Source organism: Zea mays, chromosome 1 (assembly GCF_902167145.1).
Source record: "Zea mays cultivar B73 chromosome 1, Zm-B73-REFERENCE-NAM-5.0, whole genome shotgun sequence".
Lineage (NCBI taxonomy): Eukaryota > Viridiplantae > Streptophyta > Magnoliopsida > Poales > Poaceae > Zea > Zea mays.
This window is the reverse complement of record NC_050096.1, coordinates 304,072,002-304,197,044: the sequence shown is the minus strand read 5'-3', so window position 1 is coordinate 304,197,044 and position 125,043 is coordinate 304,072,002. Positions and strand designations below refer to the sequence as shown.

Sequence of the window (125,043 nt, the reverse complement as noted above, 5' to 3'; positions counted from 1 at the left end):
GACTCCTCTTCCTTCTCTTCCTGAAAGGTCTGGCATCCTTGACTCTTGAAGCACTTCCGAACCCTCTTGACTAGGGCAAACCTCTTTAGTTTCCTGGCATAGTCTTTCTTCAGGCTCCTGTATGCCTCGCGGGTGTTGGCTTCCTCGCCTTCCGCCTCCTCGAGGCTGTTCTGAAGAGCAGCATTTTCTTCCTTTAGTTTCTTGATCTGGAGTTCCAGGTTCTCTACCCGGGAGTCTAGGCGAGTGCGATGTGAGAAAAGGTCGTCAAAGTGGGTGTCAAGGGTGTGGAGGTATCTGGCCATGTAGATTACAGTTACAGTGGGGTCATCCTCATTGTGCTCTCTCCCTAAGAGGGCTTGGAGTCTTTTCCTCCAAGTGGGGCTATTTTTGTTGGTGGGTGGGAAGTAGCGGAGGGGCGTCTCGGTAATTTCCTTGTCATAGTTTTGGCATAGCTGACGGAGAGCTTTTAGGGTGGCATTTTGGCAAGTGTTTAGGAAATGGTGGCCAGTGGCAGTGATCTGGAATGGTGGGTGGTTTGGATAGCTTCAGCTTTCCCCGAGGTAGATCACGATGGAGCACTTCTCAACTCTGTTTTCCTGGTACTTCTTCTAGGCATACTCCGGCTTCTTGCAAATTCCCAGGCGAAGCGCACAACTCCGCAGAAGGTAAGCGAATCCCTCTACCTCCGAGCAATAGGACGTTTTAAGGACGAACGGCCCTTCCATCTGGTAGTTAAGAGAAGAAGAGTTTTGTTAATATTTGGGAGAAAAGAAGGGGAGACTCTTTTTAAAAAGTTAAAATTTTCTTTTGAGAAAGGTTTTTAAGGTCAGGGCTATGATCTACGGCCAGTCCTATGGCTCCGATACCTCCTGAAGCGTCCTGATCCTTTGGGACTCAAATGTGATACAATTACTAGTCCCAGGAGGCTAGTAAACACATTTATTTCATCAGATAGTTCATAGTTTACAAGACATAGGTTATTACAGTACCAAAATCAGCTCTAGGGAGCTAGGAAAACAGTGGAGCGAGGACCAGCCCAAGCCACAGGCAGACTGGGTGCAGACGCAACCCCCTTCTAGTCGAACATTGCAGAAAAGAAGTCTTCAGCTGCTGAAAAACATAAAAAGAGCTGGGTGAATACTTACGTATTCTGCAAGCCCATTCTAACCCGTAAAGAGAGATGGACCTATAAGGTACATGCTGGATATAGTGGAGTTGCAAGTCGCTCTTTTTTTTAGAAAAAGGGGTATCATCTTGGTATAGTCCCAGAATAGAGGAGAGGGGAGTACTTTTTAACTCAACCGCCACTGAGCTTCCCGCTCCCGTGGCATCATCTTTTCTTTCCAAAACACATACACACACATATTCCCATCCCTTTGGTTTTGAAAACACTAATTGTCATACCACACCAGACTCCTCCATACCAGTGGACACGAACTATTCGAATAGGTTTCAAACTCTGCGTAGAGGTGTACACTTTACCCACTAGTCCGGCTCTGCGATCTCATTGCCATGAGATCCGACACCGAAGCTCTTTCCTTCCTTGCACAACTTTACCTTATCGGTTATACCGAAAGGAACAAGGCCACCACCATGCCCAAACCAGGACACACTTTCCCCCTCCTTGTCCTCCTAGTGCTCCCCAGCCACCATAACCCTGGGGTGCAGACCGTGCAAGTTTAGATTAAGTGACTGCCCACACAGTTTCGAGTGGTTGTACTTGATAAGAGTACAGGTAGTGAAGGATGACAAACCGGTCCTTATGCGAAAGGGACAATCCTTCATGCTCACACCTAACCCGGCTGAGCCAACACCTTAAGGCCCTTCCCCAAATCGAGGAAGTCCTTGATCATCCCCCTCAAAAGGTGATGAGGGTGACAACCCTTCATCATACACATTTTGAAAACATCTTTTTTGAAAACATAACCCAAACCCGCTTTTCTTTTGTAGCAAAAAGGTAATCGTTAATGCAGGTTGACTCTTAGCTCGCAATGCATAAAATCCATCCCGTAACCCGGCTTAGGTAGTGGTAGAAAGAATAGGTATTTTATGCATTAAGGGTAGGATGAACTTGCCTTCGTCGAAGCTTTTGAGGCACGAGAGTTCGACTTCTGGGAGGTCGGGCTCCTGCCCTTCTTTTGGAGCTACGGGTTCCGGATCATCGGTCCCCGCTTCTTCTAGCAAAAGAGGCAACAAACAGTACATCAAGCATTGGTCGTGCTAAGTAAAGTGTGTCAAATTCTTAATATTATCATGTTATGGGTCTTAGAAAGTGTTTGGACTATTTTTGGTACATAAAATATCAGCATATATACATATATATGAAAAATGGGAAAAAGGAAAATAGAAATAGAAAAGGATTTCTCGGTTTAAGCGGGCCGGGGGAGGGATTTCGGCCCAGCCGAGGGCGAGCGCGGGCGCGCAGACACGCGGCCGAGCCGGCCCAAACGGCCCATGGAAGGGGAGACGGCGCGGGCGAGCGGTGACGGCGCCGTGGGCACGGGCCCACGTGCTAGAGAGGGAAGGGGGAGACGGCGCGGGCGAGCGGTGATGGCGCCGCGGGAGGGGGTGAACCGGTCGGGGTCGGGGGAGAAACCGGCCGTCGACGAGGTTCTACGGCAGTTCTCCGCCGTGGCTCCGGTTCTCGTGGGTCGGAGGGGTAGGCTAGCACAAGTAGGGGCAGGTGAGTATAGCGGTGAGGTCAATTTGGTCGGTGGCGGCTTGGAATGGTCTGCCCACGGCGGGGTGGCGGAGCTCTGCAGCGGGTGTGTGGTCGCCGGCGAGGTTCCAGGCATGACCGGGGTGAGGGAGTGGCGCTCTAAGTTCGCGGGAACCTAGTGAAATTCACTGAGCACCTTGATTTGGCAATGGGCCACTGAGGAGGGGAGGGGAGAGCTCATCGGAGAGGAGGACGAGGCGGCAGCGCTACTCAATTGAGCTCGGGGAGGGGGGGAAGAGAGGCCGAGGCCGGTGCAGGGAGTAGAGGAGCTCGAGGCGGCCCTTTTATAGGCTCTCGAGGGGAGGGAAGCAGCGGGGTTAGGCGGGCGCCGGTGAGGTTCACAGTGGCGGCGGTAATGGCGTACAGAGGCGACGACGAGACCTCGCGGGGCAGACGGTGGCGTGCGGGTACACGGTCACATCGAGCGGAGGACGGGGCGGTGCCCAACTTCATTGTGTGGGCGAGTAAAGGCGGAAGGAGAAGGGAGGACGGCGGCCGGCGGTGATCACGCTGAAGCTGCACGCGGGCGAGGGAGACAGGGTGGCTGACTGGCGGGGCCGGCTGTCAGTGGTGCGCGGGCGCGAGAGCGAGGGGGGAGAAGTGCGGGCTGGCGAGTGGGGTCGGGCGGCAGCGAGAGAGCGCGAGCGCGCACGCGGGCTGGCGGGCGCGAGAGGGCAGACCGGAGGTGGGCCGAGAGGGGAGGGAGAGCGCGCGCGCGGGGAGAGGGAGGCCGCGGGTATGGGCCGGGAATCGGCCCAGTCGGGGGGGGGGGGGGGGTGTGTGGGGGATAGATATCCCCTAGGTCCACTAAAGAAGTAAAAGGCCTCACGAAAGGCCCGAGGGCCTAATAATTCGTAAGGTCATTCTTTCGTGGGCCTGGGGAAAGACAACCAACAAAGAAGAGAAGACGTGAGACCAGATTGGTGCAAGCCCGGACGACCCACATCGTCGAACGAGCAAATCGCAACGGAGACCCGACTTTCCCGCGCTGAAGCCCCCATGCGATGGAACCATGCGAGGATAAGTCGGCGAGGATTATGTAGGGATAAACTCAGGAGATTCACTACCTTTCAGCTACTTGTTGTTATCATATCCACGTGTACTGCCCCACGGTCGAGTATATAAGGCCTAGGGGGCACCCCTTCAGAACGATCGACCCTGTTTGACATAGCCACCCACGTAAAACTCTCTGCGCCCTCTATCAGAGAACCCTCTTGTAACCACGCTCATATACTCACCAGGACGTAGGGTGTTACGCACTTCTAAGCGGCCCGAACCTGCAAATCTTGTCCATTGTCCCTCGTGCGATCGGCACGAACCATTTTGCTACAGTCGTTGACACCGTCCTACTCCTAAAAACACCTTGAGGGGCAACCCCGGGTGTGCGGTCGGACCCAAAACACCGACAGCTGGCGCGCCAGGTAGGGGGTGTGTCGACGATCCAAGCTAGCTCAATGGCCATCACCTTCCACAGCAAGATCACCGTGCGTCCCGGATCTGTATTCTGCTTCGGGACAATCTCATCTGTAGCGGATGAAGAGGGAATTCTACATCGCCTCGCGGATCTGCCGGAAAAGAAGTCTCCTCCAACAAACTCCGAAAATGCCGGAAAGACACTACCTCCGGCTCTTCGGAAAAAGATTGTCTCCGGGAAGGCTGGAGCTGGAAGCTCGCTGACCCGGAAGACTCCGCTGCCTACTTCCCCGACGAAGGAATGGACACGGATCGCGAGGAAGAAGGAGACCAGGGAGAGGCAAGTCGCTCTTCCCGTTCCTCCGGCCTCAAAGGAGAACGGAAAGAAAATCGCCGCGACAGCAGTACCGTTCTACCCCGATGTCCTCTTCATCGGGAGAGCAGAGTCGCCCGCCGTCTCTGATGACGAACCGACCGCGCCTGGAGAAGAACCACCTCAACGAGAATCCCGCCGACGGAGGAACCGACGCAGGAACGTTCGACGACATCACGCGGCTGGAGAACGGGATCCGGAGCAGCCTGTCTCGCGAGACAAGGTCTCAGAGATAGGGGAAACTCCGGAAGAACGCGTCTTCAGGGAACGAAGGAACTCCCGACGACGTGATCGCCGACGGACTCAGGAGCAAGCCGAGCAAGATGCAAGGCAACGCCGGGAGAATCCGCTCTTCGGGCGCAACCTGAACCCCGACTTCGCCCGAGCTATGAACACGCCGAGTGAGGTCGGAGGCGTTCTAGCTCGGATAGCTGACGGACTTCCTCGGACTCCCGACGCCGAAGGATACCGACGCCTGTTCACTCAGGCGGCCAACCATCTTCTACCGCTCGCTCACCCGCCGAACGATTTGCGACACGCCATCAACAGTCGCCGGGACGCGCGAAGCTCTATCAATGCTTCGCGCGAACGGCGGCATGAGAACGAGATTCGCCGTCGGGAGGAGTATGACCGAGATCATGGCTTCCCGACTCAAAGCCAGGCCACCCGAACTGAGTCGGCAACAGCTTCAACTGGTGGTACCACCCGGGGACGGTCGAGGAACCACCACCGCCACTCCCCTCCCCGGGACAGACGTCATCCCCGACGACAGGAGGACACATGCGGAGTATCCGCCCTGACTCCGCGCCTTAGGGCCATCCAATGGCCTCCCAACTTCAAGGTATCCAATGTCGACAAATATGAACCTAAGCAGGATCCAGGGGGTTGGTTAGCCGTCTACACCACCGCTGCTCGGGCTGCCGAAGCATCCGAGGACGTCATGACTGCGTATCTGCCCATCGTCCTTGGGCAAGATGCGCTGCAGTGGCTACGACATCTACCCCGACACTGCATCGACGACTGGGGAGACTTCAGTCGACGTTTCACCGCCAACTTCCAGTCTCTCTCCGACAAGCCAGCGCAACCATGGGACCTCAAATCCATCAAGCGCCGGGGGGATGAGACTCTCCGGTCATACCTTAAAAGGTTCCAGACCATGAGAAACCGCATCCCTGAGGTCACGGAGGCGGCCGTGATCGAGGACTTCTACAGAGGATCTAACGACTCGGCTTTCGTCCGAGCCATACTACAAAAGGCGCCGACTACCTCCGAGGAGCTGTTCCGGGAAGCCGACCTCTACATCACCGCCGACGAGCGGGCCCAGGATCTCATCGGAGGAGCAAAGCCTGCACCGGCAGCACCACGACGTGACGCGAACTAGCCATCCGACAAACGCTGGGAGAAGAGGCCTCGTGAAGAGGTACACGCTGCCGGACCACCCGCCTCTCGCGCCCGAGGAGGACCTCGAGGAGGCGAGCGCACGCTGGACGACATCCTCGACGCCCAGTGCCCGTACCATAAGGACATGCGCCACACTCTCCGCAACTGCCGGGATTTCAAGCACTCCGTCGGGCATGGCCGACCCTTCCAACCCCTACCACCTCCTCCGCCGAGGGGAGGACCAGGTGAACCACGACAGCCCCATCAGCCGGAGGAGGGAGGAGGAGGAGGAGCTTTCCCGCGCGTTGACAGGGAGGTCAACGTCATCTTCGGCGGACATGGGTCGCAGGAGAACAAAAGACAACAAAAGCTCAACGACCGCCAGATACTGGTGGCAACCACCGGTCCTCCCGCCCCATACCGGTGGTCGGAGCACCCGATCATTTTCACTCGGGAGGATCAGTGGCTCAACTTCGACCATCCAGGCAAATACCCGCTCCTCGTCGATCCGGTGATCCGAGAGAGCCGGGTAAAGAAGGTGCTAGTGGACGGGGGGAGCAGCATCAACGTCACTTTCCCCCGTACGCTCCAAGGCTTGGGAGTTCACCTCAAAGAGCTCCACGAGTTGGACACTCCTTTCTTCGGCATCGTGCCGACGGAAGGGGAATACCCGCTGGGCCACATCTACATGCCGGTCACCTTCGGAACTCCGGAGAACTACAGAACCGAGTTCCTGAGGTTCGAGGTGGCGAACTTCGACTGCGGGTACAACGCCATCATCGGGAGGCCGGGACTGGCCAAATTCATGGCCATTCCGCACTATACATACATGATACTGAAGATGCTGGGACCACGAGGAATCATGACTGTGCGCGCCGACTTCCAAGGCGCCGCAGAGTGTTTCCGAGTGGCCATTCAAGCAGCCCTCACCACCAAGCCGTCGACGGTTCCTTCTACATCGGCGAACTCTAAGCCTGAGGAGGACCCCACGGTACCGACGAACGAAGCTCAGGCCGCGACCTCTATGCGGCCGACTGAAGAAACCAAGCGAATCAACCTGGGGTTTGCTGATGAGCGCAAGACGGCCATCATCAGCTCCAGTTTGAATGACAAATAGGAAAGCGCGCTCGTCCAGTTCCTGCAAGATAACCGAGACGTATTCGCATGGCAACCTGCGGATATGCCGGGAGTCCCGAGGGAGTTGGCCGAGCACAAATTGAAAGTCTATCCTCAGGCGAGGCCGATCCGGCAAAAGCTGCGTCGTTTCACGCCAGACAAGAGAGAGGCCATTCGTGCCGAGTTAGCTCGCTTGGTCGCGGCTGGATTTATTAGAGAAGTATTACACCCCGAGTGGTTAGCCAACCCTGTTCTTGTACTCAAAAAGGATAAAGTGGATTGGCGCATGTGCATCGACTATACCGATCTCAACAAACACTGTCCGAAGGATCCCTTCGGGCTCCCGAGGATAGATCAGGTGGTGGATTTCACCGCTGGGTGTTCTGTGTTGTCTTTTTTAGATTGCTATTCCGGGTATCATCAGATTAGTTTGGCAAAAGAAGACGAGGAAAAAACGGCGTTCATCACCCCGTTTGGTGCTTTCTGTTATACCTCCATGCCGTTCGGCCTCAAAAACGCTGGAGCGACTTATCAGAGAGCCATTCAAACATGCTTAGCCGATCACTGGGGCAAGCGTGTGGAGGCTTACGTTGATGACGTGGTGATCAAAACTGAGAATTCGGAAAACTTCATCGAAGATTTACAGCTGGTTTTCAACAGCCTAAGAAGATATAGATGGAAGCTCAATCCTGAAAAATGCGTTTTCGGGGTACCAGCAGGAAAGTTGCTCGGATTTATCGTCAGCCACCGGGGAATTGAGGCTAATCCAGATAAGATTGAAGCTATCATGAAGATGGAAGCTCCTCGGTCACAGAAGAAGGTTCAGCGACTCACCGGATGTATGGCAGCTCTAAGCAGATTTATATCCAGGCTGGGGGAGAAAGGTGTAACGCCCCGAATTTTGCAGTTGAATTTTTTCTTTTCTTTACTCGCCAAAATTCGGGCGTTACCTTTCCCTTTTCTTTTTCCCTCGCTAAACCTTGACCTTTTCCAAAGTTCTAGCGGGATTCGGTTTGGAATTCCCGTGTAAGAAAAACCCTAAATACTTTATGTTGTTTGATGCACCATGCCGAACCTTGCATTTCTTTTGATTGCTTTGAAAGTGCAAATGCATTCATGTAGAAGGATCGGATTTCGAAAATGTTTTCTTTCTCTTTTCTTTCTCTTTTCTCCCTCTCTTTCTCTCTCCTCCTTTTTTTTCTCTCTCCCGCGCCGTGGGCCGACCCCGGCCGGCCCAGCCGCCCCTGCGCGCCCCCCCTGGGCCCAATAGGCCCAGCCGCCCCCCCCCCCTCTCTTTCCCTTATCCCCTAACCCTCTCCCTCTCCCCCCCTCATTTTCTCCCTCCCCACCTAGGCCGCCGCCCCTACCCCCCTACCCACCCCCTGCCCTAGGTAGCCGCCGCCGCCCCCTGCTTGCCGCGCCGCCCCCTGCCGCCGGCCGCCCCTCGCCGTCGATCCCCGACGTCGGTAAGCCCCCCCTCCTCCCTCTCTCCTCCCTCCCCCATCCCCTCTCCCCTTTCCCCATGGCCGGTTCGGCCGCCTCCCTGCCCGCCGGTTCGGCCGCCCCGCCCCCCGGCTCGGCCGCCCCCTGCGCCGCCCCCTGCCCCGCCGGTTCGGCCGCCCCGCCCCCCGGCTCGGCCGCCCCGCCCCTCCCTGCCCGCCGGTTCGGCCGCCCCGCCCCCCCTGCTCGGCCGCCCCCCTGCGCCGCCCGCGCCCGCGCCCCGCCTAGGGCCGGTTCAACCGCCCTAGGGCCGGTTCAACCGCCCCCCCCTTTTTTCTGTTTTTTTTATTTTTTTTTATTTTATTTTATTTACTTTCTGTAATCATAATTACTGTATTTTAAGTAGGCTAATCACTGTTCATGCTATGGGAAAATAGGAAGTTTAATTTAAAATTCCGTTATGCTATTGATGCACGTAGTTAATTGTTTACCCTGTGCAATGTTGATCAACTAAAAGTGATTAGGTTTCCATTAGTGTATATGTAACAGAATTCTTTTGTTAAAAACCAATTGTGTCATTAGTGCATAAGATTTAACCCCCTGCGAGACCTTTCCCGTTTCTTTCTGACCATAACAAATGCGTTATCGAATGTCATACTTGATGCATATTCGCTTTATTTGTTATCTTGTATGGTGTACTGTTCTTTTGTATTAAATATGTGGATGTATGTATGTATGTTTGCGCTCGCATAGAGAACGATCCGGTCGAAGAGCCCGAGGAATTCGCAGGAGAAGCCCCTGAGCAGCAGTCGTTTGGTGGAGGCAAGTGTCCTTTGACCTATCTATGTCCTATTCATTCTTTAATTCACCTCCCGCTTTACACATTTATACCTAAGGATTGACTAGCTTTTGTTATCCATGTCCTTGTTTACCTATTTGGGTCGGATTATTACTACTTAGTCTGATGCTATTGCTCAACTCTAATCAATGAACATGATGTGATTATCTATGATACGCTGTTTTCCCGTTCTTCTTTATGATTATACTTGTGGTTTTCAAGGGGACTCGAGCGGTTTCTCGAGTGCCTCTCCGTAAGGACCTGTTCTATGGATGACCGCCCGGGAAAACAGTGCAACCATGAGGGTGGAATGGGGTGCCCTTAGCTGAATAATTAGAGGATCCGGGGTGTAGTTCACTTAGCCGTCGTGCCGTCAATGGGGCTCGGTGTATGCGGCTCGCTCTGCCAAGTTTGGGTTCGCCCCTTGGGGAGGAGTGCGGTGCATTTAGGAAACCTAACGGGTGGCTACAGCCCCGGGGAATCTTTGTAAAGGCTTCGTAGTGATGCCCTGCTGGATCACCTTGGTAGTGATCAATGGAGAGTCATGATCTCCGGGCAGAATGGGAATCACGGCTTGTGGGTAAAGTGCACAACCTCTGCAGAGTGTTATGAAACTGATATATCAGCCGTGCTCGCGGTTATGAGCGGCCAAGGGAGCTCCAGTGATTAGTGATACTTGATCAGAGACATCGTGGTACAGGTGGTTATGAGATTGATGGTTCTGGTTATGATTATGGTGCTGGTAAGTGGTATTCTTTCCGTTTGGAAAGGATACATTGGGTTAATAACTTGGGTTAATGTTAAAACCTGGCTTTCTACTAGTAAGTAATAACCTGACCAACTAAAAGCAACTGCTTGACTTATCCCCACATAAAGCTAGTCCACTACAGCCAAACAGGATACTTGCTGAGTATGTTGATGTGTACTCACCCTTGCTCTACACACCAAACCCCCCCCAGGTTGTCAGCATTGCAACCACTGCTCAGGCGAAGATGAAGCTGTGGAAGGAGACTTCCAGGAGTTCCAAGATTACGACGAGTTCTAGGTGTGGGTTAGCGGCAACCCCCAGTCGGCTGCCTGTGAAGGCCGCGTTATCTACGTTTCTTTTCCGCACTTTGATTTATTGTAAGAACTATATGGACGTCCCAGACGTATGATGTAATCGACTATTTCCCTTATTAATACTATTTCGAGCACTGTGTGATGATGTCCATATTATGTAACTGCTGTGTACGTGAATAACTGATCCTGGCACGTACATGGTTCGCATTCGGTTTACCTTCTAAAACCGGGTGTGACATAAGTGGTATCAGAGCCGTGCTGACTGTAGGACCGCTAACCTAGAGTAGAATGGTCGTTCTAAGGATTATAGACCTCTGTCTCTTCCTTGACTTTGGTATCCCTTCAAAAGTTGGTCATACCGACCAAACCTATGTTCTACTATATATTATACCTTGCTGAAAATCATGTTTTATTCTAATCCTTCATTTACTTATGATTCATTATTTGCTGGTCATATTAATTCTGTTCTCACCCTTTTGCTTGCGATGTCTTTTGTAGATGGCTCGACTTAGACACACTGCACGAAAGTCAGTCATCCCCTTCTTACCCTCCCGCCTTGCTGAGCGTCCGCTTCGCCGTCCCGTGGCCGGACAGTCCAGCCACTTGGAGAGACTACACCACCGCCTGCGTGAGGAGCAGGAGCGTCGACGACAGGAGCAGCGGAGCTCTTCCCTCTCGCTCCACCAGGAGATAGAGTCTGTGAGGAGCTGCTCCCCTGTGCTTTCTCTGGAGCCGCCCCCTGCACCACCACTGGGCGCCCCAGCTTCTGGAGTAGCTGCTGGAGGAGACCCAGACGACGGAGATGGCGACGACAGCTCGAGCCACGACACCGACTTCTCTGCTAATCCTGAGCCGGAAGGATGGGTTGCTCGACCCATCACTCGCGACGCTGCTCGCGGGTGTCACTTCCATGATGCGCTCGACACCCTGCTACGTCGGGCATTTGACCGGCATACTTGGTCCGTCGAGTATCGCTGTGTGGTCTACCAGCATAGTCGCGGGGTCTACCCGGACCGCTGGGAGGCAACTTGCTTGGTGCGCTGCCCGGAGGACAGTCTCCAGGGTGCGGAGGCCTGTTCAGAGCACTATTCTATCTCTGAGCGGGACTCAGCTGAGGCAGCCATGCAAGATGCTGCACGGCGTGCGCTTTCGCACTACTGCTCGGTTTTCGGTGGGGCAGCTGACGGTCTTGACCTGAAGTATTACCCCCGCCGTTCATCTGGCAGCACAGGAGGCGTGATTGTCTCACCTGTCGGTGAGGGCAATCCTAGGTTGAGCAGCACAGTCAACCTAGCCGCCGTGCTAAACACGGAGCTGGACCATGCACTAGACGAGCTGAGTAGGGCTCGTGCTGAGGTCGCCCTGCTGCGGGCTGAGCGCGCGGAACGTCGTTTTCTGGACGGTGGTTCCCCCGCTCCCGTTGGGACTCAGCACCCGTACCGCTCACCTCAGCGTGGACACCAGTCTTATGGCAATCCCGCCTGCAAGACCAAGATCAACCTAGAACCATAGATCGTTAGAGTTGGATCTTGTAATTAATACGAAATATATACATGGAAGCTTCAGTCTTAGCGTTAGTCTCGGTCTTAGTTAGTTTTAGTTAGACAGGGTAGTTTGCTATATCCTGTGCATCTATGTTTGTCATGATGAACTATGTTTGGTTTGGATCCTTGTAATGATTGTCACCAGAGTGTGGGTATCCCCTGCATTTTGGTTTACATACTATGTCAATAAAGTTAGTTATATAGTTGGGAAACCCATTATTCTCCTTTCCTCTTTATCTGAGAAGCTGTGAGGTCTGTGTTGAAGATCAGTGAAGATGCTCATCTGTTCAGTGCTGTTGGAGAATTCTATACTCTTTTCTTATGCTGCAAGCTTTGCCAGATCAGTTCTGATGTGTGGTTGCGTTCTGCAGATGTCAGAGAACAGGCGTAGAGGAGGAAGGCGTGCTCAGCAGGAGCGAGCCGCTCCGCAGGATGAGGTGCCCCAGCAGCAGCACCTGCCGCCCCCGCCCCCGATGTCGATTGAGCAGATGTTTCTGATGCAGACTCAGGCAGTTCAAGCCATCGGTCAGACTCTGGCCGCCATTCAGCAGCAGCAGCAGCAGCAACAACAGCAGGCTCCACCCCAGCCTCAGATGCCTCAGATGCCTAGAGACAAGCGTGCTGAGTTCATGAGAGGTCATCCACCAACGTTCGCTCACTCTTCTGACCCCATGGATGCTGAAGATTGGCTGCGCACTGTGGAGCGGGAGTTGCATACCGCTCAGTGCGATGACAGGGAGAAAGTTCTGTATGGTCCCCGTCTGTTGAGAGGAGCAGCCCAGTCATGGTGGGAGTCTTACCTCGCCACCCATGCCAACCCCGACACCATCACCTGGGAAGAATTCAGAGGTAGCTTTCGTCAGTACCATGTTCCTGCAGGTCTGATGACAGTGAAGAAGGAGGAGTTCCTGGCCCTTAAGCAAGGGTCATCGTCTGTCAGTGAGTATCGAGACAGGTTTCTGCAATTGTCTCGCTACGCTCCCGAAGATGTCAATACTGACGCCAAGCGACAATACCGTTTTCTGAGAGGCTTGGTCGACCCCCTGCAGTATCAGCTGATGAATCACACCTTCCCGACATTCCAGCACCTGATTGACAGAGCAATCATGACAGAAAGGAAGCGCAAGGAGATGGAAGATCGTAAGCGCAAGATCAGTGGACCCCAGCCTGGAAGCAGCAGCCGTCCCCGTTTCTCAGGCAATCAACCTCAGCAGTTCAGGCAGAACCAGCGTCCACCTCAGCAGCATCAGCAGCGTCAGCAGTATCAGCAGTTTCAAAGGCAGTACCCTCAGAATCAGTACCAGAACCGTCAGAGCAATCAGTCAGGAGGTCAGTTTCAGAAGCAGAATCAGCAAGCACCTCGTCTTCCTGCCCCAGCAAATCAGCAGAACAGTCAGGCAGCACCAGCTCAGGTTGGAAACAGGGCATGTTTCCACTGTGGAGAGCAAGGCCATTGGGTGATGCAATGTCCGAAGAAGGCAGCCCAGCAGCAGTCAGGCCCCAATGCCCCAGCAAAGCAGAATGTGTCTCAGCCTGGAGCAGGCAATCGCTCTCAGCAGCGCTATAATCATGGAAGATTGAATCACTTGGAGGCTGAAGCAGTTCAGGAGACCCTCGACATGATAGTAGGTATGTTCCCAGTCGATTCCCATATTGCAGAAGTGTTATTTGATACTGGAGCAACGCATTCTTTCATTACTGCATCATGGGTAGAAGCACATAATCTTCCAACTACTACCATGTCAACCCCTATTCAAATTGACTCAGCCGGTGGTAGAATTCGAGCTGATAGCATTTGTTTAAATGTAAGTGTGGAAATAAGGGGGATAGCGTTTCCCGCCAACCTTATAGTAATGGGTACTCAGGGAATAGATGTCATCCTAGGGATGAATTGGTTAGATAAGTATCAGGCAGTTATCAGTTGTGATAAAAGGACAATCAAGTTGGTGTCCCCACTAGGAGAGGAAGTGGTGACCGAGTTAGTCCCGCCTGAGCCGAAGAAAGGAAGTTGTTATCAGATGGCTGTCGATAGCAGTGAAGCAGATCCAATTGAGAGTATTAAGGTTGTGTCTGAATTCCCAGATGTGTTTCCAAAGGATTTACCGGGTATGCCACCAGAGCGGAAAGTTGAATTTGCTATAGAGCTTCTTCCTGGAACCGCCCCTATCTTCAAGAGAGCTTACAGAATATCTGGACCAGAGTTGGATGAGCTTAAGAAGCAGATTGATGAGCTGTCAGAGAAAGGTTACATCCGGCCAAGCACCTCGCCTTGGGCCGCCCCTGTCTTGTTTGTGGAGAAGAAAGATGGTACTAAGAGAATGTGTATCGATTATCGAGCTCTGAATGAAGTCACGATCAAGAACAAGTATCCCTTGCCCAGAATAGAAGATCTGTTCGACCAGTTGAGAGGAGCCAGTGTGTTCTCCAAGATCGATCTGAGGTCAGGTTATCATCAGCTCAGGATCCGACCTTCGGACATTCCGAAGACGGCATTCATTACCAAGTATGGTTTATATGAGTTCACAGTGATGTCTTTTGGTTTGACCAATGCGCCAGCATTCTTTATGAACTTGATGAACAGTGTATTCATGGATTATCTTGATAAGTTTGTGGTGGTATTCATTGATGACATTCTGGTTTATTCTCAAAGCGAAGAAGAGCATGCGGATCATTTGAAGATGGTGTTGCAGAGATTGCGAGAGCACCAGTTGTATGCAAAGTTGAGCAAGTGTGAGTTCTGGATCAGTGAAGTCCTGTTCTTGGGTCACATAATCAACAAAGAAGGATTGGCTGTGGATCCGAAGAAAGTGGCAGACATTCTAAACTGGAAAGCGCCAACAGATGCTAGAGGAATCAAGAGCTTCATTGGAATGGCCGGATACTATCGGCGATTCATTGAAGGGTTTTCGAAGATTGCGAAGCCAATGACAGCGTTGCTAGGCAACAAGGTTGAGTTCAAGTGGACCCAGAAATGCCAAGAGGCCTTTGAAGCGCTGAAAGAGAAGTTGACAACAGCGCCTGTCCTAGTCTTGCCTGATGTGCACAAGCCCTTCTCGGTGTATTGCGATGCTTGTTACACAGGTTTGGGATGTGTGTTGATGCAGGAGGGAAGAGTTGTGGCTTACTCGTCCCGACAGCTGAAGGTTCATGAGAAGAATTACCCAATCCATGATCTAGAGTTGGCAGCAGTGGTTCACGCACTGAAGACATGGAGGCACTATTTGTATGGACAGAAATGCGATGTTTACACAGACCACAAGAGTCTGAAGTACATATTCACTCAGTCAGAATTGAACATGAGGCAACGAAGATGGTTAGAATTGATCAAAGACTATGAGTTGGAGATTCATTACCATCCAGGCAAAGCAAACGTAGTGGCAGATGCTTTGAGCAGAAAGAGTCAAGTCAATCTGATGGTCGCTCGTCCGATGCCTTATGAGTTGGCCAAGGAGTTTGACAGGTTGAGTCTCGGATTTCTGAATAATTCGCGAGGAGTCACAGTTGAATTGGAACCTACCTTGGAGCGTGAAATCAAAGAAGCGCAGAAAAATGATGAGAAGATCAGTGAGATTCGGCGATTGATTCTAGATGGCAAAGGCAAAGACTTTCGAGAAGATGCAGAAGGAGTGGTATGGTTCAGAGACCGCTTGTGTGTTCCCAATGTCCAGTCTATTCGGGAGTTGATTCTCAAGGAAGCTCATGAGACGGCTTATTCGATTCACCCTGGCAGTGAGAAGATGTATCAGGATCTGAAGAAGAAATTCTGGTGGTACGGAATGAAAAGAGAAATCGCAGAGCATGTGGCTATGTGCGATAGTTGTCGAAGAATTAAGGCAGAACACCAGAGACCAGCTGGATTGTTGCAACCGTTGCAGATCCCTCAGTGGAAATGGGATGAAATTGGCATGGATTTCATAGTCGGATTGCCTCGCACTCGAGCCGGCTACGATTCCATTTGGGTAGTAGTGGACCGTTTGACCAAGTCAGCCCACTTCATACCTGTCAAGACCAATTACAACAGTGCAGTATTGGCAGAGTTGTACATGTCTCGGATCGTTTGTCTTCATGGTGTGCCAAAGAAGATAGTGTCAGACAGAGGAACGCAGTTCACCTCTCATTTCTGGCAGCAGTTGCATGAAGCCTTGGGCACGCATCTGAATTTCAGTTCAGCTTATCACCCGCAGACAGATGGTCAGACTGAAAGAACCAATCAAATCCTTGAGGATATGTTGAGAGCCTGTGCGTTGCAAGATCAGTCCGGATGGGACAAGCGATTGCCTTATGCAGAGTTTTCCTATAACAACAGTTATCAGGCCAGTTTGAAGATGTCACCATTTCAAGCGCTGTATGGAAGGAGTTGCAGAACTCCGTTGCAATGGGATCAGCCTGGAGAGAAGCAAGTGTTTGGGCCAGATATTTTGCTTGAAGCCGAAGAGAACATCAAGATGGTCCGAGAGAATCTGAAGATAGCGCAATCAAGGCAGCGAAGCTATGCAGACACAAGAAGAAGAGAGCTGAGTTTCGAAGTCGGAGACTTTGTCTATCTGAAAGTGTCACCGATCAGAGGAGTCAGAAGATTCGGAGTGAAAGGCAAGCTGGCACCCCGCTACATTGGTCCGTATCAGATTCTTGCGAGACGTGGAGAAGTGGCTTATCAGCTCAATTTGCCAGAGAATTTGTCTGCTGTGCATGATGTCTTTCATGTGTCTCAGTTGAAGAAGTGCTTGCGTGTGCCAGAAGAGCAGTTGCCAGTAGAAGGTCTTGAAGTCCAGGAGGACTTGACCTACGTTGAGAAGCCAGCTCAGATCCTTGAGGTTGCAGATAGAGTCACCCGAAGGAAGACCGTCAGAATGTGCAAAGTCAGATGGAGTCACCACTCTGAGGAAGAAGCAACCTGGGAGCGTGAAGATGATCTGATGGCCAAGTACCCGGAGCTCTTTGCTAGCCAGCCCTGAATCTCGAGGGCGAGATTCTTTTAAGGGGGATAGGTTTGTAACGCCCCGAATTTTGCAGTTGAATTTTTTCTTTTCTTTACTCGCCAAAATTCGGGCGTTACCTTTCCCTTTTCTTTTTCCCTCGCTAAACCTTGACCTTTTCCAAAGTTCTAGCGGGATTCGGTTTGGAATTCCCGTGTAAGAAAAACCCTAAATACTTTATGTTGTTTGATGCACCATGCCGAACCTTGCATTTCTTTTGATTGCTTTGAAAGTGCAAATGCATTCATGTAGAAGGATCGGATTTCGAAAATGTTTTCTTTCTCTTTTCTTTCTCTTTTCTCCCTCTCTTTCTCTCTCCTCCTTTTTTTTCTCTCTCCCGCGCCGTGGGCCGACCCCGGCCGGCCCAGCCGCCCCTGCGCGCCCCCCCTGGGCCCAATAGGCCCAGCCGCCCCCCCCCCCTCTCTTTCCCTTATCCCCTAACCCTCTCCCTCTCCCCCCCTCATTTTCTCCCTCCCCACCTAGGCCGCCGCCCCTACCCCCCTACCCACCCCCTGCCCTAGGTAGCCGCCGCCGCCCCCTGCTTGCCGCGCCGCCCCCTGCCGCCGGCCGCCCCTCGCCGTCGATCCCCGACGTCGGTAAGCCCCCCCTCCTCCCTCTCTCCTCCCTCCCCCATCCCCTCTCCCCTTTCCCCATGGCCGGTTCGGCCGCCTCCCTGCCCGCCGGTTCGGCCGCCCCGCCCCCCGGCTCGGCCGCCCCCTGCGCCGCCCCCTGCCCCGCCGGTTCGGCCGCCCCGCCCCCCGGCTCGGCCGCCCCGCCCCTCCCTGCCCGCCGGTTCGGCCGCCCCGCCCCCCCTGCTCGGCCGCCCCCCTGCGCCGCCCGCGCCCGCGCCCCGCCTAGGGCCGGTTCAACCGCCCTAGGGCCGGTTCAACCGCCCCCCCCCCCCTTTTTTCTGTTTTTTTTATTTTTTTTTATTTTATTTTATTTACTTTCTGTAATCATAATTACTGTATTTTAAGTAGGCTAATCACTGTTCATGCTATGGGAAAATAGGAAGTTTAATTTAAAATTCCGTTATGCTATTGATGCACGTAGTTAATTGTTTACCCTGTGCAATGTTGATCAACTAAAAGTGATTAGGTTTCCATTAGTGTATATGTAACAGAATTCTTTTGTTAAAAACCAATTGTGTCATTAGTGCATAAGATTTAACCCCCTGCGAGACCTTTCCCGTTTCTTTCTGACCATAACAAATGCGTTATCGAATGTCATACTTGATGCATATTCGCTTTATTTGTTATCTTGTATGGTGTACTGTTCTTTTGTATTAAATATGTGGATGTATGTATGTATGTTTGCGCTCGCATAGAGAACGATCCGGTCGAAGAGCCCGAGGAATTCGCAGGAGAAGCCCCTGAGCAGCAGTCGTTTGGTGGAGGCAAGTGTCCTTTGACCTATCTATGTCCTATTCATTCTTTAATTCACCTCCCGCTTTACACATTTATACCTAAGGATTGACTAGCTTTTGTTATCCATGTCCTTGTTTACCTATTTGGGTCGGATTATTACTACTTAGTCTGATGCTATTGCTCAACTCTAATCAATGAACATGATGTGATTATCTATGATACGCTGTTTTCCCGTTCTTCTTTATGATTATACTTGTGGTTTTCAAGGGGACTCGAGCGGTTTCTCGAGTGCCTCTCCGTAAGGACCTGTTCTATGGATGACCGCCCGGGAAAACAGTGCAACCATGAGGGTGGAATGGGGTGCCCTTAGCTGAATAATTAGAGGATCCGGGGTGTAGTTCACTTAGCCGTCGTGCCGTCAATGGGGCTCGGTGTATGCGGCTCGCTCTGCCAAGTTTGGGTTCGCCCCTTGGGGAGGAGTGCGGTGCATTTAGGAAACCTAACGGGTGGCTACAGCCCCGGGGAATCTTTGTAAAGGCTTCGTAGTGATGCCCTGCTGGATCACCTTGGTAGTGATCAATGGAGAGTCATGATCTCCGGGCAGAATGGGAATCACGGCTTGTGGGTAAAGTGCACAACCTCTGCAGAGTGTTATGAAACTGATATATCAGCCGTGCTCGCGGTTATGAGCGGCCAAGGGAGCTCCAGTGATTAGTGATACTTGATCAGAGACATCGTGGTACAGGTGGTTATGAGATTGATGGTTCTGGTTATGATTATGGTGCTGGTAAGTGGTATTCTTTCCGTTTGGAAAGGATACATTGGGTTAATAACTTGGGTTAATGTTAAAACCTGGCTTTCTACTAGTAAGTAATAACCTGACCAACTAAAAGCAACTGCTTGACTTATCCCCACATAAAGCTAGTCCACTACAGCCAAACAGGATACTTGCTGAGTATGTTGATGTGTACTCACCCTTGCTCTACACACCAAACCCCCCCCAGGTTGTCAGCATTGCAACCACTGCTCAGGCGAAGATGAAGCTGTGGAAGGAGACTTCCAGGAGTTCCAAGATTACGACGAGTTCTAGGTGTGGGTTAGCGGCAACCCCCAGTCGGCTGCCTGTGAAGGCCGCGTTATCTACGTTTCTTTTCCGCACTTTGATTTATTGTAAGAACTATATGGACGTCCCAGACGTATGATGTAATCGACTATTTCCCTTATTAATACTATTTCGAGCACTGTGTGATGATGTCCATATTATGTAACTGCTGTGTACGTGAATAACTGATCCTGGCACGTACATGGTTCGCATTCGGTTTACCTTCTAAAACCGGGTGTGACAAAAGGCTTGCCGTTTTACAAACTACTCAAGAAGTTGGATAAGTTTCAATGGACTTCAGAAGCACAAGAAGCTCTAGATGCATTGAAAAAATTCTTGACAACACCACCAGTACTGAAACCACCTCGGCGAGCTACATCAACTCAACCGGCTGAAGATTTGCTGTTGTACATCTCTTGCACGACTCACGTGGTAAGCACCGCGTTGGTAGTCGAGCGAGTAGAAGAAGGGCATGCCTATCCGGTACAGCACCCTGTTTATTTCATCAGTGAGGTTCTAGGCCCATCGAAGAAAAAGTATCCTCAAGTTCAGAAGCTATTATATGCAGTACTTCTAACTGCCCGCAAGCTGCGCCACTACTTTGACGATCACAAAGTCATAGTAGTTACTGGTTTTCCAATAGGGGACATTCTTCACAACAAGGAAGCCATTGGTCGAATAGCCAAGTGGGCTTGCGAGTTGGGATCCCATGATATTGAGTTCCGACCTCGCACTGCCATCAAGACTCAAGCACTGGTTGATTTCGTATCAGAGTGGACAGAACAGCAAGTTCCAGACAATCCAGAAACGGCAGAAGTATGGCGAATGTATTTTGATGGCTCGCTGAAGCTGCAGGGAGCAGGAGCAGGGATTCTCTTCACCGCACCTGGAGGCGAGCACCTCAAGTATGCCCTCCAATTGCTATTCCCGGCCTCTAACAACGCAGCCGAGTATGAAGCTTTGATACACGGATTAAACATCGCCATATCATTGGGTGTCAAGAGACTGATGGTGTATGGAGATTCTCTGGTAGTCATTAGTCAGATAAACAAGGAATGGGATTGTTCAAGTGATTCAATGGGAAAATACTGCGCCGTCGTCCGAAAGCTAGAAGATAAATTCGAGGGTCTGGAGTTTCATCATATAGAAAGAGATCGGAACACGGCGGCCGATGTACTGTCCAAGCTCGGATCCGGTCGGACTCAGGTCCCGCCCGGGGTCTTCGTGCAAGAAATTCTCCAGCCGAGCATCTCGACGGATCAAATAGAAGAGTGCAACATCATAGATCAACCCGAGTCAGACTCTGATGACTGGAGGCAACCGATTATTAAGTATATAAAGAATGAAGAAGAACCAGATGACAAGAACTCGACAGAGCGCATTGCCAGACAATCAGCTCACTATACACTCATTGGGGAGGTATTATACAGGAGGGGCGCGTCAGGCGTCCTCATGAAGTGCGTTCTCCCGTCCACCGGAAAGCAACTTCTGAAGGAAGTCCATGCAGGGCAGTGTGGAGTACATGCGGCATCCAGAACACTAGTCGGGAAGGTTTTCAGGTCAGGATTCTATTGGCCGACGGCGAAGAACGATGCAGCCGAGTTAGTTCAGAGATGCGAAGCTTGCCAATACCTGTCAAAGCAACAGCACATGCCAGCACAGCAGCTACAGACCATACCAGTAACTTGGCCTTTCGCATGCTGGGGATTGGATATGATTGGACCTTTTAAGAAAGCTCAAGGGGGATATACTCATGTACTGGTGGCGATCGACAAATTCACTAAATGGATAGAGTTCAAGCCCATTGCTTCTTTAACCTCTGCTAAGGCCGTGGAATTCATACAGGATATAATATTCAGATTCGGGATACCAAACAACATCATCACTGACTTAGGATCCAACTTCACCAGCTCAGAATTCTTTGACTTCTGCGAGCAAAAAAGCATTCAGATCAAGTACGCATCTGTAGCACATCCAAGAGCCAACGGGCAGGTTGAGCGAGCCAACGGAATGATACTGGAGGCACTCAGGAAAAGAGTCTTTGATAAGAATGAAAAATTCGCAGGAAAGTGGGTAAGAGAGCTGCCTTATGTTGTTTGGAGCCTGAGAACTCAACCTAGCCGAGCCCTGCATGGAAACACTCCTTTCTTCATGGTCTATGGGTCGGAGGCAGTGCTACCTGCTGATCTCAAGTTCGGGGCGCCAAGGTTGATCTTCGACAGTATAGCAGAAGCTGAAGCCACCAGATTAGAGGATATTGATGTACTCGAGGAGGAACGGCTAAATGCAGTGATCCAATCAGCACGGTACCAGCAGACTCTAAGACGCTATCATGACAAGGCCGTGCGGCAACGATTCTTCTCAGTAGGAGATCTCGTCCTCCGCCGAATTCTAACGGGGGAGGGATGGCACAAGTTGTCACCCTTATGGGAAGGGCCTTTCATAGTATCAGAGGTCACTCGGCCCGGATCGTATCGTCTCACTCAGATGGATGGCACAGAAGTTGGGAACTCCTGGAATATAGAACACCTCAGGAAGTTTTATCCCTAGCTGTATCTCAAAATTGCTGGGATAACGATGTAATCTGTAAAGTGGAAATATGTCATCAATAAAAAAGAGGTTTTCAAAGATACTCAGTTCATCTACGATTGACTTGCATTCTTACTTAACTCGGGGCGACCACTATGCCCTGCTAACGGAGCAATCGACTTAAGTCGGCGACGACTTAAGGCGGTGCAACATGCTCACGCTTACTTAACTCGGGGTGACCACTATGCCCTGCTAACGGAGCAATCGACTTAAGTCGGCGACGACTTAAGGCGGTGCAACATGCTCACGCTTACTTAACTCGGGGTGACCACTATGCCCTGCTAACGGAGCAATCGACTTAAGTCGGCGACGACTTAAGGCGGTGCAACATGCTCACGCTTACTTAACTCGGGGTGACCACTATGCCCTGCTAACGGAGCAATCGACTTAAGTCGGCGACGACTTAAGGCGGTGCAACATGCTCACGCTCACTTAACTCGGGGTGACCACTATGCCCTGCTAACGGAGCAGTCGACTCAAGTCGGCAACGACTTAAGCCGGCGCAACACGCTCACGCCCATGCAATTAAGGGGATGACTTCTATATCCCGCAAACAAATCTCATAATCATCGTGCGTCGTTTTCATTACTGTAAATTTATGTACTAATGAATTCTGATACAATAAGAGAGTAATTATATCATTCGAATACTGAGCTGATGTCCTCTAACAGATACTTGATTATGCTAACCGCGCGCTCAAAGCACGCAAAATGTTTTCTATTTGGCAATGTCTTTCTCAGGAGCGACCGGCGAAGAAGGGCGACTTGAGAAATCAGGGGCAGCGATCACGTCAGCCCTTATGTCCTCAGGAACAACCACGCCGGGTCTCCTCATCAAGATTCGTCCTGCCCGAATAGCCTTGTCCATGGCTTTATCGCGCTAGGCTTTGAGAGTAGCTGCAGTCTCTTCGGCAACCTTAGCAGCCAGCCGAGCGGTTTCCAACTCCTGAGCAATGGACTTCTTAGAAGCTCGGAGTTCCTTGATGGCGGCATCCTTTGCTGATAGCAACTGCGTAAGGCGGGTCACTTCGTCCAAAGATTCCTGCAGCTTGCAACGCTGATTGTCCAGTTCCTCCATTGTGAAACGGTGGCTCCTCTCCAAGATGGTCAGCGAGTTGCTAGAATCACGATACAATCTGTCCAGATTGTCGCGAGAAGCAGCAAGGATACGTTTCTCTTCCTACAAACAAAAATCAACTCCTTCGGAATCCAAGCAAGTAATAAGAGCATAGCAAGGTGAGGCACGGTCTCGTAAGTTACCTTTTCAGAGTCAAGCCGAGCATGAAGAGAAGAACTCAGAGCGTTGGCGTCATCCAAAGCAGCGGAGACTTGATTCAGTTCAGTCTGGCTTTGAGAATACTTCTCCTCGAAGTCAGCGCACCGTTGAGCCATTTCAGCTTGATCTTGGGAATGTTTTTCTTCAAGAACTGCAATCTGCCGAGTCATTCCTATCAAGGGGTAATCAAATGAAATAAGGTCAGAAGGTAAAACAATCCACGAACAAAGGCAAAGAAGAAGAAGGAAAAGAGCACCAACCAGCATTTGTTGCCTCCAACTCGGACACACGATGTTGAAGCGACACCGGATTCCAGCACGCAAGAGACGAAGCCACTTCCGGGACAGAAGCACCCTGCAATCTCAGCTGGCTGGCCATCCCATTCACTAAAGCCTGATGAGAAGAACAGATGAGTATAATGGCAACAGTTCATGCAATGTAGGGATCAAGCTACAATACAGCACAAATACCTAGAGGTTGGAGAAGAACGAAGGTATTCCCAAATCAGGAGAGATCAGTGGATAATCAGGTGCAAGACCACCATCCGAAGCAGCTTGCAACGGATCAGTAGGCATCAGCTCAGTGCCTTCGACAGAGCCAAACACCAGATCAGCGGGAACGCTGCCCTCTAAAGCAACTCCCTGATTCGGAATTTGGGCTACAACCATGCAGCCAGAATGTGGAGGCGAACCTGCGTGAACGTCCATGGAAGTGCAGGAAGGAGACCCTGCTCGGGCACCCTCGGGGGCTGGGTCACAGTCGGCACTGCCCACTTGAGCCGGATCATCCCCGGCAACACCCTCAGGGGCTGGGCAGTGGCTTACACTCTTCGCCCGAGCTAAGTCACTCCCGGCGACATCCTCGGGGGCTGGGCATATATCAGCACCATTCTTGGGACCCAGGCTCTCTGCAGTAACCACCTCTAAGGTTGACAGGCCTTCAGCCACTTCCATGGGACCAGGACAATCCAAGTCAGCATCCTGACCCTCGAGATCGCGCTCTAAGGTCGACGAGGCACGGGATGACCTCAACCCAGCATCAGGCACGGCAGCACAGATCTCTGTTGCGTCAACATCCACAGGCTCTGATAACAAATCCTCTGGCACCATGTCCTCTAGAGTTTGATCAAAGTTGGCCAGGGACAGTTCTTGCAGACCAATAAGGGCAGACAAAGCAGGAGAAGGAACTCCACTACTTCCACCACTGGCGATGAACTGCCGACTGTTTTTCCGAGTTAATGGAGCTTCATTTTCTTCCTCCTCATTTTCCACAGTGACAATGCAAACAGCACCCCCATTGGGGTCGGCAGTAGATGGAGCACACCCATTGGGATCAGTGTCAGCAAGGCCGGTTGCAGGCACTTCTTCAGCAGCAGGAGCTAAGGTACTGGCGTCCTCATCAAAACTAGATACTCGCCGCAGGCGTCTTCTCTTCTTCTTTTGTTCATCAGCAGAAGGCTCGGGCTGGCTGGTTCGGCTAGGGCGCCTCGGGCGAGTACTGACAGGTTTTGGGACATCCAAAGTTGTATCAACCTCTGGAAGGGGCACCACTGCCAAGGTACCATCAGGAGCAGCATCGGACGAACCCTCGGCTAATAGATCAAGCATGTCATTTATGTCAGCATCACTGGGGTTCAGAGGCACTTCGAAATAAACCTGCCGTTCATCATCAGGAATTGCCCCGAGCGAAGCAACCAAAGTACTGACTTCCTCGGCAGAAGGTCGCACTCTAAGACCCAAATTGCTATCAGTCACGGGTGGATTGGACACAAAAAGGGTGAAAGCTTTGGTAGAAGGAAGGTTCCAAGCCGAGTAAGCCACTGGAGCACCAACGTTTGAGACTTTACCCCTGAGGATCATCTCAAGTCGGCTTACCAAGTCAACAGAAGGAATTCTCCTATTGGTAACTCGGGTTGAGTCGGCCAGCCCTCGATAAAGATATGCCGGATAAGCCCTGTCTTTCAGCGGCTGAATGTTCTTGAAAACAAAATCCGTGACCACAGCTTCAGCAGTCAGGCCTCTCTCTTTCAGTAATCCGACTTCAGAAAGCAACACGCCTGCCTCGGCCACCTCTTGATCCGTGGGAAACTCAGTCCAACTCGGAGTACGAACGTCTGGCTGTCTTCCTGACCGGGAGGGGAGAGAATTTCCATAGTTATCAACTATAAACCACTCCAGACGCCAACCTTTAATGCTGTCTTTGAGGGGTATTTCGAGATACTCGGTTTTCCGCCCACGACGCATCTCCAAACTGGCACCTCCGACCAACTGATGTTGCCCCCCGGCCATCCCAGGACGGTAGTGATACAGATACTTCCATAAACCAAAATGCGGCAGCACGCCGAGATAAGCTTCGCAAAGGTGAACGAAAATAGAGATTTGGAGAATGGAATTAGGGTTCAAATGAGTCAGGTTGATGTGATAAAAATCAAGGAGGCCACGAAAAAAAGGAGATATGGGAAGGCCGAGGCCGCGGAGAAGGAAAGGAGCGTAAACTACTGACTCGTGGGTATCTTCGGTTGGGACGGTAGTCCCGTGGCAAATCCGCCAAGAACAGTGTTCCCGCGGAGGAAGAACCCCGATGGAGACAAGACGGAGGAGCTCAGCTTCGGAAATAACAGACGTATGGTTACCTGCGAAGGGTAACTGACTGTTGGGGTCGATTGCAGGGATCACTGCAGCAGACAAGTTCGCGGTTTTCCTCTTGGGCGCCATCTTGCTTCTCGCTGGCGAACAGAGTAGGAGGCGAGTGGCGGAGAAGATTCAGATGCGGAAATGCAAGAACTAGGGCACGGAAAGCAAAGGCGACAAAGGCGCGACTCTTAAGGGATATTCTTGAGCCAGATACCCTTTCAAAAAGTGCCCAGTCATCACCCGGTGGTTATTTCCGAAATCCCAGCATGCCACGTGGATATCCGACAGTTATTTCCAAGAAAGCCGACGTGCCACTTCATCACTCGGTTATTATCCTCAAAGTAACTCGTGAAGCTGGCTATCACTCGGCGTGTCCTCTAACACGCCGACCACGTGTTCAATCGCTCGGCGTTGCCTCTAAAATGCCGACGCCGACCTCCAATCACTCGGCGTGTCCTCTAACACGCCGACCGCGTGTTCAATCGCTCGGCATTACTTCTAAAATGCCGATGCCGACCTTCCATCACTCGGCGTTGCCTCTAAAACGCCGACCACGTGTTCAATCGCTCGGCGTTGCCTCTAAAACACCGACCACGTGTTCAATCGCTCGGCGTTGCCTCTAAAATGCCGACGCCGACCTCCAATCACTCGGCGTGTCCTCTAACACGCCGACCACGTGTTCAATCGCTCGGCATTACTTCTAAAATGCCGACGCCGACCTTCCATCACTCGGCGTTGCCTCTAAAACGCCGACCACGTGTTCAATCGCTCGGCGTTGCCTCTAAAACGCCGACCATGTGTTCAATCGCTCGGCGTTGCCTCTAAAATGCCGACGCCGACCTCCAATCACTCGGCGTGTCCTCTAACACGCCGACCACGTGTTCAATCGCTCGGCATTTCTTCTAAAATGCCGACGCCGACCTTCCATCACTCGACGTTGCTTCTAAAATGCCGACCTCGTGTCCAAATCGCTCGGCATTACTTCTAAAATGCCGATGTCGACCTTTAAACACTCGGCGTTGCCTCTATAACGCCAGGCTCGTATTCTGTCGCTCGGCATTACTTCTAAAATGCCGATGCCGACCTTCTATCGTTCGGCATTGCCTCTAAAACGCTGGTCTTGTGTTCGATTGCTTGGTGTTACTTCTAAAACGCTGATGTCAACCTTCACATCGCTCGGCGTTGTTTCTACTATATCAAAAGAATCAGTTCAACATTCAGAAAAAGCAACAACGAGTCATCGAAAAGGGGGGTCAACGACAGTTCTTCATTAAAGGGAAGTTAATGAGTTTACAAACCAACTCTTCGCGAGTTGGTGCTTCCCTACTTCTACTCTACATTACTACTACTACTAAACTACACTAATTACTACTACATTATTCTAACTATACTAATATCTAAAGACCAGTGGCGTTTAGCCACTGGCCCTGCTACCGCTGCCCTTGCCGCCGCCGCCTCCGGTGCTGCCCACGCTGCTGCCGCCCTTGGTGCCGCCCTTGCCGCCGCTGCCTCCGCCGCCGTTGCCGCCATCACCGCCGCCGTCACCACCGCCGTCGTCGTCGCCGTCGTCGTCGTCGTCATCCTCGCCCTCGCCGCCGTCCGAGTCCTCCTCGTCCGAGGAGAACTCAGACTCATCCGAGCCCTCGAGGCCGGAGCGCTCGACGGCCCGGATGTACGTCCAGACCTCCGCCGCAAGCCCCTGGGAGTCGTCCGAGTCATCAGACGACTCACGCAGGGGGATGGGAGCCGGAGACCCCTCGGACTCAGAGGAGAACTCCTCCTCTGAGTATTCCGAGTCACCAAACTCCTCCGATGGAGGAGTCGGCTCACGCTTGCGCTTGTTGTTCTTGCCCATGGTGGAAGCAAACAGAAGGGAGGAGAAGAAGGCAGTAAAAAGCAACGAAGAGATGCGAAAAAACCAGAGAAGCAAAGGGGTTATTTATAGAAGGGAAAAGCAACCGCTCGCTTCCAACCGCGGTCGCTGAACAGTCGCAAGGCATTCAATAAGCACTCCCACCCATTTGAAGGCACGTCAGACGGCGGACGCCGTTTCATGCAACACTACACCCATTGGGACTCCAGTCAACAGTGCAAAGGATATGATTACACTAGCCGTCCCATCGCATTACTACTCAGAAGCAGTCGGCTAAAACACTCAGCGTACCAAGCCGTCCCTTGCCCACACCCATTGGGGGGGGACGCCCAGGAATTTTCAGTATATTTTTCAAAACGGTCACATCCGTGCAGGACATGCAGTGAATACCTCAAGACAAAAACGAGATATCAGTAAGGATCAGAGGAAAGCCAAATATAGCCAGCAAAGTACAAGATATGGCCGACAGAAGCGACGTGAAGACTAGACAGAGAACGTCCGTCAAACGTCCAATCAATCGCAGAAGCAAATAAATTGCACCACCTAGCAAGATATGGATGGATTACAAACTCGGCTGCTAAAGACAAAATATATGCTGACCTCTGCAGCAAGGTTTTGATGACATAATGCTGACTTCCAAAGCATAATGCGAATAGCTTCATGCCAATTTTTTCAAAGCAAAAGGAAGACCTTCGAATGGATTATCCTCAAAAAATCCATTTGAAAGTCGGGGGCTACACCCATTGGGTGCACCTCCGGTGCACCCCATGGAGTATCATTCTAAACCGATATAACGTCGACTTCTAAGGCGTAGAGCAAGGTTGAAAAGACCAATCCTCAACCGAGATGCAGGAGCGCGAATGGAGATAACCTTGGGAAGAAGACCTTCGAGTAGATTATCTTCTAAAATCTACTCAAAGGTCGGGGGCTACACCCATTGGATGCACCTCCGGTGCACCCAATAAAGTCCAGAATCTTACAATCCAAATTGCCGACCTCTAAGGCACAAGCTCAAAACTAAACTTCGGTCGAACGAGTGACCAGAGCAAGAGTAAGCAACAAGAAATTATTTTTCGGACCTTGGATCTTTGAGTAGATTACTTCTAAATCAACTCAAAGATCGGGGGCTTGTGGGGGATAGATATCCCCTGGGTCCACTAAAGAAGTAAAAGGCCTCACGAAAGGCCCGAGGGCCCAATAATTCGTAAGGTCATTCTTTCGTGGGCCTGGGGAAAGACAACCAACAAAGAAGAGAAGACGTGAGACCAGATTGGTGCAAGCCCGGACGACCCACATCGTCGAACGAGCAAATCGCAACGGAGACCCGACTTTCCCGCGCTGAAGCCCCCATGCGATGGAACCATGCGAGGATAAGTCGGCGAGGATTATGTAGGGATAAACTCAGGAGATTCACTACCTTTCAGCTACTTGTTGTTATCATATCCACGTGTACTGCCCCACGGTCGAGTATATAAGGCCTAGGGGGCACCCCTTCAGAACGATCGACCCTGTTTGACATAGCCACCCACGTAAAACTCTCTGCGCCCTCTATCAGAGAACCCTCTTGTAACCACGCTCATATACTCACCAGGACGTAGGGTGTTACGCACTTCTAAGCGGCCCGAACCTGCAAATCTTGTCCATTGTCCCTCGTGCGATCGGCACGAACCATTTTGCTACAGTCGTTGACACCGTCCTACTCCTAAAAACACCTTGAGGGGCAACCCCGGGTGTGCGGTCGGACCCAAAACACCGACAGGGTGGTTTTCTCTTTTTCTTTTCTTTTTCTAATTTCTTTTCCCATTTTTATTTCCTTTATGCAAATAAATACATATAAAAGGTTTTCTAGGAGTATAACAAAATGCTAGGCGAGGCTACTCATGTGATGTGCTTCTAGCAAACATGGTCGATGCATATGAGAAATAGAATGCTCAAAAGGTTTAAAACAAATAGGGGGGGTTAAGGGGTTTTAGGGTTTTCAAACCTGGAGCCAAAATCGGGGCGTTACATCGGCGGCCGACTACGTGGTTAGCGGCAGGCGGATGATAGTGGGGCTCCAAGCAATCTTTACAAGCGGCGGGCTCCAAGCAATCTTTACAAGCAATCTTTGGGAGCAGGCCGCATAGTTATAGCGCACACACACCATATCCCGCCCCATCCGCCGCTTGCCGCGCATGGAGGGGTGGTTGTTGGAGCCACACGGATGAGGATGGCGTGCGGAGGGGGCGGATCCGGTGGAGGGGACGGGAACGCTCGTGTGCACGGAAGGAGAGGCGAGCCCGCCATGCGCGGCATGTGGCATGCGGTTGCCCTGCACGGATGTGGCGGATGAGGATGGCGTGTGTGTGTGGCGGATGCGACATGAACAGCCGCACATGCGGAGGGGGAGGCGGTTGCCCTGCGCGGGCTTCGTGGATGGGGCAGCATGCGGGGATAGGGTAGGTACGCGGGGATGGGGCGGCATGCGGGGCTGGGCGACGCGTTGTGCAGAGGGGGCGAGCGGAGTCATGGTAGTGACGTGGTCTACACTATTGGCTTAATAGGTAGTGTGTGTGTGTGTATATATATATATATATATATATATATATATATTTGGAGCCCTGGGCTTCCAAATATCCAGGGGAAGCCCTGATCCAACGTTGCCATCCGGTTCAGCCGCACAAGGTCCCGAGCGTCTAAAAAAGGAGCCCCAGGGCGCTAGGTTTCATTTTTAGCGGCGCTGGCGGTGACACCCCCACCCCGATGCACGAGCTACGGTGTCCCCCACCCTGTCGATGCGCGCACGACGGCGATGGCTCCTTGAGTCGCAAGCACGACGACGGTTTCTTGAGGGAGCGCAGCGGTGGCGGCCTCCTGAGGTACGCGACGGTGAGGCCATCTGAGGATGGAGGGGCGGCAGCGACCTCTCCTAGGTGCGAGCGGCGACGATAGATCCCAGAGGCGCGCGCGACGACGACGGCTCCTAGAGGCCTTGCCGCAGCGGCGGCCCCCTGAGGCGCGCGCGAATGACGACGGATCCAGGAGGCGTGCGCGGCGGATCCCGGAGGCTCGCGCGTGGCGGCGGCTCTCCGGAGGCGCACACTTCGGCGATGACCTGCTCCAATCATTGTTTATGCATGGGGTTGTTGGTTGGGCGTATATTAGGACGTTTTCCATTAATTATGATGCACGATGGAGGTATTTATGCAACTTTCTACAAGGATTTATGCTTTGCGCGATTTCTATCATCCAATTTTTACCCGCATGCGGTAGAAACGAAAATGTCATCCAAAATTTGCGTGCATGCAACGGAAACTCCCACGACCTGCCATAATTTTTGGATCTACATAAAAGTAGGAACTGAATGCATGCGTCTGGTGGTTGCCATATTTTTTGGATCTACCATAAAAATGTGATCGCGCAAATAAGTCCCCCTAATTAACTCACATAATTAAATCCCCTAATCAACTCCCCTAATCAACAGCTTTCACGTTGGATCAATATTTACGCTCATAACTGCGGGTTCTTATGATCAAACCTGAAGGTTTTTATGCTCGAACATGGAGATGCGTCCACTAATGAACCACATGCTAGATTTACGCAGTGTACCGTATTGCATAAATACATTCACCGTCTATCATAATTAGTATCAGTATATATCATAAACTGGTTCTAACGAGCCTAATTGCATGTCTGTTGGAGCAATCCTATATTTATGGAGGAAATAAAGCATTAAAATAAGATTTTTTTTCATGCATGCCAATCTATTTCCTTTCATCGCACATTGTTGTCATCCTAAATTTGTGCGCATGCAGTAGAAAACATATTTTTACGCAATGTACCGTATTGCATAAATACATACACCATGTAACATAATTAGTATCAGTATATATCATAAACTGGTTCTAACGAGCCTAGTTGTATGGTTGTTGGAGAGATCCTATATTTATGGAGGAAATAAAGCATTAAAATAATACTTTTTGTTTTCATACATATCAATTCATTTCCTTTCATTGCACATTGCTGTCATTCAAAATTTATGCGTATGCATCAGAAAATAGATTTTTACGCAATGTATCGCATTGCATAAATATCTACACCGTGTAGCATAAGTAGTATCAGTATGTATCATAAAATTGGTTCTAACGAGCCTAGCTGTATGGCTGTTGGAGAGATCCTATATTTATGGACGAAATAAAACATTGAAATAAGTTTTTTTTGTTTAGCATGTCAATCCATTTTCCTTTCATTACACATTCCTACATCCTAAATTTGTGCGCATGCAGCAGGAAATAGATACACCGTCTAAATTTTTTATGCATACAAATGGAAACAAATATCCGCATGCAGGGGATGGGCGCGTGCACGGGGTCTAGACGGCCAGAGCGGTCGGGTGGTGCTGGGGCGGCTGGTGTGGGAGATAGATATCCCCCGGGTCCACTAAAAGAGTAAAGGACCTCACGAAAGGCCCAAGGGCCCAATAAATCGTAAGGTCATTCTTTCGTGGGCCTGGGGAGAAACAACCGGCGAAGCAGAGCGGCATGAGGCTGGATTGGTGCAAACCCGGACGGCCCACAGCGTCGAGCGAATGGCTGCAACAGAGATCCGACTTTCCCGCGCTGGAGTCTCCATGCAACGAAGCCATGCGAGGATAAGTCGGCGAGGGTTACGTAGGGATAATCTCAAGAGGTTCACTATCTATCTTTTAGCTACTTGTTGTTATCTTACCCACGTGTACTGCCCCACGGTCGAGTATATAAGGCCTAGGGGGCACCCCTTCAGATCGATCGACCCTATCTTACTTAGCCACCTACGTAAACTCTCTGTGCCTTCAACCCAGAGAGTCCTCTTGTAACCACATCCGAATTCTCATCAGGACGTAGGGTGTTACGCATCTCTAAGCGGCCCGAACCTGTAAATCCTGTCCACTGTCTCTCGTGCGATCGGTACGAACCATTTTGCTACAGTCGTCGACACCGTCCTACTCCTAGAAAACACCTTGAGGGGCAACCCCAGGTGTGCGGTCGGACCCAAAACACCGACAGCTGGCGCGCCAGGTAGGGGGTGTGTCGACGATCCAAGCTAGCTCAATGGCCGTCACCTTCCACAGCAAAATCGTCGTGCGTCCCGGATCTGTATTCTGCTTCGGGACAATCTCGTCTGTAGCAGATGAAGAAGGAATTCTACACCGCCTCGCAGATCTGCCGGAACAGAAGTCTCCTCCAACAAACTCCGAAAATGCTGGAAAGACGCTACTTCCGGCTCTTCGGAAAAAGATCGTCTCCGGGGAAGCTGGAGCTAGAAGCTCGCTGACCCGGAAGAGTCCGCTGTCTACTTCCCCGACGAAAGAATGGACACGGGTCGTGAGAAAGAAGGAGACCAGGGAGAGGCAAATCGTTCTTCCCGTTCCTCCGACCTCAAAGGAGAACGGAAAGAAAGTCGCTGCGGCAGCAATACCGTTCTACCCCGACGTCCTCTTCATCGGGAGAGCAGAGTCGCTCGCCGTCTCCGATGATGAACCGACCGCGCCCGGAGAAGAACCGCCTCAGCGAGAATCCCGCCGACGAAGGAACCGACGCAGGAACGTTCGACGACATCACGCGGCTGGAGAGCGGGATCCGGAGCAGCCTGTCTCGCGAGACGAGGTCTCGGAGGTAGGAGAAACTCCGGAAGAACGCGTCTTCAGGGAACGAAGGAACTCCCGACGACGTGATCGCCGACGAATTCAGGAGCAAGCCGAGCAAGATGCAAGGCAACGCCGGGAGAATCCGCTCTTCGGGCGCAACTTGAACCCCGACTTCGCTCGAGCTATGAACACGCCGAGCGAAGTCGGAGGCGTTCTAGCTCGGATAGCTGACGGACTTCCTCGGACTCCCGACGCCGAGGGATACCGACGCCTGTTTACTCAGGCGGCCAACCATCTTCTACCGCTCGCTCACCCGCCGAACGATTTGCGACACACCATCAACAGTCGCCAAGACGCGCGAAGCTCCATCAATGCTTCGCGCGAACGGCGGCATGAGAACGAAATTCGCCGTCGGGAGGAGTATGACCGAGATCATGGCTTTCCGACTCAAAGCCAGGCCACCAGGACTGAGTCGGCAACGGCTTCAACTGGCGGTACCACCCGGGGACGGTCGAGGAACCGCCACCACCACTCGCCTCCCCGGGACAGACGACATCCCCGACGACAGGAGGACACGTGCGGAGTATCTGCACTTACTCCGCGCCTTAGGGCCATCCAATGGCCTCCCAATTTCAAGGTATCCAATGTCGACAAATATGAACCTAAGCAGGATCCAGGGGGTTGGTTAGCCGTCTACACCACTGCCGCTCGAGCTGCCGGAGCATCCGAAGACGTCATGACCGCATATCTGCCCATTGTCCTTGGGCAAGATGCGCTGCAGTGGCTGCGACATCTACCCCGACACTGCATCGACGACTGGGGAGACTTCAGTCGACGTTTCATCGCCAACTTCCAGTCCCTCTCCGACAAGCCGGCGCAACCATGGGACCTCAAATCCATCAAGCGCCGGGGGGATGAGACTCTCCGGTCATACCTTAAAAGGTTCCAGACCATGAGAAACCGCATCCCCGAGGTCACGGAGGCGGCCGTGATCGAGGACTTCTATAGAGGATCCAATGACTCGGTTTTCGTCCGAGCCATACTACAAAAGGCGCCGACTACCTCCGAGGAGCTGTTCCGGGAAGCCGACCTCTACATCACCGCCGACGAGCGAGCCCAGGATCTCATCGGAGGAGCAAAGCCTGCACCGGCAGCGCCACGACGTGACGCGAACCAGCCGTCCGACAAACGCTGGGAGAAGAGGCCTCGAGAAGAAGTACACGCCGCCGGTCCACCCGCCTCTCGCGCCCGAGGAGGACCTCGTGGAGGCGAGCGCACGCTGGACGACATCCTCGACGCCCAGTGCCCGTACCACAAGGACATGCGCCACACCCTTCGAAACTGCCGGGACTTCAAGCACTCCGTCGGGCACGGCCGACCCTTCCAACCTCTACCGCCTCCTCCGCCGAGGGGAGGACCAGATGAACCACGACAGCCCCATCGGCAGGAGGAGGGGGGAGGAGGAGCTTTCCCGCGCGTTGACAGAGAGGTCAACGTCATCTTCGGCGGACATGGGTCGCAGGAGAACAAAAGACAACAAAAGCTCAACGACCGCCAGATACTGGTGGCGACCACCGGTCCTCCCGCCCCGTACCGGTGGTCGGAGCACCCGATCACTTTCACTCGGGAGGATCAGTGGCTCAACTTCGACCATCCAGGCAAATACCCGCTCCTCGTCGATCCGGTGATCCGAGAGAGCCGGGTAAAGAAGGTGCTAGTGGACGGGGGGAGCAGCATCAACGTCACCTTCCCCCGTACACTCCAAGGCTTGGGAGTTCACCTCAAAGAGCTCCACGAGTCGGACACTCCTTTCTTCGGCATCGTGCCGACGGAAGGGGAATACCCACTGGGCCACATCTACATGCCGGTCACCTTCGGAACTCCGGAGAACTACAGAACCGAGTTCCTGAGGTTCGAGGTGGCGAACTTCGACTGCGGGTACAACGCCATCATCGGGAGGCCGGGACTGGCCAAATTCATGGCCATTCCGCACTATACATACATGATACTGAAGATGCCGGGACCACGAGGAATCATAACTGTGCGTGCCGACTTCCAAGGTGCCGCAGAGTGTTTCCGAGTGGCCATTCAGGCAGCCCTCACCACCAAGCCGTCGGCGGTTCCTTCTACATCGGCGAACTCTAAGCCTGAGGAAGGCCTCACGGTACCGGCGAATGAAACTCAGGCCGCGACCTCTATGCGGCCGACTGAAGAAACCAAAAGAATCAACCTGGGGTTCGCTGACGAGCTCAAGACGACTGTCATCAGCTCCAGTTTGAACGACAAATAGGAAAGCGCGCTCGTCCAGTTTCTGCAAGATAACCGGGATGTATTCGCGTGGCAACCTGCGGATATGCCGGGAGTCCCAAGAGAACTGGCCGAGCACAAACTGAAAGTCTACCCCCAGGCGAGGCCGATTCGACAAAAGCTACGTCGTTTCACGCCCGACAAGAGAGAAGCCATTCGTGCCGAGTTAGCTCGTTTGGTCGCGGCTGGATTTATTAGAGAAGTATTACATCCCGAGTGGTTAGCCAACCCTGTTCTTGTACTCAAAAAGAATAAAGTGGATTGGCGCATGTGCGTCGACTACACTGATCTCAACAAACACTGTCTGAAGGATCCCTTCGGGCTCCCGAGGATAGATCAAGTAGTGGATTCCACCGCTGGATGTTCTGTGCTGTCTTTCTTAGATTGCTATTCCGGGTATCATCAGATCAGTTTGGCAAAAGAAGACGAGGAAAAAAACGGCGTTCATCACCCCGTTTGGTGCTTTCTGTTATACCTCCATGCCGTTCGGCCTCAAAAACGCTGGAGCGACTTATCAGAGAGCCATTCAAACATGCCTAGCCGATCACTGGGGCAAGCGTGTGGAAGCTTACGTTGATGACGTGGTGATCAAAACAGAGAATTCGGAAAACTTCATCGAAGATTTACAGCTGGTTTTCAACAGCCTGAGGAGATATAGATGGAAGCTCAATCCTGAAAAATGTGTTTTCGGGGTACCAGCAGGAAAGCTGCTCGGATTTATTGTCAGCCACCGGGGAATTGAGGCTAATCCAGAAAAAATTGAAGCTATCATGAAGATGGAAGCTCCTCGGTCACAAAAGAAGGTTCAGCGACTCACTGGATGTATGGCAGCTCTAAGCAGATTTATATCCAGACTGGGAGAGAAAGGTTTACCATTCTACAAACTACTCAAGAAGGTGGACAAGTTTCAGTGGACTTCAGAGGCACAAGAAGCTTTAGATGCACTGAAGAAATTTTTGACAACACCACCAGTATTGAAACCGCCCCGGCGAGCTACGCCGACTCAACCGGCTGAAGATTTGCTGTTGTATATCTCTTGCACGACTCACGTGGTAAGCACTGCGTTGGTAGTCGAACGAGTGGAAGAAGGGCATGCCTACCCGGTACAACATCCTGTTTACTTCATCAGTGAAGTTCTAGGTCCCTCGAAGAAAAAATATCCTCAGGTTCAGAAGCTATTATACGCAGTACTTCTAACTGCCCGCAAGCTGCGTCACTACTTTGACGACCACAAAGTCATAGTAGTTACTGGTTTTCCAATAGGAGATATTCTTCACAACAAGGAAGCCATTGGCCGAATAGCCAAGTTGGCTTGCGAGTTGGGATCCCACGATATCGAGTTCCGACCTCGCACTGCAATCAAAACTCAGGCACTGGTTGATTTCGTATCAGAGTGGACAGAACAGCAAGTTCCAGACAATCCAGAGACAACAGAAGTATGGCGAATGTATTTTGATGGCTCGCTGAAGCTGCAGGGAGCAGGAGCAGGGATTCTTTTCACTGCACCGGGAGGCGAACACCTCAAGTATGCTCTCCAGTTGCTATTCCCAGCCTCAAACAATGCAGCCGAGTATGAAGCCTTGATTCACGGATTAAACATCGCCATATCACTGGGCGTCAAGAGATTAATGGTATATGGAGATTCTCTGGTAGTCATCAGCCAGATAAACAAAGAATGGGATTGTTCAAGTGATTCAATGGGAAAATATCGCACTGCCGTCCGAAAGCTGGAAGATAAATTCGAGGGTCTGGAATTTCACCATGTAGAAAGAGATCGGAACACGGCAGCCGATATATTATCCAAACTCGGGTCCGGTCGAACTCAGGTCCCACCCGGAGTCTTCGTGCAAGAAATCCTGCAGCCGAGTATCTCGATGAATCGAGCAGAAGAGTGCAACGTCATGGATCAACCCGAGTCAGACTCTGATGACTGGAGGCAGCCGATTATTAAGTATATAAAGAATGAGGAAGAACCAGATGACAAGAACTCGGCAGAGCGTATTGCCAGACAATCGGCTCACTATACCCTCATTGGGGAGGTATTATACAGGAGGGGCGCGTCAGGCGTCCTCATGAAATGCATTCTCCCGTCCACCGGGAAGCAACTTCTGGAGGAAATCCATGCAGGGCAGTGTGGAGTACACGCAGCATCCAGAACACTAGTCGGGAAGGTTTTCAGGTCAGGATTCTATTGGCCGACAGCGAAGAACGATGCAGCCGAGTTAGTTCAGAGATGCGAAGCTTGCCAATACCTGTCAAAGCAACAGCACATGCCAGCGCAGCAGCTGCAGACCATACCAGTAACTTGGCCTTTCGCGTGCTGGGGACTGGATATGATTGGACCTTTCAAGAAAGCTCAAGGAGGATATACCCATGTGTTGGTGGCAATTGACAAGTTCACTAAATGGATAGAGTTTCAGCCTATTGCTTCTTTAACCTCTGCTAAAGCCGTGGAATTCATACAAAGCATAATATTTAGATTCGGGATACCAAACAGTATCATCACTGACTTGGGATCCAACTTCACCAGCTCAGAATTCTTTGATTTCTGCGAGCAAAAGAGCATTCAGATCAAGTATGCATCCGTAGCACATCCAAGAGCCAACGGGCAGGTTGAGCGGGCTAATGGAATGATATTAGAGGCACTCAGGAAAAGGGTCTTCGATAAGAATGAAAAATTCGCTGGAAAATGGATAAGAGAGCTGCCTTATGTTGTTTGGAGCCTGAGAACCCAACCCAGCCGAGCTCTACATGGAAATACTCCTTTTTTCATGGTCTATGGGTCGGAGGCAGTGCTACCTGCTGATCTCAAGTTTGGGGCGCCAAGATTGATCTTCGAAAGCATAGCAGAAGCCGAGGCTACCAGGCTGGAGGATATTGATATACTTGAGGAAGAACGACTGAATGCAGTGATCCAATCAGCACGGTACCAGCAAACTCTAAGGCGTTATCATGACAAGGCTGTACGACAACGCTTCTTTTCGATAGGAGACCTCGTCCTCCGCCGAACTCTAACGGGGGAGGGGCGGCATAAGTTATCACCCTTATGGGAAGGGCCTTTCATAGTAGCAGAGGTTACTCGGCCCGGATCGTATCGCCTCACCCAGATGGATGGCACAGAAGTTGGTAACTCTTGGAACATAGAGCACCTCAGAAAGTTTTACCCCTAGCTGTATTTCAAAACAGCCGGGGCAACCATGTACTCTGTAAAGTGGAAATATGTCATCAATAAAGATAGATCTCAAAGATACTCGGTTCGTTTATGATCGACTTGCATTCTTACTTAACTCGGGGTGACCACTATGCCCTACAAACGGAGCAATCGACTTAAGTTGGCAACAACTTAAGGCGGTGCAACATGCTCACGCTTACTTAACTCGGGGTGACCACTATGCCCTGCAAACGGAGCAATCGGCTTAAGTTGGCAACAACTTAAGGCGGTGCAACATGCTCACGCTTACTTAACTCGGGGTGACCACTATGCCCTGCAAACGGAGCAATCGGCTTAAGTTGGCAACAACTTAAGGCGGTGCAACATGCTCACGCTTACTTAACTCGGGGTGACCACTATGCCCTGCAAACGGAGCAATCGGCTTAAGTTGGCAACAACTTAAGGCGGTGTAACATGCTCACGCTTACTTAACTCGGGGTGACCACTATACCCTACTAACGGAGCTATCGGCTAAAGTCGGTGATAGCTTAAGCCGACGCAGCATACTCGCACCTATATAATGCAAGGGATGATTTCCATATTCCATAAACAAATTTCATAATCATCATGTGGCATTACCACAAATCTACGAACTAACAAAATCTGATACAATAAGGGAGTAATCATATCATTCGAATGATAAGCTGATGTCTTCTAACGAATACTTGATCATGCTAACCGCGCGCTCAGAGCACGCAAAATGTTTCTCTATTTTCCAATGTCTTTCTCAGGAACGACCGACGAAGAAGGGCGATTCGAGGAATCGGGGGTAGCATTCACATCAGCTCTTATATCTTCAGGAACTACCACTCCGGGTCTCCTCATCAAGATTCGCCCCGCTCGAATAGCCTTGTCCATGGCTTTATCGCGCTGGGCTTTGAGAGTAGCAGCAGTCTCTTCGGCAGTTTTAGCGGCCAGCTGAGCAGTTTCTAACTCCTGGGAAATGGTTTTCTTGGAAGCTCGGAGTTCCTTGATGGTGGCATCCTTCGCTGATATCAATTGCTTAAGGCGGGTCACTTCGTCCACAGATTCTTGTAGCCTACAACGCTGATTGTCCAGTTCCTCCATTGTAAAGCGGTGGCTCCTCTCCAAGATGGTTAGCGAGTTGCTAGAATCTCGATACAATCTGTCCAGATTGTCGCGAGAAGCGGCAAGGACGCGTTTTTCTTCCTACAAGCAAAAACCAACTCATTCAGAATCCAAGCATGTAATAAGGCGAAGCATGGTTTCGTAAGTTACCTTTTCGGAGTCAAGCCGAGCATGAAGAGAAGAACTCAGAGCGTTGGCATCATCCAAAGCAGCAGAAACCTGATTCAGTTCAGTCTGGCTCTGAAGATACTTATCCTCGAAGTCAGCACACCGTTGAGCCATTTCAGCTTGATCTCGAGAATGTTTTTCCTCAAGGACTGCGATCTGCCGAGTCATTCCTATCAAGAAATAATCAAATGAAGTGAGGTCAGAAGGTAAAACAATCCACGAGCAAGGGTAAGGAAGAAGAAGAAAGGGCACTAACCAGCATTAGTTGCCTCCAACTCGGATACACGACGATGAAGCAACACTGGATTCCAACGCTCGAGAGATGAAGCCACTTCTGGGGTGGAAGCACCCTGTGATTTCAGTTGACTGGCCAATCCATTCACCAAAGCCTGATGAGAAGAACAGATGAGCATAATGACAGCAATTCATGTAACATAAAGATCAAACTAAAGCACAGCACAGCACCTGGAGGTTGGAAAAGAACGAAGGGATCCCCAAGTCAGGAGAAATCAGCTGATAATCAGGTGTCAGACCACCACCCGAAGCAGTTTGCAGTAGACCAGCAGGAACGAGCTCCGTACATTCAGCAGAGCCTAACGCCAGACCAGTGGGGATGCTGCCCTCTAAAGCGACCCCCTGATCTGGAGTTTGAGCCACCACCATGCCGCCAGAGTGTGGAGGTGAACCCGCGTGAACGTCCATAGAAGTGCAGGAAGGAGACCCTGCTCGGGCACCCTCGGGGGCTGGGTCACAGTCGGCGCTGCCCACCTGAGCCGGATCATCCCCGGCAACACCCTCGGGGGCTGGGCAGTGGCCTACACTCTTCACCCGAGCTAAGTCACTCCCGACGACATCCTCGGGGGCTGGGCATATATCAGCGCCATTCTTAGGACCCAGGCTCTCTGCCGTGACCACCTCTAAGGTTGACGGGCCTTCAGCTACTTCCATGGGATCAGAACGATCCAGGTCAGCATCCCGACCCTCGAGATCATGCTCTAAGGTCGACGAGGCACGGGATGACCTCAACCCAGCATCTGGCACGGCTGCACAAGTTTCTGTCGCATCAGCATCTGCAGGCTCCGATAGCAAGTCTTCTGGGACCATATCCTCTAGAGTTTTATCAAAGTCGGCCATGGACAGCTCTTGCAAGCCAATAAGGGCAGACAAAGCAGGAGAAGGAACCCCACTACTTCCACCGCTAGCAATGAATTGCTGACTGTTTTTCCGAGTTAAAGGAATTTCATCTTCTTCCTCTTCATCCTCTACAGCGGCAACACAAGCAGCACTCCCACTGGGATCACCAACAGTTTGGGCACACCCATTGGGATCAACGACAGTTTGGGCACACCCATTGGGATCAACGACAGTTTGGGCACACCCATTGGGATCAACGACAGTTTGAGCACACCCATTGGGATCAGTATCAGTAAGACCGATAACAGGCACTTCTTCAGCAGCAGGAGCTAAAATGCCGGCGTCCTCATCAAAACTGGATACTCGCCGGAGGCGTCTTCTCTTTTTCTTTTGCTCATCAGCAGAAGGCTCGGGACGACTAGCTCGGCTAGGGCGCCTCGGACGAGTGCTGACAGTTTTTGAGACATCCAAAGTTGTATCATCCTCTGGAAGGGGCACCACTGCCAAGGTACCAACAGGAGCAGCATCGGACGAATCCTCAGCTAATAGATCAAGCATATCATTTATGTCAGCATCACTGGGATTCAGAGGCACTTCAAAATAAACCTGCCGTTCATCATCAGGAATCGCCCCGAGCGAAGCAACCAAAGAATTGACTTCCTCAGCAGAGGGTCGCACTCTAAGGCCCAAATTGCTGTCAGTCACAGGCGGATTTGACACAAAAGGGTGAAATCTTTGGGAGGAGGCAGGTTCCAAGCCGAGTATGCCACTGGAGCACCAACATTCGAAACTTTACCTCTGAGGATCATTTCAAGTCGGCTTACCAAATCAACAGAAGGAATTCTCCTATTGGTAACTCGGGTTGAGTCGGCCAGCCCTCGGTAAAGATATGCCGGATAGGCCCTGTCTTTCAGCGGCTGAATGTTTTTGAAAACGAAATCTGTGACCACAGCTTCGGCAGTCAGACCTCTCTCTTTCAGTAATCCGACTTCAGTAAGCAACACGCTTGCCTCGGCCACTTCTTGATCCGTGGGAGACTCAGTCCAACTCAGAGTACGAACGTCTGGCTGTCTTCCTGAGCGGGGAGGGAGAGAATTTCCATAATTATCAATTATAAACCACTCCAGACGCCAACCTTTAATGTTGTCCTTGAGGGGTATCTCGAGATACTCGGTCTTCCGTCCACGGCGCATTTCCAAACTAGCACCTCCAACCAGCTGATGTTGCCCCCCGGCCATCCCAGGGCGACAATGGTACAGATACTTCCACAAACCAAAATGCGGCAGCACACCGAGATAGGCTTCGCATAGGTGGACGAAGATGGAGATTTGGAGAATAGAATTAGGGTTCAAATGGGTCAAGTTGATATGATAAAAGTCAAGAAGGCCACGGAAAAAAGGAGAGATTGGAAGGCCGAGGCCGCGGAGAAGGAAAGGAGCGTAAACTACTGATTCGTGAGTATCTTCGGTTGGGACAGTAGTCCCGTGGCAAACTCGCCAAGAACAGAGTTCCCGCGGAGGGAGAACCCCGATGGAGACAAGACGGAGAAGCTCATCTTCGGAAATTACAGACATGTGGTTACCTGCGAAAGGTAACTGACTGTTGGGGTCGATTGGGGGGATCACCGCAGCAGACGAGCTCGCAGTTTTCCTCTTGGGCGCCATCTTGCTTCTCACTGGCGAAACAGAGTAGGAGGCGAGTGGCAGAGAAGATTCAGATGCGGAAATGCAAGAACTAGGGCACGGAAAGCAAAGGCGGCTAAAAGCGCGACTCTTAAGGGATATTCTTGAGCCAGATACCCTTTTAAAAAAGTGCCCAGTCATCACCCGGCGGTCATCTCCGAAATTCCAGCATGCCACGTGGATATCTGACAGTTATTTCCAAGAGAGCCGACGTGCCACCTCATCACTCGGTTATTTTCCTCAAAATAACTTGTAAAGCTGGCTATCATTCGGCGTCACCTCTAAAACGCCGACCGCGTGTTCAATCGCTCGGCATTACTTCTAAAATGCCGACGCCGACCTTCAATCACTCGGCGTTGCCCCTAAAACGCCGACCACGTGTTCAATCGCTCGGCATTACTTCTAAAATGCCGATGCCGACCTTCACTCACTCGGCGTTGCCTCTAAAACGCCGACCACGTGTTCAATCGCTCGGCATTACTTCTAAAATGCCGATGCCGACCTTCACTCACTCGGCGTTGCCTCTAAAACGCCGACCCTGTATTCTGTCGCTCGGCATTACTTCTAAAATGCCGATGCCGACTTTCTGTCATTCGGCATTGCCTCTAAAACGCGGATCTTGTGTTCGATTGCTTGGTGTTACTTCTAAAACGCTGATGACAACCTACACATCGCTCGGCGTTGTTTCTACTACATTAAAAGAATCGGTTCAACATTCAGGAAAAGCAACGACAAGTCATCGAAAAGGGGGGATCAACGATAGTTCTTCATTAAAGGGAAGTTAACGAGTTTACAAACCAACTCTTCACGAGTTGGTACTTCCCTACTTCTACTCTACATTATTACTACTACTAAACTACACTAATTACTATTACATTATTTCTAACTATACTAAACTATACTAACATCTAAGAAGACCAGTGGCGTCTAGCCACTGGCCCTGCCCCTGCCGCCGCCGCCGCCCTTGGTGCTGCCCTTGCTGCTGCCACCCTTGGTGCTGTCCCTGCTGCCGTCGCCGCCGCCCCTGCCACTGCCGCTGCCGTCACCGTCGCCGTCGTCGTCGTCGTCGTCATCGTCGTCGTCGCCTTCACCCTCGTCGCCGCCGTCCGAGTCCTCCTCATCCGAGGAGTACTCCGACTCATCCGAGCCTTCGAGCCCGGAGCGCTCGACGGCCCGGATGTACGTCCAGACCTCCGCGGCTATCCCCTGGGAGTCGTCCGAGTCATCGGACGACGCCGGGGGAGAGACGGGGGCCGGGGATCCCTCGGACTCAGAGGAGAACTCCTCCTCTGAGTATTCCGAGTCACCAAACTCATCCGACGGAGGAGTCGGCTCGCGCTTGCGCTTGGTGCCCTTGCCCATGGTGGAAGCAGACAGAAGGGAGGAGAAGAAGGCAGTAAGTAACAACGAAGAGATGTGAAAAAACCAGAGAAGCAAAGGCGTTATTTATAGAGGGGAAAGCAACCGCTCACTTCCAACCGCGGTCACTGAACAGTCGCAAAGCATTCAATAAGCACTCCCACCCATCTGAAGACACGTCAGACAGCGGACGCCGTTTCATGCATCACTACACCCATTGGGACTCCAGTCAACAGCGCAAAGGATATGATTACACTAGCCGTCCCATCGCATTACTACTCAGAGGCAACCGGCTAAAACACTCAGCGTACCAAGCCGTCCCTTGCCCACACCCATTGGGGGGGGACGCCCAGGAATTATCAGTATATTTTTCAAAACGGTCACATCCGTGCAGGGCACGCAGTGAATACCTCAAGACAAAAATGAGATATCAACAAGAGTTAGAGGGAAGCCAAATATAGCCAGTAGAGTGCAAAATATGGTCGACAGAAATGACTTGAAGACTAGACAGAGAACGTCCATCAAATGTCCAATCAGTCACAGAGCAAATAAATTACACTACCTAGCGAGATATGGATGGATTGCGAACTCGGCTGCAAAAGACAAAATACATGCTGACCTCTGAAGCATAATATTGATGACATAGCGCGGATGACATCATGCCAATTTTTTACAAGCAGAAAGGATAATTTTCAGCAAAAGGACACAGAAGGAAGACCTTCGAGTGGATTATCCTCAAAAATCCACTTGAAGGTCGGGGGCTACACCCATTGGGTGCACCTTCGGTGCACCCCATGGATTATCATTCTAAATCAATATAGTGCCGACCTCTAAGGCGTGGATCAAGATTGGAAAGATCAATCCTCAACTGAGATGCAGGAGCGCGAAGGGAGATAATCTTTGGAGAAGACCTTTGAGTAGATTATCTTCTAAAATCTACTCAAAGGTCGGGGGCTACACCCATTGGGTGCACCTCCGGTGCACCCAATGAAGTCCAGAATCTTACAATCCAAAATGCTGATTTCTAAGGCACAGGCACAAAACTAAATTTTGGTCGAACAAGTGATCAGAGCAAGAGAAAATAGCAGGGAGTCATTTTTGGACCTTGGATCTTTGAGTTGATTACCTCCAAATCAACCCAAAGATCGGGGGCTTGTGGGAGATAGATATCCCCCGGGTCCACTAAAAGAGTAAAGGACCTCACGAAAGGCCCAAGGGCCCAATAAATCGTAAGGTCATTCTTTCGTGGGCCTGGGGAGAAACAACCGGCGAAGCAGAGCGGCATGAGGCTGGATTGGTGCAAACCCGGACGGCCCACAGCGTCGAGCGAATGGCTGCAACAGAGATCCGACTTTCCCGCGCTGGAGTCTCCATGCAACGAAGCCATGCGAGGATAAGTCGGCGAGGGTTACGTAGGGATAATCTCAAGAGGTTCACTATCTATCTTTTAGCTACTTGTTGTTATCTTACCCACGTGTACTGCCCCACGGTCGAGTATATAAGGCCTAGGGGGCACCCCTTCAGATCGATCGACCCTATCTTACTTAGCCACCTACGTAAACTCTCTGTGCCTTCAACCCAGAGAGTCCTCTTGTAACCACATCCGAATTCTCATCAGGACGTAGGGTGTTACGCATCTCTAAGCGGCCCGAACCTGTAAATCCTGTCCACTGTCTCTCGTGCGATCGGCACGAACCATTTTGCTACAGTCGTCGACACCGTCCTACTCCTAGAAAACACCTTGAGAGGCAACCCCAGGTGTGCGGTCGGACCCAAAACACCGACAGCTGGGTCTTCCATATATATTTGGAAGCCTAGGACTCCCAATATCCCTTCCCTATATACCCTCCCTCTCTTTATATATATAGGGCAGGTATAATGGGAGCCCTGGGCTTCCAATAGTTAAAGGAAGCCTAGGCCGACCACCACTGCAAACTGGTTCAACCCAGCACGCCCAACTAGGCTATCGGGTGTGCCACCTCTGCCCCACGTCTGTTAGCGCAAAAAAAAGGAATGCATGTATAAGTCAAACACGATCCAATGCATACGCATAAATTTAGAAAAGGTATGTGCGGCGGTTTCTATTTTTAAATCCTTTATTTCCTCCATAAATTTAGGATCGCTGCAACAGCCATGCAGCTAGACGCGTAAGGACCATTTTATGATATATACTGAGACTAAATATGCTACACTGTGTAAATAATTATGCAATTCGGTATACTGCGTAAAAATCTGTTACCAGCTGCATGCACACGAATTCATGATGAAAAAATGTGCAATGAAAGGAAATGAATTGCATGCATAGAAACAAAAATCGTATTTAATATTTAATTGCTTCATAAATATAGGATCCCTCCAACAACCATGCAGCTAAACATATTAGAACTAGTTTATGATATATAATTATACTAATTATACTACACGGTGTAAGTATTTATGCAATTCGGTACACTGCGTAAAAAAAATCTAACATGTTGTTCACTGGTGAACGCATCTCCAGGTTGGAGCGTAAAAACCTTAAGTTTGAGCATAAAATCTCTCAATTATAAGCGTAAATATCTAGCCAATGTGAGAGTTTGATAGCTCTGGTAGGTTGTTATTACGATCCTATTTTTATGACAGATCCGAAAAACATTATACAAATCCAAAAATTATGGCAAAATGCATGCATGAGTCAAACATGTTCCCTTGCATGCGCGTAAATTTAGGAAAGATATGTATGGCGGTTTCTATTTTAAATGCTTTATTTCCTCCATAAATTTAGGATCGCTGCAACAGTCATGCAGCCAGACTCATAATGATTATTTTATGATATATAGTGATACTAAATATGCTACACTGTGTAGATAATTATGCAATTGAGTATACTGCGTAAAAATCTGTTACCAGCTGTATGCACACGAATTTATGATGGAAAGAATATGCAATGAAAGGAAATGAATTGCATGCATAGAAACAAAAATCGCATTTAATGTTTTATTTCCTTCATAAATATAGGATCCCTCCAACAACCATGCAGCTAAACACATTAGAACTAGTTTATGATATATACTGATACAAATTATACTATACGGTGTAGATATTTATGCAATTCGTTATAGTGCGTAAAAGATCTGACATGTTGTTCACTGGTGGACGCATGAGGTGGAGCGTAAAACCTTAAGTTTTGAGCATAAAATCTCTCAATTATAAGCGTAAACACCGAGTCAATGTGAGATGTTGATAGCTCTAGTAGATTGTTATTACGATTCTATTTTTATGACAGATCCGAAAAATATGGAAGTCGCATGCATGCAGTTTCTGCTTTTATACAGATCCAAAAATTATGGCAAAATCGTAGGAGTTTTCATTGCATGCACACAAATTACGAATAGCATAAATTAAGGAATTGCCTTTCCAATGTGCATGCAGCAAACTGATATACGAACTCCATGTTTAAGCATAAAATCGTACACTTTTTAGCATAAATATTACATGTGATAGGCATAAAACACAATAATCAAAAAGAAAACATGAATCGAAGGAGGTAGTCGCCGGAGGACGTCGTCGACGATATAAGCACAGATGTATGTCATCATTGGGGCTGCCCGAACTGCGCCGGATCGGAGGATGTCATGCGCGATCGTCGCTGCGCGCACCTCGCACCTTCCGTGATGCCGCTCGAACCTCACGCCTCGTGTGTCGCTGTCGCTACTCGCACATCGAGGGGCGCCGCTTGCTCGCCGGCCGTGGAAGTGCCGCCGCCTCGGGGCACTGGGAACGCCGCCGCTTGCCCGCACAAGGGCACTGTCGTCGCTCGCCCTCTAGATCGAGGAGCCGCTGCCGCCAACCTGGGAACCGCGGCCTCTACTCCGGATCGAGGAACCGCCGCCACCGCACGTCGAGGTCGGGGAGCCGCGGCCACCGCAGCCACTAGCCGCCACCGCACGTCGAGGTCGGGGAGCCGCGGCCACTGGCCGGGGGTCCACCGTTGCGCGCGCTATCGGGCAACCGCCGTCGTCGCACGCGCCGTCGCTAATGAATCTGGATGGGGCGTGAAAACTGAACCCTAGCACTCTGGATTTTCTTTTATAGACCTGTGGACCTGGTCCGGCTCGACCGGATTGCACTGTCTGGCCTGGGCTTCCTCTAATTATTGGAAGCCCAGGGCTCCTAATATACAATCTATTTATATATATATAGTATTTAGAGCCCTGGGCTCTCTCTAACTAATGGAAGCCCCGACCAGCAACTGACCAGGTGCGCGGACCGCACCGTACCGACCAGGTGCGCAGGCTTTTTTGGCTCACTGTACCTCCTATATACGTCAATTATAACTATGTGTTATGCTCAATCGTATTACGGTTTACACACTTTTTTGGTATGCGCATGTTTCGGGCATCCGGGCCCACGAGGAGATTATGTTCCTGCAATCTGGGCAGCCGTACTAGTCCCCACATAAATATTTATATTACGATGTCTTATGTTGCCTTTTACGATACAGTAATCCACGTGTCGGTCCATGGGCCTTCGCGTTGATTTCGCGCAGCAGTTTACGTGTATCGGGCCCACGAATCCAGCAACCGAGCACGTATTTTTTCAGCTCACGTCACCCGTAACGCTCGCGGCGGCCGAACCCTAGCTCAATCGCCGCCGTCCGCTTGTTCTCCACCGCAGCTGCCGAACCCTAGATTAATCGCCGCCGTGGGCTTCTTCTCTACCGCGACCGCCGAACCCATAGAGATTCTCCCCCGTAGTTCCACCGCCGTCGCATTCACATTCTCCATCGCAGAGACCCGGAATCGCCTTCTCCACCGCAGAGACGCCGTCGCCGGGGAAGGGACCCAGAATCGCGGAGGCGGTGGCGCCGCCCCCTCGTTCTTCTCCACCGCAGAGACCGAGCCCTCGTTCTTCTCCACCGCGGCGACCGAACCCTAGGCAATCCACCCACCGTCGCGAGCTCCGTCTCCAACGACGAGTCTGACCGGCCGTCAACTTCAGCGTCCCCATGCATTGACCGAGCCACGCGTCGCCTTGGGCTTCTCCCCTGCAGAGGGTCCCGAAATCGGCCGGCCTCCAGGCACATACACACTCGGGTAAGTCCTCAACAGCCTACTCTTACATTTGCATATTTACATAATCTGAATCGTAGATCGGTTTCACCTAATTATTAACTCAATTGTTTGATGTATCAAAAAACAATTCAGCATAAATTTATTATTAAACGGATATACAAATGTATACTATTCAACGTCTCACACGTTTATGCACTTTTCAATACCTTGTTATGCTGCTTTGTTGACAAAATTATGATATATACATCAATATATTATGCCATAAACATCTCGTTGTTTAATTAGGGCCAGCACGCACGAAATAGCCAGATTATACATTAATTGGATGTCGCATATGAGCAGAATTTTTATTGATCCATTATGTTTTTTATGTATACGTGTTGTTTGATTTTGCTCGAACATCATATATGGAGAACGCAACAGCACGTCTCCCTATCCCTACCTCCAAAACCTTCCTAGTGGGCACTAGCAGTGCTCCCCGGCCCCATTTGTTAGTATTTTGCACAACATGCATAGATGTTAGTAGTGCTGCTGCATGCCTTTTTTGTGTGGTAATGTAATCCATGGTCATGAACTGAACTGAATTGATTTGCGCTTATCTTTTTATTGCTCCTTTACGTTTTTATATATATATGTGTTGTTTGATTTGGCAGGAACATCATACATGAAGAACGTAGACCGACCTCCATCTAATCCAAAACGGATTATAATTCAGTCTACTCAAGAGTGCTTTAGCGTCGACATACCCCGTGTTCTGGCGGAAACTGTTAGACAAAAAACAAGGCAGGCTGCTGATGAGGATGATGACTTTATGCCATTATCGAAGAAGCGTAACATGGATGACAGTCCTCCAAAAGTCTTGAAGAAGATAGTTACAAAGCGGAGGAAAGTAGTGGACCCCCCCCCCCCCGACAGGTTAGAATTTATGGTCAATGGCAATATATCATTTTTCTGCGTGAAATTATGCTGTGTTGAGGTTTGATTTAAACATTGAGTTGTGATTATGTAGATGTAAATGTTTACGCTATTCATTGTATACATTTTTTCAGCAGAGGCTTAATGTGAGATGTAATCCCCAAGACGTATTAGTAAGCATCCAGATATTAAATGACAGACAGCGCCAAGCTATTGCACGGAGGGGGTTCTCCAGTATTCTTGATATGAGAGTTGATGCACTCGGCAGTAGATCTCATTTAGCTTGGCTGATGGAAAAACTTGACCATAATGACATGACAATTCGAGCCGGCCCAAGGAAGGAGCTCAAAATTACAAAGGATGCGGTGCACCTTATTTTGGGGTTACCAAATGCTGGTGGAGGAACGGCATTGGGCATTGATGAAGCTATTGCTGCCAACAATTTAAGGGCTGAACTTGGTTTATCGAAAGAAGATTTTGGGGTTGCAGCTCTTCAAGATCGTCTGAGGAAAGGGTCTGATGATGATCTAAGCATTAGATCCTTCTTCCTGATACTGTTCAATAGGTTGTTGTTCCCTACTGCCAGCTGGGGAATAACCAACCATGAGGTTCTTTTAACTGAGGAGATGAATTGTTTCCACCAGATGGACTAGTGCCAGCTTATTTTCAATGATTTATGCCAAGCTACCAAGAAGTGGCATACTAGGAGCGTTACAAACGTTTCTACAACCATTTACGGATGTTCCATCGTCATTCTTGTAAGCATATCCTTTTTTTGTCTGTTATATGTAGCCATATTTTTTATGCAAAATCCATATACATGTTGATTATGCTTTGTTATGTCTCACAATGATTCATGTTATGATTTTTGCAGCTGTATTATTTGGATCATCTTCATGACTCAGCGACACCTCAGAATAAACGTGGAACACCACGCATCAAATATTTTGATAGGAATATTATTCAAGCACTGACAAGAGCTGACAAGGGCAAGGTACCCAAAGGACAAGAACCATTTGGACATTGTTCGGTATTTTTTTATGTGTCTATCATATTTTTTTATCTGCATATGATAACTTTCTACTTACCTTTATGCCAGTTTGTAAGCATATGTATGATGCTTTCTGTGCATTGTCAATTAAACATATGAATCACATTTATCAATTTTAATTTGCCTTATATATGGTACATGGATAGAAGCAGTGTTGTTTATATTTACAAATCAAACTCCACTATATATGTGTTTATAAGTTTTACTCCATCTTTCACGCCTGTTTTTAGTTTCGAAGCTCCACAGAGACCTGCTACACAGCTGTACCACCTGTTGAAGCACAATTTAAGGCAAGATTCTATTTATATATTTTTTGTCATAGAATTTCAACATAATATTCAGTGTTGCGCTATATATTTACTTAATAATTTTCAATTTACAACAGCATAATACTAGGACAAACACTTTTGATGTACCTCGTCCTGACCCATCTGGATAGCACACAATTCACATTGAACTCCCGCTCATCAGGGATTTGATATCAAGCAAGCTGAATCAGCTTCTATCCCGCCACCGCCTGGGTTTCATAGAGAAGTTGTCACATTATGATACGGAGGTTGGTAAGGCGTGTTCAGTTATTAAACAGACTCTTCAGTAGATTGTTGAGAAACAATACAATCTATCTGATGTTTTCGGTGAGTTAATTGATGAGGTCCTCCGTGCTGAGTCGGGGGACAATGAAGATGGTTATGATGTGCAGAAAACAACTACAAAATCAGATGATATTCTTCCCCAGACGGCAGGTTAGTCAGTTTTATGGTCTTTACGTCAATATAAAAAAGTTATGTAATCATTTGTCGATATCGTTTTGATGCCATTATTTTAAACAATGTTTTTTTTTTGTTTACATGATATGTAAAGAAGGATGTACCTGTCCGGCCCCCAAACTGTACCCGATATGTCTACTCCAGCATCCCAGCAGGATACACAGTTGACAGACACTCAGGTACATGAATTACTGTTAAGGCAACATCATATTCGTGTACTATTAGAAAGTTGCCCCGATGAAGCTGATATTCATCCACTGGTTCAAACAAATGTAACGAAACAGATCAAAACACCTACAACCCCAGTGGTAATGTTTTTGTTATTACTTGTATTTTTCATTGAAGGGTTGTATTCATCGTTTCCTTTAAATAGCATATAACCATTACATTTTTCAGGGTAAACATGGTGACGGTGGCAAGAACATGCCGATCAACACAAACGTCACTCCTAAAGCAACACCACATACGAAATCTTCTGCGCCGATATTTGATGCGACGCCGCAAATAAAGGTATGAGTACACCGCCTCGTTGTTTTTCTATATTATTATTAGTAGTTTACTAAACTTCTAATCCATTTATACAATTATTGTTAGTCTACTGGCGGCGTCCAACAAGCGGCAGAAACAGATCTCCCCGACAGTGGTCCATGCTTTGATCAGACTCCATCTGAACATGTCAGCTCAGTAATTTTCATTTTCATTATAGTTGTCAAAATTGTTCACACATTTTGTACAGTCATGCTTCAAAGTCTGACTAGTTTATGCATTACACAACGCAGTGTTATGCATATTTGCACATACATGTATGCTAAGTAGATGTAGATTCAGTTTGCTGCATAACTGTTAATTGCTTATGATAAATTCCACATACGTTTATGCCAGTTTGCAAGCATATTTATGTCACTTGATTTGGTTCAGTAATGTCAGCTCAGTAATTTTATGCCAGTTTATGACACTTGATTCCACATACGTTTATGCCAGATTATGTCAGCTCAGTAATTTTCATTTTTATTATAGTTGTCAAAACTGTTCATAGATTTTTATATATATTTTCATATATCTTTTTAGGTTCCTGTCGAAACCGATCCAGCTACAAACACTCCTCAGGTTGAACAGGTTTCACTTGATTCGGAGATGCAAACTATGTTAGCTCTACGCGAATATTTGTGTGGTACACAATCTGACACCAGCAGGTATGAAGTCCAGACAAAATCAAAATCTGTTTATATTCTGGTAGTTTTACGCGACCTCACTAATTGTTATCAAAAATTCCCCAGGACCATTTTAGATTATGGTGAATATTCTTCGACATGTTCTGATATATATGAATCTTTTGCCGATGGGAAGTGTCTCAACAATGTGTTCATGCAGTGCTTCATCCAGTGCGTTGATCATGATGCCAAAAATCAGCAACCCTCCATGAGTTCGAACAGATTAATTCTTGATGTTAATGTTGGGGTAAATTATCGTAACATACTTACACCATATTTAGATACACAATCTGTGAACCCAAGTATACTAACTCCATTTATATTGTTTATTGTAGTCACTACTCAACTTTGAGGAACAGGAACGACACAGTCGGAACCCTCAACCTTTTGATGAATCTGTACTGCACACACTTCTAGACAATGCATTGCCCGAGACAGATGAAATGGATAAATGCAAAGCGGTAACAATCGTATCTCATTTTACAAACATAATTTATTTTTAAATGGTACATATCACATTGTTATGTGGAAGTCATTTACACTGTTCATCTTTATGTTTTTTTACACGGTCAGATCATGGTTCCCATGGTAAGCAGGGGGCACTGGACATTGTATGTTGTAAATACAGTGAAGAAGTGCATTCACATTTTAGATTCCAATCCATATGGGGCAACACTTGGTGGTACCACATGGAAGGACTATCATTTTGCCGGATTAGACTTAGGGGGCAGAAATATACCATGGGCTAAGGTTATTATGAGTAGATTAAACAAAGCCATACAACATGTACGGCTCAGGACATGCTTTCCCAAATTTGGCAACTTCACAGTTGGCTTGTGCCCAAATTGTCCTAACATGCTAGCAGGATCCAATGATTGTAGGTTTTATGTTATGGGATACATTCTCTTTTATGACTGCGTCGAAGGATCTCTGCGGTCAGACATAGAAGCAGTACGTACAATTTTATCAGTTAATTCTATAGTTGGCACAAGGCAACATATGGTACACATGTATAACTAATACAATTTTATTGTCTTGCAGGGCAACACTAGTGAGATATGGTCTCTTGCGCTGCATTATATCACATTCCATCCGAAGAACAAAGCATTATCGCTGCTTGAAGACATCCAAAGATTCAAGGTCTAATGGATGTAGTTTAGTTTAGACATGTAATATATTGTGTATACAATGGTTCCCTAAACTTAGATCAGTCATGTGTGTATAATATGGGCAAAGACTACGTTTCTTATGTTATGTCAATGACAACTTTGGGGATCAGCGAATGTCTATACTGGAATATTGTACCCTATGTGTTTGATGGTCATGTGCGTTTCTTGCATTTGATTCTGCCAATTTCCTGTACTATTTTATGCTGTCAACAACTTCGGATTATGCCTGTTTTGTCTCCAGTTTATGATATACTTATTGCCGGTGTTATGCATGTTTGCCCATACATTTATGATACAATTATCACCGTTCTATGCCCATACATTATTCTTGTTTTGTCTCAAGTGTATGATACAATTATCACCGTTATATACTGGAAACATCTCTTTTTTTGTACAGTCATGCTTCACAGTCTGACCAGTTTATGCATTACACAACGTCGTGTTATGCATATTTGCATAAACATGTATGCTAAGTAGATGTACATTCAGTTTGCTGCATAACTGTTAATTGCTTATGATAAATTCCACATACGTTTATGTCAGTTTGCAAGCATATTTATGACATTTTTTGGGCATTGTCAATTAAACATAGGAATCACATTTACATCCAGAATATAATTTTATCACAAATCTAATGGTATTCTACTATCTAGCAGATGAATCATCATCTCCGACATCCACCGTTCGTTTTTTCGACGTTAATGTCTCATTCCAATGTGGTGCTGCAGCTATGATTTTGTTCCTTGAACCAGGAGGCCGTCCTCGCTTACGTCCAGATAAGTTAGCTAATCGAACCCTATTATCCTCCACAGTTAAACACGTACGGCTGTTGTGACCATCAGCTATGCCACATTTCTGGCACTTCCTGCTCATCTTCTTAGGTCCTTTCGCACCCAATTTAAGAACTTGTTGCTCACTACTTTTGATTGTTCTTCCCTTAGGCTTGGCCTTATCTGGTCTTGCTAAGCTTACACCTTCCATATGAAACTCCAGTTTCTACAAATCAAAGATATTAAGTCAGTTTTTTATATTCACGTATTTCATCATATATTGTAGTAATGTTATTACCTTTCTAGCTTCCACATCCGTAGCACTACTATCAACCATCTGAATATCAGTGTTATGTTCCAATGTTAATATCGGCATATTACATTGATCATCGTTAGCATTGCATTCATTTGTATTAGACCCCATTAAAATTTCCTGTGAAATAACGCAAACTCCAGTGAATACACAAATTTTATAGAGCAGCATATATAATACATTAAAAATTTGTGCTCCATACCTCGTTCCCATCATCTAATTTGCGTAAATTGTCTATAACTATGTCTTCTGTTTCATACGCTTCGACCTATATCATCATTACATACATGGATCATTATCGACATGTAATTATGCAAAACTTATAATAACACGATGTGCGTACCTGGATGTCATCGCCAGCACTTGTGCCACAACTCTCACCAGTACCTATATCAGGCTCCACACGCATCAATAACCCTAATAATTCGTCCATCATCTCTAAGGCTTTATCATTCCCAGCTTTAGATAGACTCACATGGTGTACTACTTTCATTGTTTTTTTAAGCAACATCTTCTGTCTATATGATCTTGTTTCTCCATCTTTTCCTTTCAAATTCCGATCGTCTCTTGAAAAAGCCACATCCTGTCGCGCGGAGTATGTGTATCGTTGCAAAATATACTCACTCGGGATCCTTTCAATTTGCAGATGCATGAAAGCGCGTACAAGATGCACACAAAATACGCCTATAATTCATTAACCATACATTATGTCATATATTACTCGCAAACAACTTTGTATTCGAAGTAATTTGGAATTTCATATATAAATAATCGTTTATTATAACATACCTGTATGCTCCCATTGCTTGCACTCATATGAATACTTTCCAGCATCCACATCAGCCCTTATTTTGAATTGGTGTTGACCCCAAACAATTTTATTTGATCTTGTAGTATGTTTCACCACCCAATCATTTGCATCACCCTCTGTATCACGGTCTATTCGGTATGTAGTTGCATATTTTAAGGTCTCCTGGAACCTTGTCATCACAGCTATAGTGTATGCCCTTGCAACTCTTATTTCAAACATAAACAATGTAGCTGTATCCTTTTGACCCTGCAAATTTCATCGCCAGGTGGCATTTCATCGCCATTGAAATAGACGTACCTGTTGGCTTATGCACAGACGATACAGGTGGCATTTCATCGCCAGCGACGGTGCTAGACATTTTCTCGCTGCTAATCGCCGGCCGGTCCTCTCACTTCCGCCGCCGTTAACCGCTGCCAAAATCTCAGATACGAACGTGGACGAGCGGCTGTAAATTTGTATTTTGTTTCCTCCTGTAACTGCGCCTTTATTTACGTGAACAAAGAGCACGTCTTTTCTTATCTCAAACCGGTGGAGATTTAAATGTTGCATGGTTTACGCTATCATGTTACACAGCGTTATACAGTCGTAACCGGTAAGCACATGGAAATATTTGTTCCCGTGATTCGTGGCATAAAAGATTCTATTTATGCATGAGTTATGCACATTTATACATATATTTATGCGTGCGTATATCACATGTCGCGTCTCAGCGCGGATACGTGCCTATCCTATGCATGGCTGACGCAAGCTGGCGTACAGGTGGCCGAACGCGACACGATCAGCGTCCTGGCTAGAGCTTCGCCCACTAACGGAAGTCCAGGGCTTCCATTACCTCTTCCTATATATATATATATATATATATATATATATATATATATATATATATATATATATATATATATATATATATATATATATATTGGCACCACACCTTAAGCATGTGCCGTATGCGCCATGCAACAGCCGCCCACTCTCCTAAAAAAGAAAGGCGCATGTGTAGGGCCGATCACTCTGGTTCAAAGGATGCATGCGTCACTCTTCAAAAAAAACATGCATGCAAGATTGGAGGTTTCACTTAAAAATTAATATCTACTAAATGGAGTGTCTAAATTGAAAACCGATTTTATCATTGTGTTCGTCGCAATGAAAGCTTCAAAATTAAATTAAACTTTACATATTTATCTCAGGTTTTTATCAGAGTCAGTCATTTCATCTTTTAGCCTCAGTCATTCATGAGAATTACTGAGATAACAATCATTTCATTCAAAAAAAGGTATTACGGAAAATGAATTGAACAAACTCAATCATTATATGAATACTCAGTAATTCTATCTTTTTAGCGTTAGTCATTCATGAGAATAACTAAGATAGAAGTTATTTAGTGAGTCAGTCATTCTAAAAAACAAGTTTTATATAAAAAAAAGTGAAGAAACTCAGTCATTCCATCTTTTAGCCTCAGTCATTCATGAGAATTGCTGATATAGCAGACATTTAGTGAGACAGTTATTCCCAAAAACAGGCACTACGAGAAAGGCAGTGAACAAAATCATTCATTCTATGAATATTCCATCATTCTATCTTTTTAGGTTCAGTTATTTATGAGAATAACTGAGTACTAAAAAATTAAAAATATATATAGCATGTGTGGTCTAATTTTGTTCAAAAAATATCAGAAACATAAATATGAAATCAGTCTGATTATTAAATCTTTTAATTAAAAGATATAACAAAAAGCAAACTAAAATGGCTTTTTGGTTCACGTTCCATGCATGCAGGTGTCTGTTCGGGTGGGGCTTATGGGCATGCCGCGTGCTGCATGCACAAGAGCCGTGCGTGATGGGGCATGTGCGTCCGGTGCGCATGTTGTGCGTGCCTAGTTGCGCGGGAGCGTGGTTCCAAATAACACTACCCCCATACATATATAGATAGATAGATATGTGTACACGTAGGCGAGTGTATATGCACGCGCATGTGGATAAATAAAGATGAAGTAATCTATTAGTCTGATAGCCTCTCAATATCAGACTCGGAGACTGGGTCCAGTATCTTGAATTCAATCTCCAAGTACTCACTCAGAACCCACAAGTTTAGAAACGGGAAATATTATCAAAATATGAAAACCCAATTACTTAAATATTTAGCCAAGGAAATGTGAATGCAGTTTTTTTAGCCATACTAATTGATGTTAGATAATGGGAGTACTAATGTTTATTTCATCTATAATATAGTAGGTTTGTAAATACCTAGGGCAAAATACTTATTTTCACTATCTAATTGGTCTTCTCCCGTATTAGAGTGAAGTTCAGATAATGCAACACTATTCAGAGCATTTAGAACTTTCACTAAATCTTTCTCTGGGCTTACATAGTGCTGAATGAGGAAATTGGTCTAAATCCTCATTTTTATGTTTGTTGGTCACTTGATTTCAATCCCCTAAAGGCATCAAAAATCAAGGCAACACAATTAAATTGAGCTTCATCTTCTTCCTTTTCTTTCACCATTCTTAAGGAGAAGATAAATTGAAAGAATGAAGATGAGAGTTTACATAAGTGAATAAGGCATTTAAATGTAAACATGGGTAATACATAATAAGATAAGAGTTGAATAAGAAAACATATAATTCATACGTAAAAGAAGTCACATAGATATATTTCTTCTTTTATGGAACAAGAATTCACATGAGTACCTTGAGCTTCGTAAAACTAAAATGAGAGGGGTAGAGAGATTACAGCTTCGTATAGTGAGAAATGAATTCTACCCTTGAACAAAAAGTCTGAACAATGCATGGCACTGTTCCTCTATTTATAGGCGTGGGATACATTTTCGATGAATTTTCAATTATGCCCTTAAGCCTACACATTTAGACTATTATACATGCCAAGGGTACAGTGGTCTTTTCCTTCTATCTTCGACGAAATGAGCCTCGAAGACTCCTTATGGTCTAGTCCAGCTTCATTAGTAGGGTATGCACGTCGACTACCCGAAGTTCTACCTTCCTGTATGTGTTTGTTAACAGCATCGGCTGTGGATCATCTTCGGCACTAGTCTTGCAAAACATGAAACAAGATAGAAAACAGACGTTGAATTAGTGTTTTGAGGACCTTCGGAGGGAGAAGGCCCCAATAGTAGCCCCTTCGCGATGCTAGTTCGTTTTTCATTACAAGTTCGGTCCACGAAATAAGACGAAGGCTTCATGCCGAAGGTCCGAAAAACATCTTCCTTTGAGCGCGTTATTAAAAACGGGGTAAAAATGCTTCGCGCCAGCCCACCGATCAGAGGGTGCAAACGGCACGACCGCTCGTCTTCACCGCTTACCGGCCTATATAAGTCAGTCAGCCGGGTAAAATGTCACAACATTTATTGCTTTTTTACACCAACCTGCTGGCACAAATTTCTCTGCTTCCGAAGCTGTTTTCGCTGCGCTCAAGCATTTTCGTAAAGCTTCGGCATTACGTCGATGGTGACGGTCCGTTCAACCGCTTGATTGACATTCGAGGGTGCAAAGCCAGATACAATTGAGATCGCTCCAATTTCAGAGGTGATGAGGGAGTCTAGTATCATAGATCCGAAAGCTGGCGAGGAAGTAAGTGCTGCAGAAAGGAGTGATTCTGAAGCCGAAGTTAGCAGTGACAAAGAGGATCCTAGTATTCTTTGTCCAAACAAACCAAGTCATCTGGAGTTTGGTGTGTCCACTGTGAGAGCTGAAGATCTGGATGTGCTGAAGAAACTTGGGTATATTGGTGAGAAGGAAGATGATATGATCCGGTTTGTTGGTAGTGAAATTATTCCTGAGCCGAAGGATGATGAGGTTATTGTGTTCAGAAGCTTCTTTCGTGCTGGTCTTCGCTTCCTGATGTACGAGATGATCGCCGAAGTTTTGAATAAATTTGAAATATACTTGCATCAGTTAACACCAAACACAATTGTTAGACTCAATATTTATATATAGGCTCTGCGAAGCCAGGGTATGAGTGCAAATGCTGAAGGGTTCTGCAGAGTACATGAGCTTCATTATCAAACGAAGTCGAGGCCTTCAGACGGTCTTCATAAGAACTTTGGGTGCTACAACTTTGCTTATAGAAAGGATATGAAGGCTCCAGTGTTGGGATATCAAAAGAAATGGCCAATCGGTTGGACCAATGAGTGGTTTTATATGAAGGCTGATATTAAGGGCAAAGATAAATTTAAGGACACTGTGATGAGCCCGATGAGCTTGAACTTCGGCTTAACGAGGCCAGTCTGCAAGATGGGTCTGGGTTATCTAGCGCAGGTGGCCCAAGTTACTTTTAGTACAATGGTCGAGCACAATAGTACTCAAGACTTAGTTCAGGAATTTCTTTCTAACAAAGTATTCCCAACACTGGATGGTTGGAGAATGCCGAAGCTAAAGAAGGACGTGGCTAAAGGAAGCCTTGTGAGATTATCGTATCGTTTTAAATTTCAGGATCTATTCAAGGAACCTTGCGCTAAATGGTTAGAAATGATTAAGACAATGTGTAATGAGATTTTGGAAAATTTTACAAAAAAGGAAGACCAGTTGATGACTGCAGCCTTCGATAATCGAGAGAAGCGTAGGCTGAACAGAGTTATGGACACCCTTTAGTTTGAGTATCCAGATTACCCGAAGATCTCAGAGTAAGAAGCTGCTGGTGTAGAGAGGAAAAGAATTGTTAGCATTATAAAAAGACATGTGATGAGGTTTGTTAAAGAGAAGAAAAAGAAGAAGGAGTTGGCTACAAAGACAAAAAGAAAAGAGGATGAGAAAGGGGAGTCCTCTCACTCAGGGCCGAAGTCCCCTCCCTCAAAGAAGCAGAAAGTGACAAAGCCTAACCGTGCTGGCAAGAAACCTTCGACATTACCAAAGAAGGTTACTGAAACTCCCTCGACCTCATCCATTGGCGTTACAGAGATACTAGAGGTAATGACTAGACCCCTGCCTTTTTCAACACTGAGCCCGCTAGGGTCGGACCCGTGTAGCCTGTTGCTAACGATGAAGGACAAGAATGCCGAAGGGGTAGCAGCTCAAGGTCCTTCAGAGGTAGCTATAGAGGAATCGACCAAGGCGCGTGTTGAAAGCGCTCCTCAGAAGAAGTGTCGAATCAAAATAGTGATGAAGGCCATATGCAAGACTCCACCGGCAGAGGCGAAGAAGAAAGCTTCGATTGCTGAGGAAAATGTTGAAGTGGCCATGACTACTGAGGCGGGTCAGTGTAACACCCCTGGTGTTACGATAACTAAAACTCTAACATGTCATCATAAGTATTTGCATTAACTTGCTTGTTACACCTAGAGTGTATTCACTAGGTCAAAATTTTCTTTTCAAAAGTGTGATGTTGTGTATTGAATATAGGACTTAGGTTGAGAACTGTGCATGAGGCATGTGAGGATAAATCATCTCTTAAACAAGTGACTAGTTGGCTTAGAGTCTTAAGTGCTAAAGACAAGTTTTGGAACCCAGAGTAACTTTGCTTTGAGGTGTTAATCAAGTGGAAGAATCACTTGAAGAGGTGGATCAGCTTAAAAACCCTAAAGTGAGGTGTGAGAGATTTGTTTGACATGGTGTATAAGCAAGCAACTCCTAAACCAAGGACACTTTGGACATGAGATCTATATACCAAAGTTAGCTCTTAGGCTAAAGAATACTTTTGCTTTTTGGAGGAAGGATCAAATTGGTGAAACTCTTGAAGAAAGTGAAGAACATTTGAAACCCTAAACTAGCCCAAAAGTGGGATTCAAAATTTAAAAATAATTGGCTAAACGTCCATGTACCAAAGTTGTAGAGCTTGGAAAAGTGAACAACTTTTTTATTTAGAGATTCCCAAGTTGCATGGAAGAATTTGGAGTAATTTGCAAAAATTCAGTTTTGGATTCAGATTGGAATTTCTGATAATAATATAAACTTATCAATTTTGTACCTTTGTAACTTTTGATCTATAAATAGTTTGTAGATGACCATTATAACAAAGTTATAGAGTTACATTAGGAGTGTAAGTTTGATTAAGTAACCTGGCCCTAAAGCTATTTGGAACTTGGAGAAAAACTGGTCTAAAGTAGAGCAGTCAGAAATTGTGGATTTCAGACTTAGTGAAAACTTAGGGTCTGAATTTCAGTGTTTAGTGCAAACTTTGGGCCTTTGTAGTTTGGAATCCATGTGGTTTTGGTTAAGGGTCACTATATAAAGCTTGTAGAGGAACTATAGGAGAATAACTTTTATTAAGGTGATAGCCGTAAAACTATAGGCAACTAGGAGAAAAGGTAGTCCAAAGATGGATTGATAGATTTCTGAGTTTTTAGATTGTAAACAGTATCTGAAACTAAATTTCAGTATTTTGAGTGCTGTGTTGAAACCTGTTTGTGGCTATTCTATAAGGTTTAGGGCCGAGGTGTTTGTAGAGGAAGTGAAGACCATATATTGGTGAACAATTGTCCTGAAGGGTAAGGGACATGATCCCACACAAAAAGTGGAGTAAATGCTACCCAAAAATGGACTGTCAGGTTGGCCCAAACTAAATCTGGTTCAGTTACTGAAAACTGAAAATCAGTAAATGATGCAGAGTTTAGAGTCCTATTGTGATCAATCCTTGTGATTTTGGACTAAGAAGTATATAGCAGAATTGTAGACCATAGAAAAGTGAATAAGTTTCTTAAAGTGAGATAGACTTGATGCTGTATAAATTTAGGAGTAAAATACCTCCAAACTTTCCCTGTCAGACAAAAGGTGTAAGGACTTAGTTGACTGTTGCTGAGGAATTCAGTGAGTTTTTACCCATATTTGGAGCTCTGTGGTTATTAATCCATAAGGGTTTGGGTTAAGAACTCTATGGTAAGGTCAAAGACCACCTGAAGGAGGGCAAGTCCCATGCAAAGTGTTGGCTTGTTACTGTGTGGAATTGAGAGAAAAGAGTATTGCAAAACTCTCTGTCAGAATCAGTGCAGTGCTGTTCAGACTTCTGAAACTAGGTGTTTCAGTGCTTTTACACATCTTTGGTACACCATAACTTTTGATCCCTGCCTCCTTGGTTTTGGGTGACTGTGTAAGGTTAGTAGAGCTATGCTTAGAGAATAGTTTTGGTTAAGGGAGATGGGTCTCTTGCCATGTGAATCTGTGAAATAAAAGGGCACTAAACAGTGAGAAGAGAAGGGGAGCAGCAGGATTGGTGAAGTAGATTCAGAGTTGGGTTGAGTAACCGAAGAAGAATCTCTTCTCCCTGCTGTTTCACTTGGTTGTATGAGTGGAGAAATGGATGGAGATAAGGATGAGGTACATAGCTTAAGTGCTAGGGGCTTCTCTCCTCTAAAAATATCAATTTTGGACTGTTGTGGAGCAATGGGCAGTGGAGTAATTATGGGATTTGTTTGCTGTCTGCAGTAGGGAACAAAAGAGATATTTGTGTGAGGTATGTATGGAGTGAATAACTGAGGTTTTGAGACATCACCCTCGGCTGGACAGAATATCCAGTATTTACACCTGTTATAGCTTATCCATAGGGATATTTGTGTGCTGCATTTGAGAGTGGACCAAATTCAGTGTTCCTTACTAGGCCTTTGAACCTATGTGGTATATGTGTTGGACATGCATGTGTGTGAGCCATGTTTTGCTGGCACACTGTGAACACATCTCCACTGCATGTTGAGCAAGTGCAGGGACATCTGCCCCATGTTCAGGTGCTTAAAGGATTTGATCCAGTGAAGCTTTTTTCTTTGTTCCCGAGCTATAGCACTAGTTCACTGCTGGAGTGTGGTGCTCCTCGAGTCTGCAAGTCTGTAAAACCCTCTCCACAGTCCCTTATTCTCTTGCTTCAGCTGGTGAGTGCCAACCCCCTGAGTGGTGAACTGGTGACCACGCCGGTCAGTTTGCCACCTTGCCGTGGCCAGAGCAATTCAAGAAGGTACCTGTCCATTTTATGCGTGTTCTGTGATCTCTAATGGCCAGTGAAGCTCACACAAGTTAGATTTTGAACTCTACTGTGGTTGTTCGGTCTGAACAGTATCGCGTCGCCGTAGATCTTTACCGCGGACAACTTCACCGTTGACCGTGCAAACTGTGTCGTCCCCGGTCGATCTCGCGCACGCACCGAGAACGTGGAAGGTCCATGATGCTCACAGCACCCTTAAATTGAACTCTACCGTGCTGCTACTTTGGAATCAAGTTCGTCGGACCTGTTGTTCCGCCGCCGTCGTCGGTAGCGGTGTTCCGGTGTCTCCACGGTCTAATTGAGCGCGTGCCCGAGTTCTTCGAGGGTCGGGGTGGTGTGGGCACCCTCATTGTCATTTGCGACGGGTTGCGATGTCGAATCCGGTGCCAGGTCGCCGGCGTTGAGCACGGCGGGGTCGGGGCTGAGGAATTGTGAAAGAGAAAAAGTCGAGGGACCTTAGTGCAACAGGCAGTGGCACAAGAAACAGTGGAATGGCCCGTGCTGAGTTTGCCTGTGCGGCGAGGTCTTTAGTGCAAAAGCGCAGGTGCGGGCGCGGGCTCCCCAGCGCGTGGGCCGGCTGGGCTAAGTTTGGGCCCAGAACTGTGCATGATTTAGGAAGGGGTTGGGGTCAGGCGGCGTCGCGCGTAGAGAAGGAGGCGGTGGCGAGCGCCATTGGGGCGGATTGGCTCGGGCAGCGATGGATAGAATAGGGCCGAACAGATAGATGAGATGACTGGGCCTAGGAGTAATGGAAGATGACGGAAGTCGGGAGAACTGAGCCTAGGAGTAATAGAGGATGACGGAAGTCGGGAGGACCGAGTCGATCCCACGAGAAGATCTAGAACATGGCTAGTTTACTCCACCTAAAACTTCAATTTTTTTCTATATACATAACTTTAAGTAAACATTAGGTATAGAAGGTTTTACAAAATTGAGGGGGCCATGGCCCACTTTGCCCCCTATGGATCCGCTCCTGAAGGTGACCCAGTACACGAAATTATTGAGCACGACACCAGATGACGTGAGGAGCTCTGTGAACCGTCACGCATCGACGCCGTGCTCGAGGTTGCGGCGGAAGTCGATGCCGCTGCGAGGGAGCAGCTCGATCGAGTCGGACGCGAAGATGCCGCGTGCGTCATTGAACTCGCGAAAGTTGAACTAATTCCAGACGAAGTGGCGGGGGCCAGCACCGAGTGCCGGCAGCTTGCCGCAAGGCTCGGAGAAGGTGTGGCCGAGCTGGATGAGGTGCAGCATGTCGACATTGGCCTTGAGGGTGGCGCCGACGGGTCGACAGAGGAAGGCAGACTTAGGGGAAATGCCGAGGTACGGATGTAGAAATGCGAAATGGGGAACGGCGAGGACAAGGAAGGAGAAAACAAATGGGGAACGTACCCACATGGTCGACGAGGGGAGCAACACGCTGACGTTAGTGTCTTAGGACTAGTTTGGGAGCCATAAAACCCTTCAGTTTTTTGGCTCCCAAACTAGCCCTTAGTGCTGCTGCTGGGACGTGGGGGCAGTGTTGAGGCGCACGTCAGCGTACTGGGCGAGGAGGCTACCATCGAACGCCCTAATAAATCTTCTCCAGCGGCATCTACACGTGGGCCCACGCAGAAGCTAGGGCCACCACAGCAGCGACACATCCATCTCCACGGTGGTGAGGAAGCGTGGGTGGGTGGTGGCACGAAGGCCAAGCCTGGCCATCGAGCGAGACCTCGCCCTGTGCGGCCACGCGTCGGGCGTTGAAGACTTCTTGGCAGCCGTGAAGTGAGGGCGCGGAGGGAAAGGGGTTGCGGTTTTAAGGAAAGAGATAGGAGGGTAGCTTCCAAAAACTCAAAAAAAAAATCGAGCAGGAGGAGAAGATGGATGGAAACATATCGAATGCAAACCAAGTTTTTGTGCAAACCCTATGTAAACCTACTAAAAAAAGTTTTAAAAAATTCTAAAAAAAGACATGAATGTACATCTCAGCTTACCTCATCCATATACAAAATTTCATGGTCAAATTCATCTTACTTTAGCAGTTACAAAAAAGACAAAATTTCTGATAAACGGTAATAGTTCAAATGCACCAAAATTTGTCTTTTTTGTAACTGCTAGAGTAAGATGAATTTGATCATAAAATTTTGTATATAGATGAGGTAAGCTGAGATGTACATTCATGTTTTTTTTTAGAATTTTTTGAAACTTTTTTTAGTAGGTTTACACAGGGTTTGCACCAAAACGTGGTTTGTATTTGATATATTCCCGAGATGGACAGGAGGGTGCAGGTACAACCAGAGGAGGGGCACCCAAGCAAATAGCAAGCGCAGAAGGCACACATGTTGGCGAGTTGAGGGGGAGATTATGCAAGTGCTTATCTTTAGGGAGTTGTTTTACAAAACTACCCAAGCAAATAGCAAGCGCAGAAGGCACACACATGTTGGCGAGTTGAGGGGGAGATTAAGCAAGTGCTTATCTTTAGGGAGTTGTTTTACAAAACTATTAGATGGCCATTTTTCCTCTTTTGGTCATAAAACGAATTAACCAGTTGTTTGAGACACCTCTTGGAGTGCTCGAATTAAAGTTGTCTAAATATTTAGCTTATTGCTTCTAAGTCTCTACTTCGTCGTGTGTTTCCTCCCGGCACAACGTGTCTTCTGCTTTCCCTCTTGATCTCTGATCAGCAGGCCCTCCCTGCACAGGGCGACGACCTGGAGGAAAAGCAAAAAAATGTGCCGCCTTAGGGATCGAACCACTTAACCACTACGGCTCACATTCTTTTTTGACGAAGGAATGATGCAAAATGTTAATTACAATGTGCCAATTCGCAAGCAAGCCTTGTTGATTGCTTTTCGGTTGTTATTTCCGAGCTAAATGGTTAACATTCTACAAATGGGTATTCGCTTGTGGGTATTAAGGATGAACTTACCACTGCTGCAAACGCTATATTGTCCTCACTTTCTGAATCTGAACATATACACACACCGTTGCCCAATTATCTGAAAGCCATCAACAGAAGAGCCTAAATCACAACAATGACAATGCAAGCTATGAATTTTAGTTATATTATGTCTATTTGTATTGGTACTGCACATAATGTATTTACACCAACATAATATATTGCAGAGGAAACATGTGAAGCATCAGCAGCAAGAGTTTTTTGCATTAAGCCTAACCTGCATATTACAACTAAAGGAACAATAGATCGATCATTGAAACTACAGACAAAATATCCTGTGACTGAAAAAGAGGACCTTGTATTCAACATATAAGAGCCTAAATCACGGCAATGGCAATGCAGGCTATGAATTTTAATTAACACAATTTAAATTATTTTATGTCTATTTGTATTGGTACTGCACATAATGTATTTGCACCATGATGGCAATGATAGCAGTGCAGATACCAAATAAAAGTAAGCTTCTCTAATATACAGGGAATTGATTGTTTAGGTCCACTTTGACCACTGCTTGTTATTAGTATGTTACAATCAATTTGTATCATCTACTTATTTGGTCCCATGCTAGATTTACTTAGGAACTTGTTCAGTCTACCTAACTGCCATTGTTGACTGTAGTTCAAAAATTCAGCTGTAATAAACATGCTCAACAGCCATCAGATACAATTTCCGTTATCACATTATCCATGTGTAGCCATGTACTCCCTCCATTATAAATTAGATATTTTTTTTGTCTAAGTTCAATGTGAATTGTATGTTTCGAGGACTACCAAAGCATCTTATTATTGGGAAGGTAGGGGGGTTTGAAAATTGTATGATGTAAATTTTACAGGTTTCGGTGTATTGTTCTTGCTTTTTATCCTCTAACCAGGACAAGTTTATGCATCTTTTCTTTCTTGTAACCCATGTTATACTTCTTAACGATGTTTATAATTTAGTTTGTTTAGAAATAGTCCTGCTAAGATTGCCATTTACAATTCAATTTGTTTAGAATTCGTGTATGTTTAATGCACATGTCGTAATCTGAATGCTCACAGCTTGTAAATCCCTTTTATCATCACGTGATTGCATTAATGAGTAAGAGTCTTAAATCTGTCGCTCTCAATGTCTCATTGATTTTTTATTTCTTGTAACACATGTCTAACCATTCCAACCTATGTTTGCAAATCTGAGCTATTTACATACCAATGGTGTAACACATGCTGCGATGTTTGTGAGCCCTGATTATGTCAAGCAAATTCTTTGAGAAGAGCTCGGTTCTGCCACGGGTCTGGTCATTAACTTTGAGAAGAGCTCGGTTCACCCGATTAATTGTGCGAACATGGACTTGACGAACATTCTCCAACCCTTCCCGGGTAGCTGCAAATCGTTCCCTTGCCGCTACCTTGGCCTTCAACTGCATACTAGGCCTCTCCAAAAAATTCATATTCAACCCCTAGTGGAAAAGATTGGACAACGGCTAACGGGCTGGAAAGGACAACTCCTCAACCGGGCAGGACGTCTCACCCTAGTCACCTCGGTGCTCTCCTCCATGCCGACCTATCACATGTCCATCTTCCCCCTTGCAAAATGGGCCAGGAAGCAAATCGATAAGATTCGTCGGTCCTTCCTTTGGAAAGGGGGAGACAATGCAAGTGGAGGCCACTGCCTGGTTAATTGGCCAACGGTGAGTAGACCTAAAGACTTGGGCAGACTTGGGGTTCTCGACCTTGAAATGTTTGGACGCGCGCTCAGGCTCCGCTCGCTCTGGCAGGAGTGGACGGATGACTCAAAACCTTGGCAAGACCTGTAGGTTCCATGCAACAAACTTGATCGCTTGCTTTTCCAAGTTTCCACCTCCATAGCCGTCGGTAACGGTGCCAAAGCTAAGTTCTGGTAGGATAGCTGGCTAGACGGCGAAGCCCCTTGCAACCTAGCGCCCCACCTCTTTGCTCTGGTCAGGAGGAAAAACATGTCGGTACTACAGGAGCTAACAAGCGACGCCTGGATCAATCCGCTAAGAAGGAAAATCACAATGACCATGCAAATTGAGGAATTCATCGCGCTCTGGATTAGGCTCCAGCAAATCCACCTACAGCAGGATGTTCAAGACATCATTACTTGGAATTGGTCGTCAGGCGGCATCTACTCCTCCAGGTCTGCATGCAAAGCCCAGTTCTTTGGCTCCTACTATGGCCACAACCTTGATCTCATCTGGCGCGCCAAAGCGGAAAACAAATGCAAATTATTCGCTTGGATTCTCATCCAAAACAAGATCCTCACGGCGGATAACCTCGCGCGGCGCGGCTGGCCTCATCAGACATCTTGCACCCTGTGTAACGGACCCAGGAAATCCAGATTCCATTTATGCTTGACTTGCCCCTTCGCACAAGAGGTTTGGAACCGCGTCCTTGCCTGGGAGAACATGTCTCTACCACAGCAGGCCGACTCGCGGAACGCCACAAATCTGGGTGATTGGTGGGAGAGGATGGAGGCCCTTTTCCCAAAATGCCGCAGGAGGAACTTCAACAGTGTCGCCATCTACATAATGTGGAACATTTGGAAATAGCGGAATCGAGGAATTTTTTAACATAGTTCGCTTTCTTCGCTCCAGGTAGCGGGGTGTGTCAAGGAGAGCCTAACGCTATTTAGAGGTGCGGATAGTTTTGTGAGTTCGGGATAGGGGTTGTTCCCCCGGACCTCGTTCGTGTGTCTTTTCACCTCGGGAGCTTGTAAATATCACTTGTGTTGTACCTTGTTTTTTCCACTCTTAATGAAAGGCAGAGCTCCTGCCACTGCGTTCAAAAAAATATCTGCTCATCTTCTTCTGCATGTACTTTCTCCTAAACTGCTAGGCTTGTTGATCCAAAGTATCCTCTTGTCAGTTTGTCATGCTTTAGTTAGGTTTGATTTAATAAATGTTACATCCCTATATGCATTTAGCTTGTTGTCCCTACTTCATTTATTACCTGCTATGTCCATGGTTAGGTAGTAAACAAGTGGTTAACTCATTTTTTTTGTAGACACAATGGACACTAAGGTTGACAAGTTATGTTTATTTTGGATAGTTTGCATTTCTCAGTAGGCTGCCATAGTTTGCTTAATTATTGGATCTCTTAACTTGATACCACTGTGATTTTTTTCTAAAATTTCTAGGTGGTCTTCCTTACCGCTAGCTACCAGTTCAAGAACTAGGATAACCTATTTCAGTGGGCAAACAAAAATTTATTCCTCTAGATCCTCTTAAAAGGAGTAGAGATTATTTGTTCAGTGAAAGTGGTAGGTGCCATATTCTGCAGTTGGCATAGAAGGTTGTGGTTTCTATTCACTAAACTCTCCATAAATTCTTGTCTGAGAAGTGTCTCCACAAGAACAAATAAACAGACCCAGAATTGACCTCCTCTTCATCCCAAAAAATTTAATGTGGAGCTCCTTTTCTTATACGCTAATTCAAGAATTGCACAGAAAAATACTTACATTTCCTTGGGAATATTTAACATGAACCCAAGTTCAGTTTTCAGCAATTAATCGGTAGCACAGAGCTTGGATACCTGCATCTTGGTATTAAGCAAGTTGGACATGTTAATATGACTGTTGGTCTTAAACAAGCTGGGCATGTTAATAACCATATTTAGTAATGCTTCTTTTTCTAAACTGTTGAATGGAGTTCATGTATTTATTAAATACAGTACAGGGAGTTGGAATATGAAACCCTAACCCTAATCTAGAGTTGGGTGTAAATTATATTAATTTATATATGGCAGTTAGGTGGGCCAAGCCCATTACATAGGGGTAATCAGGTAAATACAAGAAGGCCCAGGCCTAACCCTTAGCAGGAGTCTAACACCTCCTACAGTCTCAATTCTATCCTGTACAGATGTTGAGACTAGATCGAAACTCAGTGAATACACTCGACGGCAGCCCCTTGGTGAAAATGTCGGCAAACTACGAAGTGGTCGGGATGCTGAGAATGCGAACATCACCGTCGGCGACACGCTCACGGACGAAGTGAAGGTTGATCTCCATGTGCTTCGTCTGATGCTACACGGAATTGGGGGAGAGTTAAACCACGCTGACGTTGTCGCAGTAGACGAGGGTGGAGCGTTCAATGGGGCTGTGGAGCCCCTAGAGAAGCTAGCAGAGCTAGGAGGCGGGCTGTGGAGCCCCTAGAGAAGCTAGCAGAGCTAGGAGGCCTCATGTGCCTAAATTTAAATATAAATGCATACTGCGAAGCGAGTTATGGGGAGATAATAAAATTTTGCTTACCTGAATATATGAGGTACCACAAGAAGTTCTAGTGTCTCCCAGCTTAGCTCTTCAAGAGATCTATCATCACTCTCAATAGAATCTTTGTCAAACTCGTCACTTGAGTTATCATCCTATAATAAGGGTACTTGTTAGGGATCCATACATACAATAGAGTAAAATCCATAAAGAGATAAATTGAATAGGGGGACATAGGTGAACCCTACAATTTTGTATGGATTAATCATATAGCATAAGGAAAACATTAGATGGGATAGGAAATGTAACATGTATGCGAAAGCTAGCACATCATCACCTTCAAGTTATGAAGCTGGGCTACATAACTGTACGCAGAAGTTGTTCTTTGCAATGCTAAGCCTATTAGGGTTGAATTTGCAAACAGAAGATGGCCAAAGTCAGAATATAAAGAAAATATTATGTGAAGTAAATTGGCCTCGATTGTTTGAGAAAATCTATTTTATATTGAGAAAGCTAGATATACCCTGTGTATCTGAGAACAGTAAGGTTTTTACTAACACAGTTGTAAAGCTAAATTAACTGTCATTAGAAAAGCAACAGAACTATCCTGGTAGACAAACAATCCATCCTCAAGAAAACTATTATTACAAATATAACTAACATCAAGAGGAACTGTTACCTTTGCCCATGGAGGGAGAGCAACATCGCCTATAGGTTCCCCATCCTGCTTGACACCAAGATGATATGAATTTGAATTTTCAAGAAACTCGGGCATGTAAAAGAATTCTGGAATAAGCTCTTTGACGTCACTTGTATTTGATAAGCTATTTATGTAAGCGTTCTCAATGCTTTGGAACAAACGATCTGCATGGTCAAACTTGCCACCCTGCACAAGTGTCAGACAGACATAAATGTAAATAATATGATAAGATCCCTTATTTTGAACTGTGGTGAAATACAACAAGAGAAATTATGTATTGACAAATTCATGAATAATGTTTTGAAAATAATAGCTATGTGCTCGAATTTTAAGGAAACAGTGATAGCTATGAGCAAAATGACAACCTGAAAATTTAGATACAGAGATGTAAATGGCTCGAGCCTAAGCATGTAATGAAGAACGATTCCCATGCTAGAGTAGTGAGATCCGTAATAAAAACTTTAGAAGCCTAACCATGGTTGTAAAAGGATTACGCTGGACGACCGTTGAACCGTAATAAAAACTTAAATGCTGTCAGGAATAGTCCAGAATGCGGATGCAACCAAAGAAAACATCAAGATTTTGACCATCTTCATTCTGGTTAATGTACCGGTTTTATCAGACAAAATTGTATGAACCCGGCCAAGGTCCTCATTGGCTCATTCAAGTTTGATGTGTGCACCTGAGTGGTATTGCCGATCTCCTCATCAAACATATGAATATCCCAGTTAATGATATGTGCTTGCAACGCCTTCACAAGTTCAACCGAGACATACAATATTGGAATTAGATACCTATAAGGAATGGGAGCCATGATTAGATGGAATATCCTAGAAAGAGCAGGCATGATGGATCATCTAGCTTATTGCTTTCCTGTGACTGCAAGTACCACCAGTGGGGAAAATCTAACTTGATCCTCACAACGAATCCAATTGATGAGTCTTATGGGTCGTCTAAAGCTGGTTAGAAGTTGCATTTTGCAGAAATGCTCCATAAAAAACATAGCAACTCTCCACCGTGTAATGGCAGTCTAAAAAGCATTATTGTGGTGGCAGTAGTGAGCAGCTACAGTTATTGTGGACACTACAAAGTGTTCCCTACCTTGCACATTCACAACAGTAATCATTCTAATAGGATATATCCATAACTCATGAGCAAAGCAAAAATATGAAATTGAGCCAAGTTTGCAGTTTTACTGTGACCGAGCAATCGAAAACGGGAGACGAAAAACAAGCAGCTGACCTCCAAGATGGCTGTTGTCTGCGCGAACTGCAGCGGCCTCGACGACGGCAATCAAAAAAACACTAAAACAAGATGCAATGTGCTTTGGGGAATGGTGAAGCAACCTCAAACAAATAGAACCTTGCCATCACAATCTTCTTCTAAGCACTCAACACCAATCATGTCATCCCCTGCATTCAGCACCTGTTGGTAGAGGTGAATGGGGCCATCTGCACACGATTAGTAATAGCCAACAAAACTACGACCAGTGGATACAGAAATACCCCCACCTTGCTCAAGAGCTCAAGCTGTTCATCAAGTATGTAAAAGCTCACATTAGGTCCTTCTTCAAGCGTCGGCAAATTCTCGAGTCAGTCAATCACCTGTTACAGATCAGTGTACAGCTAGCACGATACATTGGACTTTATGGCAAGAACATAACATCAACATCCAATTGCAGGTCCAGAAATATAATAGAACAGCCCAGTTGAAATAGGGTAAAAAGCGCTATTTATCAATTTCTAATACGCCTGCTGTAGAAACTTGTTACAATACCCACTCATAGTTTCTTATTCCATTATTGGAATAAAAAATTAAATAATCGACTAACCTTAGTCCTAAAAGTCCCATAATCATCTAACACATGTGTTCTCTAGTTCTAGCAAATGCTATTAAACCTAGAACTGCGTCATAATTCGAGGTCCCGCCAAACAACAACACATAGATATGTATCTAATCTAAAATTTAAAATTATAAATTGGAAACTCTAAAGTTCATGTACAAATTAAGATGTATTCCTAAAAATGGTGTCATATATGAAAACACGAAAATTTGCTAGTGGCGATACCTCAGGAAAACTCCAGAAGACACCCCATGTAAGGAATAATCTGGATCCAATCTGTGGAAGAGTTGCAGAGACCGGATACCTCGCCAACCCTATAAAGAAGACAAACTTATCAGAATAGTGACAAAAATGCGACCATAAGTAACATTTATGTAATTATACACCTGTGTAAGAGCCTATGGTACTATATCTGCCCTTTTTTGTACACATAAATCTAGTTGATTAGCGGTTCTTCCTACCAAGAACCACTTGTAGTATCCTTAAATTTAAACAGTAATAATCATTCTAATAGGATATATCCATAACTCATGAGCAAAGCAAAAATATGAAATTGAGCCAAGTTTGCAGTTTTACTGTGACCGAGCAATCGAAAACGGGAGACGAAAAACAAGCAGCTGACCTCCAAGATGGCTGTTGTCTGCGCGAACTGCAGCGGCCTCGACGACGGCGTAGAAGACCTTGTGCACGCTGTCCTGCAACGTCAGGAGCACGTAGTACAGCACCGGTGCCCTGCAATCAAAGAAACACTAAATCAAGCAATTAAATATTTCATAATATTTAACAAGAATTAGTGGCGAACTGGTAGAAATATTTTTGAGTTCTCATAGGCAGTTCAGGAGGAAGTAATGTGTTTTCAAAGTTGAAGCTCATAATGGTCGGAAGGATAATCATCATGATGCTATAGTAAGTTAAGACAACAATGGCTGAAAGTTAAAGGAAGCACTGAAATCACCAATGCTTCAGCTTATGGATTTTCTTCACCTCATACCGTGTGTGGACCAAAATATAGATAAACAGAACTTAAGTACTTAACTATGCAACATCACACAATAAAGAGCTGAATGCAACCAACAAAGGAAGCATTTTAAACAGTAACCTATGAATCATCCAAGTTCTTATTGAATGAACTGAATTTCATGGCATCATTGGAGTGCATGGATGCCTTCTCTCCAAATAAAATAGCAACAAGGTTTGGACAAGGTGCTGTTTGGACAGCCCTGCTAAGTACAATACATTGAAGACCAAAAACTACACTTCATCAGCTATGATAAGCAAATCAAGTGTATATACACGGATTGGAAACACAGTCTTACCGGTAGGAACTTATAGCACGCTATTCAGCTCGCTCCTCTATAATAAAAATATAGCACATAAATATCTTTTTCATATGACTAACAATATTATATAAATATATTCTATATAAAACTGTATTAGCTTAATTGATCTATATCTAAATTACAATTATTAGAATGGAATCCAATTCCAAGCATCCAAACCGAGCGTTAGGGTATTGTAAGCAGGAAATCAATGAAATGAATAATATTTAAAACTTGGTCAGCACTTAGAACTTAAGAATGACATAACATAATTATCCTGTTTTAGCAAACATACTCTGAACCAAATACTCTTAATATTTATACAAATGGAGTGACTTGTCCTGGATATGAGTGGATGGTGCTTGTACATTATACTTCATGTAAAGACTGCTCAAGTGGGAATCAAGGCATGTCACCTAATGTGGAATTACTGGCCATCTGATGTGCTTAAAATTTATTTGATAGAGTACTGTAGGGTATAACACAATGTGATGGACCTGGCTATCACCAGTGGTCTGTTTAGATAAGGACCTCGTATTAGTACCCTAGGTTACTATGTGATGTGATTGTTTTTCTTGGGATTAATTTAGAGCCTAAAGTTTGGAATGTGGTATCCTCTAATCAATGAATAGGCATTTGTGGCCAGCTCACATATTTGTAGGGTTACCTTCGAAGCTCGCAGTTCATTCGCGGCCGTTCGGAGAGAATCATCTGACAGAATCAATCTTGACAAAGCACCGGTGCTTAGGCTGCATTATGGTCATAGTTCACCGAGATAATTATGAGGTGGCTTGAATGTAAAACTATAGCAAATATACATGCTGCCATCTAGCATCTGTGCGCAGCAGTGGAATATAGATGTAACGTGTTACCCTAAAATCTTTGCTGCATCTGATACAGAATCTTCAACAGCAAACAGCAGGTCTAATAATGCTTGCATTCCCTGCCCAGTGGAAAACGAAGTACAAAGGGAGGTGTTTAAATATGCAAATCGCAAGGACCAATGACAGCAAAACACATGCATAATGCATTAGCCATTGAATTATAACAACAGGAACATACTGGAGAAAATTTTGAGTTATTTGGACCGATTTGGGGGCCAACATCATTTCCTCTAACGCTGGACTTCAGGGGTAATATCTGAAGAAGCTCAACAGGTGGAGTGTAGTCTTCCAGGTTTATCGGCCTCCTAACTGAAGCACCGCGCCATTAATGATCATGGAAATTAAATCCATCAGGCAGCATAAGAACTTAGGGGATGTTTGGTTTCTAAGGACTAATTTTTAGTCCCTCCCGTATTTGGCAATTTAGAGATTAAATAGAATAAAATGGAGGAACTAAAAATTAGTCCCTAGAAACCAAACACCGCATTTAAATTGGAGGCATATGAGCTCTTATGAAGCTGCGCTATGATTTGTATGTGACTCATGGTCACTTAGGGGGTGCTTGTTTGGGATTATAATCTGGGCAGATTATAATTCCAAACAAGCACCCCTTTAGATGGTTCTTAAATTAGTTGAACAGATCTATAGTTCCTTTTCTGAAACAACGCATAACTTGGAGAACATTAGATTCTTTTACCTTTAAGAGCAATCAGGGTTCGAAGCCGAGATAAAGCAGACGCTCGGTTCTTATGTTGTGATCGATCCTCCACAGCCTGTGTGGAATTTTACGGGAAAAAAGATTAAGCATTCAGTTTGTGTGAAGTTCAACTGATTCGTGATTGCATATCCAACCTTCTCCTCATTCAAATTCTAGGAACAGATAAATCATTGTACGAAGCGATCGAGGTAACTGAGAATTTAAGCTAATTCAGCAAGGCTACCGACCTGGGCGATGATGCCGATGGGAAGGTGTTTCAGCCGGACGGCGGACTCGCGCTTGTTGCAGTGCTGGCCGCCGGGGCCGGACGCCTTGAACGTGCCCATATCGCACTGCTCCATGAGCTCCTCGTCGCTCATCCCCAAGTAATCGACGTGGCTGCCACTCTTCGCGCCATCTTCTTCCCCGTCGCGGTCGCCCCCGCCGTCGCTGGGAGCATCTGAGCTGTTGGGCACGGACGAGGAGAGGGAGGAGAGGAAGCGGAGCTGGGATTTGTACTGGGAGGGCGCGTGGCAGCGCAGCAGCGGCTGCGGCTGGAGGAGCGCGGGTGAGGCCGGGAGAGGAGGGTAGCGAGCTACAGCTACTCGCAGCAGGAGCAGCGCTCGAGCCATTCCCGGGCGGCGGTGGGCGGTGGGCGGAGCGCGTCACCGGGGGTCGCAGATGGGGTCCGTGGCGAAGCTGATCTGATATGGCAACGATTTCCATGGGCCCGCCTCAGAGCTGTGGGCGGAGCGCGTCACCGGGGGTCGCAGATGGGGTCCGTGGCGAAGCTGATCTGATATGGCAACGATTTCCATGGGCCCGCCTCAGAGCTGGACGGACGGAGGCCACCTCCGGCGACGAGTTCGAGGCCGCAGGCCCGAAGAGGAGCGGGTACCGGACGCCGCCGAAGGAAAGAGTTGGGCGCAGGACGGCGTGCCCCGGAGGATCTGAAGCAGAACCTGAACAAGGAAGCCGATCCACCCCACCACCGCCCGCCACACCTGCGACGTCGCCTTCTCCCTCTGCTGCTGCGCCGCCGCGGTCGGCGAGTACACCTCTGCCGCCGCCATAGACGACAGAGACGAGCTGTCGCGCCACGTGGAGCTTCCGGTCCGGGAGGCTGGAGACCGGGAGGACGGAGGGAAGTCGAGGACAGAGGGATGGCGAGGCCGGAGGCAACCGGAGGAGGAGGTGGTGCCGTGGTGGTCGGTCTCCGCGCCCGCGCCCGTGTGCGTGGTGTTTTTGCGGGCGGTGGGAGCGGCGGCGGTGTGGGGAGGAGAGTCGGGGGGAGGTTGGACGGCGGCGTGGGAAGGCCGGAGCCGTTGCCGACGACGGCGCGAATGAAGCCTGATGGAGGATCTAGCTGTTGAGGAAGAGGGGAGCGGAGAGGAGCAGTTGCGATCGATGGATGGAGGAGGCTTGAAGCGGAGGCGACGAGACGGACGGTGATGATTTGACGCATATAGATGGACGGTGCAGATTGGCTGAAGGCAGAACCAGGGGAGGCAGCCTACCCCTTACAGCCTTAATAGTAGTGTGTGTGTGTGTGTGTATATAGCCACTGCTGAAAAAATGTGAATATTGAGGAGGACCCACAATCAAAGAAGATCATATATTGAAAATCATATATTGAATGTGTCACATACAGAGGGGTACATTTATCAGCTATTCCAAATTTTAAATAATAAAATAGATCAATTTCTACTTTTATTACCTGAGATTAATTTCCAAGGTTATTAAAACGACGAAACGTTGAAACGCTCATGGGTGAGTTTTAACTTTTAAACGGTTTAAACAAAGTTTAAACGTAGTTTTAAACAACATAGGGAAATTTCAATATATCATAATTTCAGGCAATTATATCAAGTCAAATACCAAACAACCTCGTGGGGATACATCCTTGTGCTTATGTATACTCCTCAAGGTGAGGAATGCAGTAGCAAATCTTTGTACTTTGTAGTCCTGCCGCAGTGGGACAGCAGAGGCGGGGCTGGAGGGGCTGGCAGCGCCGGACGGGCGGCGCAGGAGGGAGGACGGCCTGGAGCGCGGCGGCACGCAGAGGCTCTGAGGCGGGGCTGGAGGACGGCCTCGAGAGCAGCGGCCTGGAGCGGCCTCGAGAGCAGCGCCCTGGAGGGAGGACGGCCTGGAGAGCAGCTGCCTGGAGCGGCGGTGGCCTGGAGCAGCGGCACGCAGAGGCGGGCCTGGCGGCGCCGGACGGGCGGCGCAGGAGGGTTGGAGCAGCGGCAGCGGCGGCCTGGAGGCTGGAGCGCGCCCTGGAGTGCGGCGGCTGGTGAGAACGCGAGTTCCTAATTGGGCTGGTGATAGTGCGGCCTGTAGCGGCGGCCTGGGCGGGCTGGGCGGGAGTTTCTAATTAGGTTGGGCCAATTTCTAGCAGCAGACGCATTAAACGCCCGAAACGCGGTGTTTCACTCTATAACGCGTTTAAACGTCAAAACGCGACGTTTAAACGACGTTTTACGACGAATCGTAAAACGTTGTCGTTTCACTTTCTGTCAGCGTTTTATAGTTTAAACGACGTTTAAACGTCGTTTTAACGTCGTTTTAATAAGCATGTTAATTTCTATTTGTTTAAGTTAGTGATATGTGTTTACTTTGCATTTGCAGTCATAAAAACTTTTTGCAGTTTATGACTGAAAATGGTATGTCTACTGGTGTTATCTTATATGATGGCGTAGAGGATTGTATGACAACAGTTACTGGAAGAGAAATGGGTCTAAACTTTCTAAATTACATTTTTAATAAATTTAAGGAAAGAAAGTGCTGGAGTGATGGCTGGGAATTAAGTGATATGGAAATAGAAATTGAGGCAGGAAGAAAGTTTGTCATTACCAAGTAGGCTGACGCAGATCTTACTGTTGAAGAGGGCACACAAAATTTATTTGTTTATCTTGGTCTCCTGGTACCGTATTATAAGAAAGAAAACTCAATTCTAGCATTTTTTTATTCCTTGAGAAAAAATATCTTATACTTTCATGATTTTAAGAAATTTCTAATAAAATGGAAAATGTTTGTCAAACTCATTAGATCAGTGTTAGCTTTAAAAGCGTCTTTGATCAGATCGACCTTAATCTGTGAGATGTCCACAGTTATCGCATTGCAGCTTAAATTATCTAATTCTGCATATCATCAAGTGTTATCAAAAAATGTCAATATTGGCGTGCTTCAATAAAATGGGTTATGCCACACGGACAGGTCTACCACTACAGGAACAATATCTCTTTAATGTATTCCTATGATAAGTGGTGTTGTAACTTATGGCACGTAATGTGGTATTGAAGAAACTTCCTTCAGCATTTCCTCTACTCTTTTACGTAGGTCAGGACATGCTTAACGAAGTTTCTTAAATACCACATTACGTGTCATAAGTTACAACACCACTTATCATAAAAATACCTTAAAGAGATATTGTTCCTGTAGTGGTAGACCTGTCTGTGTGGCATAACCCATTTTACTGAAGCACGTCAATCTTGACATTTTTTTATAATACTTAATAATATGCAGAATTAGATAATTAAAGCTGCAATACGATAATTGTAGACATCTCACAGATTAAGGTTAATCTGACCAAAGGCGCTTTCAAAGCTAACGCTGATCTAATGAGTTTGACAAACCTTTTCCATTTTATTGAAAAATTCTTAAGATCAGAAAAGTATAATATATCTTTTCCGAAGGAATCAAAAAATGCTGGATTGAGTTTCCTTTTTTATAATACGGTACCAGAAAACCAAGATGAACAAATATATTTTGTGTGTCATCTTCAACAGTAAGATCTGCGTCAGCCTCCTTGGTAATGACAAACTTTCTTCTTGCTTCAACTTCCATTTCCATATCACTTAATTCTCAGCCATCACTCCAACACTTTCCTCTCTCGAATTTATTAAAAATGTAATTTAGAAAGTCTACACTCATTTCTCTTACAATAACTGTTATCATACAATCCTTTACGTCATCATATAAGATAACACCAGTAGACATATCATTTTCAGCCATAAACTGTAAAAAGGTTTTATGACTGCAAATGCAAATTAAACACATATCACTAACTTAAACAAATAGAAATTAATTTCAGGTAATAAAAGTAGAAATTGATTTATTTTATTATTTAAAATTTGGAATAGCTGATAAATGTACCCCTTTGTGTGTGACACATTCAATATACGATCTTATTTACTTGTGGGTTCCTCCACAATATTCACATCCTCATGAGGGAATGTAGCATATTTGTCTCCTGGCGAAATCAAAAGGTTTTTATGACTGCAAATACAAAGTAAACACATATCACTCACTTAACAAATAGAAATTGATCTCAGTAAACAAAAGTAGAAATTGATCTATTTTATTATTTAAATTTTGGAATAGCTAATAAATATACCCGTCTATATGTGACACATTCAATATATGATCTTCTTTGATTGTGGGTTCCTCCTCAATATTCACATCCTCACGAAGGGATGTACCATGTTTGTCTCCTGGCGAAATCAAAAGGTTTTCATGACTGCAAATGCAAAGTAAACGCATATCACTAACTTAACAAATAGAAGTTGATCTCAGGAAATAAAAGTAGAAATTAATCTATTTTATTATTTAAAATTTGGAATAGTTGATAAATGTACCCTTCTGTATGTGACACATTCAATATATGATCTTCTTTGTTTGTGGGTTCCTCCTCAATATTCATATTCTTATGAGGGTATGTAGCATGTTTGTCTCCTGGCGAAATCAAAAGTTTTTCATGACTGCAAATGCAAAGTAAACGTATATCACTCACTTAACAAATAGAAATTGATCTCAGGAAATAAAAGTAGAAAAAAAAAATCAAAAGGTTTTCATGACCGCAAATGCAAAATAAACGCATATCACTCACTTAACAAATAGAAATTGATCTCAGGAAATAAAAGTAGAAATTGATCTATTTTATTATTTAAAATTTAGAATAGCTGATAAATGTACTCTTCTATATGTGACACATTTAATATATGGTCTTCTTTGTTTGTGGGTTCCTCCTCAATATTCACATTCTCATGAGGGGATGTAGCATGTTTGTCTCCTGGCGAAATTAAAAGGTTTTATGACTACAAATGTAAAGTAAACGCATATCACTTACTTAAACAAATAGAAATTGATCTCAGGTAATAAAAGTAGAAATTGATCTATTTTATTATTTAAAATTTGGAATAGCTGACAAAAGCACCCCCATGTATGTGACACATTCAATATATGATCTCTTTTGGATATGGGTTCCTCCTCAATATTCACATCCCCATGAGGGGCCACTTCTGATGTAGCATGTTTGCCTCCTGGCAATTTCACCACCTTTCCTCCTGGCAATTTTTTCCTCGAATACATCGTAGAGAATAGGAGAAAGAAACTAAATTTACAAGAATAGAACACACCCCACACACACTTCCACAGGCAATAGGTTACATCCGCGCCGGTTAGCTGAACAAACCGACCAACAACAACCGCCCTCTCAATGGAAACCTTCCTGATCTACAGTCGAGAGCAGAAAAACCATTGGCACCAGCAAAGTCCCATTTCCAAAGCTCCTCACTAGCCATCACAAGAGTTTTGGTTAGATTAGGAGAGGCATTGTTGAATACACAGTCGTTTATGTGGCGCCACAAGGTCCAAGCCCAAGGATGATCAGAGTTAAGCCTTCTTCTAACAAGACTGCTGACCGAGTCTGAAATTTTGCTCCACCATGTATCAAAGAGTTGGTCCGTAGGTTGTGGTGCCATGACCGGCTGACCGCTAAACCAACTCTTTGCAACACGGCAAACCAAAATTGCCTAGCAAAAACACAACCCACCAGCAAGTGGTTTATAGTTTCCTTCTTCTGGTCACAAAGGAGGCAAAGAGGAGCATGAGGGAGATTTCTCTTCTCAAGACGGCCAGCAGTCCAGCATCTGTCATGAGCTGCCAACCAAAGAAAAAATGCACACTTTGGTGGTGACCATGTTTTCCAAATGCGCTCCCAAGCACCAAAGTGGATAGCCCCCCTGAACAGAGCTTCATTGGCTAACTTTGTGGAGTACTGTCCAGTGTTGGATAACCTCCAAATGTGTCGATCTGCAGTCCATGGTTGAAGGTTGAATACTGCCAACACATCCCACAGCTGAAGGAATTCATGAATAACTTGTCATGTCACCATTCCACGCATATCATTGATCCAGCTTGAATTTGTTAGGGCCTCCCTTACTGTCCTCTTGTTCTTAATCCTCGCTGGAACCCTACCAAAAAGGCTAGTTGCAAGTTGCTCCAAGTTTCGGTCTTGCAGCCAACTCTCTCTCCAGAATAATGTTGAGACTCCATCGCCTACCACTGAAGCCACTGTAATGGAGAAAAGGTTATCAATGACCTTGCTGACCTGCAAGGGGAAAGCAGCCCATGGCTTATCCGGATCAACCTTTCTAAGCCATAGCCATCTAACCCGAAGCGCCCAGTTCAGATTTTGCAAGTCAGATATACCCAAGCCGCGAAAGGGCCTCTACCCGAGTTGGTTAGGTGGTCTGAGTAGCACTCCTCAGGTCCTGGGTTTGACGTGGGAGCGAATTTTCAGGCTGTGGTTAAAAAAATCCTCTCGTCTGTCCCACGCCAAAGCACAGGTCTAAGGCCCGGCCCAGGTCGTTCTCACATAGGCTATGGTGCCGCTGTGTATGGGTGGGGCAGGGGTTCGGGGGTTTTCTCGACCTGTGTGAGAAGGTCTTCTTCTTAATACAATGCCCGGGGGCTGTCTTACCCCCCGCAGGTCGAGTTTTTTTTTAGATATACCCAAGCCTCCTAATTCTTTCGGCCTTGTAACCTTCGGCCAAGCAATAAGGCAATGCCCGCCCTTAGCTTCTTTTCCACCCCTCCACAGGAAGCTATGACGATTTTTGTCCATGGCCTTGAATGCCATTGAGGAATATCCAGCACCATAGCATGATAAATAATAGAAGAGGTCATCACAAACTGAACTTGGACCGATCTCCCCACTTTTGTCATAAGATCTTCATTCCATCTAGGCAGCTGATCCGCAAGCTTGTCAATAAGAGGCTGCAATTGAGTTCTTGTAAGTTTTCTTAAGGACAGAGGTAAATCGAGATATTTAATAGAAAAGGCTTCAATGCGACAAGGCAGCTGAGCCTGAATAGTCTCAATGTCGGCTGCAGAACATTGGATGGGGCAATGTTGCTTTTATGGATATTAGTTTTGTCCCGTGGCTTCTCCAAAGAGATGAAGAATATTAGTAACCATATGAATATCACTAGAAGCTGGTCTAATAAACATCACCACATTATCGGCGTAAAGGGATAGACGGTGTTGTATTGATCTAGAAGAAGGGCTGCAACAGACCTGCATCCGCAACATTAGACACTAGTTGATTGAGGGCATCCATAACAATAATGAACAACATGGGGGACAGGGGGTCTCCCTGGTCCCTGCTGGACCCCCCTCTGGTGCCTAATAAAATCCTAGGCACCCCATTGAGCAACACTTGTGTAGAAGAGGTAGTGAGGATGCCACTGATAATATCCCTCCAAACCTTCTCAAAGCCAACTTTCTCTAGAACCTTCAGCAAGAAGGACCATGAAACACTGTCAAAGGCCTTGGTAATATCAAGCTTGAGACGGGCCCTTGCCTGTTTTTGAGAGTGAAGAAACCTTGCTATTTGATGGACCATCATAAAGTTGTCATGAATAAATCTTCTTTTAATAAAAGCATTTTGATTCTTGGATATTAAATTATCCAGGTGGCTCCTCAGCCTGTTGGCCAACAGTTTTGTCACAAGCTGCAAAGCTATGTATGAGGCTAATAGGTCAGAAATCAGCTGCCTCCTCAACATTTTCCTTTTTCGGCAGCAAGGTAAGAAAAAGCTGAATTGAGGAACCTAAAGTTCTTAAAATCCGTTTGCCAAACAGCCGCCATAATATCAGCCTTAATGACTGGCCAACAGGACTTATAGAACCTGCCAATGAAGCCATCTAGACCCGGGGCTTTGTCATTAGGAAGGTCCTTGATGATGTTCCAAACTTCCTCCTCGGAAAAAGGCGCATCTAACCCACTTAACTCATGTTGCTGCATCCCAAGAACATCAAGATCAATGGTACAATTCTTGCCCTCTCTAGTACCGATCAGACTTGTGTAGAAATCCCACATAACATCAGCTTTATCACCACGATTTGTTGCTATACGATCTCCTGCCTATAGTCTAGCAATCAAGTTCTTTCTCTTCATGTGCCCTACATGTAGGTGAAACAAACTTGTGTTGGCGTCTCCATCTTTCAGCCTTAATGGAGAACTTATTTATACTCATCCTCTTAGTATACTTGTTGTAGGTGAAACAAACTTGGTAGGCCCGGGTACCCTATCTCTACTCCTCGACCCATTATGATCAGCAAATTAGTTTGTATTATGAGTATAAATACTAAGAGGATGAAAGAATAAAGCAGACAGGGATCAACATAGAGTTGATCTATTACTGCAGCCAGTTATCTGTGTTCCATCTAATCTATTCCTCAGATTCACCATGCGACAGCATGGCACCTCCTAGCCGCAGGACCTTACGTCCCCGGCCAACCATTAATCACTGGTATAATCTATGACGAGGGAGAGGTCCTACCAATCTGGTATCAGCTATGCCGGGATCAGACGACACCACCAGCGAGATCGCATCAGCTACTACGGCCGTGCCGACCAATTCCGCCCTCGAACAAAAGATTGACACCATGACTAAGGTGATTGCCGATCTCGCGGCCAAGGTGTCAAGCTTGTCGCTGCACGTTACAGATATTGACAGCCGCACTGCCCATATCGCGGCACCTATCTCCATTCCTCTCTACGGGCTTCCAGGCTACGGCAGAATTCCGGAGCTTCCAGCAACATCAGCAGCAGCACAGCCAACGACATCCACCGCACCGCCACTGCCCACGACTCAACCACCATCTCGACCAGTCAGTGGCGGACCTAGGTTTTTTACATAGAGTGTGCCACAATAAATTTGTATATATAGTTTTGTATGATGTTTATATAATTTCACAGTAAGTTTAGTAAAAAATTTAGTAAATAGATCTATAAAGTCTAATATTGAATAATTAAGTACAAATGTTGCATACATTCAAACAGTTTAAACTTGTTATAAAACAGACATAAAAGAATATTAGTGAATCAGCCACTAAAAAAATCATAGTGAATCACAACAATCAACAATGAAATATATACATTGCACATCGCATCGTAGGTTAGTAATTACACATTTGGACTCAAACTTAGGGTTTAGAAATCAAAATAGAAACCTTAGAAATTGAAGATTAGACAAATAGGGATTGCTGTGAGAGCTGAAAGCCCGCTACCTGCCGACTGTCGCGCTAGGCTGCTAGCGGCTAGGCGAGCACGGAGGACGAGGCATGGCCACGTGGGAGTCGGACGCGTGGTGCCGTGGCGGCTGCGGGCTGCCAGCTAGCCGGTGGGCGGTGCTCCGGCATGATCGATAGGGCCACGGCCCACGGAGCGGCGGCGCCTAGGGCTAGGGCCATCGGCCACAGAGCGGCGGCGCGGGGCGCTAGGGCCACCGGCCATGGAGCGACGGCGCGAGGCGCTAGGGCCAGGGGGCGGCGGCGCATCGGTGTTGCGGGCGCTCGTCCTCGCTCGTTCGGGTCTCCCAGCGTCGTGGGTAGGCGTGAGGCTGAAGCGAATTGGGCCGGGATGGGATCTTGGTGGGCCTGGTTTAGGGTGGGCCATGGCCCACCTAGACCCCTGTGGGGTCAGTCCCCGAGGTTAGTGCCGATCCACCAAATACACAGGCTATCCTCGTCGTCACCACTTCCATCGTTCCCACCGCATGAGTAGAGATGGCAACGGATACATTCTACTCGTGGGATAAAACCCCTATAGGGTAAAAGGTTGGCATGGGCTTGTACCTGCGGGTATAGGTGCGGGTTTGATTCTCAACACGGCGGGTTTTTTCTCGTGGGTATGAAAATATTGTACTCATACCAAGCAAATCCACGTACCCGCAATAGATATATATGTGTGTATACGCGTGTGTGTATATATATATGTACGCGTGTGCGCGTATATATGTATGTATATGTGTGTGCGTATATATATTTGTCGGGGACCATAATTAGGGGTACCCTCAAGACGCCTAATTCTCAGCTGGTAACCCCCATCAGCATAAAGCTGCAAAGGCCTGATGGGTACGATTAAGTCAGGGATCAGTCCACACGAGTGACTCGATCACGCTTCACCCGAGCCTAGCCTCGGCCAAGGGCAGCCGACCTCGAGAGTCTTCCGTCTCGCCCGAGGCCCCCTTTTTATGGCGGACACATCACCGGCTCGCCCGAGGCCTTGGCTTCGCTCAGAAGCAACCTTGACTAAATCGCCACACCGACTGACCAGATTGCAGGGGCATTTAACGCAAAGGTGGCCTGACACCTTTATCCTGACACGCGCCCCCGGCAGAGCCGAAGTGACCGCCGTCACTCCACCGCTCCACTGGCCAGTCTGACAGAAGGACAGCGCCGCCTGTGCCACTCCGACTGCAGTGCCACTCGACAGAGTGAGTCTGACAGACAGTCAGGCCTTGCCAAAGGCGCCACGGCGAACTCCGCTCCGCCCGACCCCAGGGCTCGGACTCGGGCTAAGACCCGGAAGACGGCGAACTCCGCTCCGCCCGACCCCAGGGCTCGGACTCGGGCTAAGACCCGGAAGACGGCGAACTCCGCTCCGCCCGACCCCAGGGCTCGGACTCGGGCTAAGACCCGGAAGACGGCGAACTCCGCTCCACCCGACCCCAGGGCTCGGACTCGGGCTAAGACCCGGAAGACGGCGAACTCCGCTCCGCCCGACCCCAGGGCTCGGACTCGGGCTAAGACCCGGAAGACGGCGAACTCCGCTCCGCCCGACCCCAGGGCTCAGACTCGGGCTAAGACCCGGAAGACGGCGAACTCCGCTCCGCCCGACCCCAGGGCTCGGACTCGGGCTAACACCCGGAAGACGACGAAACTCCGCTTCGCCCGACCCCAGGGCTCGGACTCCGCCCTGGCCTCGGCCGAACGACTTCCGCCTCGCCCGACCCCTTGGCTCGGGCTCGGCCATGGCAACGGAAGACAGACTCAACCTCGGCTTCGGAGGAACCCCCACGTCGCCCTGCCTAGGGCACAGACCGCCACGTCAACAGGAAGCGCCATCATCATCCTACCCCGAATCGACTCGGGTCACGGAGAACAAGACCGGCGTCCCATCCGGCCAGCTCCGCCGGAGGGGCAATGATGGCGCTCCACAAGCTCTATGACGACGGCGGCCCCCAGCTCTCTTACGGAAGCAGGACGACGTCAGCAGGGACTCGACCGCTCCAACAGCTGTCCCTCCGCCAGGCTCCGCCGCACCTCCGACAGCCACGACATCACACTAGCAGGGTGCCCAGATCTCTCCGGCTGCCACATTGGCATGTACCTAGGGCGCTAGCTCTCCCTCCGCTAGACACGTAGCACTCTGCTACACCCCCCATTGTACACCTGGATCCTCTCCTTACGACTATAAAAGGGAGGACCAGGGCCTTCTTAGAGAAGGTTGGCCGCGCGGGACCGAGGACGGGACAGGCGCTCTCTTGGGCCGCTCGCTTCCCTCACCCGCGTGGACGCTTGTAACCCCCCTACTGCAAGCGCACCTGACCTGGGCGCGGGACGAACACGAAGGCCGCGGGACTTCCACCTCTCTCACACTCGACTCCGGCCACCTCGCCTCTCCCCCCTTCGCGCTCGCCCACGCGCTCGACCTATTCTGGGCTGGGGCACGCAACACACTCACTCGTCGGCTTAGGGACCCCCCTGTCTCGAAACGCCGACAGTTGGCGCTCCAGGTAGGGGCCTGCTGCGTGCTGACGAACAGCTCCTCGTCAAGCTCCAGATGGGCAGTCTCCAGCAACCTCTCCGGCCCGGGACGGTGCTTCGTTTCGGGACTCTTGAGTTCATGTCCTTCGACGGCAGCTACGACATGATACTTCTTCCACCGCCGCGCGACTACGACAATGGCGGCCGACAACCCGCCCGCCGGCGGCGGAATCGACGACGTCTTCCCCGCGTGGTGGAAGGGCAACATTCGGGCTCGCTCCGTTCTCTCCCCCGCCAACGGAGGAGGAGGCGGGGCCGTCAAGGCCAGGTGGGAGGCCGCGCTTCGTCGGCCGTCGAGCGAATCGACGCCCCCGACGCCCCGACGGAAGGCACGCCGGACGTCGACCTCGCGTTCAAGACGGAGGCAAGCGCCGTCCCCCCGCGGCACGCTGACCCCGAGCAAGAAGACGACGCCGGCGCGCTCGCGGAAAGCCTGCAGGACGTCGCCCTCGAACCAGAGATGACGGTGCAACCAGTCCCCGATGTGACTACGTCGCTCCTCGTCGACCAAAAGGTACCGACTAACTCCCATCTTGCGTCATTTCGACTCGGCCTCAACCCGCCAAACGACCTCGTTTTGGCGGGCGCTCTCATTGAGGCGAGTGCAACCCCACTGAGGTTCCGTATGCGGTCGCCTTGGGACCGACTGACGGACGTCTCGACCTACGGGCCCTCTGGGTCCGAGGAAGATGACGATCCCAGCATCGGATGGGATTTCTCCGGACTTGGCAACCCCAGTGTCGTGCGGGACTTCATGACCGCATGTGACTACTGCCTATCCGACTGTTCCGATGGAAGCCGCAGCCTTGGCGACGAGAGCTGCGGCCCAAGCCGCGAATGTTTCCACATCGAGCTAGGGGATCCCTCCGAAGGCAACCATCTTGGCATGCTGGAGGACGGTGATCTCCCTAGGCCGGTGCCTCGCGCCGACATCCCACGGGAGCTAGCTGTGGTCCCCGCTCCGGCGGGGGGTTACGACCCACAACTCGAGCAAGTCCGCGAGGCGCAGGCCAGGCTCAACGAGGGAACAGGAGCGCTTGAGCCGATCCGTCGGGACGTCGGACAGGCATGGGTGGGCCAACCCCTGGCCGGAGAAATATGTCACCTGCCCCAAGGTCTCCAGCACCGCGTCGCCAACGATGTCAGGATCAGGCCGCCGCCCGCATCCAGCGGGGTTGGTCAGAACCTGGCAACCGCAGCAATGCTCATCCGCGCGATGCCAGAGCCGTCAACCACCGAGGGTCGGCGAATCCAGGGGGAACTCAAGAATCTCCTGGAAGGCGCTGCGGCCCGGCGGGCCGAGAGCACTGCCTCCCAAAGGCAAGGATATCCCTCGGAACCTCATGCCGCGACTTCCCGATTCATGCGGGAAGCCTCGGTCTACACCGGGCGCACGCGCAACACCGCGCCTGCGGCCCCGGGCCACCTCGGCAACGAGCACCATCGACGCGACCGTCGGGCTCACCTCGACGAAAGGGTGCGCCGAGGCTACCACCCCAGGCGTGGGGGGCGCTACGACAGCGGGGAGGATCGGAGTCCCTCGCCCGAACCACCCGGTCCGCAGGCCTTCAGTCGGGCCATCCGACGGGCGCCATTCCCGACCCGGTTCTGACCCCCGACTACTATCACGAAGTACTCGGGGGAAACGAGACCGGAACTGTGGCTCGCGGACTACCGCCTTGCCTGCCAACTGGGTGGAACGGACGACGACAACCTCATCATCCGTAACCTCCCCCTGTTCCTCTCCGACACTGCTCGCGCCTGGTTGGAGCACCTGCCTCCGGGGCAGATCTCCAACTGGGACGACTTGGTCCAAGCCTTCGCTGGCAATTTCCAGGGCACATACGTGCGCCCCGGGAATTCCTGGGACCTTCGAAGCTGTCGGCAACAGCCGGGGGAGTCGCTCCAGGACTACATCCGGCGATTCTCGAAGCAGCGCACCGAGCTGCCCAACATCACCGACTCGGATGTCATCAGCGCGTTCCTCGCCGGCACCACTTGCCGCGACCTGGTGAGCAAGCTGGGTCGCAAAAACCCCACCAGGGCGAGCGAGCTGATGGACATCGCCACCAAGTTCGCCTCTGGCCAGGAGGCGGTCGAGGCTATCTTCCGAAAGGACAAGCAGCCCCAGGGCCGCCCATCGGAAGGAGCTCCCGAGGCGTCTGCTCCGCGCGGCGCCAAGAAGAAAGGCAAGAAGAAGTCGCAATCGAAACGCGACGCCGCTGACGCGGACCTTGTCGCCGCCGCCGAGTATAAGAACCCTCGGAAGCCCCCCGGAGGTGCAAACCTCTTCGACAAGATGCTCAAGGAGCCGTGCCCCTACCATCAGGGGCCCGTCAAGCACACCCTCGAGGAGTGCGTTATGCTTCGGCGTCACTTCCACAGGGCCGGGCCACCCGCCGAGGGTGGCAAGGCCCGCGACGACGACAAGAACGAAGATCACCTAGCAGGAGAGTTCCCCGAGGTCCGCGACTGCTTCATGATCTATGGAGGGCATGCGGCGAATACCTCGGCTCGGCACCGCAAGCAAGAGCGCCGGGAGGTCTGCTCGGTGAAGGTGGCGGCGCCAGTCTACCTAGACTGGTCCGACAAGCCCATCACTTTCGACCAGGCCGACCACCCCGACCATGTGCCGAGCCCGGGGAAATACCCGCTCGTCGTCGACCCCGTTGTCGGCGAAGTCAGGCTCACCAAGGTCCTGATGGATGGGGGCAGCTGCCTCAACATCATCTACGCCGAGACCCTCAAGCTCCTGCGCGTCGATCTGTCCTCCGTCCGAGCAGGCGCTGCGCCCTTCCACGGGATCATCCCTGGGAAGCGCGTCCAGCCCCTCGGGCGACTCGACCTCCCCGTCTGCTTCGGGACACCCTCCAACTTCCGAAGGGAGACCCTGACGTTCGAAGTGGTCGGGTTCCGAGGAACCTACCACGCCGTGCTAGGGAGGCCATGCTACGCGAAGTTCATGGCCGTCCCCAACTACACCTACCTGAAGCTCAAGATGCCGGGCCCCAACGGGGTCATCACCGTCGGCCCCACGTACAAACACGCGTTCGAATGCGACGTGGAGTGCGTGGAGTACGCCGAGGCCCTCGCCGAGTCCGAGGCCCTCATCGCCGACCTGGAGAACCTCTCCAAGGAGGTGCCAGACGTGAAGCGCCATGCCGGCAACTTCGAGCCAGCGGAGACGGTCAAGGCCGTCCCTCTCGACCCCAGTGGCGACACCACCAAGCAGGTTCGGATCGGTTCCGGGCTCGACCCCAAATAGGAAGCAGTGCTCGTCGACTTTCTCCGCGCAAACGCCGACGTCTTTGCGTGGAGTCCCTCGGACATGCCCGGCATACCGAGGGATGTCGCCGAGCACTCGCTGGATATTCGGGCCGGAGCCCGACCCGTCAGGCAGCCTCTGCGCCGATTCGACGAGGAGAAGCGCAGAGTGATTGGCGAAGAGATCCACAAGCTAATGGCAGCAGGGTTCATCAAAGAGGTATTCCATCCCGAATGGCTTGCCAACCCTGTGCTTGTGAGGAAGAAAGGGGGGAAATGGTGGATGTGTGTAGACTACACTGGTCTCAACAAAGCATGTCCGAAGGTTCCCTACCCTCTGCCTCGCATCGACCAAATCGTGGATTCCACCGCTGGGTGCGAAACCCTGTCCTTCCTCGATGCCTACTCAGGGTATCACCAGATCCGGATGAAAGAGTCCGACCAGCTCGCGACTTCTTTCATCACGCCGTTCGGCATGTACTGCTATGTCACCATGCCGTTCGGTTTGAGGAATGCGGGCGCGACGTACCAGCGGTGCATGAACCATGTGTTCGGCGAACACATCGGTCGCACAGTCGAGGCCTACGTCGATGACATCGTAGTCAAGACAAGGAAGGCTTCCGACCTCCTCTCCGACCTTGAAGTGACATTCCGGTGTCTCAAGGCGAAAGGAGTCAAGCTTAATCCTGAGAAGTGTGTCTTCGGGGTGCCCCGAGGCATGCTCCTAGGGTTCATCGTCTCCGAGCGAGGCATCGAAGCCAACCCAGAGAAGATCGCGGCCATCACCAGCATGGGACCCATCAAGGACTTAAAAGGGGTACAGAGGGTCATGGGATGCCTCGCGGCCCTGAGCCGCTTCATCTCACGCCTCGGCGAAAGAGGTCTGCCTCTGTACCGCCTCTTAAGGAAGGCCGAGTGTTTCGTTTGGACCCCTGAGGCCGAGGAAGCCCTCGGCAACCTGAAGGCGCTCCTTACAAAGGCGCCTGTCTTGGTGCCCCCGGCGGACGGAGAAGCCCTCTTGGTCTACGTCGCCGCGACCACTCAGGTGGTTAGCGCCGCGATTGTGGTCGAAAGGCAAGAGGAAGGGCATGCATTGCCCGTTCAGAGGCCGGTCTACTTCATCAGCGAAGTGCTGTCCGAGACTAAGATCCGTTACCCACAAGTTCAAAAGCTGTTGTATGCTATGATCCTGACAAGGCGGAAGCTGCGACACTACTTCGAGTCTCATCCGGTAACTGTGGTGTCATCCTTCCCCCTGGGGGAGATCATCCAGTGCCGAGAGGCCTCGGGCAGGATCGCAAAGTGGGCGGTGGAAATCATGGGCGAAACGATCTCGTTCGCCCCTCGGAAGGCCATCAAGTCCCAGGTGTTGGCGGATTTCGTGGCCGAATGGGTCGACACCCAGCTGCCAACGACTCCGGTCCAACCGGAGCTCTGGACCATGTTTTTCGACGGGTCGCTGATGAAGACGGGGGCCAGCGCGGGCCTGCTCTTCATCTCGCCCCTCGGAAAGCACTTGCGCTACGTGCTGCGCCTCCATTTCCCGGCGTCCAACAATGTGGCCGAGTACGAAGCTCTGGTCAACGGATTGCGGATCGCCATCGAGCTAGGGGTCAGACGCCTCGACGCCCGCGGTGATTCGCAGCTCGTCATCGACCAAGTCATGAAGAACTCCCACTGCCGCGACCCGAAGATGGAGGCCTACTGCGACGAGGTTCGGCGCCTGGAAGACAAGTTCTTCGGGCTCGAGCTCAACCACATCGCTCGGCGCTACAACGAAACCGCAGACGAGCTGGCTAAGATAGCCTCGGGGCGAACGACAGTCCCCCCGGACGTCTTCTCCCGGGATCTGCATCAACCCTCCGTCAAGCTCGACGACGCGCCCGAGCCCGAGGTACCCTCGGCTCAGCCCGAGGTACCCTCGGCACAGCCCGAGGTACCCTCGGCCCCCGAGGGCGAGGCGCTGAACGTCGAGGAAGGGCAGAGCGGGGCCACGCCAGATCAAGATTGGCAGGCCCCGTACCTGCAATATCTCCGTCGAGGAGAGCTACCCCTCGGCCAAGTCGAGGCTCGGCGGGTAGAGCGACGTGCCAAGTCATTCGTCTTGCTGGGCGACGAAGAGGAGCTCTACCATCGCAGCCCCTCGGGCATCCTCCAGCGATGCATCTCCATCGCCGAAGGTCGGGAACTGCTGCAAGAAATACACTCGGGGGCTTGCGGCCACCACGCAGCGCCCCGAGCCCTTGTCGGAAATGCTTTCCGGCAAGGCTTCTACTGGCCAACGGCGGTGGCTGACGCCACTAGAATTGTCCGCACCTGCGAAGGGTGCCAATTCTATGAGAAGCGGACACACCTGCCCGCTCAGGCTCTGCAGACAATACCCATCACCTGGCCTTTCGCTGTATGGGGTCTGGACCTCGTCGGTCCCTTGCAGAAGGCGCCCGGGGGCTACACGCACCTGCTGGTCGCCATCGACAAATTCTCCAAGTGGATCGAGGTCCGACCTCTGAACAGCTTCACCAACATCATCCATCGCTTCGGGGTCCCGAACTCCATCATCACCGACAACGACACCCAGTTCACCGGCAAAAAATTCTTGGATTTTTGCGAGGATCACCATATCCGGGTGGACTGGGCCGCCGTGGCTCATCCCATGTCGAATGGGCAAGTAGAGCGTGCCAACGGCATGATTCTACAAGGGCTCAAGCCTCGGATCTACAACGACCTCAACAAGTTCGGCAAGCGATGGATGAAGGAACTCCCCTCGGTGGTCTGGAGCCTAAGGACGACGCCGAGTCGTGCCACGGGCTTCACGCCGTTTTTCCTGGTCTACGGGGCTGAAGCTATCTTGCCCACTGACCTGGAATACGGCTACCCGAGGGCGAGGGCCTACACCGAACAAAGCAACCAAGCTAGCCGAGAGGAATCGCTGGACCAGCTGGAGGAAGCTCGGGACAGGGCCTTACTACACTCGGCGCGGTACCAACAGTCCCTGCGACGCTACCACGCCCGAGGGGTCTGGTCCCGAGAACTCCAGGTGGGCGATCTGGTGCTTCGGCTGCGGCAAGACGCCCGAGGGAGGCACAAGCTCACGCCCCCCTGGGAAGGGCCATTCGTCGTCGCCAAAGTTCTGAAGCCCGGAACATACAAGCTGGCCAACAATCAAGGCGAGATCTACGGCAACGCTTGGAACATCAAACAGCTACGTCGCTTCTACCCTTAAGATGTTTTCAAGTTGTTCATATACCTCGCACCTACGCAAAGTTTAGTCGTCAAGGAAGGGTCGGCCTAGCCTCGGCAAAGCCCGACCCTCCCTCGGGGGCTAAAAGGGGGGAGACCCCCTCTGCGTCGAATTTTTCCTCGAAAAAGGATCTCTTTTTAGCAGGATTTCTTTCGTGCTTCTTGACTACTTCGGAAAGCGGATCCTGGAAACGACGGAGTACACGTAAGCAGCCAAGGCTGATCGAGCCGAGGGACTCCTACGCCTCTGGGATACAGATACCTCACTCATCACCTTCTGCGATAAGTAACTTGCGCTCGGATAAAGCGACTCCGTGGACCGAACAAGTCTTCACGTTCGGAAGCTCTCCTGCCGAAGCAGTCCTTCAAGCTTTCTCGACTAAGTCGGGGACAGGGCCTCATGGACGGGTGAAAGTACGCGTAAGCGGCAAGGCCGACCGAGCCGAGGGATTCCCACGCCTCTGGGATACGGATACCTCACTCGTCCCTTCCGCGAAAAGCAACTCTCGCTCACACAAACATCCCTGTTACCAACAGAGTCCAGATGCTCGAAACAAGAGGAAAAAAGACGCAGCTTCGCAAGCGCGGCGAGGGTGTGTTTTTCTGGCCTCGGCGGCCGCAGAAAGCACACGCTACAAGATGATCTGATCCTGCAGGCTCGGGTCTTCACGCTGAAGGGAGCCGTAGCACCCTCGGCATCGACGACGTCTTCAGCAAAGTCCGACCCAGCCTCGGGCGGCGACGCGGTCCAGGGACTCCTCCGGGAATCCGGCCCGAGCAGGCGGCTCGACCGGTTACCCCTGGGGCCTCGGTCAACCGGCTTCCAAGGGCGCCAGCCCGACCCGAGGCCTCGACCGATCGACTTTGGCGTCGGCTCCGCTGACGGACAACACGGCTAGGCTCCGGCCAACCAGGTTCCCATTCTCGAGCCAACTCCGCCTCTGTTCATACTGATATCGCTACCCCTGGCCTCGGTGCACCGAAGGGCGGCCGAGGGGTCTCTTTAACTAAGCTAGAGGAGCCCCAGACAACAAGGCCGAACGGGCCGAGGGATTCCTACGCCTCTGGGACACGGATACCTCACCCGTCACCTTGACACGGGGCGACTCATGCTTGGTAAAGCGGTTCAGATAATCAACAGGCGAGACTTAGTGCTCGAAAATGAGGAAAAAACACGGCTCCGCGCCGAAATTACATACATGTTCAGGCCTCGACAGCCACAATGAACAAAAAACACTGGCATTCGAGATGCCATTACCAACGGAACTCCGGTTCCCCCCTCCGCAGGTACGAACAACCCCCCTCCAAGGGGGAAGGCCTGCGGAGCAACTGAAGGCCGACGAATGGTGCGCCGTCACCTGCTCCAGCAGCGGCGACGACGACGCCTTCTGCTCCGAGGGACTAAGCAGCGGCAACGCCGACCTCAGGCTAGATGCCGCTGCCAGGAGGCCCCCGCCCATGCCGAAACTCGTAAGGCAAGGACGGGCAGAAGGCCGTAGAGTTGGAGGTCAGCCCGTGGCCGGCCCCGGCTATCTCGCCGGCAGCAGAACCTCTTCAAGCTGCCGTGGCGGAAGCCGGCACCGCGAGCGGCTCCGAAGCCACTCGCGCCTGAAAGCCAGGCACGCTGCAGCTGCCAGCGCCATGGACGACGACCGCCTTTCCCTCCGATCACTGAGTGAAGGAGCGGGCCGCCGCCCACGCGGGGGCCGACCTCAACTCGGCGCACTCCCCTCCCCAGCCCTGGTGATGAAAATCCTTGAGGCTGAGGGAGGGGAAGAGGCCGCAGCCCGGCTCGCTTTCCCCCACCATCAAGCCGGAGGTCGCCATCTTAGGTGACCGCCGGCGGAGGGGAGCAGCCGGGCAGCATGATGAAAATCCTTGAAGCCGAACGATGGCTGAGAGGTACCAACTCCCATGGAGTTGCGTTCCTCCAACGAGGAGGCGGAAAGGCGGCGGATACCCCCCATCCGGGGGCTTGGAAGATGGGAAGACACGACGCTTAAGGGAGAAAGAAGACATGGTTGCCTTCCGAAAGGAGTCTCCCTCCTTTTAAAGGCAACTCTCCCTACGTGCGCCCCCAGGCGCCGCGGGCTGAGTCTTCTCCAACACGCTCCAAGGCCCTCCCCTGCGACTCGGAGGCTGGGTCCCGCATGTCATACAAACCAGCTCAGGGCAGAAGAAGCCAAACCGCTGCGCGTGGTGCGCACGACCGTCCAGCGGTTACAAGCGACCCCCCATTTTCGCCCAAACCAACGGGCAGAAGGGGCGGGCAGCCATGTGTAACGCCCCGAATTTTGCAGTTGAATTTTTTCTTTTCTTTACTCGCCAAAATTCGGGCGTTACCTTTCCCTTTTCTTTTTCCCTCGCTAAACCTTGACCTTTTCCAAAGTTCTAGCGGGATTCGGTTTGGAATTCCCGTATAAGAAAAACCCTAAATGCTTTATGTTGTTTGATGCACCATGCCGAACCTTGCATTTCTTTTGATTGCTTTGAAAGTGCAAATGCATTCATGTAGAAGGATCGGATTTCGAAAATGTTTTCTTTCTCTTTTCTTTCTCTTTTCTCCCTCTCTTTCTCTCCCCTCCTTTTTTTCTCTCTCCCGCGCCGTGGGCCGACCCCCGGCCGGCCCAGCCGCCCCTGCGCGCCCCCCCTGGGCCCAATAGGCCCAGCCGCCCCCCCCTCTCTTTCCCTTATCCCCTAACCCTCTCCCTCTCCCCCCTCATTTTCTCCCTCCCCACCTAGGCCGCCGCCCCTACCCCCTACCCACCCCCTGCCCTAGGTAGCCGCCGCCGCCCCCTGCTTGCCGCGCCGCCCCCTGCCGCCGGCCGCCCCTCGCCGTCGATCCCCGACGCCGGTAAGCCCCCCCTCCTCCCTCTCTCCTCCCTCCCCCATCCCCTCTCCCCTTTCCCCATGGCCGGTTCGGCCGCCTCCCTGCCCCGCCGGTTCGGCCGCCCCGCCCCCCGGCTCGGCCGCCCCCTGCGCCGCCCCCTGCCCCGCCGGTTCGGCCGCCCCGCCCCCCGGCTCGGCCGCCCCCTGCGCCGCCCCGCCCCCCGGCTCGGCCGCCCCCTGCGCCGCCCCCTGCCCCGCCGGTTCGGCCGCCCCGCCCCCCGGCTCGGCCGCCCCCCTGCGCCGCCCGCGCCCGCGCCCCGCCTAGGGCCGGTTCAACCGCCCTAGGGCCGGTTCAACCGCCCCCCCCCTTTTTTCTGTTTTTTTTATTTTTTTTATTTTATTTTATTTACTTTCTGTAATCATAATTACTGTATTTTAAGTAGGCTAATCACTGTTCATGCTATGGGAAAATAGGAAGTTTAATTTAAAATTCCGTTATGCTATTGATGCACGTAGTTAATTGTTTACCCTGTGCAATGTTGATCAACTAAAAGTGATTAGGTTTCCATTAGTGTATATGTAACAGAATTCTTTTGTTAAAAACCAATTGTGTCATTAGTGCATAAGATTTAACCCCCTGCGAGACCTTTCCCGTTTCTTTCTGACCATAACAAATGCGTTATCGAATGTCATACTTGATGCATATTCGCTTTATTTGTTATCTTGTATGGTGTACTGTTCTTTTGTATTAAATATGTGGATGTATGTATGTATGTTTGCGCTCGCATAGAGAACGATCCGGTCGAAGAGCCCGAGGAATTCGCAGGAGAAGCCCCTGAGCAGCAGTCGTTTGGTGGAGGCAAGTGTCCTTTGACCTATCTATGTCCTATTCATTCTTTAATTCACCTCCCGCTTTACACATTTATACCTAAGGATTGACTAGCTTTTGTTATCCATGTCCTTGTTTACCTATTTGGGTCGGATTATTACTACTTAGTCTGATGCTATTGCTCAACTCTAATCAATGAACATGATGTGATTATCTATGATACGCTGTTTTCCCGTTCTTCTTTATGATTATACTTGTGGTTTTCAAGGGGACTCGAGCGGTTTCTCGAGTGCCTCTCCGTAAGGACCTGTTCTATGGATGACCGCCCGGGAAAACAGTGCAACCATGAGGGTGGAATGGGGTGCCCTTAGCTGAATAATTAGAGGATCCGGGGTGTAGTTCACTTAGCCGTCGTGCCGTCAATGGGGCTCGGTGTATGCGGCTCGCTCTGCCAAGTTTGGGTTCGCCCCTTGGGGAGGAGTGCGGTGCATTTAGGAAACCTAACGGGTGGCTACAGCCCCGGGGAATCTTTGTAAAGGCTTCGTAGTGATGCCCTGCTGGATCACCTTGGTAGTGATCAATGGAGAGTCATGATCTCCGGGCAGAATGGGAATCACGGCTTGTGGGTAAAGTGCACAACCTCTGCAGAGTGTTATGAAACTGATATATCAGCCGTGCTCGCGGTTATGAGCGGCCAAGGGAGCTCCAGTGATTAGTGATACTTGATCAGAGACATCGTGGTACAGGTGGTTATGAGATTGATGGTTCTGGTTATGATTATGGTGCTGGTAAGTGGTATTCTTTCCGTTTGGAAAGGATACATTGGGTTAATAACTTGGGTTAATGTTAAAACCTGGCTTTCTACTAGTAAGTAATAACCTGACCAACTAAAAGCAACTGCTTGACTTATCCCCACATAAAGCTAGTCCACTACAGCCAAACAGGATACTTGCTGAGTATGTTGATGTGTACTCACCCTTGCTCTACACACCAAACCCCCCCCCCCCAGGTTGTCAGCATTGCAACCACTGCTCAGGCGAAGATGAAGCTGTGGAAGGAGACTTCCAGGAGTTCCAAGATTACGACGAGTTCTAGGTGTGGGTTAGCGGCAACCCCCAGTCGGCTGCCTGTGAAGGCCGCGTTATCTACGTTTCTTTTCCGCACTTTGATTTACTGTAAGAACTATATGGACGTCTCAGACGTATGATGTAATCGACTATTATCCCTTTTTAATACTATTTTGAGCACTGTGTGATGATGTCCATATTATGTAACTGCTGTGTACGTGAATAACTGATCCTGGCACGTACATGGTTCGCATTCGGTTTGCCTTCTAAAACCGGGTGTGACATAAGTGGTATCAAAGCCGTGCTGACTGTAGGACCGCTAACCTAGAGTAGAATGGTCGTTCTAAGGATTATAGACCTCTGTCTCTTCCTTGACTTTGGTATCCCTTCAAAAGTTGGTCATACCGACCAAACCTATGTTCTACTATATATTATACCTTGCTGAAAATCATGTTTTATTCTAATCCTTCATCTACTTATGATTCATTATTTGCTGGTCATATTAATTCCGTTCTCACCCTTTTGCTTGCGATGTCTTCTGTAGATGGCTCGACTTAGACACACTGCACGAAAGTCAGTCATCCCCTTCTTACCCTCCCGCCTTGCTGAGCGTCCGCTTCGCCGTCCCGTGGCCGGACAGTCCAGCCACTTGGAGAGACTACACCACCGCCTGCGTGAGGAGCAGGAGCGTCGACGACAGGAGCAGCGGAGCTCTTCCCTCTCGCTCCACCAGGAGATAGAGTCTGTGAGGAGCTGCTCCCCTGTGCTTTCTCTGGAGCCGCCCCCTGCACCACCACTGGGCGCCCCAGCTTCTGGAGTAGCTGCTGGAGGAGACCCAGACGACGGAGATGGCGACGACAGCTCGAGCCACGACACCGACTTCTCTGCTAACCCTGAGCCGGAAGGATGGGTTGCTCGACCCATCACTCGCGACGCTGCTCGCGGGTGTCACTTCCACGATGCGCTCGACACCCTGCTACGTCGGGCATTTGACCGGCATACTTGGTCCGTCGAGTATCGCTGTGTGGTCTACCAGCATAGTCGCGGGGTCTACCCGGACCGCTGGGAGGCAACTTGCTTGGTGCGCTGCCCGGAGGACAGTCTCCAGGGTGCAGAGGCCTGTTCAGAGCACTATTCTATCTCTGAACGGGACTCAGCTGAGGCAGCCATGCAAGATGCTGCACGGCGTGCGCTTTCGCACTACTGCTCGGTTTTCGGTGGGGCAGCTGACGGTCTTGACCTGAAGTATTACCCTCGCCGTTCATCTGGCAGCACAGGAGGCGTGATTGTCTCACCTGTCGGTGAGGGCAATCCTAGGTTGAGCAGCACAGTCAACCTAGCCGCCGTGCTAAACACGGAGCTGGACCATGCATTAGATGAGCTGAGTAGGGCTCGTGCTGAGGTCGCCCTGCTGCGGGCTGAGCGCGCGGAACGTCGTTTTCTGGACGGTGGTTCCCCCGCTCCCGTTGGGACTCAGCACCCGTACCGCTCACCTCAGCGTGGACACCAGTCTTATGGCAATCCCGCCTGCAAGACCAAGATAAATCTAGAACCATAGATCGTTAGAGTTGGATCTTGTAATTAATACGAAATATATACATGGAAGCTTCAGTCTTAGCGTTAGTCTCGGTCTTAGTTAGTTTTAGTTAGACAGGGTAGTTTGCTATATCCTGTGCATCTATGTTTGTCATGATGAACTATGTTTGGTTTGGATCTTTGTAATGATTGTCACCAGAGTGTGGGTATCCCCTGCATTTTGGTTTACATACTATGTCAATAAAGTTAGTTATATAGTTGGGAAACCCATTATTCTCCTTTCCTCTTTATCTGAGAAGCTGTGTGGTCTGTGTTGAAGATCAGTGAAGATGCTCATCTGTTCAGTGCTGTTGGAGAATTCTATACTCTTTTCTTATGCTGCAAGCTTTGCCAGATCAGTTCTGATGTGTGGTTGCGTTCTGCAGATGTCAGAGAACAGGCGTAGAGGAGGAAGGCGTGCTCAGCAGGAGCGAGCCGCTCCGCAGGATGAGGTGCCCCAGCAGCAGCACCTGCCGCCCCCGCCCCCGATGTCGATTGAGCAGATGTTTCTGATGCAGACTCAGGCAGTTCAAGCCATCGGTCAGACTCTGGCCGCCATTCAGCAGCAGCAGCAGCAGCAACAGCAGCAGGCTCCACCCCAGCCTCAGATGCCTCAGATGCCTAGAGACAAGCGTGCTGAGTTCATGAGAGGTCATCCACCAACGTTCGCTCACTCTTCTGACCCCATGGATGCTGAAGATTGGCTGCGCACTGTGGAGCGGGAGTTGCATACCGCTCAGTGCGATGACGGGGAGAAAGTTCTGTATGGTCCCCGTCTGTTGAGAGGAGCAGCCCAGTCATGGTGGGAGTCTTACCTCGCCACCCATGCCAACCCCGACACCATCACCTGGGAAGAATTCAGAGGTAGCTTTCGTCAGTACCATGTTCCTGCAGGTCTGATGACAGTGAAGAAGGAGGAGTTCCTGGCCCTTAAGCAAGGGTCATCGTCTGTCAGTGAGTATCGAGACAGGTTTCTGCAATTGTCTCGCTACGCTCCCGAAGATGTCAATACCGACGCCAAGCGACAGTACCGTTTCCTGAGAGGCTTGGTTGACCCTCTGCAGTATCAGCTGATGAATCACACCTTCCCGACATTCCAGCACCTGATTGACAGAGCAATCATGACAGAAAGGAAGCGCAAGGAGATGGAAGATCGTAAGCGCAAGATCAGTGGACCCCAGCCTGGAAGCAGCAGCCGTCCCCGTTTCTCAGGCAATCAACCTCAGCAGTTCAGGCAGAACCAGCGTCCACCTCAGCAGCATCAGCAGCGTCAGCAGTATCAGCAGTTTCAAAGGCAGTACCCTCAGAATCAGTACCAGAACCGTCAGAGCAATCAGTCAGGAGGTCAGTTTCAGAAGCAGAATCAGCAAGCACCTCGTCTTCCTGCCCCAGCAAATCAGCAGAACAGTCAGGCAGCACCAGCTCAGGTTGGAAACAGGGCATGTTTCCACTGTGGAGAGCAAGGCCATTGGGTGATGCAATGTCCGAAGAAGGCAGCCCAGCAGCAGTCAGGCCCCAATGCCCCAGCAAAGCAGAATGTGTCTCAGCTTGGAGCAGGCAATCGCTCTCAGCAGCGCTATAATCATGGAAGATTGAATCACTTGGAGGCTGAAGCAGTTCAGGAGACCCTCGACATGATAGTAGGTATGTTCCCAGTCGATTCCCATATTGCAGAAGTGTTATTTGATACTGGAGCAACGCATTCTTTCATTACTGCATCATGGGTAGAAGCACATAATCTTCCAACTACTACCATGTCAACCCCTATTCAAATTGACTCAGCCGGTGGTAGAATTCGAGCTGATAGCATTTGTTTAAATGTAAGTGTGGAAATAAGGGGGATAGCGTTTCCCGCCAACCTTATAGTAATGGGTACTCAGGGAATAGATGTCATCCTAGGGATGAATTGGTTAGATAAGTATCAGGCAGTTATCAGTTGTGATAAAAGGACAATCAAGTTGGTGTCCCCACTAGGAGAGGAAGTGGTGACCGAGTTAGTCCCGCCTGAGCCGAAGAAAGGAAGTTGTTATCAGATGGCTGTCGATAGCAGTGAAGCAGATCCAATTGAGAGTATTAAGGTTGTGTCTGAATTCCCAGATGTGTTTCCAAAGGATTTACCGGGTATGCCACCAGAGCGGAAAGTTGAATTTGCTATAGAGCTTCTTCCTGGAACCGCCCCTATCTTCAAGAGAGCTTACAGAATATCTGGACCGGAGTTGGATGAACTTAAGAAGCAGATTGATGAGCTGTCAGAGAAAGGTTACATCCGGCCAAGCACCTCGCCTTGGGCCGCCCCTGTCTTGTTTGTGGAGAAGAAAGATGGTACTAAGAGGATGTGTATCGATTATCGAGCTTTGAATGAAGTCACGATCAAGAACAAGTATCCTTTGCCCAGAATAGAAGATCTGTTCGACCAGTTGAGAGGAGCCAGTGTGTTCTCCAAGATCGATCTGAGGTCAGGTTATCATCAGCTCAGGATCCGACCTTCGGACATTCCGAAGACGGCATTCATTACCAAGTATGGTTTATATGAGTTCACAGTGATGTCTTTTGGTTTGACCAATGCGCCAGCGTTCTTCATGAATCTGATGAACAGTGTATTCATGGATTACCTTGATAAGTTTGTGGTGGTATTCATTGATGACATTCTGGTTTATTCTCAAAGCGAAGAAGAGCATGCGGATCATTTGAGGATGGTGTTGCAGAGATTGCGAGAGCACCAGTTGTATGCAAAGTTGAGCAAGTGTGAGTTCTGGATCAGTGAAGTCCTGTTCTTGGGTCACATAATCAATAAAGAAGGATTGGCTGTGGATCCGAAGAAAGTGGCAGACATTTTGAACTGGAAAGCGCCAACAGATGCTAGAGGAATCAAGAGTTTCATCGGAATGGCCGGATACTATCGGCGATTCATTGAAGGGTTTTCGAAGATTGCGAAGCCAATGACAGCGTTGCTAGGCAACAAGGTTGAGTTCAAGTGGACCCAGAAATGCCAAGAGGCCTTTGAAGCGCTGAAAGAGAAGTTGACAACAGCGCCTGTCCTAGTCTTGCCTGATGTGCACAAGCCCTTCTCGGTGTATTGCGATGCTTGTTACACAGGTTTGGGATGTGTGTTGATGCAGGAGGGAAGAGTTGTGGCTTACTCGTCCCGACAGCTGAAGGTTCATGAGAAGAATTACCCAATCCATGATCTAGAGTTGGCAGCAGTGGTTCACGCACTGAAGACATGGAGGCACTATTTGTATGGACAGAAATGCGATGTTTACACAGACCACAAGAGTCTGAAGTACATATTCACTCAGTCAGAATTGAACATGAGGCAACGAAGATGGTTAGAATTGATCAAAGACTATGAGTTGGAGATTCATTACCATCCAGGCAAAGCAAACGTAGTGGCAGATGCTTTGAGCAGAAAGAGTCAAGTCAATCTGATGGTTGCTCGTCCGATGCCTTATGAGTTGGCCAAGGAGTTTGACAGGTTGAGTCTCGGATTTCTGAATAATTCGCGAGGAGTCACAGTTGAATTGGAACCTACCTTGGAGCGTGAAATCAAAGAAGCGCAGAAAAATGATGAAAAGATCAGTGAGATTCGGCGATTGATTCTAGATGGCAGAGGCAAAGATTTTCGAGAAGATGCAGAAGGTGTGGTATGGTTCAAAGACCGCTTGTGTGTTCCCAATGTCCAGTCTATTCGGGAGTTGATTCTTAAGGAAGCTCATGAGACAGCTTATTCGATTCACCCTGGCAGTGAGAAGATGTATCAGGATCTGAAGAAGAAATTCTGGTGGTACGGAATGAAAAGAGAAATCGCAGAGCATGTGGCTATGTGCGATAGTTGTCGAAGAATTAAGGCAGAACACCAGAGACCAGCTGGATTGTTGCAACCGTTGCAGATCCCTCAGTGGAAATGGGATGAAATTGGCATGGATTTCATAGTCGGATTGCCTCGCACTCGAGCCGGCTACGATTCCATTTGGGTAGTAGTGGACCGTTTGACCAAGTCAGCCCACTTCATACCTGTCAAGACCAATTACAACAGTGCAGTATTGGCAGAGTTGTACATGTCTCGGATCGTTTGTCTTCATGGTGTGCCAAAGAAGATAGTGTCAGACAGAGGAACGCAGTTCACCTCTCATTTCTGGCAGCAGTTGCATGAAGCCTTGGGCACGCATCTGAATTTCAGTTCAGCTTATCACCCGCAGACAGATGGTCAGACTGAAAGAACCAATCAAATCCTTGAGGATATGTTGAGAGCCTGTGCGTTGCAAGATCAGTCCGGATGGGACAAGCGATTGCCTTATGCAGAGTTTTCCTATAACAACAGTTATCAGGCCAGTTTGAAGATGTCACCATTTCAAGCGCTGTATGGAAGGAGTTGCAGAACTCCGTTGCAATGGGATCAGCCTGGAGAGAAGCAAGTGTTTGGGCCAGATATTTTGCTTGAAGCCGAAGAGAACATCAAGATGGTCCGAGAGAATCTGAAGATAGCGCAATCAAGGCAGCGAAGCTATGCAGACACAAGAAGAAGAGAGCTGAGTTTCGAAGTCGGAGACTTTGTCTATCTGAAAGTGTCACCGATCAGAGGAGTCAGAAGATTCGGAGTGAAAGGCAAGCTGGCACCCCGCTACATTGGTCCGTATCAGATTCTTGCAAGACGTGGAGAAGTGGCTTATCAGCTCAGTTTGCCAGAGAATTTGTCTGCTGTGCATGATGTCTTTCATGTGTCTCAGTTGAAGAAGTGCTTGCGTGTGCCAGAAGAGCAGTTGCCAGTGGAAGGTCTTGAAGTCCAGGAGGACTTGACCTACGTTGAGAAGCCAGCTCAGATCCTTGAGGTTGCAGATAGAGTCACCCGAAGGAAGACCGTCAGAATGTGCAAAGTCAGATGGAGTCACCACTCTGAGGAAGAAGCAACCTGGGAGCGTGAAGATGATCTGATGGCCAAGTACCCGGAGCTCTTTGCTAGCCAGCCCTGAATCTCGAGGGCGAGATTCTTTTAAGGGGGATAGGTTTGTAACGCCCCGAATTTTGCAGTTGAATTTTTTCTTTTCTTTACTCGCCAAAATTCGGGCGTTACCTTTCCCTTTTCTTTTTCCCTCGCTAAACCTTGACCTTTTCCAAAGTTCTAGCGGGATTCGGTTTGGAATTCCCGTATAAGAAAAACCCTAAATGCTTTATGTTGTTTGATGCACCATGCCGAACCTTGCATTTCTTTTGATTGCTTTGAAAGTGCAAATGCATTCATGTAGAAGGATCGGATTTCGAAAATGTTTTCTTTCTCTTTTCTTTCTCTTTTCTCCCTCTCTTTCTCTCCCCTCCTTTTTTTCTCTCTCCCGCGCCGTGGGCCGACCCCCGGCCGGCCCAGCCGCCCCTGCGCGCCCCCCCCTGGGCCCAATAGGCCCAGCCGCCCCCCCCTCTCTTTCCCTTATCCCCTAACCCTCTCCCTCTCCCCCCTCATTTTCTCCCTCCCCACCTAGGCCGCCGCCCCTACCCCCTACCCACCCCCTGCCCTAGGTAGCCGCCGCCGCCCCCTGCTTGCCGCGCCGCCCCCTGCCGCCGGCCGCCCCTCGCCGTCGATCCCCGACGCCGGTAAGCCCCCCCTCCTCCCTCTCTCCTCCCTCCCCCATCCCCTCTCCCCTTTCCCCATGGCCGGTTCGGCCGCCTCCCTGCCCCGCCGGTTCGGCCGCCCCGCCCCCCGGCTCGGCCGCCCCCTGCGCCGCCCCCTGCCCCGCCGGTTCGGCCGCCCCGCCCCCCGGCTCGGCCGCCCCCTGCGCCGCCCCGCCCCCCGGCTCGGCCGCCCCCTGCGCCGCCCCCTGCCCCGCCGGTTCGGCCGCCCCGCCCCCCGGCTCGGCCGCCCCCCTGCGCCGCCCGCGCCCGCGCCCCGCCTAGGGCCGGTTCAACCGCCCTAGGGCCGGTTCAACCGCCCCCCCCTTTTTTCTGTTTTTTTTATTTTTTTTATTTTATTTTATTTACTTTCTGTAATCATAATTACTGTATTTTAAGTAGGCTAATCACTGTTCATGCTATGGGAAAATAGGAAGTTTAATTTAAAATTCCGTTATGCTATTGATGCACGTAGTTAATTGTTTACCCTGTGCAATGTTGATCAACTAAAAGTGATTAGGTTTCCATTAGTGTATATGTAACAGAATTCTTTTGTTAAAAACCAATTGTGTCATTAGTGCATAAGATTTAACCCCCTGCGAGACCTTTCCCGTTTCTTTCTGACCATAACAAATGCGTTATCGAATGTCATACTTGATGCATATTCGCTTTATTTGTTATCTTGTATGGTGTACTGTTCTTTTGTATTAAATATGTGGATGTATGTATGTATGTTTGCGCTCGCATAGAGAACGATCCGGTCGAAGAGCCCGAGGAATTCGCAGGAGAAGCCCCTGAGCAGCAGTCGTTTGGTGGAGGCAAGTGTCCTTTGACCTATCTATGTCCTATTCATTCTTTAATTCACCTCCCGCTTTACACATTTATACCTAAGGATTGACTAGCTTTTGTTATCCATGTCCTTGTTTACCTATTTGGGTCGGATTATTACTACTTAGTCTGATGCTATTGCTCAACTCTAATCAATGAACATGATGTGATTATCTATGATACGCTGTTTTCCCGTTCTTCTTTATGATTATACTTGTGGTTTTCAAGGGGACTCGAGCGGTTTCTCGAGTGCCTCTCCGTAAGGACCTGTTCTATGGATGACCGCCCGGGAAAACAGTGCAACCATGAGGGTGGAATGGGGTGCCCTTAGCTGAATAATTAGAGGATCCGGGGTGTAGTTCACTTAGCCGTCGTGCCGTCAATGGGGCTCGGTGTATGCGGCTCGCTCTGCCAAGTTTGGGTTCGCCCCTTGGGGAGGAGTGCGGTGCATTTAGGAAACCTAACGGGTGGCTACAGCCCCGGGGAATCTTTGTAAAGGCTTCGTAGTGATGCCCTGCTGGATCACCTTGGTAGTGATCAATGGAGAGTCATGATCTCCGGGCAGAATGGGAATCACGGCTTGTGGGTAAAGTGCACAACCTCTGCAGAGTGTTATGAAACTGATATATCAGCCGTGCTCGCGGTTATGAGCGGCCAAGGGAGCTCCAGTGATTAGTGATACTTGATCAGAGACATCGTGGTACAGGTGGTTATGAGATTGATGGTTCTGGTTATGATTATGGTGCTGGTAAGTGGTATTCTTTCCGTTTGGAAAGGATACATTGGGTTAATAACTTGGGTTAATGTTAAAACCTGGCTTTCTACTAGTAAGTAATAACCTGACCAACTAAAAGCAACTGCTTGACTTATCCCCACATAAAGCTAGTCCACTACAGCCAAACAGGATACTTGCTGAGTATGTTGATGTGTACTCACCCTTGCTCTACACACCAAACCCCCCCCCCCAGGTTGTCAGCATTGCAACCACTGCTCAGGCGAAGATGAAGCTGTGGAAGGAGACTTCCAGGAGTTCCAAGATTACGACGAGTTCTAGGTGTGGGTTAGCGGCAACCCCCAGTCGGCTGCCTGTGAAGGCCGCGTTATCTACGTTTCTTTTCCGCACTTTGATTTACTGTAAGAACTATATGGACGTCTCAGACGTATGATGTAATCGACTATTATCCCTTTTTAATACTATTTTGAGCACTGTGTGATGATGTCCATATTATGTAACTGCTGTGTACGTGAATAACTGATCCTGGCACGTACATGGTTCGCATTCGGTTTGCCTTCTAAAACCGGGTGTGACACCATGCAGGCGGCATGCAACCGCGCCAGATGGACGCGCTTCTCCGACTTCTGACACGCCAGCTTGGGAACCCAGGCCCGCGCGTCGAGCAACCGGCGCGCCAGTTGCTGCATGCAAGCAACCGCACCGCCACTTGTGCCACCATCGCGCCTCTTCGGTTGCGGAGCCTATGCCGCGACTCGAGGCGACCCAACAGCGCCAGCCTGGCGCGTCGGTCAAAGCGACCGAAAGTGGGCCGGCTGTAATAGCGGTGGCAGGCGGGCGGGCGCAGCGGTCACGTCGTCAGCCAGGCTCACGTCCCATCCTGGGACAGCAAGAGAGCCTCCTCTCACGGCGTGGAGACGGTGCACCCGTGACCCGTTCCTCGAACGGATCGCACGCGCGCAACGGCCGCCCCACCAACCACTCGCCCCGTCGCATTAACTCCGCGGCGGGACAGGCGGCGTCTCTGACGGGAGGAGCGCGCGACGCTTCACCTTCGCCATAATAACCGCGTCAGAAAAGGTACGCCACGTCGTCCGATTTCGTATCCTTTTCCGTTTTCCTCTTTCTCTATCTCTTGCAACAGGGACCGGGAAAGGGGGATACCCCGAAAGGGATCCTTCTCCGCGAAGGAACCGGGCTCCGAGCCCCCCACTACTGATCAGGGGTTCGAAGGCTGGCCCTCCGAAGGGTTCAACAGCCGCCTCAGATCGCGTGGGCCCGACACCCACTACTGATCAGGGGTTCGAAGGCCAGCCCCCCGAAGGGTTCCATGGCCGCCTCAGGCTACTCGGGCTCCGCGCCCATTACTGATCAGGGGTTCGAAGGCTGGCCCCCGAAGGGTTCACAGTCGCCTCAGACACCGAGCGAGGGATGACCAGGGGTACGTTCGATACATAACCAAGGCTCGAGCTGCGCTCCCGAGGTACCCTAGGACATTTCCGAGACCAGCGGGAACGATCTTGTAACGGAATCCCATCGGAGGGAGGCATCGAGCCCTCGGACCCCGTCGCCAGGGGACCGGGTCCGGCAAATCACCCGCAGGTATTTTTGGGCGTGCCTCTGGGCCCCTAGCCGACCCCCAACGAACGGGGCACGGACGTCCACTCGGATTACCCGCTTGCAGCTCACCGGAGACACCATGTTCGGTGCCCATCGAGGGTAACATGGCGCACTCCCCCCCTCCTCCTTGCGGAAAGGCGACGTAGGGGCGTATGTAAAAAGTCGAGTCTGTCCCTGATCGTCCTCTCGCCCTGTGCAGAGGCTCGGGGGCTGCTCTCGCAAAAACCGGCTCCGGCCAAATCGTTGACAGCGTCAACATACAAGCCCGAGAGCTTGGGCCCCGACCGTGCACCCGGGCTACGGCCAGTTCGCATGAGGGAACGACCAGACCAGCCGAAGCGTTACACGAGGTATTAAGACCTCGAAGGAGTGTAACCACTCCTCCGAGGCCTCGGGGGCTACACCCGGCGGGTGCGCTCGCGCGCACCCACCGGAACGAAATGCAACCGAGAAAGGCTGGTCCCCTTGCAAAAAAGTGCGACAAAAGCCTCCAAGCGAGTGCTAACACTCCCTTCGAGGCTCGGGGCTACTGTCGGGGACCATAATTAGGGGTACCCTCAAGACGCCTAATTCTCAGCTGGTAACCCCCATCAGCATAAAGCTGCAAAGGCCTGATGGGTACGATTAAGTCAGGGATCAGTCCACACGAGTGACTCGATCACGCTTCACCCGAGCCTAGCCTCGGCCAAGGGCAGCCGACCTCGAGAGTCTTCCGTCTCGCCCGAGGCCCCCTTTTTATGGCGGACACATCACCGGCTCGCCCGAGGCCTTGGCTTCGCTCAGAAGCAACCTTGACTAAATCGCCACACCGACTGACCAGATTGCAGGGGCATTTAACGCAAAGGTGGCCTGACACCTTTATCCTGACACGCGCCCCCGGCAGAGCCGAAGTGACCGCCGTCACTCCACCGCTCCACTGGCCAGTCTGACAGAAGGACAGCGCCGCCTGCGCCACTCCGACTGCAGTGCCACTCGACAGAGTGAGTCTGACAGGCAGTCAGGCCTTGCCAAAGGCGCCACGGCGAACTCCGCTCCGCCCGACCCCAGGGCTCGGACTCGGGCTAAGACCCGGAAGACGGCGAACTCCGCTCCGCCCGACCCCAGGGCTCGGACTCGGGCTAAGACCCGGAAGACGGCGAACTCCGCTCCGCCCGACCCCAGGGCTCGGACTCGGGCTAAGACCCGGAAGACGGCGAACTCCGCTCCGCCCGACCCCAGGGCTCGGACTCGGGCTAAGACCCGGAAGACGGCGAACTCCGCTCCGCCCGACCCCAGGGCTCGGACTCGGGCTAACACCCGGAAGACGACGAAACTCCGCTTCGCCCGACCCCAGGGCTCGGACTCCGCCCTGGCCTCGGCCGAACGACTTCCGCCTCGCCCGACCCCTTGGCTCGGGCTCGGCCACGGCAACGGAAGACAGACTCAACCTCGGCTTCGGAGGAACCCCCACGTCGCCCTGCCTAGGGCACAGACCGCCACGTCAACAGGAAGCGCCATCATCATCCTACCCCGAATCGACTCGGGTCACGGAGAACAAGATCGGCGTCCCATCCGGCCAGCTCCGCCGGAGGGGCAATGATGGCGCTCCACAAGCTCTATGACGACGGCGGCCCCCAGCTCTCTTACGGAAGCAGGACGACGTCAGCAGGGACTCGACCGCTCCAACAGCTGTCCCTCCGCCAGGCTCCGCCGCACCTCCGACAGCCACGACATCACACCAGCAGGGTGCCCAGATCTCTCCGGCTGCCACATTGGCATGTACCTAGGGCGCTAGCTCTCCCTCCGCTAGACACGTAGCACTCTGCTACACCCCCCATTGTACACCTGGATCCTCTCCTTACGACTATAAAAGGAAGGACCAGGGCCTTCTTAGAGAAGGTTGGCCGCGCGGGACCGAGGACGGGACAGGCGCTCTCTTGGGGCCGCTCGCTTCCCTCACCCGCGTGGACGCTTGTAACCCCCCTACTGCAAGCGCACCTGACCTGGGCGCGGGACGAACACGAAGGCCGCGGGACTTCCACCTCTCTCACACTCGACTCCGGCCACCTCGCCTCTCCCCCCTTCGCGCTCGCCCACGCGCTCGACCCATCTGGGCTGGGGCACGCAGCACACTCACTCGTCGGCTTAGGGACCCCCCTGTCTCGAAACACCGACAATATTGTATATACATATTTGTATATGTATATTTATATGAGTTATAAATATGTGTGTGTATATATAAATAGGCAAGCGCTATTTATTACCCTAGGTGAAACTTCACCCACTCAGTAATATTCAATTATTACTGAAAGATCATTCAGTAATTATCGATTATTACTGAAGATCGTTCAGTAATAATCGATTATTACTATCTGGGTGAAGCTTCACCTAGGGTGACGAATAGCATACATATATACATACACACACACATACATACATACATACATACATACATATATGGGTATAATTATATACGTGCGGGTAGCGGGTATGAGTAACATATTAAACCCGTCGCATGTAACAGGTATGGGTGCGGGTTTAATATTAAACTCGCGAGTACGGGTTTCAAACATGTTGTCATCCCTACGCATGTGTAGATACAACAATCGACACATTACTAGCCCTCTTCATCTCAACAAGCTGAGGGCACGGGTGTCCCACGCTTCCACAAGCTAGACTTTCCAACTTTTGATGGCAAGGAAGATCCGCTCGGATGGTTGACTCGCTGCGAGCAGTTCTTTTGGGGCTAGAGAACACTCGAGGTCAACAAGGTGTGGTTAGCTCCGTACCACCTTAGAGCTTGTTCGATTAGACCTGGATCGAAGGAGATTGGAGGGGATTAAATCATCTCCTAGTCAAACTTGAATAAAAAGGACATTGGTACCTACGGTTGTTCTACCTGGAGGTCATTGATTTTGATGAGGACGACATTACAGTGCCGGCAACACAGGACTAGGATGACCATGACCGAGTGATCTCCTTTCATGCGATCACTGGCATTCACACTGAAGACAACATGCAGCTGCGAGTGGTCTTCCACGAACATGAGCAGTTGGCCCTCCTCGACACAGGCTTTACCCACAATTTCATTAACTGCACCGCAGCACGCCACATTGTTGTAACACCCTAAATTGGGGTATAAAATTTCTTTTATAATATCCACCAAATTCAGGTGTTACCCTCTCCTTTACCTGCTTTTCTTCTTTTAAAAAATAATGGAGAGTTATTCTATTTTCTTTAGCGTAATAAAATAAAACCCTAGAAAAAAAACTCTGGTTGTTGTATTCCATGCTGAAGAACAATTTTTGTTTGTTACCGCATTTAGGCTAGCTGGTCATGATCTAAAAATGAGAAAATACATTCATATGCACATATACCTAAATAAAAGAAATAAATAGAAAAGGAAATAAATAAGCTCCTCCTTTCCCCCGGCCCAGCCGAGGCCCACCCTGCTTTCCCCCTCGCTCTCCTCTCGCGCGCAGCCCACCCCGCACGCTCGGCCCGCGTCGCGGCCTAGCTCCTCGCGCACGCTCTGTGCCCTCCCCTGGCCCAGCTGCCCCGCTCAACCGTGGCCTAGCGCGCGTGGCGCACGCGCTGCCCAGCCAGTAACCGCCCCGCGCCCATGGCTCCGTCGCGCATGCGTGCAACCGCCCAGCCACGCGCTGCTGCCTCGCCCTGGCCCATGCATCATGCGCCCCTTCTTCTAACCACCTCCTCCTCCATTTTCTCGGCTCGCAACACTCCCAGCGCCCACGTTCAATCGGCCCTGCTCTGCTCTCCTCTCTCGCAGTCGCCACAACAACCATCACACGCTCGCCTCGTCGGAGCAGCCACAGGAGCATCGTCGCGTCGGCGCTACATCCTCGCCGTCGTCGAGTCGTCACTTCGGAGCTCCACCAGACTCCGCGATGTCGCCTTGCCGAGTCGCCGACGTCCATGGCACAGAGTTCTCTGTCGCTGTCCACGTTCCATCCTCACCGGCGAGCCTCCGCGTCTCCGCGTCTAGGTGAGAAATCTTCTCCTCCAATTCTCCCTCCGGTAGTCGTGCTCTTCTTCCTTCTCTCCCGCGTGCTCGGCGGGCGCCCAGGCTGTGCCCCTGGCCCCACACCCCCACGTAGCCCCTCTCCCCTTCCCTTGGTACACCATCGCGGTGGCTTCGATTGGCTGTGCCGCCATGGCCGTGCAGCCGCGCGCCCCAACCACAGTCTGCCTTCATTGCCGCTGTTGCTCGGCCGCTGTGGGCGAGCCCGGCCACCGGTGCCGCAGCCCCTACATGATCTGCCCCTTTGCTGGCAACCTCCCTCGCCTAGATGTCTGGCGCGTCCGTCGCTCCAGGAAGAAGAAAGCCTATGCGAAGACCATGTGAGCGGTCGTGATAAAACACAAAAAGAAAAAAACTGTGTAGGCCCCACGTACATGCACGACAACATCCTCCACAATCCCTTGCAGGCTGCATGCACTTGACTATTTCTTTGCTTTGTGCTTATACAAAAACTGCATGGGTCGCGCGTCCATCCACTACTTGCACAACAAAAGCACCTTGCATTGCATGCGGCATCTCCCCCACATGCGGCTAGCCAATAGAGAATTACGTCCCCACCACTCGATTTTAGAATTTCCTACTACCGCCAACCTACAACACCTTTTGCATGTTAAATCTATTTTGGACCGTTCAAATCGTGTTAGGTTCATATTAATGATGTCCATGTATTAAAAATATTGTTTCATCATTTCACATAATTTAAATAATTTATTAATTATTGGTTTAACTGATGTTTTAAATTTAGCTTTCTAGTTGGAAACTAATTTATATTTTTAACTTACGCTTTATAAATATCTATTAATGTGATCAATGTCAACTCACATGTCTTGAATTAATACTTATTTAGTGTAAACACAACATCTATTTAGTAGTTCTTGAGATGTCGCACGCGCCGTTTTTGTGTGTCGCGCGCATGGTTGTGCGTCGTTCGCTCTGGTCGCGCGTGCTGTCTCATGCGTTGTTTCGCGCGTTGTCCACGCGCGACATTAAACTGTTCGCTTATAATCACTCGTCAATTAACTATTTCTTTAATAATCCACTATCAAAATAGTAAGTTGGTTACAACTAAGTACTAGTAGTAATTTACATTTGATAATGGTCAGTTGATATAATAATGTCGAATTAAATGTTCTAACCCAATACTTGTTCAGCGTAGACACGACCGTAGCTCTGACTGTTGTATTCCTTTTCCTCACGTGATCGTAGAAACGAGCTCTATTCTGTATTACATATTTTTTATAATGTTTTCCTTTGCATGGTGTAATGTTCTTATGCATGTATATGTTTGCTTGTGCCTGTTCGTATTCACTGTGTGTCGCGATCGTGTGTACACTGCTCCTCTGCGCACGCAGGCGCGCATTTAATGCGTTGCAGTCGACCGTTGCGCGCGAAGTAGTCGTTGCTCCGCTGGCTCAGCGGACAGTCCGGTGTGCACCGGACACGTCCGGTGAATTTTAGCGGAGCGGATTCCCGAAGCTGGCGAGTTCGAAGTCGCTCTCCCCTGGGGCACCGGACACTGTCCGGTGGTACACCGGACAGTCCGTTGAATTATAACGAAGCGCCTCTGAGAATTCCCGAAGGTGCGAAGTTTAGCTTAGAGTCCCCTGGTGCACCGGACAGTCCGGTGCGCCAGACCATGGCACACTTCGGTTATCCCTTGCTCTTTTTATTGAACTCTTTTCTTGGTCTTTTTATTGGCTTTTTGTGAACCTTTGGCACCTATAGAACTTATAGACTAGAGCAAACTAGTTAGTTCAATTATTTGTGTTGGGCAATTCAACCACCAAAATCATTTAGGAAATAGGTGTAAGCCTAATTCCCTTTCAATCTCCCCCTTTTTGGTGATTGATGCCAACACAAACCAAAGCAAGTATAGAAGTGCATAATTGAACTAGTTTGCATAATGCAAGTGCGAAGGTTACTTAGAATTGAGCCAATATAAATACTTATAAGATACGCATGAATTGTTTCTTTAATTTTAACATTTTGGACCACGTTTGCACCACTTGTTTTGTTTTTGCAATTTCTTTTGTAAATCCTTTTCAAAGTCCTTTTGCAAATAGTCAAAGGTAAATGAATAAGATTTTGCGAAGCATTTTCAAGATTTGAATTTTTTCTCCCCCTATTTCAAATGATTTTCCTTTGACTTAAACAAAACTCCTTCTCAATGAAATTCTCCTCTTAGTGTTCAAGAGGGTTTTTAAGATATCAATTTTGAAAATACTATTTTCTCCCCCTTTTGAACACAATAAGATACCAATTTGAAATTTACCAATTGAAAATCATTAGTTTTAAAATTAGGTGGTGGTGCGGTCCTTTTGCTTTGGGCTAATACTTTCTCCCCCTTTGGCATGAATCGCCAAAAACAGATACTTTGAGTGAAATATAAGCCCTTGCAACTACTTTCTCCCCTTTGGTAAACATAATAGGAGTGAAGATTATACCAAACTTGGAGAGTTGCCCGGAGTGACGGCGAAGGATGAGTTATGGAGTGGAGTGGAAGCCTTTGTTTTTGCCGAAGACTCCAATTTCCTTTCAATACACTTATGACTTGGTTTGAAATTCACTTGAAAACACATAAGTCATAGCATATAAAAGGTATATGATCAAAGATATATTTATGAGCTATGTATGCAAGACATCAAAAGAAATTCCTAGAATCAAGAATATTTAGCTCATGCCTAAGTTTGTTAAAAGTTTGTTCATCAAGTGGCTTGGTAAAGATATCGGCTAATTGATCTTTAGTGTTAATGTATGCAATCTCGATATCTCCCTTTTGTTGGTGATCCCTTAGAAATTGATACTGAATGGCTATGTGTTTAGTGTGGCTATGCTCAACGGGATTATCCGCCATGCGGATTGCACTCTCATTATCACATAGAAGAGGAACTTTGGTTAATTTGTAACCATAGTCCCTAAGGGTTTGCCTCATCCAAAGTAATTGTGCGCAACAATGGACTGCGGCAATATACTCAGCTTCGGCGGTAGAAAGAGCTACGGAATTTTGCTTCTTTGAAGCCCAAGACACCAAGGATCTTCCCAAGAACTGGCAAGTCCCCGATGTGCTCTTTCTATTAATTTTACACCCCGCCCAATCGGCATCCGAATAACCAATTAAATCAAATGTGGATCCCCGAGGATACCAAAGCCCAAACTTAGGAGTATAAGCCAAATATCTCAAGATTCGTTTTACGGACGTAAGGTGAGCTTCCTTAGGGTCGGCTTGGAATCTTGCACACATGCATACGGAAAGCATAATATCCGGTCGAGATGCACGTAAAGAGCCTATCATCGACCGATATACCTTTTGATCGACGGATTTACCTCCCGTGTCGAGGTCGAGATGCTCATTGGTTCCCATGGGTGTCTTGATGGGCTTGGCATCCTTCATCCCAAACTTGTTTAGAATGTCTTGAATATACTTTGTTTGGCAAATGAAGGTGTCCTCTTGGAGTTGCTTTACTTGAAATCCCAATAAATACTTCAACTCCCCCATCATAGACATCTCGAATTTTTTTGTCATGATCCTACTAAATTCTTCACATGTAGATTCGTTAGTAGACCCAAATATAATATCATCAACGTAAATTTGGCATACAAACAAATCATTGTCAAGAGTTTTAGTGAATAGAGTAGGATCGGCTTTTTCGACTTTGAAGCCATTAGCAATAAGGAAATTTCTTAGGCATTCATACCATGCTCTTGGGGCTTGCTTGAGCCCATAAAGCGCCTTAGAGAGCCTATAGACATGGTTAGGATACTTACTGTCTTCAAAGCCGGGAGGTTGCTCAACATAGACTTCTTCCTTGATCGGTCCATTGAGGAAGGCACTCTTCACGTCCATTTGGTAAAGCTTGAAGCCATGGTAAGTAGCATAGGCTAATAATATACGAATTGACTCAAGCCTAGCTACGGGTGCATAGGTTTCACCGAAATCCAAACCTTCGACTTGTGAATATCCCTTGGCCACAAGTCGGGCTTTGTTCCTTGTCACCACACCATGCTCATGTTGCTTGTTGCGGAAGACCCACTTGGTTCCTACAACATTTTGATTAGGACGTGGAACTAAATGCCATACCTCGTTCCTAGTGAAGTTATTGAGCTCCTCTTGCATCGCCACCACCCAATTCGAATCTTGTAGTGCTTCCTCTACCCTGTGTGGCTCAATAGAGGAAACAAAAGAGTAATGCTCACAAAAATGTGCAACACGAGATCTAGTGGTTACCCCCTTATGAATGTCGTTGAGGATGGTGTCGACGGGGTGATCTCGTTGGATTGCTTGGTGGCCTCTTGGGTGTGGCGGTCTTGGTTCTTCATCCTCCTTGTCTTGATCATTTGCATCTCCCCCTTGATCATTGCCATCATCTTGAGGTGACTCATCTCTTTGATCTTCTTCTTCATCAACTTGAGCCTCATCCTCATTTTGAGTTGGTGGAGATGCTTGCGTGGAGGAGGATGGTTGATCTTGTGCACTTGGAGGCTCTTCGGATTCCTTAGGACACACATCCCCAATGGACATGTTCCTTAGCGCGATGCACGGAGCCTCTTCACCACCTATCTCATCAAGATCAACTTGCTCTACTTGAGAGCCGTTAGTCTCATCAAACACAACGACACAAGAAACTTCAACTAGTCCCGAGGACTTGTTACAGACTCTATATGCCCTTGTGTTTGAGTCATATCCTAGTAAAAAGCCTTCTACAGTCTTAGGAGCAAATTTAGATTTTCTACCTCTTTTAACAAGAATAAAGCATTTGCTACCAAAGACTCTAAAATATGAAATATCGGGCTTTTTATCGGTTAGGAGTTCGTATGATGTCTTCTTGAGGATTCGGTGTAGATACAACCGGTTGATGGCGTAGCAGGCGGTGTTGACCACCTCGGCCCAAAACCGGTCCGAAGTCTTGTACTCATCAAACATTGTTCTTGCCATGTCCAATAGAGTTCTATTCTTCCTCTCCACTACACCATTTTGTTGTGGGTGTAGGGAGAAGAGAACTCATGCTTGATGCCCTCCTCCTCAAGGAAGCCTTCAATTTGAGAGTTCTTGAACTCCGTCCCGTTGTCGCTTCTAATTTTCTTGATCCTTAAGCCGAACTCATTTTGAGCCCGTCTCAAGAATCCCTTTAAGGTCTCTTGAGTATGAGATTTTTCCTGTAAAAAGAATACCCAAGTGAAGCGAGAATAATCATCCACAATAACTAGATAGTATTTACTCCCGCCGATGCTTATGTAAGCTATCGGGACGAATAGGTCCATGTGTAGGAGCTCCAGTGGCCTGTCAGTCGTCATGATGTTCTTGTGTGGATGATGAACACCAACTTGCTTCCCTGCTTGGCATGCGCTACAAATCCTGTCTTTCTCAAAATGAACATTTGTTAATCCTAAAATGTGTTCTCCCTTTAGAAGCTTATGAAGATTCTTCATCCCAACATGGGCTAGTCGGCGGTGCCAGAGCCAACCCATGTTAGTCTTAGCAATTAAGCAAGTGTCGAGTTCAGCTCTATCAAAATCTACCAAGTATAGCTGACCCTTTAACACTCCCTTAAATGTATTGAATCATCACTTCTTCTAAAGACAGTGACACCTACATCAGTAAAAAGACAGTTGTAGCCCATTTGACATAATTGAGAAACTGAAAGCAAATTGTAATCTAAAGAGTCTACAAGAAAAATATTAGAAATGGAATGGTCAGGTGATATAGCAATTTTACCCAATCCTTTGACCAAACCTTGGTTTCCATCCCCGAATGTGATAGCTCGTTGGGGATCTTGGTTTTTCTCGTAGGAGGAGAACATCTTCTTCTCCCCTGTCATGTGGTTTGTGCACCCGCTGTCGATGATCCAACTTGAGCCCCCGGATGCATAAACCTACAAAACAAGTTTAGTTCTTGACTTTAGGTACCCAAATGGTTTTGGGTCCTTTGGCATTAAACACAAGAACTTTGGGTACCCAAACACAAGTCTTTGACCCCTTGTGCTTGCCCCCAACATACTTGGCAACTACCTTGCCGGATTTGTTAGTTAAAACATAAGATGCATCAAAAGTTTTGAATGAAATGCTATGGTCATTTGATGCATTAGGTGTTTTCTTCTTAGGCAACTTAGCATGGGTTGGTTGCCTAGAGCTAGATGTCTCACCCTTATACATAAAAGCATGATTAGGGCCAGAGTGAGACTTCCTAGAGTGAATTCTCCTAATCTTGCTTTCGGGATAACCGGCAGGGTATAAAATGTAACCCTCGTTATCCTGAGGCATGGGAGCCTTGCCCTTAACAAAGTTGGACAGTTTCTTAGGAGGGGCATTAAGTTTGATATTATCCCCCTTTTGGAAGCCAATGCCATCCTTTATGCCAGGGCGTCTCCCACTATAAAGCATACAACGAGCAAATTTAAATTTTTCATTTTCAAGTTCATGCTCGGCAATTTTAGCATCTAATTTTGCTATATGATCATTTTGTTGCTTAATTAAGACCATATGATCATGAATAGCATCAATATTAACATCTCTACATCTAGTACAAATAGAAACATGCTCAACAGTAGATGTAGAGGGTTTGCAAGATTTTAATTCTATCACCTTAGCATGTAATATATCATTTTCACTTCTAAGGTTAGAAATAGTATCATTGCAAATATCAAAATCTTTAGCCTTAGCAATCAATTTCTCATTTTCATTTCTAAGGCTAGCAAGAGAAATGTTTAATTCTTCAATCTTAGCAAGCAAATCATCATTATTATTTCTAAGATTGGGAATTGAAACATCACAAACATTTGAATCAACCTTAGCTAACAAATTAGCATTCTCATTTCCAAGGTTGTCAATAGTCTCATGGCAAGTGCTTAGCTCACTGGATAGTTTTTGATAGTCGCCTAGAGGGGGGGTGAATAGGGCGAAACTGAAATTCTCAAAAATAATCACAACTACAAGCCGGGTTAGCGTTTGAAATATAAACGAGTCCGTGAAAGGGTGTAAAACAAATCGCAAGCGAATAAAGAGTGTGACACGCGGATTTGTTTTACCGAGGTTCGGTTCTCGCAAACCTACTCCCCGTTGAGGTGGTCACAAAGACCGGGTCTCTTTCAACCCTTTCCCTCTCTCAAACGGTCCCTCGGACCGTGTGAGCTTCTTCTTCTCAATCAAACGGGAACAAAACTTCCCCGCAAGGGCCACCACACAATTGGTGCCTCTTGCCTTGGTTACAATTGAGTTTTGATCACAAGAACAAGTGAGAAAGAAAAGAAGCAATCCAAGCGCAAGAGCTCAAAGGAACACGGCAAATCTCTCTCGCTAATCACTAAAGCCTTGTGTGGAATTGGAGAGGATTTGATCACTTGGGTGTGTCTAGAATTAAATGCCTAGCTCTTGTAAGTGGTTGAGAAGTGGAAAACTTGGATGCCATGAATGATGGGTGGTTGGGGGTATTTATAGCCCCAACCACCAAACTAGCCGTTTGGTGGGGCTGACTGTCGTATGGTGCACCGGACAGTCCGGTGCACACCGGACATGTCCGGTGCGCCAGCCACGTCACCAAAACTGTTGGGTTCCGACCGTTGGAGCACTGTCTTCTGGGCCCGCCTGGATGTCCGGTGGCGCACCGGACATGTATTGTAGAGTGTCCGGTGCGCCAGTATGGGCGTGCCTGACTTCTGCGCGCGCTGGCGCGCATTCAATGCGATGCAGGTAGCCGTTGGCGCCGAAGTATCCGTTGCTCCGTTGTCACACCGGACAGTCCGGTGCACACTGGACATGTCCGGCGAATTATAGTGGACTAGCCGTTGGAGATTCCCGAAGCTGGCGAGTTCCTGAGACCGCTCTTCCCTGGAGCACCGGACACTGTCCGGTGTACACCGGACAGTCCGGTGAATTATAGCGGAGCGCCTCTGAATTTTCCCGAAGGTGACGAGTTTGACTTGGAGTCCTCTGGTGCACCGGACACTGTCCGGTGGTGCACCGGACACTGTCCGGTGCGCCAGACCAGAGGTGCCTTCGGTTGTCCTTTTGCTCTTTTGTCGAACCCAATACTTGGTCTTTTTATTGGCTAAGTGTGAACTTTTGGCACCTGTATAACTTATACACTAGAGCAAACTAGTTAGTCCATTTATTTGTGTTGGGCAATTCAACCACCAAAATCATTTAGGAACTAGGTGTAAGCCTAATTCCCTTTCAATCTCCCCCTTTTTGGTGATTGATGCCAACACAAACCAAAGCAAGTATAGAAATGCATAATTGAACTAGTTTGCATAATGTAAGTGTAAAGGTTGCTTGGAATTGAGCCAATATAAATACTTACAAGATATGCATGGATCGTTTCTTTGTTTTTAACATTTTGGACCACGCTTGCACCACATGTTTTGTTTTTGCAAATTCTTTTGTGAATCCTTTTCAAAGTTCTTTTGCAAATAGTCAAAGGTACATGAATAAGATTTTGCAAAGCATTTTCAAGATTTAAAATTTTCTCCCTCTGTTTCAAATGCTTTTCCTTTGGCTAAACAAAACTCCCCCTTAATGAAATCCTCCTGTTAGTGTTCAAGAGGGTTTTGACATATCAATTTTGAAAATTCTACTTTCTCCCCCTTTTGAACACAATGAGATACTAATTTGAAAATCATTAGTTTTTAAGAATTAGGTGGTGGTACGATCCTTTTGCTTTGGGCTAATACTTTCTCCCCCTTTGGCATGAATCGCCAAAAACGGATACTTTGAGTGAAATATAAGCCCGTAGAATTGTTCTCTACCCCTTTGGTTATAAATAAATGAGTGAAGATTATACCAAAGATGGAGTCCTTTTGCTTTTGACTCTGCCCCAAAAGATGGAGAGATGCGCGGAGCGACAACGAATGATGAGTTACGGAGTGGAAGCCTTTGTCTTCACCAAAGACTCCAATTCCCTTTCAATATACCTATGACTTGGTTTGAAATAGACTTGAAAACACATTAGTCATAGCACATGAAAGAGACATGATCAAAGATATATAAATTAGCTCTGTGTGCAAATTAACAAAAGAAGTTCCTAGAATCAAGAATATTTAGCTCATGCCTAAGTTTGTTAAAAGTTTGTTCATCAAGTGGCTTGGTAAAGATATCGACTAATTGATCTTTAGTATTAATGTAAGAAATCTTGATATCTCCCTTTTGTTGGTGATCCCTTAAAAAGTGATACCGAATGGCTATGTGTTTAGTGCGGCTATGCTCAACGGGATTATCGCCATGCGGATTGCACTCTCATTATCACATAGAAGAGGAACTTTGGTTAATTTGTAACCATAGTCCCGCAGGGTTTGCCTCATCCAAAGTAGTTGCGCGCAACAATGTCCTGTGGCAATGTACTCGGCTTCGGCGGTAGAAAGAGCAACCGAATTTTGCTTCTTTGAAGCCCAAGACACCAAGGATCTTCCCAAGAACTAGCAAGTCCCCGATGTGCTCTTTCTATTGATTTTACACCCCGCCCAATCGGCATCCGAATAACCAATCAAATCAAAAGTGGATCCCCTAGGATACCAAAGCCCAAACTTAGGAGTATAAACTAAATATCTCAAGATTCGTTTTACGGCCGTAAGGTGAGCTTCCTTAGGGTTGGCTTGGAATCTTGCACACATGCATACGGAAAGCATAATATCCGGTCGAGATGCACATAAATATAGCAAAGAACCTATCATCGACCGGTATACCTTTTGATCGACGGATTTACCTCCCTCGTCGAGGTCGAGATGCCCATTGGTTCCCATGGGTGTCTTGATGGGTTTGGCATCCTTCATTCCAAACTTGCTTAGAATATCTTGAGTATACTTCGTTTGGCTGAGGAAGGTACCCTCTTGGAGTTGCTTCACTTGAAATCCTAAGAAATACTTCAACTCCCCCATCATAGACATCTCGAATTTTTGTGTCATGATCCTACTAAATTCTTCACATGTAGACTCGTTAGTAGACCCAAATATAATATCATCAACATAAATTTGGCATACAAACAAGTCATTTTCAATAGTTTTAGTAAATAAAGTAGGATCGACCTTTCCGACTTTGAATCCATTAGTGATAAGGAAATCCCTAAGGCATTCATACCATGCTCTTGGGGCTTGCTTAAGCCCATAAAGCGTCTTAGAGAGTTTATAGACATGGTTAGGGTACTCACTATCTTCAAAGCCGGGAGGTTGCTCAACATAGACCTCTTCCTTGATTGGTCCATTGAGGAAGGCACTTTTTACGTCCATTTGATAAAGCTTAAAGCCATGGTAAGTAGCATAGGCTAATAATATGCGAATTGACTCAAGCCTAGCTACGAGTGCATAGGTTTCACCGAAATCCAAACCTTCGACTTGGGAGTATCCCTTGGCCACAAGTCGAGCTTTGTTCCTTGTCACCACACCATGCTCGTCTTGCTTGTTGCGGAAGACCCATTTGGTTCCTACAACATTTTGATTAGGACGTGGAACTAAATGCCATACCTCATTCCTAGTGAAGTTGTTGAGCTCCTCTTGCATCGCCACCACCCAATCCGAATCTTGTAGTGCTTCCTCTACCCTGTGTGGCTCAATAGAGGAAACAAAAGAGTAATGCTCACAAAAATGTGCAACACGAGATCTACTGGTTACCCCCTTATGAATGTCGCCAAGGATGGTGTCGACGGGGTGATCTCGTTGGATTGATAGGTGGATTCTTGGGTGTGGCGGCCTTTGCTCTTCATCCTCCTTGTCTTGCTCATTTTCATCTCCCCCTTGATCAT

General features: G+C 48.9%; 2 protein-coding genes across 26 annotated transcripts; both read right to left on the bottom strand.

The window, feature by feature from the left end:
• Positions 1 to 54,900: 54,900 nt before the first annotated feature.
• Positions 54,901 to 57,091, bottom strand: LOC103644313 (protein FAR1-RELATED SEQUENCE 3-like). The gene is made up of 5 exons (XM_008667515.3): positions 56,295 to 57,091; positions 55,849 to 56,189; positions 55,708 to 55,773; positions 55,491 to 55,625; positions 54,901 to 55,418 (listed from the first exon to the last, which is right to left on the bottom strand). The coding sequence occupies exons 1-5, from the start codon at positions 56,533 to 56,535 to the stop codon at positions 55,068 to 55,070; spliced, it is 1,134 nt and encodes a 377-aa protein (XP_008665737.1). The 5' UTR covers positions 56,536 to 57,091; the 3' UTR covers positions 54,901 to 55,067.
• A 1,830-nt stretch (positions 57,092 to 58,921) lies between these two features.
• On the bottom strand, positions 58,922 to 86,493 carry LOC100383413 (uncharacterized). 25 transcript variants are annotated; one of them, XM_035959465.1, is made up of 17 exons: positions 86,176 to 86,493; positions 81,457 to 81,579; positions 81,216 to 81,338; positions 77,068 to 81,097; positions 76,820 to 76,895; positions 76,301 to 76,431; positions 76,111 to 76,181; positions 75,906 to 75,987; positions 74,542 to 74,651; positions 72,759 to 72,870; positions 72,187 to 72,262; positions 72,056 to 72,100; positions 71,714 to 71,775; positions 71,419 to 71,531; positions 70,630 to 70,709; positions 67,144 to 67,213; positions 66,570 to 66,925 (listed from the first exon to the last, which is right to left on the bottom strand). In XM_035959465.1, exons 4-15 carry the CDS (start codon positions 77,449 to 77,451, stop codon positions 70,670 to 70,672), a joined length of 1,302 nt encoding a protein of 433 aa, XP_035815358.1. In that variant the 5' UTR covers positions 77,452 to 81,097; positions 81,216 to 81,338; positions 81,457 to 81,579; positions 86,176 to 86,493; the 3' UTR covers positions 66,570 to 66,925; positions 67,144 to 67,213; positions 70,630 to 70,669. The 25 variants fall into 25 exon arrangements, with proteins under 25 accessions (XP_035815355.1, XP_035815352.1, XP_035815368.1 ...); XM_035959466.1 differs by having other exon boundaries at positions 70,630 to 70,703; XM_035959453.1 differs by having other exon boundaries at positions 66,571 to 66,925; positions 70,630 to 71,193.
• Between the last annotated feature and the right edge of the window lie 38,550 nt (positions 86,494 to 125,043).

Excerpts from the sequence above, each read along its gene's own strand:
- LOC103644313 (XM_008667515.3), bottom strand. The coding sequence starts at position 56,535 with ATGTTTGAAATAAGAGTTGCAAGGGCATACACTATAGCTGTGATGACA. Across the intron at positions 56,190-56,294 it reads CAAGCAATGGGAGCATACAG|GCGTATTTTGTGTGCATCTT; the intron begins GTATGTTATAAT and ends AATGAATTATAG. Across the intron at positions 55,626-55,707 it reads AATTAGATGATGGGAACGAG|GAAATTTTAATGGGGTCTAA; the intron begins GTATGGAGCACA and ends GTTATTTCACAG.
- LOC100383413 (XM_035959450.1), bottom strand. The coding sequence starts at position 77,451 with ATGGCTCGAGCGCTGCTCCTGCTGCGAGTAGCTGTAGCTCGCTACCCT. Across the intron at positions 76,432-76,819 it reads AACCCTGATTGCTCTTAAAG|TTAGGAGGCCGATAAACCTG; the intron begins GTAAAAGAATCT and ends GCGGTGCTTCAG. Across the intron at positions 76,182-76,300 it reads ATAACTCAAAATTTTCTCCA|GGAATGCAAGCATTATTAGA; the intron begins GTATGTTCCTGT and ends TCCACTGGGCAG.